We start from the raw sequence: 106,371 nt of genomic DNA, 5'->3' as shown, positions 1-106,371 counted from the left end.
AAGAAATGGCTATATTGAGATATAAATGTACACACTGAAAAGAATTGGGACTTGTCGTGTGTAGTTAGAAATATGCATTAATTGATAGAGCATCTGAATAAAAATACCCCCAAGAAATCATTGGATTTCATTGTAATGCCGATTGTTTATGCTAAATGTATATGCCACGATGCAGTATTAACGTTCCCCTGCGCTTGAGTGACTATCAAGCGGAAGCGGAAGATAATATCCTATTTTTGTGGTAGGCCAATAAATGATAATTCTATTTTTTTTCCTGTATTACCCGATCTATTTAACTTTGAAAATCCTAAGTTTTCAAAAGTTTATCTTTTTATATTAAATATTTGGAAAAATCGATTTTGGTAAATCATTGGTTTGTGTGTCATCATGTCTCTTTACTCTGTTCGTTTTAAATATTGTTTTCATCTCGGATCGTTAACACAGCTTATAGCACATGTTGTTTAATGTCCACCATATTTTTAAGTTCGCAGAATACAACATATCTTTATATCAGTTCCAATTTTTTTTCTCAAAACTTTGCAGACATTGCCTACGTGTCGCACATGTAGTTTCATTCTTTACTAAAATATTTTATGCACAGTATGTTCAATATAACAGAAATTGCATGTATATATTGATTACAGTTAAGCTATACAATAATTTGAAATCAAAAAATATTTATTTCATAGTTATATCTTAATGGTAAAGGTAAAAGTACAGTATTATTTATGTAAAAATATAATGCCAAAGTATCTGGTAAATAACAGGTCCTGCCCTCTCAAAATTTCTTACGCTCATCTTGGTTTTCAACTCAAAGTGATTTATCAAAAGTGCACAAAATAAAGCCAAATACTCAGAATTTATGTAAAGTGTTGACTTGAGGTAAGTTGGTGATGTTGGGTCTATATTTCTCAGTAAATGTACACATATTGAGTAGACTTTAGGAATCCGATGCTTTTTTAACAAAAAGTGTGTCAGTCGTATGGCGGAGATTTTTTGACGTTTGTTACAAAAATCAGGACACGCAGAACTTTTTCTTAGTACTGCAGCGAAGCCTTTAGTTCGTTTATAAAAACAAACGTTATTTGTCGGTCGTATATATTTCGAAATCCATTTATTATGCACATAAGCTGTGATAAGAATACAATAATATTTGCTGACCTCTATTTTTAAACAAATAGATGGCAATGAATAAAGATCCAACTTAATTTAAGAATGTTCGCCTTTTTTCGCTTCTGAACAATTGGTCTTAAATACCATTATTCCCATTTATTTCATTTTCATTATTATAAACATTGAAATATGTTCTAATATCTCAACTGTTATGTCAAACTATTATGTCAACTTATGTAAAATCTTTAAGGGCCGGATATTGATGTAGGGTTTTTCTATTTCTATACATTGCATGTAAAATATATTGAGTGACTCGCATAAGTAGTTTCAATAGATATCATAGAAACACGTCGTCATTTTTAAGGCAGAAAGGAAATAAGAGAAATAAAAGACGAGCTATGGAGAAGAATGTCTTTTTTGTAAGTTTTGATTTTAAATTATATTTATTTCAAGAATACAAAGAACGGGAGGGGGTTGTGTGTAGTTATTTCAACTATAGTAATAAATAATGCCTTATGATTAATTATAAATTCAATATAGAACAATTAAAGTGTGTATTGAGCTGCATGATTATAGACATTTTATGGATAAGAACAGGTGGGAAATTATACAATAAAAGTTTTTAAAAAGCAATCATATAAGAAAAATAAAGTTTTCTATGTAGTATAAGATAACTTAAGTTACCCAGTTACCAATTAAACATTTTATCTCTGCTCTGTAATTACTAGGGTTATATTGACTAAATTTGATGCGTTGACTTCATGAGGGTCAGTTGTTCTTAGGGTGGACTCAATTGCAGGGTATTCTGTAAACCAATTTTTTATTCGCGGCGACTTTATTTAGCGATTAACTGCCGATAAACTGGTTCGCGACGACTATTGTTCGCGACCAAGCCTTATCCAGACCTGTATTGTAATAAAAACTATAGACAAAGGATTTGTACGCGGCGAAAAATATTCGCGACAACAAGGCTCTCGCTAACCTCGCGAAAAGGACTATATTCCGTATGGTCAAATATCTGCCCCCCAATTTTAACGAATTTTTAAATTCTATCGTATAAAATCAAATCTTTATAAATAATAGTACAAAGGATAATCTTTTTAATCATTGATTTAAGTAACCATTGATCATTCGCTGTTTATCGTGTCTGCTCATATACGAATTTAACATATGTTTTATTTCATAAAATTTTACACATCATACTAAAAAAGGTACTTGAGCAAACCTGCGCTCGGTGTTTCTCAGTCGAAAAACCGTCGGAAAACACCCATAATTTGCTACAAACCATCAATTTTACAAAGTAAGAATATCTCCATGACGTCATCTCTACATTATGACGTCGCTGTAGTGAAAACCTTTTATACAATTATTTTCAATTTGATTTCAGATATCTTTTACCTTATCTTTAAAGCTTTATATGAAACTTTAATTTTGGAGGCAAAACATTCATAATACCACACAGAGTCCTTTCTCGCACGCGAATAAAATTTGGTTTACGGTATACAGATAGTAGGAAGACTAAGTGGTTATGGTAAACAAAGAGTTCTTTACTAGATCTGGGAAATCTTGACCACTAGTCAGAAGTACTCTTTATTCATTAATAATATAAACATTATAATCATCATTTGTCACATATTTTAAATCAATGTATCTTACTTATTAATGAATTATACCATTCTCACAACTGAATAATAAACTGTTAGCTTTTTTTCCAGAAAAAAAACATGTACAGAACAGTTTGTGTGATGTGTGGGTTTTTTTAATGGCAAGATAACGACTCTGCTATTTCGGGAAAGTTCTCAAAATATTAAATACAAATATTGGGAATATTTTGAGATGGGCAGAAAAAGGAAGAATTATATGCCCTGTGATCAATAAATGATCATCCAAAACATTTCCTTTTTGTATATATATTTTTAAAGCGCTAAGCATAGCTCAGCGCTTTATTGTCGTTAGACTTCTATTTCCGGTGCAAGGAATAACTGCCCTATATGAGCAGAAATATACATCATTTAAACTGGTAAGAGGTATAGGGAACCAGTTATCTGGGTGACGGAAATGGCCGAGTAGATACGATTGGTTTGCGGGGCTTACGTACATCAGCACGGGATGCTACGCAGTGATGAAAAAATATAGTGCGTATTCAGAAGCTAAAATATAGAAAAATAAAATCGATTCTTTGCAAGAAAATGTCAAAAACTGTGATAAATTACTGTTCAAAAGGTATAATTCGTTATTTTAACATATCTTTTTTCAGGCAAGTATCCATATACAAGTCGTGTTCAGCTTTAATTCACATCATCTTTAGAAAGTAACATATATTTAAAGAAATCTGGCCTTCGATACTTTAAATTGATATTCATTAAACATAAACCAAAATTTCAATAAGGCTCATTTCCGTCTACGCTTGCACACAGTAAATTTTCTTAGAACTAAGCTAGGTTAGCGCTTTTCAGTACTTTCAGTACTTTGATTTTTTCTATTGTCTCTTTCTATAATAGTCAGAATTCACTTATAACATAATCGTTTGTCATATAATCTTTATATTAAAAAAATCTGCATTTGCAGTAAGACGCCTCACTTCAGAATCACCAATCAACGAAACAACGAAAAAAGTCCGATGGTTTTATCTGAATTTTACTTTAGTTTAATGACCACTTACAGAAGATTTTTCCAAACCATTGACTACAGAAGCAATTCATCAAAACCAGCTACTTTTATCACAGCAAACCCTGACTAGGACAACAAAAACAAAACTAGAAAAAGAACAGACTACAAATAGAGAAGGTATATAGTATGTTGGATGCCAATGGAACACTGGTAAAAAGTTGATGTTTGCGATTTTTAAAGCGCTAAGCATAGCTCAGCGCTTTATTGTCGTTAGACTTCTATTTCCGGTGCAAGGAATAACTGCCCTCTATGAGCAGAAATATACATCATTTAAACTGGTAAGAGGTATAGGGAACCAGTTATCTGGGTGACGGAAATGGCCGAGTAGATACGATTGGTTTGCAGAGCTTACGTACATCAGCACGGGATGCTACGCAGTGATGAAAAAAATATCGTGCGTATTCAGAAGCTAAAATATAGAAAAATAAAATCGATTCTTTGCAAGAAAATGTCAAAAACTGTGATAAATTACTGTTCAAAAGGTATAATTTGTGATTTTAACATATCTTTTTGCGAATTCGTAGTTTTGTTATATTACTGCGAATGAATACATCGAACACATCATCTTCAGAAAGTAACATATACTTAAAGAAATCTGGCCTTCGATACTTTAAATTGATATTCATTAAACATAAACCAAAATTTCAATAAGGCTCATTTCCGCCTACGCTTGCACACAGTAAATTTTCTTAGAACCAAGCTAGGTTAGCGCTTTTCAGTACTTTCAGTACTTTGATTTTTATAAATATTAACTATCAGACTTGCAGAGAGTTTGACTTCCTTGTAAAGTTATTATGTCAGTTGTCAAACATATGATATACTAAAATGCTAAAAATATAAACAAGGTTTCATGACAATTTTTTTTAATGAAAATTCGTTTACAAGCTTAATGTTTTTTAAAAATATTGATCATTAGTTAATAGATAAAGTGCAAAATTGATAAAAAGCAAAAGGGAGACACTGTTGTTATACGGATCAAAAGGGGTTTTTCAGTAAAATCTATTAGGAAATGAGTTTTCAATTGCGTGTGCTTGTAGTTATATAAGTAGATCTAGAAAAAATGAAGATAGGGTAATATAAAAATTATGTCGTATAAATAAGAGGATACCTATATGACTCATTCATCCGGAACAGCAAACAAATACATGTAACATTAAGAGCCCTATCCTTAATATTATAAATATCGTGATATTATTTCTATACATCAAGTGATTTAAAGTTATCTGGTGAGTTTGAAAACAATCTGGCTACTCATTCTTGACATTTAACGAGGCCGGGTCTAATTTGTTCTGTCCTAGATTTTTTAATGACATTTTTACATGAATTTCTACTGATATAATTATTATTTCGAGATAATAAAAAGACGTTTACCACACCGTTTGTTTAAGGGGTCATCTCAAAGTTTTTTAATTTTTAACATACGACCCTATGGAATTTTGCTTGAAATGTATAAATTTTGCACAATTTTTACATTTTTTTTAAACTTCTACCCTGGGGATTTCTTTTTCTGTTCTACATATTAAAGTTATTGCTTAAAGGCATCAAATGGTCATATAAAAAAAAAACCTTTTACCTCCTGGTTTGTTCCAGGGACTTATCAAAGTTGTTTTTTGTATGCCTAATTTCCCAGTTTGCCAGATAATGGCTATTTTTTATTTGACAAACACGGAAAAGGTGATCTTTATAGTATTATTAAAACATTCAGACACATTTTAGTAATAAATAAATATATAACATCACATGTTAAGGGTCATTAATATAAAATACATGGTTACTGTCTTGAAATATATGAGTTTAGCTATATTTAGGTGGGTTAAGAAAACGTGACAGAGGGCTAGGCTTGCTGAACCCTCTTCACGTTTTCGACCCGAGCCCTAATATAGCTTATACTTCGAGACATTTATGTTTATATATGTATAATTTTCCACAATATAATATCAAATTTACGCATCAAACAAGCTATTTTCAATAAAATTTGGCTGAATATCTCAAGTTGAAACTAACAGGCCATGGCGTCAACAAAGCAAAAAGATGACGTCACAATACAAATGGAACGCTGCGCGAAAGCGTTCGTACTCGTTCTGTACTCGGCCTCGTTAAATTGCCAACTATCTCTATGATTCAATTTTTGTTGTAGTGCCTCATTTGAATGGCTAGGCAAGTTCATCTCTAACGCATAACATCCATGTAACTTGCCTACGTCATTAAATGAGGCGCATTCAACGCGTATTAATCCGCTTGAATTCACAATTAAGTTTTACACATAATAGAGTCCGTTTTTAAAATAATGTGCCTTATTCATAAAAAATCTAATTGCAAAAAATAAATTTATATTTTCTACCCATGTTCCATTCATACAAGTATAACATAACTTGGGACATTTCATGCTTTTTTATTAACCGTCTAGCGTAAATTGCCCAGCGTTCTGTTTTATTGTATAGCATCAGTAAGAATTAAATTTATTCTTTTAAAAAACTTTTTTAGAAAAACAAGAACTCAGTCTTTTACCTGTATTTTCTTATTGTTCATCGTGTCTGTACCTGTATATATATATGTAAGTCATGATACCTCAAGGTCTTCCCAATCCTTAGAAATAAAATGTAAAAAAAAAATATGAAAAAACGATAAACAATCCTTGATTAGAATTGTTTTTATCATTGTGTTTTGAGTAAAGATGCATTGCCATGTTGGAGTTCAATGTTGAATTTAAGCAATAAAATGAATAGCTTAACAAAAGGATGTCGGAATTTTGAATGATTACATTTCATGAAAACACAACAAATATAATTAAATACATAGGTGTAAACTACTAAACCCTAGTTAATTTACAAGATGCTTCAAAATAGTTAATATCATGATGACACCAGAAAAATGATCATGAAATATTTTGTTCCTAATCTGTTATTGGTGGGTTTGAAAGAATAACCGTACGTTATGCTGTATGCTATATTGACTGCAATGTTGATAATTGATATAACAGATATATTAAATTGATTTTTGTGCAAAAACATTTACATTGAAAGATAACGAATTATGTAACCTCTAGTAATCTGTTCGTTCATGCTTCTTTTAGCTATCGATATCTGTAATGACGTGCATCGGTCAGGAACAAGATCAAGAAAATTCAACATGTTACAAAACGTGAGAATTTAATTTTCCTCTGATTTGTGTAAATATTTTTCATTGTATAGTAAAATTTGCGTATATCGATGCATGCCCATATATTACAAAAAATTACAAAACAACCAAATTCGGATTCAAGTATTTGAGGTGTGTGTTTATGCTCCATTGTTACATCAGCATGGACAATAGGTCTAAAACAGTTCAATGAAGTTTATCAGACAGCAAAGGTTTAGCTTCCTATACCCAAGGGTCAGAATTCTAAAAACTGATAAAAAGGTTTATCCTAATGTTTATTAATGATCTCTACTATGTATCATAACCATGCATTTGATTTAAAGTTAACTCTAAGGAGATATTTACGTGTAGAGGAATAATTTGAATGTAAAAAAGAATATTATTCTTTAAAATTGTCTAAGCGTGTGTTATATTTTTAGAGTTATGAAGGAGGAAATTACAAGCCAGTATGCATTGTTAACGACAGGAACCGGTTGGTGGTTTCTTAACAAGTAAGTATATCATTACCCTTGATAAAAGCCAAATACAATATATATGTGATGTTGAATGAACATTTACTTGATAGTATACATTTAATTAACGTATCAGTTAATCAATGCAACAATTCACAACATTCACTTATTTAATAGCTAAACAGAAAGAACATTTGAGAAGGATAAATTGAAATATAAAACTTTTCTTTTTAAATAAAAAGATTTTGATTTAATCTTAAATAGTAAAACATAAAATTCAAGCGAAAAATGATACAGGGTATCATACTTTAAATCATCTTCTCTAAAGAGACCCTTCAAAAATTCTCACATAGCAGATCTATAAATTGCCATGATATATTCGCATTTATTAATCTGTATCAAATTTATATTTACATGTAGATTAAACAGAACACAGAGAAGACTAATAACAAAACAGATTCCAGTTCAAGTAAATGTGTGTTGCCAAGGATACGAAAACATATCAGGAATCTGCACAAAAGGTAATGAAATACAATATAAAATACGAAAAATTTCTAAATATCTTGTGTGAAGTAAAGATATAAGATTTTCATATCAAAATAGGTATAACCCATCTTCTATCTACAGGTGAGAATCAAGCATAAAATGTACTTCTTAACAAGTGTGTAATCGTAGCATGTCAGTAATTAAAGTGATACAGTTAAATTTAGGTTCTCTAAGTTCGAATTCATGATGCCTCATTTTTTTATACAGATTATATGGTCAGTTTTCACCATGAATGTATGTGCAAAAGAGCTCTCTTTGCATATAATATTACTAAAACAGCTTCGCAAAAATCTGCTTTCCAGTAACATTAATAATGAACTCCACGTATTAATTCCTTATAGTTCACTCTTCACTGTAAAGTTCTTTTGTTTACTATTATTTGAGTTGCTTAAAAAATTTTTGGTTTTGCATCTTATTTGAAGTCCAGTGTCCGTACAATAAATTCGGAGAATTCTGTGCAGAGGACTGCCCTTGCATCCAAGGCAACTATGAGAGATGTTACGTCAGTGGTACATGCCTGTGTTACTCAGGATGGACTGGCGAAGACTGTTCCCAAAGTAAGGGCCATTCGATATCTACCTGTAGTAATTAATAGTTTTCTGACATAATTTCATTCGAGATAAAGATTTTTAATTATATTTTTTAACTTTTATACTTCTTCTCCGCCAAAACCGCTTAATCTAGGGCGATTGACAATTCTATGAAACTTAAGATTGTGGGACATACGAGATGATTATATGATTAAGGTTTCCAGAGATGAAAAAAATGAATATTGGTGTTTAATGGAAAAATATTACAGAAGCCTTTGAAGATTTTCCGCCGGTCTCCCCTAGCAGAAACTGCACTCTAACCGACGCCAATTATTCTGAGGTTTCAAACCATGGCTGCATCTCTCTGCCTAGTGTCTGTGCCAATGAAAGCGAAAAGCGGTCAGAAAATTGTTCAGATGGTGAGATATATTTGGGTTGGTAGGCGTTAGTTAGTAAGTTAATTTGTTTTCACACACACACACACACACACACACACACACAGAAATTATATATATATATATATATATATATATATATATATATATATATATATATATATATATATATATATATATATATATATATATATATATAAAGTCATTATGATAATTTTTCATAAGTCCAATTGAATACTAGTACTGGCTTATATCTATGAGTGGTCAGCATATAAAGGTTTGTTTGGAACAAAGCTAAACATTTTTATAATACTCTTAAAATGAGATTGTTAATGAACAGTAATTGAAAAGTCAGCATAATGTCTTCAGATCTTAACCCTCTTCTTCTGGTGAAAATCACTTTCTAAATATAAAATCATAGATATTGTATTGATGTTACATAAGAACATATAAAGAACAAACTGTTATTAATAGATTATTAGTATTGATACATACTGATTAAACATCAAATTTATTTCTTTTATTGTAAAAAGGTGTCTTCAATATCTTTATATGTCTGTGTCCACACCCTTTCTGAATTTTTTCATATCTTCAGACAAAATGGGGTACATCACAACCAATGAACAATTCAGCGGTAAGTATTCATTATGTTATATACATGTATTGCTATTTATGTTAATTTCCATATTAATTGAAATTCAAGTGATTTCTTTAACAATGATGAAACCATTTACAGGTCAAAACAATGCTTCTTTATACAAAGGACTAATTTTTGGAAGTTCAATTGGTGGTGCATTACTGATTTCACTTGCAATAATCGGAGGATGTGTTCATTTCAAATACAATCGAGTAAGAACAAAATACAACATATGCGGCAAGTGCATACATTTTATATATCAAATTAGCATGAACATTTCAGTTTGGGTTTACAAATTGCAATTATAAATAAATGATGATGTCATGAGGGTTTTGAAAAAAATAAGTAGCATTAAAGAAATGTCATATATCTGGTGCGATCGGGTATATCATGTATCATTAAAAATTTTAATGAACGGGTTATAGGGATTAGTAATATATGTATGTTAATTTTTCATTCTATTTGTAGAAACAAAAACCGTTACCAAAGGATACAGGTAACTATTTATAACAATAGGAATACAAATTACTACACACAGGTAGATTTCAGATTATTTATATTGTTACTTGACAATTTTCAGGAAATCAGAATGGCGACTACGTTGATCTTTCTTTCCAAATGAACGTATACCAATATGAACATTTGTCTTCGTATCAGAACATAGGTATGATTTAATATTAATTAACACGTTATGTCGTTTTAATGCAACAATCTGTTAGAATATTAACTGTTTTTCCATTACATTTTAAGGTAGAACTTCGGACGGGTAATGACTAGTTTTGTTTCATTTTATTTTAGGAGAGAGAGAGAGAGAGAGATCATTCTATTATTAAACGAATTTCAGTCTTATTTGCTAAAGTAATGTTTTTTGTATTCTTTTAAATAAAGAAATTTTAACATGAGTGCTTAAAATGTGGTTTAATATTATTAGTGTTTCAAAAACGGAAATTTTTCTTATTAATACTGTTAACTCTGCGAAGTGGTCAGAACTTACTACCAATATTAGCAAAATAAGACGGATACTTGTTGTAAAGTGAAAATCAAATATTAGACATATATTATCAATTTAGACGTGTAATTTGCGGTGCTCAGGCTTAGATTATGTGATGTAATTTCTGCAGACGTATTTGATATCATGTTGTATATATTCAGTGCTTGTTTATCTTATATAGAACAGACAAAATGAAAACCTCGGACCTTATCTACGCAAACCGTGACAATTAGCAAAAAAGGATAATGTATGTTTTATTTAGGTCACCTCAGTCACTGAGGTCGTCTGTTGCCACTCGTCTTGGTTTGTCGTCGTTCGTCGCCCATCGTCCTTAACAATTCTACAGTTTTTACTTTTTTTTAATAACTATATTTTTTATCATTTTGTCATATTTAGTTTAAAGCATCACTAGTTTACGAAGAATCTTAATTGTAAAAGAACAAGTGCACTTACGCTATAGAGAATGGGCCCTTTTTCAGTGCCGTTTATATGTAGAAAATATCAACAAATTTCTTTTTTCTCGTAATAGTTAAGCACTCATGGATACTTCTGATTTATATGCATGCTTAATTTTACCAAAATTAGCATACAATTTAAAAAATTGAGGATTTTTAAATGCCTATAAATAATCTAAATCCGGAAAAATCGAACCGAACCTACTTGAATTGTGTCTATTTAAATCAGAGGGAGGAGACATTTAAGTCAACATTGTTCTGTTGGTGGATCGATTGGCGCGTTTGCTGAATTATACTTTATGTATTATTTTACGTTTAAAAAAAATCGAATGAAGCTTTGAAGTTGCATATTTCCATAGTGACAAACAAACATTCCTGACCATACAAATATGATGGAAAGTGATATAAAACGTGTCAATGTTTTACAGTTAGCACATTTGACAAACGTTTACCTGGATAGAAACCACGTGATTGTTTGACATAATTTATTCCATGCGTGAGTTCAAACATGGGTCACGCAGGTAATAGCTTTCGCTTGCTATAGGAAAAATCTTGAAATTTTCATACGTTTTTCATTTTTTAGGTACCAGCCTAACCGAGTACAAACTTCTTACTTTCACAGGAGTTTTCTAAATGTATAATGTGTATTTTGTCTTTTCCACAAGTTTGTACTCGGTTAGCCTGACAGTAAACAAAGGCTTTAAAATGAATGCCTGTCCTCGATTAACTATACAAAATCACGAATGTCTGCTGACCCCTACTATGTTTTAAAGCTTCGTGCTTTTTTATAAACAATAAATTCAGCGCTAAAACTTGTTAATTCTTATGGAATAGATATCAATAGATAATGTTAGGGGGAAAAATATGCTTAATTTGATTCTTCATTTTTTCACTTTTTATCGGGGCCCATAAGTGCACTCGTCCTTTCTAACTTAGCCACCTCTGGGGACTTATCCAAAAGTGTCAAGAGTTTGAATATTTTCTCCTCCATTCTGATATATGTGGAAAAAAACTTGACGCTTAATGGTGATTGATATAGGTTTTGAGTTAATATGTAAAACAAAACACAACAATAACATACATTTTGGATTCAATTTACCTTACATTAGGAATACATCATGAAAAAATATGTATTCTTACAAAAAAAATTCGGGAGTTGTAATAAAGATTCGTCATTAATCAAATTTAAGTGTGAAGAACGTTTGATGTATTTGTAAAACAATTGTAGTTCTTAACTTCATTGTTTTATATTTCAGAATGTTGTATTATAAAAAAATTTCAAAAAATCTCACATGCTGTTATATAGTTTGATATTATTTGTTATCGTCAATAAAGTTTGCATTGTTAATTCTAATTTTTTGCAACGTTTTATTATAATCATTCGAAAACATGTGTTATATGCCTTCACGTTTAATTATCATTGTTACCTGAATGTAGTAAGTATATTCAGTCATTACTTTTATTCATTTTTAGCAATAACAATTGTGTTTTACGCGTTCATTTTGTAGCATAAACACTTTACAGTTTATGAGTTGTATATTAGTCATTATAGAAATTGTGATTTTTTTCTACTTTTTGATACCTAAGGGGTAACAAAAATCAAATTTTGCGTTATTTAAGATAAATTTCATTTTAAATGTCATAAAATTTTGTCACGTGCATAAACAAAAGATAAACACCATACCATATCCTTAGATCCTTAACATACTTTTTTTTTATTCAACTCAATTTTTATTTTTTTTTTTGCCTGTTTTGAAAACTGGATGAAGTTTCAAAGATGTGATTAATCTTGTTTTTACTACAAATATTGTCATTTACTTGCCGTTGATACTCTTTTAGACATCATCACCAGCCACATAAAATGCAGTAGTGAGTACGTAGAATTGATTAATTTTCTGAGGTTGATAGCATCTTTAAGAGAAAGTCTGAGACAAGTAAAGCAAAGACAGGCATTGGTAGTGAATTATCTGAAAAATTTGATGGTACTAAGTATTTCCATAGAATTTGTGTGGAAATAAGGTAAATGTGGACGAAGCAAGCGCAAGATTTTGTGGGCCATACATTGCAAACTTTTAACGGCTTCCAGGTCGTCTAATAATTTTTTAAAAAAAGACCTGCAGCTAGCGATAAACGCATTTCAAATAAAACCAACAAAAATGTTTTCCAAAAACATTGTTTAAAAAACAATTCTTCAAAGTTTTTGACATGGCACAAAAAACCTTCTTTTCTTTGTAGGTTTAGAAAATATTCATATATGTTAGAATATATTTATATGCTAGACAAAAGTGTTGCTAATGTAGACTTTAGAGTTACACATTTATAATGAAAATTAACATGAATGAAAGTAAATATTATATGTCTGCCTAAATTGATTTAAGGATTATTGTTTTTTTTTTTGAAACTTGTTTACCGTGTATTAGCTACATGTTTGAAAGAATAATAAAGATGTAGAATATCGGAAACATTGTGTTTTGAATAAATTTGTATCAATTTTATCTTGCTTACTTAAATAAATGATAGTATAAGGACTTTAGATGTGAATAAGCAGTATGTTATATAATTTTGACATAAATGTTTAACAGAATAGAAATTTACCTTATCCATAATTCATTTCTGCATGCAGAACTATATAGAATTACTCATGTTACTACCACTTTTTGACGAAATTTTATGCGATACACATATGTGTCAGAAAAGTTCAACTTAAATTGATACAACGGGGGAATTGCTCATAATACCAGTATGAAAATGAAAAAAAAAAATTTGAGTTTTTTTTTATTATGGGATAACATCTTATCTTCCTTTGGAAGAACTTTGGACTTTACACATTTATTCAACTGTAACGTGTCTGCCTAAACACGCTAATAATTATAATGGGTCCCCTCAGATACCTTGCTGAGGTGTTTGATTTTTATGATAATTGTTTAAGATATATAATAATTTTCCTTATCGCTTGCCTAGCTTTTATTGATTCAAAACTCAATTAATTATAAATACTTGAATGTATGGGCCGTAGCCGCACTCTATGCGTCGCTCCGACACACCCCGTCGCTTCTATCAGTCACTTCAAGCGACCCGTCGCTTATATCGGTCGCTTCAAACAACCCGTCGCTTCTATCGGTCACTTCAAAGCAACCCCACGAAGCACCCTCGTAACTGATAACTAATGTCTACCTGCTGAATCTAACAAGCAACGCTCACGAAGACAAGTTGCTTCTATACTCCAGTATTATTGTCCTGCAAATCGCTGAGCAATATTGACTTACGAACAATAAGCTTACCTGCGAGTATTCACTTCAGCGTCTACACTGCGACTGACTGCTGACTCACGGCATCTCGTATTTATACCCTTTGATCACGTGATCTGAGATACTCGGAACAATCAAAGAATCGGGCGTTAGCGACTTCAGAGTGTCTCTCGGTACTCATCACCCATTCTTATTTACCATTTATGTTACATTACCCACGCCTCCGTCTCAAGCGTCCTCGCTTGAATCCAGGAATAAAAACAAACCAGCAGTGTATACAATTTTTCTTATTTACAATGATCATAGATTATCTTTAACAATATATTTAAACAAAAAGTTTTCCACAACAAGAAATGGTTATCTACCATTTTCGTACAACAAACCCACGGTCTCTACACCATATTCAGGCTCTTTTTCTTCTCAATCACCTTTACTTTCACTCCATTCTCCCACTTGGTTGTTACTTTCTTCGTGGAGTGTACATACAAAATTGGTTCTGTTTGCACGGCTACATCCCTTGTAGATGGCTCCAGATTGCTACTTTCGTTACGAACTTTTTGATCTCGATTGGTTTCTTCGGATCTGCGACCAGTGAACAAGACAGGTTGAGTTTTCTTCCTCACTATTCTTCCGATTTCTAGATCATTGTCTTCATCTTTTGCCATTGACTCTTCCTCTTCATCTGTCCCACTACACGATCCTAATAGAACTTCTTCCAGGTTGCCAGGATCTTGCGTTTCCCATTCACTTGGGCTGTCATCTTCTTCTAAACCTGGTGTCGTGAGTGTGGATTCGATCCTTTCTGAAGCTTTCTCTGCAGACTGAGAGGGACTTAACTTCTGCTTTTTCGCCGGTGGCGTTATTGTAGCTGGTTGAGCGTGTCTCTTCATGTGTTTTAGAAGATAGCTGTTCTTCTTAAAACGAATTCCACACGTCAGACATTTGTGTTTTTGGCCTGAGCATAAGATAACATGATCTTGCCAAGGCTCGTTTACTGGCTTGTCACAGAAAGGACATCCTTCCTGTTGCTTCGCTTTAGTTAACTTGGTATTAGCCATGGGTTTGATTCTGAAAGCATACAAAAACCAATTTAATATATTTACTAGTCCGAGAAATGAATACTTTTAACTCACAGGCATATAAAACAACAATTCAAAATTAATCAAAACCTAACACATAGTCTGACAAATAAGCAGGAGCGCGTCTGTTTCTAACAGATCTTTGCGGTAACTCTTGTTCAGTTTCAATATTCACTAAACCCAACTTGGTATCATGTTCATCATCTATCTGATCACCAGATTCTCTTTCATCGAAATTTGACTCTAACTTAGGGACCTCCTCTTCATTGGCCAAAATTTGAGACTTAACCAACCTCATTCTATCAACATGTATCACTTGAGGAGAACCTTTGCTTCCACACGAAACTTTGTACGTGCATTCCGAGCACTTTTCGAGGACCGAAAACGGGCCCTGCCAAAAGCTTGTTAGTTTTGGCGATGTACCTAATTTTCTCCGCGGAAAATAAACGTAAACTTTATCTCCGGGGGAAAATATCTGCCACTTTAACTTTCTGTCGTGGTAACGCTTCTGTCGCAACATTTCTGCTTTTGTGTTTTCTCGTACGATGCGATGAGCTTGCTCTAGTCTTTCTTGAAGCAACCACGCCCATCGATTTTGTGGAATAGGTTTTCGTTGCACTTCCATTTCGTATACGAGATCTAACGGGGTCGTTGCTTCTCTACCGAGCATAAGATAATTTGGACTGAACCCAGTAGTATCGTGTTCCGCCGATCTGTACGCCATCATGAGGTATGGTAGCTGCTTGTCCCAATCGGTATGGTTTTGATTTACACATGAACTTAACATGGCCTCCAGTGTTCTGTTAAACCGTTCCACCATACCATCGGATTGTGGATGGTAAGGTGTAGTATGAGTTTTCTCTACTTGCAAAAGGTTGCATACCTCCTTAAACAGTTCACTCTCATACTGACGCCCTTGGTCCGATTGGATAGTGTATGGTACCCCCAATCTTACTATAACCTCCTCCACTATTATCTGGGCCACTGTTTTAGCCTCCATGTTCGGCATAGCGAAACATTCAGTCCAACGAGTAAAATAATCGGATACCACGAGAATATACTTATTCCCTGAATCTGTCACTGGCAATTCACCCATTATGTCCGTTGCTAACCTATCCATTGGAAACCCACTCTGCACAATCTGCATCGGCGCTCTCTGTCCAGCGAACGAAGGTTTTCTTTTCCCACAAACCTCGCAACCGTTCACGTATCTTCGAACATCCTTGTTCAGGCCGGGCCAATAAAACTTGCTTCGTATCCTAGCTATCGTTTTATTTATCCCCAAGTGACCCGCTGTTCTTTTGTCATGACAATCCAGCAAGATGCGCCTTCTTTCCGACATAGGTACAACAACTTGTAAATTCTCCAATCCTGTGTCCGTGTCTTTTACTCGTCTGCAAACCAAATTGTTCTCTATAGTAAGTATATCTAACTGTGACCATAGGGATCGTAAAAATACGCTTTGACTAGAGATCTCGCGAAACTTTGGCTTCTTTTTCTTGCCCATCCATTCTTTGACCAATTTAAGTTCTTTGTCATTATCTTGTATTGTCTTTATGTAAGGTCCTTCAAAAGCGAATTCTTTATCATCGGCTTTTGCCCTTCGAACATGCGGCTCTTTGTCATCATCAATATCATAGCCGCATTGCCTACAGGGTAGACGACTTAAAGCGTCTGCGTTCAGATGTTGCTTTCCTGGTCTGTGTTGTATTTCCATATCGAAGGTAGACAACACTTCAAGCCACCGAGCTAATTGACCCTCGGGATTCTTGAAAGTAGTCAACCATCTTAATGAGCTATGATCTGTCCGCAGAATGAATTTCCTCCCATAGAGGTAATGCTTAAAATACTTTGTGAAATACACCACAGCCAGGAGTTCTTTCCTTGTCACGCAATATTGCCTTTCCGACTTTGATAGAACTTTGCTAGCATAAGCAATTACCCTCTCTTTACCTTCATGAACCTGTGATAACACAGCCCCCATTGCAAAATTACTTGCGTCGGTGTCCAATATAAACGACTTGTTAAAGTCGGGATGTGCAAGTACTGGGGCGCTTATCAGGGCGGTTTTCAATTGATCGAAGGCAGTTTGACAATCTGTACTCCATGTAAAAGAATCAGTGTTGTTCTTCTCTGTCAATTTGTGTAAGGGTTTTGCAATACCGGCAAAGTTTTTAACAAACTTCCTGTAATATCCGCATATGCCCAAGAATGAGCGAAGTTCGCTGACATTGGCTGGTGCTTTCATTGTTTTGATTACCTCTACTTTCTTGCTGTCTGTAGTTATTCCTTTGTCGGATATGACATGCCCAAGATATTCTACAGACCTAGAGAACAAAGAACACTTATTCGCTTTCAATTTTAGTCCAGCGCCAGCCAACCGACCAAACACTTTTGAAAGATTCTCTACCATCTCTTCGAATGTTTTGCTGATGACAATAATATCATCTAAGTAAATCAAACAAGTTTCCCAGTTCAACCCGGCAAGTACGGTTTCCATAAGCCTCTCGAATGTTGCTCCAGCATTGCAGAGACCAAACGGCATTACCCGAAATTGAAATAGACCTTTTCTTGTCGCGAATGCTGTTTTCGGCTTATCCTCAGGTTCCATTTCTACTTGCCAGTAGCCCATGCACAAATCGAGCGTTGAAAACCACGACGCACCGCTCAGGCTATCGAGCATGTCATCAATGCGCAGCAAAGGGTACGCATCTTTTAACGTTGCCGAATTTAAACGCCGATAATCTACACAGAAGCGTGTAGAACCATCTTTCTTCTTGACAAGAACAACCCCAGAGGCCCAGGGACTCGAAGACGGCTCTATGACATTTCGCTGTAGCATATCGTCTACTAATTTATCTGCCTCTTCCCTCATGTGGACTGGCAGTCGCCTTGGTGGTTGCTTTATAGGACGGGCATCTCCAGTGTCAATTCTATGTTTGACTACGTTTGTTCTCCCGAGATCGTTATCTGAACTAGCAAACAAAAAGGCATAGTTCTCAAGAAGCTTATCAACTGCCTTTCTTTGCTCTTGATTCAACCTGTATTTCGTGACTTCACTCAGAGTTTCAAGTTCCCTCGACCAATTCGTTTGGTGGTCGGTCGCTTTTGTAGTCTCTAACACTTTTTCGACTGGACAAAGTTGTCCAATGTTAGTCCCTTTATAAATAGTTTGAGGATCTTGTGAAAGATTCATAAACCGAACAGGTACTCTTGTTTCACTGTTTACTAAAGTCCTCCCCACCAGACTTCTATTAGTCGTAATCAAACAGTCCTTTGGCTCTACGATCCCCAAACCACTGCAAAGGTTTACCCCATCTGGCACGCACACATCACAAGTTGTGATGATTTCACTTCTAGCTGGAACAACGAACGATTCTGAAGCAACAACTCTGTAACATCCTAGCGTACCTTCGAGCAACAACGAGTGTTTCTCTCCGCCGATGCTTAATACCTTGTTAGGTATATCTAACGAACATTTATGTTCAGTCATGAAATCTAAGCCAATGATTCCATCCACAGTAATGTCTGATATTACTATTTGTGAAAGATATTCCCTATCACCCAATTGAATATTGGCCACGATCTTTCCTAACACCCTCAAAGATCTGCCTTCAGCGGTCATAATATCTTGCTTTACTTTGTCTATAGCAAAGGTGCCATTTGATTGTTGAACTCTGTCGTAGGCTCTTTCCGAAAGCAAGGTAACAGTCGCTCCTGTATCTACCAACATTTTTATCTCAGTTCCGCCTATGCAGACAACGGCATACATTCCGGCCTCACTCGGTCTATTAAATGCCACTGAAGGTCGCTTAACCTCTTCCTCCGGTCTAGTTTTTGCTGCACTAACTGATGCAGGACGTGGCGCTTTAGGGCCGTAGTTGCTTTCTACTGGACGTTTTCTATTCTTTTGCTTTGATGGACATTGTCTGCTTATGTGTCCTTCTTCATGGCAATTATAACACTTTACTGTTTTCGGTAAGTGTCTTTGGTAACTGCCATTTTGAGCTGGTCGCCTTGAATCATCAGGCTTTCTCATCTCTCGTATTTCTGATTTTAGATCATTCAAAGAGCTCTGTAAGCTTTTTAGACACTTCGTCAATTCATCGGTGTTGTCGGCATCATCATTTCTGGAGGAGTCACCATTAGCCATACGCAAGTGTGACTTCTGTTCTATTCTTCTGAAATCTGACTTTATGAAAGCCTCTAACTCTACTGCAAGCCTTATTGCATCGTTTAGACTCTGTGGTCTGGCCTGTTTGATTCTAAGGCGCATATCCGCATCCACCAAAGCATCAATGAATTGTTCCTTTGCGAGCGTTTCCCTCACGTCATTCGGTGCCGTTGGATAAGCTAAATGTGCCAATCTCCTTATTGTCTGGCCCAATTCTGGGAGCGTCTCTGTTGCTTTCTGTCTACGTTCTCTCAATTGAACTCTATATAGCTCTGTTTGATTTGAAGGTGAAAAGCGATCCTCTAAAGCCCTTACAAGTTCATTGTAGTTTCTACCTAATTCGCCAGCAAGGTTGCCTAACACTCCCTGGGCGTTTCCTCTTAAGGACACTGCTAAGTAGAGACCTTTTTCCCTGTCTGTCCACCCATTCAAGGCTGCACACGCTTCAAAATGCGATTTGTAATCTAGCCACGAAGCGCTGCCATCAAATGTCGCTGGCTTTATATAGTTGGATGGCTTCTTAAAAGAAGTATCGGGGTTTTTATATCCTCCCTCATCTTTTTCTGTGGGCGCTTCAAGCGGTCGTTGTCGCCTGACAGTAATTCGCGGTTCATTTTCCCTTACTTCTATTCGATTCTTCTCACGAAACCTCGGCGATGCCGTTCAATCGAGATCCTCTGGATATTCAGGGTCATACATTTGGTTATATTCTCTTCTTTTGAATCTGATTTCTGTTGGACCTTCAGACATAATTCCAGAGTCGCTTTTCCGAACAGTTTGATGTGCTGGAGTCGAGGTCTGCTGTTTCATATCTTCTCTAAGTTTCATCGAGTGTTCAAACGTCGTCCTGTTAAGCTACTCAAGCTCCGCTTCAATTCTCTGTATTTCCTCGGTAATATTTTCCAATGCCATTTTTACAATAAAAACACGAGATTATTATTTTAAAACTTTAATGTACAAAAATCATACAATCAAACGTGGCCCCACGTTGGGCGCCAAATTTTGTAACGTGTCTGCCTAAACACGCTAATAATTATAATGGGTCCCCTCAGATACCTTGCTGAGGTGTTTGATTTTTATGATAATTGTTTAAGATATATAATAATTTTCCTTATCGCTTGCCTAGCTTTTATTGATTCAAAACTCAATTAATTATAAATACTTGAATGTATGGGCCGTAGCCGCACTCTATGCGTCGCTCCGACACACCCCGTCGCTTCTATCAGTCACTTCAAGCGACCCGTCGCTTATATCGGTCGCTTCAAACAACCCGTCGCTTCTATCGGTCACTTCAAAGCAACCCCACGAAGCCCCTCGTAACTGATAACTAATGTCTACCTGCTGAATCTAACAAGCAACGCTCACGAAGACAAGTTGCTTCTATACTCCAGTATTATTGTCCTGCAAATCGCTGAGCAATATTGACTTACGTACAATAAGCTTACCTGCGAGTATTCACTTCAGCGTCTACACTGCGACTGACTGCTGACTCACGGCATCTCGTATTTATACCCTTTGATCACGTGATCTGAGATACTCAGAACAATCAAAGAATCGGGCGTTAGCGACTTCAGAGTGTCTCTCGGTACTCATCACCCATTTTCATTTACCATTTATGTTACACAACGTTATCATCCAGTTACTTTCATGCCTGTGGCAATGCAAAATCTCCGTACGTTTTGAGGGGTTTTTTTTTGCTGTGTATTGAAATCTGACAAGCTAGAGGAGCTTCTCAAAGGTGGAGTCCGGGTTTTTTTTCATATTTGTTATTAACATTGTTTTAACGTTGAGTTATTTGTAAACCTTGAGTTATTTATAAACATCGATTAATCATGAAAAATGAATCGATAATATTTTGAGACAGAGTTTAACTTGCGTTATAAATAATCATCCCTTCTCAGTTTTTCCATACATATTAATGAATCAAATCAAGGCATGATATATGGCACTCTTTGCCAACAGTTTTGAATTTGATTTGACGGTTATTGTAATGGTAATAAAATCAGAATATAATTTATTAAATTGTACACATATTAATATCATTGAGAGGCTCTATTGAGTAAATAAGATTTTAAGTCGGTTACGTAATATCGTCAATCTAAATCAAAAGTCTTTATGTATAAAAATGATAAATACTAATAAAATAAAGATTAGAACAATATTATTTCAGTAAAACTGATTTGTAATTTAAATTAAAATGTTTCGCTTATTTACGTAGGGCTACATTTGTATGTTTCGCATTGTAGTTGTTTGACAAGGAAGCAATAGACTTGTGCAGTTGCATTAAAGATGGTTGGATGACCGATACAATTCATGACTCCCGAGTTGTAGAGTAAAATTAAAACGAACCTCGTATTCTGAAAAAAATGGTCATTTAAATAAATGGAAGACGGATTAAAAAAAAAACAATACATAAGTAAAACTAAGTAAAACTGCTAATACTTATTGAAAATTAAGAACATTTACAAAACGACTTTAATTACAGATGGATTCACCAGAATTACTACACATTCGCATTTATACGTTTAGTATCAAAATACAAAAAATCATACATGTTATTGAAGACGAAACTAGTCAATTTCAAATCAATGTCAAAAATTTTATATTGTTCACTTTTTCTTAAAAGTTTTGAATGCACTTTAGCTACTTGTGTAAATGTACGGTTAGTGCAAATATACAATTTCCGTCTACAATGTATTTCCTATCGATTCATATTCATAAGCTTAACCGCCCTGCCCTCGGTTTCGATAGTATTTAGAGAATATTATAATAAAGTAAACCATATCATTTACTTAAATCAATCGCAGAGCTAAAACTATGTGTCAATACTCAACTTGTATAGAGCTGACGTATAAACACTCTAGTACATACATGTATATGTATTTCAAAAGACACCATACACAGTTACAAAATATTACTATAAAGAAATTAACTAAATTTATTTATTACTGTAATGTTCACTTAGAATGTGAAACTGAATATATCTATCAACAGTTGATTACATTCGCTGATTTTTTTTTGTTTTGATTTACTTTTTACCTTAATAGAGGAATACATTGTATACGTTAACACTTAGTAAAGGAACAACCTTTGACTTACTCGTTTTATATTTTGAATATGTTGGCCTTTCACCGATTGCAAATAATTATTTGGTAAAAGTTTCTCATTTATATCGATTACCTAAGCAATTCGTATTAGACTTAATTTTGGAGGATGGATATATACCTCTGCGATTTAGAAAAAATAAATTAAAAAAAATCGGTGAGAGAACAATTAAGGCAATTTGGTATGATCAACCTACTGATGATAGGTTTAACATTCATTGTGCTGTGTGTATGTTTGTATATCATCCAGACACTGTTCAATTTCCTGACCTTGATCATTTTTATTTGGAAAATCTATTCACGGAATCTTGAGGACAAGATTTTTTTGTTAGTAGGGGAAATTTATCATAACGGAAATTATACAGAAATTGGTTAAAGGACATGCGGTATATAGATAACGTATGTTTATTTATGTTCATGGAGAAATGTGTTATTAAGTCCAGTGATGAGCCTGTCGATGCCGGGTCAGAAATCTAAATAAAACGCTTCTACTAACCACGGTGCGTCAGATCATTAGTATGCACTTAATCGCATTTACTTATAAGGTCCGGAGATCGGAGGTAGTGTCCGTGCGTATAAGCCAGTAGTCAACTGGAAGCTGTCTTTTCCCTCCTCTTTTTATACATGTAAGATCATAGTAAGATACTTGCGCGGTTTTAATAAAAGTTAACAAAAATGATTCAGAAGGTTCAAGTAAATATAATATCTTATTTTCAGAGTTTTTGTAATCAATGTTTATTGTTAATAACTATACATTATATTATATTGTGGAATTTGATTGGAATGTTTTATTAGTAAACTTGAATAAAAGAAGTAGTCAACTGAAAGCTGTCTTTTGCCTCCTCTTTTTATACAGGGAAAGGGCTACTCCCCAGGTTGAGGAGGAGAGAATTCTGGGTTATATAACGTGGCACAGACAACGCCAGGTGTCTGGTCAAGGACGAATAAGACCCCGAGGATCAAATTAACTGAAATATCGTATTAAGCGAAATCCTAGTACGATATCATACTGGTTGGTTACCAGTTTCTTACAAAAATAAGAATTGTTTTAATATGTATAGCATAAATTTGGACGTCGTAATTTGACAAAATTAACTTGCATCAAAAAGAGGTTTTTCACCTGTGTATTACCTTAAATCAAACATAATCCCCTCTTTTTCTCCCTTTCACGCGCACGCACAATGTATTTGATTCATTTTTACAATATTTCATATCAATATAAAGAAATCTTGTGGTTGGAATGTCCCCGTAAATACTGTAAACGTACAAGCTAGCATAGATTTGATTTAGTGCATTTCTGAATTTATCTTTTTATCTTCTTATATATTTTACATTTGGCAATGTACTTGATTTTGCGGACGCCGTTTTCCGCCAAAAACGCAAAATAAAATACACAGCCAAAGGACTAAAGACAGTTTTTTAATACGTTGACAGAATAATCATCCTCTCTCTCTCTCTTTCTCTCTCTCTCTCTTTCTTTCTCTCTCTTTCTCTCTCTCCAAACTTGAGTGCGTATAAAAAGATATTGGTATTTTGATACAAATCAGTTTTTTACTTTATTATGTGTTTGTTTGTTTGTTTGGTTTTTTTTTTTTACAAATTCCGGATAATCGGCTTAAGCATTTACAACGGCAAATTTGGCACATACAGATTGTGATACATTGTACATGTATTTATGGTTAAAAAATGTATTTCAAATAAAAAATTTTCACCTTTACGTTGTCATAATTGGTTTTTACTATTGTTTTGATTCCGTTTCGTTTCGTTTCGATTTTTGGTTTCGTTTCGTTTCGATTGGTTTCGTTTCGTTTCGATTTCGTTTAACACTTTACAGGCGCCCTAAACGGCATTGGCAATTGACATTTTGAAACAAAGTTGTAATAAAGCCATACCTTATTTTTCGTTCGACAGGAAACGACTACGACCTGATGGCCACCCCGGTCTCTCAGACGTCGGGGGGACTGCCCCGCCTATTCTTCGCGGGGGAACACACCATCAGGAACTACCCCGCCACGGTTCACGGGGCTCTCCTCAGTGGTCTTCGAAAGGCGGGTCGGATAGCGGACAAATTCCTTGGGACACCTACGCCCTACCCACCCACAAAAACGAAGGGATGAAGACGTAATAACAACTCGCATCAATGACATTCATCATCCGAGTCATTTCACATTGCCGAGACATACCTAACATGCATTTGGGTTCTTGGCATGTTTAGAAGTGCAGATACGGGATTAGCGTATTTTTTTCTTCTTTTTTTTTAACCTTGAAAAATAAATCATTTTTAGAAACCACTTGCATCAGTGAAAATGGCAGCTGCGATTCGAGTTGTAATTGTTATGGCTAAATTCAAATGGTTCGTGTTTATATTTGTTGGTGATTAGAATACCGTACATGTTTTTCGTATCATCAAGTTAATGCAATACAAACTTCCTTAGGCTAGTATAAAATGGTGTCAATGCAATAACCATTGATACGGTTTCATTTATACATCACAGTGTGTGTTCTTGGCATATGTTCATCATTTTTTCATCCAGTCAATTTTGCACATCGCTGAACCAGGCGTTTCAGGATGTAATAAAAGTATGTGACAAATTCAGTTTTTTTTCCTTTTTATTTCCTCTCTATTTTGGTATGTCGGTGGAATGCAAATTGTGTATGCAGAGAGTGCACAGAATTGCAGCAACACCGGAACTTGCTATCATTTTTCTCTTGAAGTGACAATTGTTTATTTTTTATGACCAACTTGTGAATTTACGGTCGTCTGCAATAACGACAATGCTAACCGTGTGTTATTGCGTTGGCTCACCAGCTAGACAACATTTGACAAACTTCGATACGCTGTATTTGCTGAAACAGCTTTTTTGCATGGAAAATGTGTTTACCGGTTATTGTTCTTTAGAATGTTGTTAATCACACAATTCTGTAAGACTGTCCAAAGTTAATATATTCATCTACGGGCGTAGGTTTAAGAGAAAATGTCGTTTTAAAAAATTCAACAACCCTCCATTTTTTTTTTTAGAAATCTTTACATTCGATTAAACTTTTCGCAACTTAGATACTGCAAACTTAAAAGTAGAAAATATTTGGGTTTTATGGATTAAGTATCGGCAGCCGAATTGATTTGTCTTTACAACTTTGTCTTTGTCGATGTCTTTACAACTTTGTCTTTACAACTGACAGAATAGGCCCTGGCGCCATAAAAGTTAGACGAGCTTACTTTTGATCTCAGTCTCACTTTTACAAAAGGAATAAATATTGCAAAAGTGAGACTGAGATTAAAAGTGAGCTCGTCTAACTTTTATGGCGCCAGGGCCAGCTCATTAAACATGTAGTCTACTTAAAACTTGAATGCTCAAAGTATTTGTTTTATTGTATACGTAAAGAATAAAAATCACTTGAATTAAAAATTTTGATTTACTAATATTGCCCTTCGTTGTAGGTTTTGTATTTCAAAGATGACGTTCTACATAGAATTAACTTCCGTCAGCCTAAATTGAGCGTAAAAGTTTAGGATTTTGAAAGATCAAACGTGCTCAGGCATAACTAGAAGCTCATAGTGGTATATTTATTACACCAGCCCTCGACTTTGTTGATGCGTGTTACAATCAATAGGATTTTTATTTTTAATAATATATATATACAATTATTTTTCCTTGGCGAAATGTTGCCAACTTTTTTCACACCCCACCCCCCCCCCCTCCTTTTGGTGCAGACGTTGTATTCGAGGACAATTGAGTTAATCTAAATTATTTTGAAACACATTGTCGTAAAAAAAAACGATTATCTAACAACTATGTTTACAAACAAATAAGGGAAACGTGTTAAAGAACCTTTGAGCGGGGTTTTTTTTTTAGGAGAGTTATAATAACACCATTTGCCAACTGTTTCGCCACATTCCCAAACATTAAACAGTTTTTACTACTAATTCGTTTCTGGGTTACACATTTAATTAATTTCCGACAGTTTCACCTGTTGTTTCTACGGCTTGAGATTCTTTCTAAATGAAAACGTTTTTTTATTTATTTCGCTTTAATGATGGTTTCGATATATTAGAAAATCAAAATAGGAGCAATCTTGTTTACTTGTTGTTCTGCTAATTATAATTCGGCCTTGCTGCGGCTGTCTTGTGTGAGATAGCGAAGCGTTTCATTATAAACACAGAAATCCCCGTGTATCCGGAGTATCAAGGTGCATCCAGTGATGCTAATCCAGGATAAAAATACAAAATAATACAACAGACCTTCATTCTATACACAAGAAAACAACCCTTCCACAAGGGGATAGAAACACTAATTACATACGGAATGATGCAATTCCGCGCTTACCAAAATAAACCGCGGAGCGGTGGTTTTTTATTTGTACTGTGGCGTTTTCTCTTTCTTACGCATTTTCTCTCACCTCTTTCAGTAAGATGATTGGGATCAAGTTACGATGATGGATACTAAACAGGGTTCGTGTGTTGTATCAGAAAAAATGAGCTTACTTTATCTATTATTTAATTGCTGAATATTCTGACTCATACACAAAGTCGTACATTGAATGTTTATCAGAAGAATGCGATCATAAACGTTTAATTTATACATATTATATAAAATCGATAGGGTGTTAGAGATTGTCGAGTATGTAAAAGAAATGTTTTGAAAATGAATAACTTGGAAAAGATTTCTTTTGTGGGTTTGGTCCATGTCCTGCTGAACTTGTTGGTATCGGTCGCCACGAATCATGCACACAGGGACGGCTCCGATTAACACTGTCCTTGGTCTGTAAGAGGATGTCCGGGGATATCCTGATACAGCTATGGCTAAAAGCCCTGAAACTCATATGGCTGGAATACTTGTATGGCAGTATGGTTGGAATGCCCATGACCTGAGACAATATATTGAAACAAACAAGTGTTTAAGCAACCGAGGCTTTACACAAATTCATTCCATACTTAAAAGCATATTTGACGCTATACAAAAAAAATTGAACACAGTACTTTTTACTTACAATTATACACAGTCTTGGATTAGACCTACTAAAACATTGATATACTGTAAATTCCGTATTTTACGCGAGTACTTAATTCCACGATTCCGCTGTTTTCTATCAAATCGCGAGAATATAAAATCGCTATCACCAATATTTTGTTATAATTTCCTATAGCTTACACTGTCTGAAAAATAAAAGTGAGGTTTTAAAATCTGCGAGAGTTGCCTCTGGCGATTTTACGCGGAAATTAATTCCTGGCGTTTAATTAGGAATCTATGGTACGCAAATTATACGCGAATTCGATGTTGCATCTTACTACTCACAGGACAAACAGTAATTACCAAAATAGTACACCATTCTTTTATAACACTGAAACACGTGTTTCTATACAGGGACATTAGATGATCATGAAACGTAGCACATAAGAATATAACTGGTGGGAATACTAAGACTGTGTGGGGTTTTTTTTAAAGAAAAAATTAATGAAATGACGATAAAATAAAGAAATATAAACATTACCTCAGAAAAGCAGGACCTCTTAACTGCAGATTCAGCAATGTGCGGAATACTGGGTTAAATAAAAACTGGATATACATGTACATATGGACACTGTATATTTACATGAATAAAAACAAGAGAAGCATTGAGTGTGTCCCTCTCTGGACTGCCGTTTCCAACTGATACTGCCGGGTCTAGTGAATTGAAGTTCAGTGAGCGCATTTACAATGATACTGAAAAAAAACTAAGGGTCTTACCCCCGGATAAGACACGATGAAGTATCGATATCGACGATATTGTTTCGATATTGATTCATTTATTTCAATATCATAAGACTCATGTGCATATCTATAGTAATCATGGCTCTCCTAAAATTTAAAGCAGATAATATAACCACTTCAAAGTTTAAGCAGATGCTTTGCCGTTAATATAAACTACAAAATCCAAGTATAATTGTACAACATGACAACAATTTACCGGGTGGCAGTAAATACAACATTAACAACATGATGACAACTCATGTTGTAAATTTTGTATTTACTGCCACCCGGTAAATTCAAAATTTACAATATGACAAAAGCTTTACAGTCCACCGTAACGAGTTTGTAAATAACCCTTCGCCACTAGATCAACTTGAAGATGAGTTTGAAATTTTACGGATAAAAGTTATTATCGGCGTAATAATATTTTTCTTCTTAATATTTCCTAATTATTATTAATTCAAATATTTAGTCTAATATGAGTCAGTGATAAAGCTACTTGGAAATTTGAAGCTAGGGAAAAGGAACACTATGTAAAATACGCCACTTACGGAATTTTTTATAGGCATACTATTATTTCCTCCCAGTAGTTGGAATGCTGGCAGTACTTATTATGCAAGTGCATTCATTTAAATGTATGTGCAGAAGTGGTTACTGTGAAAGTCTTTATATGTAATATTTTAGGAAGTATTTTGACTATCGAAAATGCCCGAAACTTTACAATTTGATATACACTTTACCTGAGTTAAAAATAAGTGGTTCAGAAGGGCTGTAGTTAGCTGGATTGTCGTCCTTGTCAAAGTAAAACTTATAGCAATTGTTTATAGATGAAACAGCCTGGTATTGTTCTAAAATATAAAAATAATAATAATAATTGCATTTTGTTTGATTCGACATTCAACAAGTACTTGTTAGCTAATCTGAGCTGAAAGTTTAAGTGAGCTCGAGCCCTTCTGAACACATTATGTCCAGCGTCGGTCTGTCTGTTCATTCTTAAAATTTTAAATTCTCATCAAGAACCACTGGCAACCACTGCAAATTTTAAGCAAACTTGACCAAAAACATTCTTAGATGAGTGGAGTGTGAGTTTGTTTAAGGAAGTGACACATCTTCTTTTAATTGGAGATAATTAAGAATTTATTATTAAATACTGTCTGCATTTTTTTAAATCTCAAACAATGAAAAAATTGGATTGACGACCTCGGAGCTACAGTGCCTTCCATAATGACAAAAAACTGCAATTTACGGCGCACCAAAAATTACGCTTGTATCTTATTTCTGAACACATTCTGTAAAAAAATTTGATTCCAAAAATTCTACTAAAGATATCTTCACTTTACTTGCCTCTGATTTTCTTTTAAACACAATCACCAGTCCCGTAAAGTGTAGTGGTGCAGTTAGTTTACATCACAAAATGGCGACGTGAATTTAACATACTTCATTTTCCGGTTAGCGTGTTTTGGGGAAAGGCTGAGGCAAGTAAAGAGACGATATCAGTAGGAAATTGCATGAAGAATTCAGTGGTACTAGTTTTGTTCACAGAGAATTTGTGTGTAAATAACGTTAATCAGTCGAAAACTAGTGCAGATTTTTGTGCGCCGTAAATTGCAGATTTTTAATATGGAAAGCACTATAGCTCCCAGGTCGTCCATCCGAATTTTTTTCAGACCGGGAGCCACATACCTGCAGCTATATATAAACATACATACACCTTCAAAACTCTAATTCATGATAACAGATTAAAGCATTTAAAGTTTTGCTGGTTGTGAAATGTTAACTGTTTGACTCCTGGGCAATCAAAAAATAGCGATGATGCCCTTCGACCCCTTGTGCATGTGTTATAATCAAAACAATATTTATACATATTGAATTTGAATGTTTTACTTGAATTCCATCGATGTTTTATGAAAAATGGTCCATACAAAATCGGCGTGATTTCCAGACAAAATCTGTAAGCGTGATACAGAGCTAACAGTTTTTTTTTGTTAATACCGTATGATGACAGAGCTAGTAAGGTCATGTTATTGTTAAATTGTTTAATACCAGTATGTTAACAAAGCTAATGTCATATTATTGCATGTTTAGATTTCGAATGTTGAAAAGAATATTTGAAGTTAATTTAGACCTTTAATGAATGTGCCAAACGCTAGAAACTGTTAGTTTAACCAAAAACATGACAACAGTTTTGTTTACATAACAAAGAATTGTGAGCTCTGTATTTTGCTCTACGACATACACTCATTTTCTTGTTGATCATGAGAAATGCATTCCTATATCATGGTAAACAATAAAAATAGAACAATAAAATTTGACTAAAATCGTGACCATGCCCTTTGTGAATCAGAAATATAGAAGCAAAGGGCCCTGTGATATATTGAGAAAATGAATAGTATGCAGATGAAAATTTTGAACCGATTTCAATTTAGACGAGGATTACATTATCAAAAAGTTGTCAGATATAGGGTGCATTAGTAACTTACCCATTCTGCTTTGCTCATCGGCGCCCAGTAACAGACTAGTTTATTCCATTTAATCTAATATAATACGAGTCAATTATAAAGCTTCATGGAAATTTGAACTGAGGAAAAGGGAACACTATGTAAAATGCACCACTAACGGAAGTGATCTCAGGAGTATTGATATATTTTTTTTATCTTTCCTGTACTTGGAGTGTTTGCAGTAAAAATGTGTTGAATTAATTAAATTCAATTGAGTCCAAAATAAAATTCATTTCCCGCTTTTGCAGATGTTTGATCAAAAACTGAAATAAAATTTGCAATTTGTAAAGCCTAATAGGAATATCTTATAGACCTTGTCAAATTATGCAAAACCATGCTTTGATCTAGAAATTTTCAAAGATAAAACCTAACGTCCTTGCCTTTTTTCCAGGCCTTGTTAAATATATAAATACATGTATACACGTCCATCTCTTATGCTTATGCCTTGACAAAAATAAATCAATTATACATATAAATAGCAATGACTACTATATGGGCACTGTTATAAGTATTATATATAAGACCATGCTTACCTGAAAAGCCCTGTCGTAAACAAAGGACAACGCCTACTAATCAGGCATGACTGGCATTTTTTCACATTTTTAGATGCAAGTCTATGTCGATTTCATAATGAATTTGATGTGCAATATCCGGATCTGGAACATACATGAACAAATGAACATACTCTCTTTAGATCATATATTTTTTAACCAAATAGCATAGTCCAAGATGGACATGAAGGCCACTTTTGGATGATTGAAGTGCCACTTGTTTTACATGTTTGCATGTATTTGACCTTTTTGCATTTTAGACATATAAGAGGAACCAACTAACTGGTACCAGTTTTGCAAAAAAAAAGCGTTTTCTCCGGTTTCTTGAAACAAAAAATCAAGATGTTAATCTCGGTTATTTCTTGTTGTAACTATTGCAAAGTCGTCAATTGTATAAGGTCCCCTGAATTTATCATTCTATAAAACAGAAAAAAATGATGGTAAAGCGGCAATACCTTTTTGAAAAATAATCCTGACCTGACTACTTCTGGAGAAGATAATGACAATCGATGTTAAATGCACAGAGAAATCTTTTCAAAGTGCGTTAATTTGAGACCAAGTCTTCGCACTTTGAAAAAAAAAGATTTTTTTTTCAAAGTACGCTTATATAGTCGATATTGACGCGCTTGAAAAAAAAACTGTGCAGGTCACGTCGAATTTGTTAAGAACCTTAAATATGAAAGAGAAATGTTTTTGTCTAGTTTAGCTCGATGCGACATGTATATTGACAAGAAAACCCGAGATGTCTAGCTATCCTGAATAGCAATTTTGCAATGAATTGGCTTGTCGATAAAATCATATATTTTTACAATTTAACATGTAGAACAACAGTTGAAGGGTTAACTGGGATTTGTTTATGAAAATACTGGTACCACATGAACTGCACCTTTTCGCCATCAGCTGTCCATTGGTTTTTTTTTTTATCTTTATACTTTGTGAATATTAAAACCTTTAAGAGATGCAAAAAATGATCAATTTATATGACTAAACTCTGTTTACATGTGTATAAGTTATAAAATTGATATTATGTTTGGGAAGGAAATATCCAGGTGCAATCTTCAAGTAATCAATTTGAATATTAATATATTTTTTAGCATAATGATTTAATTGATTCAGATATTATGACATCTAAAATTAACATCTTTACCAGAACTTTTGCAAACAGCGACACTCAGCGGCCTGACGCCGTAAGGCCGGATTGGGACTTCTAGAATGCATCTTGGTAACTATGAAACAGACTTCTGTAAAAATTGAACATTATCTTAATTTTCTCAAAAGAAACAACATATAACATTACTTTACTCTGTCCAAGACAAGTTGATTAGCACCAATAGATTTTCAAAATTCAATGTTTAGTACAAATATATATTACCTTAAACCTACTCTTCCTTTTGAATCAGAACACAAAGATACATGCTGTTTAGGAGTACATTTAATGCTTTCTGTTTAAGACGTTTGAGTTTGAGCTGGACAATCTTGGCAGTGACCGCAATGAAGCACACGTCGAAGGCAGAGCTAGGTCTCTTTGCGCTGTTTAAATATGAAATTGAAACTGAAACTTAGCAAAATCTCTCAATTAATCATAAGTAAGGATACATGTATGTTGTTTCTTATTCCTACCAATGTTTAACTTTACCGACATTTCTTTTTCAATACACTATAAATTAGGATTTGTTTCAATATCTTTACTAGAAACAGATTTTCTTTTTCAGCTCTGGGTCCAAGTCAGTCCGGAACAAGTTAAGCGTGATATTTTCAAAAGTGTCATTTTTCTGCGAGAATATTGATCGGGGGGGGGGGGGGGGGGGTCATTATTCTACGTCGAAAAATGACCCCCCCCCCCCCGGTCATTATTCTACGGGGGTCATTATTCGTCATTACACCGGCAAACAGTGTGTCCGTAGGTTGTGAGGATACAGCAGGCTGTGGTCCTGTGTCAGCCTTGGGGTCCTCGAATGAATTTTCTTCTTTGATTTCTTAGTAGGGTGAACGAAATTCAATCTTGAACATCTAAAAAGTCCGTTGCACTATTGGCAGCGAATTTTCAGTCGAATAACTTATCAATACCGAGAGCACGTACCCAAGTAAATACTTCCGATACGGCCAACCAGCGATTGTATAAAATATAAACAACTCTCAAACACGTGTTACTTGTATCGTTTCTAAATGTTTTTGTTAAAGGAAACATGAGTATTTCATATACTCATCCCCCCTCAACAACACCCCCATATAACCCCCCCCCCCCCCCCCCTCAAACAAACAAAAACAAATAACAAACAAATTAAAGACAGAAAAAAACCCCGCAGAATTTAAATTTGATATTGCCAAAGCCAAATGTTATTTAATCAACGTGAACATTTACAGTTGGGAGAGGGCGGTCTAAGTTATAGAACTTGTGTCCAATCCCAATTGTATTTTTGTACAATAAAAATATGTTCAAATCAACAGTTACAGTAACTGTTGTTGTTACATTCTATATCGAAACGATTTATGCTTTGTGGGTATACATGTATATCAGTATATAAAATGGTATCATGCACTCATAAAGCAAGGAATAAACCAAATTGTTATATTTTTTAAAAACAAAAAAACTCTACCACCAGCGTCCGTGTGATCCATTTAACGATCGAGCAATCTCTTTTTTGTAATAGACTACCGGGGTATATTGATACAACAGAAATAAATATATTCAAGATGGCTCTTCGTTTCTTCAATTCGAGGCTTTAGGTTAGAAAATATGGAAAAAGAAATAAAATGTATACAGCATGCCGATGATAGCACCTTTCCTTTAAGAGACATAACCTCTCTAGAAAAAGCAATCCAAATCATAAAAATTTTTGGAAATGTTTCAGGAACAAAATTAAATTTATCAAAAACTGAATGTATAGTATTGGGAGAACTTAGAAACATTCTTAAGGAGGATACAACCATAAAAAATATCAAAATAAACATAAATACAGTAAAATGTCTAGGTATTTACATAGGACATAATAAAATAGAGTGTAATGAAAAAAACTGGCTATGTAAGCTGAGAGAGTTCGAAAAAATATTGGACTCTCGGCGAACAAGAAAGCTCTTTTCGGAAAATGTCAGATAATTAATTCTTTAATTATTTCTAAGCTTCTTTATGTCGCAACAATACTTGAAAACCCTGATCAAACTACATTTAAACAAGTAAACAAAATTATTTTCTCGTTTCTATGGGGGAAAAGAGAAAGGATAAAGCGTAAAACTCTAATAAGACATATATCAGATGGAGGGATTGGTATCACCGATTTTGAAACTTAGGTCAAAGCTTTAAAAGCATCATGGGTTTCAAAACTTATTCATTCTAACAATGATTTAAATCAACTCTTGAACGCTTGTATAGAAAGATATAATTTAGATCTCTCTTATCTATTAAACACTAATATTACAAACGCACAAGACCTAAATATCAAATACCTCCCAAATTTTTATAAGGAAGTAATATGCGCTTTTAATGAATGTAAAAACACTGATCGAGAGAATATCCAGTTTCAGAATATATGGTTCAATAGAAATATAACGTATATAGGAATAACAGTCTTTTTTCCAAATTGGATTAAAAGCGGTTTTAAATACGTGAGTATTTTATTCAATTCAAATGGATTCAAACCAAAAAATGAAATCAAAGAGAGTCTGATATCTACAAACAATTACCTATATGAATATATAACTCTAAAAAGTGCCGTTAAGAAATATGCCGCTAAAATTAACTTTCAGAATATAACACATAATAGAAGTACAAAGTTGTTTTTCAATTTTCATGGCTATTTCGAACATGTCGAAGGAAAAAAATCTAAATTGTTTTACCACATCTTATTACAAAAAACTCAAAAGAGCCTAGAATGGAAAATTTTTGGTCCAAACTTTTTTGTATTGATGACCGTCAATTGTGGGGTAATATCTACCAAGAAAAAGTGAAAAAGATATTTGATAAAAATGTATCAGAATTTAATTACAAATTAATACACAATATTTTAACTTGTATTAAATGTGTAAGTAAATGGAAAGAAAATTTTGACTAAAACTCTCTGAATTGTAATGTAGAAGAAGACATTAAACATCTAATTTTTGATTGTTGTATATCTAACCCCATTTGGAAGAAAGTATCTGATATCTTAAATATAAATGTTAAATGGAAAGTTATTGTTATTGGTTTTCCAGCATATTGCAACAAAAACACGTTTATCTTTAATAATGTTGTATCTTTTGTAGCTTACAAAATGTACAAATATAAAATGAAATGTAGAGTTTTGAACGACATTGTAACATATAATGGTTTATTATGTTTTTTGAAAAGTGCACTGACACAGTTTTATATGACAGTTAAATCAGCAAAAAGCATTATGTTTAATTTTGATATTCTTAATAGATTGAATGAAAAATTGTAATTATATTTCAAATTATGTTTGTCTAAAGGTGACCTGGCCTTTAGATATTTAAACTGGTAGGGGGAGTCTCTGGACACTTAAACTGATTTCCCCTACACATATCTACCAGAAAAATATTTTGCTGTTACATGTATTAGCTATATTTATGTACAAATCTAAATATTATGCTTATAGTTGAAAATTTACTTGTAAATGAATACCATTGTGAAAAAAATAACTCTAAAGGTGACCAGACCTTTAGATTATAAAACTGGTAGGGGGATTCTCTGGACACTAATACTGTTATCCCCCCTACGCATCTAACAGAGAAATATACTGTTACATAAACCTGCTAAATACTTATGTACAAATCTAAATATATGTTTGATATCTATATATTTTTCATGTAACAGCCTGGTTATTTTTTTTTCTGCTATCTTTGCTGTATTAATGACATACTTAGCATGAAACATTTCATGTGCAGAAATTTACTTGTAAATGAATATTTTCCTCCTTTTTTTCGTGCATAATTGTTATACCAAAGGAATTCCAAAATGTATGTTGTACTAAGCCTCTGCGCATGCCCACTACCTTCTGTTTTGTTACATATATATGATTGAATAAATGTGTGGAAACAAATTTAAAAAAAAAGATGGCTCTTCGTATACATGTAATTCCGTTTAATCAGAAAGTTTAATATAATTATGCAATTGTCTTAAACACATTTTTATGAAAACGTCCTTCAATTAACGTTTATATGATTTGTGGCCAAAGATTATTATTATTGGCCTACGTGTCCTAGCTGAATTACAATTGTACAACATATACATGTACATGTTCACCAATTGCAGGTTCTAGAGTCCTTTCGACGCCGTTTGGGATATTTACATCATCGGATGTAAAAAAAGAAAAAGAACAGGAACTGTTCCCCTTGTATTTTTGGGTAGAGGAAGTTGAATGTCTATTAACGCTTGTTGTATAGTATTACCGGCATTTTAGACCTCAACAGATATTACATTTTACGTAATTACACATTGTATATGTACAAGGGGGTTGTCATGAAAGTCTTTATACGTAATATTCCGACTGTCGGAAAGATTATTTGCAATTCGATGTAAGGCTATACCTGAGTAGAAGGTTTCCGAGGGTGTAAAATTAGCTGAATTGGTGAACTGGTCTGTGTAGAACTGATAACAGATGTTTAAATCAAAATGATTAACTGAAAAAAGGAACACTGCATGTTATTTATTTTTCATTTTTTAACAAAAGTACCTATATAATAGTTTAGCATGTAAGGCATTAATAAAATTCCATTGATTTAATTTCGGTATGTAATGTGACTAAGACAAAATAGATCAAAAAGACAAACTATCATGGTGATTCTTATACCCCCCCCCCCCCCTCAAATTAGCTATATGTTTGCAGTAATTAAGTAGAGTTATTTTCAAAACTTTAAGATGACATAATGCAATGTACTCTAGATCTGTCTTAAGATATATCCTCGATTCACATTTTGCTTAATTTCTATGAATAAGTACCTTAGGGTACAAAGGATTTACATTCGAAAGTATGAAAAAATACTAAGATTTCTCTTCTGAAACGTCCCCTCTAACTTATCAGGTTTCAATGAACGGCTAGAAAATATGATTTTTTTATGATAACGTTGAAAAATTGAGAAAACAAAAGCACGATCGCGAGGCACATGTATTCCGAGTGGCTTCCGAATGAAGAAAAGTTGTATTTACGTACAAAGAGTCATGTATTTCCCGTTATTGATTGTAGAATTACAAGAATGTACTTCATTTTAGTGATTATAATTTTGACGATTTTTCAAAAGTCGCCAAAATTGGCCAAAATTATATCCCAAAAACTAGTCATACGGCATATATGGAAAATCTTTTAAGAATTTTCTTAAGAACTGCAATGTTACAGATGAGCGATGTGGCCCTTGGACCTCTTGTTATACATGTATAATCAAAACCATGGTTATATGTATCCGATTTCAGAAAATTCGTTTGATGTAATTGTTTTATGAAAAATGGTCGATACAAAATTGGACCTATACCAACTAATTAGTTTTTAAATTCAATTTCAATCATTTTAAATCCTGCGATATAATGAGAAAATAAATATACCGATTGACAAACGATTTGTTCATTGTAATTGAACAGGATCATAAAGTCACATAAAGGGGCCATAAGTATCTTACCCAACCTGTTTTCCACATAGACGGTCCGTAACAGTCTGGTTCCGTCCATTTAGAACTGGAGATGATTTTGATTTCACCAACCTCTACGTAAAAAATCTGTTATCGTTCCTGTGAATTTTTCAGAGTAAAAAATAGGTTTCAATCAAAATATCTTGGTTATTTTTCCTTTTATCTATTTCAATTAAACTTCTTTCACAGGTATGTGTTCATGTATGTTTATCAAAAATCGTCAAAATGTGACCGTACAGTAACTCGGGACAGACTTTACCAATCATATGTTTTAATTTAAATAGCTAAAATAAAGGAACCCGCAATATAACGAGAAAATACATTAATTTAATTGCAGACAAAAAAAACCCTATCATAAACGAGGATCACATTGCCATTCGATTCATGAGCGGATAAAAGGACCATGAAGTATCTTACCCGTTATACAATGCACCTGGGTGTTCCGCGCTAGTTTCATTTCGACAATTTAAAACTGTATATTGTTTTGGAATCTTACGTCATATCTGACTATCAGACGTGAGCCAGCAAATATATATAAATTTTACAAACGACAGCGTTTGCTTTAATATATCGATCTGATTAACTAAACCGGAAATGCCGTCCATTTGCTTATTCACTCACACCATTGTATAGGAGATTCAAAATGTACAAAACAAGCTTGGATGCAATATCAGATAAAAAAAAAACGTTTGATACTAGAGAATCTTATAAATTCATGCGAGGGAAATTTTCGTGGATTAACTTTTTCAAAAAGATTTTTTTTCGATGTAACTTCGTTGATAAGCAACAAAACAATATAATATGAATAAAAACCGTGCTTCGTAATTTGCTTGGGATGTTAGTTCGTTGATGAAAAGTATTTACGATATGCACGAAAATTGTGCCCCGACAAATATTATGGACTCACAGACCCAAACCCCCCCAGACATACTACCTTTAAAGATTAAAATATGTCTGCTGAATAAAGAAGAACTCAAGAGTAAGAAAAAACACGACTGTTAATATTAAAAATTAGTTTTATCTAAGGTTACATCTCAATAAGACGCATTTAATGTTACAATATGTATTTGTGTCTCTATCCTTATAACATTTTGTGAACTAGTGTAAAACACTTCCTTTGTATCACATTAATGTATAGGTCGAGAATGGGGCCGATGTAAAGGATTCTTCCTCTACTATTTCCCAAGAAACAATACCAACAGTAAACAAACATTGAGAACTTCATAACAATCTTAATTTTCGTATCGAGTGTGCTTTGTTATTTCTAAAAACCTTTCGGTGATGATGTAGACATTGCCACAGAATGTAAACGCAGACGATTGTTGATGCAGCAGAATAGGGGACGTTGCTCACAAAATACGGCTCGATGGCATCCTAGATTTTTTGGGAATATAGTATGACAAAAATCCAACTTCTTCGTATTAGCTTTCAACACTTTTCAGTAAATAAGAGAACATCTAATGTTTTACTTCAACAGCCAGATGTTATACAGGCGCCCTTATAAAAGCTAGTAAATTGAAGTTAGCTCTAAAATACAAAAATTGGGGGGAATAAAGCTCAGCGGTTGATAAACTTAGAACATAAGCCTTGTAATAATTATCCTATCGATTTTATTCCAAGTATTTCTTCCAACTGCACTTGATGCGAAAAAAAATCTTTACCTAAGTAGATCGTCTCTGTTGTCTCATGCGAGGAAGTGAATTGTGAGTGTATTTGGAATTTGATATTTAATATACCCTTGCAACAAGGGTTCGTATTGTTTGTTGTAAGGGGGCTGCGTCGATAACACATTGACAGTGGACTATTTTTTTTTCAAAAATAACGCTTTCACTTATGTCAGGCTCTATCCCGTTTGTTGTTTTCTTATATTAAGAAAAGGAAGTTCAACGATGATGTAAGATTTTGCATCCAAGCGCTAGCATAAAGAGACACTTGTTGCTGACTTTGAGATTTTAACACAAGACCAGACAACTTATTCTGAACAAAATCTCTTTCAATGGTATTCGATGCTTTTTTATATTTGACTCAGAAAAATTCGAACCACTATGAGTTTGCTTGCAACACTCTTTATTTACATGTAACAACATGGCATCTGATGTTTAACCTTTGAATCCAAATATATGTGTTAATGTACCATTCTGAAAACTGGTAAATTGAAATGAGCTCAAATATACAACACTGAAAGGATCCAGCAGTTGATAAGCTTAAAACATCGGGTTTTCGTATGAGAAAGTTCAACGTATTTTTTCAATTGCACTCTATGCATTTTGAATGCAGGTTTACACGAGTAAAATGTCTCATTTAACTATGCTACTTCCAGCTAGATGTGTTATGCTAGTATTAAACAATTCCTTTTGCATGTTGCTAAGAGTAATACGTTGTAAACGATTTTAGAAACCGCTTTCTAGATTCGTGGGCTCACAACAACGTTTAAACTTCTCCTGTTTTAGCTTACTGTTATTATACATGTACATGTACGAGTAAAAAGCGATTAAAAGCAGACTTTACGATCTTAAACTTATAACTATCTATATGTTAAACAAAATTCATAGACACGGCAGATAGGTTCTTACATTCAAAAATTTGCTGTTCAAGAAGTTACGTATCTTAAAATATAACAATACAATATTCGACTTTTAAATCTAGATAAATCTACATTTTCCGTATATTTTGTCCAGGGTTTCAATCAATTTTAATGAATATCACAATTTAATGAATTTAATGTTATACAAAAAGAATTCAATATCTTCTTATCAACTTTAACATTTCAAAGTGATATGTTCTGTAAACAGTTTTTATTTATTCAGCCAGAAAGAAAGCGATCACAAAGATTCCATAAAATGATATACTCAAATATATAAATCTTTAAAGAAACGAATAAGAAAGTTAATCAACCAAACAATAACAAAGTTGTGCAATCTACCGACGATTGAAGAATTCAAGCAGCACTACTGCACTGAAGTTATCATTCAAGTCTTCAACCCTTTTCTTTAACCTCAGTTTATAAATATGTTTGCAGAAAACGATAATTATGTAAGACTTTGTTGATGGATTTTTTGGGAGTTTATTTTAATCAACTCTCTTATGCAGTTGCTCTGGCAAACCGAAAGTGAAACAGTGTTTGGACCTACGCACAAATCATCACCGCTGACAAGACTTAGATCTTGAAAATAACAGATAAATTCGCTGCATTGTATGCCATTAATTTTTAAGAAAACTTATTTATAAATACCTTGAAAATAGTCAGATTTTAAATAGTACGAACAATTTTGATATTTTTGTAGTCGTATGTATTCCTACGCCAGAGTTCAATTTAGTCTCGTTCAACCAGACTCTTGGCTGTATCCGTAAATCTCCGACAAACAAAGAGTCTCTCTTGGTAGTCGCAGATTAACGGAGACAGCCGAGCGTCTGGTTGAACGAGACTAGAGTTCAATATTGCCTGGATACAGACATGTGTACAATTTTTAGAAATATTTCGATTACTGATACATAGTTTTATGGAATTAATTCTATCTTTAAATATTACACAACATGATTCATATGGGGTTTTCTTGTCGGAAAAGTTCGAGAGGTCATATTATGAAAATGTGTGTAATTCAAATACAGATTAGAAACTACTTGCCATGAAAAATACCCTATCGTTGATTTTAGAATTAATAATAATTGATAAAATCAACCCCCGTCGGTACTTCATTACTTTTATTCTAGTTTGTTTTAAAGTATTTTAAGGAACATACTATATTTTAAACATAACACATCATATCATAAAATATTTCTAAGCATTCTAAGACAGGCACATTATTAACATGTATGTATCTGATTTTTTGGATAAAGTTTAGATAGTTATTTGTCAAAGGTATCAGTTCATATATAGATAGAGCAATATTTGAAAAGTAAAATCGCGATATAAATGCACATTTCAAAGGGTACCTTTGATTTTAAAGACTAAAGAAACATTTCAGCAAAATGACAATTCAAAGACAAATGTTGACACATGTATTTACATCTCGGTAAATATTTAAATAGACATTGCATGTTCTGGTAGTAGGAAAATCAGAAAACAATGGTTTATGTTAAATGAGCATTTAATATAATCGAAATCTTTTCAGCGAAATGACAATTAAAAGACACGTGTACACATTGAGTTCTCGAAGTCTAACAAACCCATTGTCTCCTTGGCGCGTGCTTTCTCTAAACATTAACAAAAGAAATACGAAGGAAAGCAAATAAAAGTTACTACTCCAGAGGATAAAATTCAAATGAATAAAAAGCAGATACAAATAGATCAAGTCACTTTAACCTGAACTCATCGCTGATCAGTTGCAATAAGATGTACCAAATCTGTCCGATATTTCTTCTCGGTATCTACGTTTGCAAAGGAAACGCCTATCTGGTAGATGGCAATATACATTACGCAAGGATCCCAGGAAACGATAACAAAATTCCACCAAGTTTCGATATCACATCGGTAAATGAACATGTTTCTTCTTTATCCGAATGTGGAATCAAATGTTCGGGGGAGTTTGGATGTTGCTATTTCTTTTATAGTAGTTCCTCACGGAGATGCCTCACAGCTAGCGGTGTTAAGGATAGTGTATTAGTTTCATCATCGGGATTTAGGCATTACTCGATTCATGGGGCTGGTAATATACTTTTTTTTTAATAACTATTCTTTAATTTTTAAATGTAGCTGAATAAATCAATAGCGCTTGTATAGTCTTTATATTTTTATTTATATCGATGATTTGAACATATTTACATGTTTATTATGGTCTACAATATCTAGATTTAAATCTCATAATGAATTTGGTATGGATCAAATGCAAAAATACTTCAGTTTTTTGCTCACCTGAGTTGAAAGCTCAAGTGAGATATTCTGATCACATTTTGTCCGTCGTCCATCTGTCCGTCTGTAAAATATTTACATTTTGAACTTCTTCTTTAAAACCGCTTGGCCAATTTTAACCAAATTTGGCACAAAGCATCCTTATGGGAAGGCGAATATAAATTTTAGAAATGAAAGATCGGTCTTTATTCAAAGCGGAGAAAACCTCGAAACTGTAGAAAAAGGGGGTGTATTTTTAAAAATCCTCTCAAGAACTACTGAGACAAATTCAACGTAATTAAGCATAAATCATCCTTATGGAAAGAAAAAAGATTACTTGCAAAAATTTAGGGCTAATTCTGTTTCAAATTTGAGTAATTTACGAAAATAATAATAAAACAGAGACAATGAGGGTCAATCAGTTGGACTTCGGGCTCGATATTTTATATATCGAAAACCAGTTAACAGGACCAGTCTATGTTAGAAGCAGCCATCATGAACATGCACATGTTGAACGGACTCTGATATGAATTTGCTTGTTGTGCAAAAGTTTACGTGCGAAGGGAATATTTGAAACATCCAAAATATATTTGTGCCGTTTATGTGAAGTAAATTGAGGTTGAATATTACAATGCGTTGACATTTTCATTTGTGACGGTGGTTTTAGCTTGTTTTGATTTTCGTTTAGCATGTATCTTTTTATTTTAACTTGAGAGGAACCATCGTCTTTGTTTTAAAATTTATGATTTTTACGTGTAGACCGGTAAATCAGACAACTGATTGTTTACATGTACCTGCGAAAAATCTGTACGATCTCTGCGCAATGATTGATTAATGCAACATGTTTTTAAAGATGCTCAGCAATTTCAATCTAAACGGAGATTATTCTCGCTGCTAGAAAAATATAATGATATTTATGATGAAAAATAAATTGTGTTTTTTTCTTTGTTTTAGCGCATTTTCTCTTGTTTTAATTGTTTACAAATTTCTATTACTATTTCTACACTATCCTGAGAGTCAAGCTTCGAAAAGTATGATATGCTGTAACTACTTTCTGGTTCCTCTTCTTAAACGATGAATTGCATAAAATTTACACAAATTTTGCATAGTTTTTCGAACACAAATAAATAAAAATGACGTCTTAAACAGTGTCCATGGTCCTGACACATTATTATTATTATTATTATTATTATTATTATGAGGACAAAAGCATTAGCGTTGTTCTTAAAAAACATTGCAACTGAAAATCATCAGACATTTGTTGTTTTTTAATAAAGATGAAAATAATGAGTGGGCCTTGGTAAAATAGAGAGACATGCCTGTCAATATTGATTTGAATTATAGCTCTTTAACATATCTGACAACTTTTTTCAATTGACAATAGTTTATAATCTAGAAGGCCAATCAACATTTTCAATGTTTTTAATTTGAGTGATTAAACGCATTCATTCTGGTGCATTGAGGAACACTTTTCTTCTTTCACATATAGGATTTTTAAAAATAAAATACAATAACTAGTAGGTAATGAAGGAAGAAAATGTACCTTAATGCTCTCGTGTATTTTAATCGTTTTATAAAGTGATTGGGGGGGGGGGGGGGGGCTAAACTAAAGGGAACTGGAAGTTATTATTGAACACCACCTGAAAATTTAGTTTATATTCCATATTCGGTAAAAATGGTATTCCATAAAGGTAAATATGTCCAAGATTAAGTATATGCAAAATAAGTGTAAAATTCGGATATTTATTTTTGGTTTATCTACCGAGGGGCCATATGGCATAATATCCTTTGAACGCCCATTTAAAGCCATTGTTGCTCAGGTGAGCGATGTGGCCCATTGGGCCTCTTGTTGTGGTTTTCTTGCGGTATGCATTTGAAAAAAAAATATATACACAGAAAATACAAAATTTACTGCTAAGGTCCCCTCATACATGAACTACAGATTGCCAGTAAATGTCTTTAAAAAATTCTGCCTACATGACAGTTATTATCGCTTCTTAACCTTAAACGCCTTTCATAATTTATATTCTTTATTAATCGGTAACAGACGTTCATAAAACAATGCAAATTCCTCCTTAACATATTAAACATTAGCATTTCAAATCATCATTTAGCAAGCAATATTTCTTATAAAGCAACAATATCAAAGTTTTTAAACATTGTTGTGTTTAAAAATAAAATATCTACGTAATTTTCATTCTCCGATGTCATATTTATACTTCTGGAATTTCACGACATTGTATTTACTGTCTAGTTCATACTACATATAAAGCCTCTTTTATATTTCTAAAGCCGACAAGCAGTTAAATTGTTTTGCCCTGTCGTTGGACTGTCTGGATATAATTGATCGTTCGTGTTATTCTCTCATATATTGATTTTAGTTGATTTCAATTTTAACGGGTGACAATGTATGTGTAGGTCAGACCGCTTTTAATTGATTATCGGTTCATTTATATATATATAATCGATAAAATCGGTTCATTCCACCGACCGTCATTTTATAAAAAAAACAAAAAAACATGGGATCAATTTAAGAGTGACAGAGACTTGAAATATATAACATACACGTATCAAGGATCCTACATGTTGTACACACAGCTCTGTGTTAGTTAGTTAGTTAGTTTGTTTTTATTTTTGTTTTGTTCTCCTTTCCTTACAGAATACCATGATAACATCGATATGTTCGTTCATTCAAACTAATTGCGACAATATTAAGACCAAGTATATTTGAGAAGTTCAATAACTATTATTTTGTTTTCAACCAAATCATTACTATAATTAAGCTAAGTACATTAAATACACGAGAAAATTATCAATGTTGTTTTTTAAATTAAAAATAGATATTGCTGAAGGTCAGTGTTTTGAAGATTCGGTCTACACCATTGGATTGACACGATTAACTTGGGATGATGCAAAGGTATTCATGTATGTGATAGATAGATAGATAGATAGATAGATAGATAGATAGATAGATAGATAGATAGATAGATAGATAGATAGATAGATAGAGTGTTATATATTTAGACCCATCTAGTATGATTCTTTTTATTTCTTATGAAATTAATTGTAATTCATTGCTCTGTAGAAACTGACAGGACTGAAATCTACACGCACAGTTTATCGATTAGTCGAAACCTTCAGCGAGTAAAATCACTGACTGCACGAATTTATCATGATGATGTCAGACTCAAATTCCCATCGAAGACGATTGGCTGTTTCTTTTATGCAACGTAATGATGTTCGTTAAAGCAATATGAGCTGCAATTTTCATGATGAAATGTTTTTTAAGGAAATTGTTATTTTCTAATAAAATGACAAAAATATCATGGTTTTTAAATTTTCTTTCGCCAAATTTTTGTGAAAAGGGCCGTTAAGGAGCCTTAATTGGAGCGAAATTGAATTATTGTCGTCCTGTACAAAAATTGATTTGCTATATGTTCCTTAGAAGGAATATCTTTCCTCTGACAAAAATTAATGATTTATTCCAACCTTATTTATCATAAAAGTTTAATTTACATGCAGACTTAGCATACTAGCAGGTTTTTACAACAAAATAAAATTCTAAAAAATACAGCTCATATTGCTTTAACAATAATTTAGCTTACTTACTTTTTACGATCAATTTATTAATTTGTTAAAAGAAAGATGTAAATATATACTTTCTTTGATGAAACACGCGGGTTATGAAGGTAGCGATCATTGAAGAATAAATTTACATAACCTGCTATCAGCTTTAATACGTATGACCTAACAGCAAGGAGAGTTATTTTAAAAAAAAAATACAATGCTATTAAAAAAAATACAATGCTATCTTTGGTGATATGAAGGTTGTGACATCGCAAAAACGGCACTGTTAGGGTTATATGATTTTTTTCTGCAATGAATCATCAAAAAAAGCATATAATTGTTTATATTTACAACACTCTTTGAACGAATTAATGAATTGATCGTAAAAAAAGTTAGTTAAATTAACTAAATTATTGATAATGTACATCTGTATGTTAGATAAAAGAAACAGCCACATCATCTTATATGGGGATTTGAGCTTGACATCATCATTATTTTGTGCAGTCCGTGATTTTTCTTTAGTATCTGAAATTTTAGACCGATTGATAAACGGGTTAGAACTTAATCGTGTAGATTTCAGTTCTGAAAAGATTTTTTTATATACAGCTGTGAATTACGAACAATATTTGTAAGAAAAATTGAAATCATACTAAGTGGATGTTTTATATTATTGTATTCCCTTAATTTTGTTTAAAATACATATTATTTAATCAGTGTGTTGATATGCACAGTACTGTCGGTTCATTATATATCAAGCGTTTTGCAAAAATAAGACAACTCGTGTAAGAATTAAAATATACATGTATGCTTGTCATTTTAAATTGATGCGATTTTAAAGGAGTTTTTGAGAAAAAAGAAATAGTTTTCGTTGTTTATTTTAAGTAAAATAAAAAAACGTTTACTGAAAATTCTAGAATAACTAAGTAAAATGAAAGGGAAGCAAGTTAAAAAGCTCGAAACGAGATTGTCATTTTCCTTAACTATCATTTTAAATATCATCAGTAGGAAGGTTGCACAGTATTTGTGATTTAAGACATGTTAATATACCGAGGAATACTCTACTGATATAGTCATGGAAAATAGCAAATCTGTCCAGCAACCGTCTATTCTCTTGTCTCTTCTCCTGCAGTTTACCTTTTTATTTTAGCGATGATCTAACTATCGCTTTTTTGCGACCATTCTTGAAATCGATAAAAAAAAAATACGTTGAAATAGAGAATAGCATTTCTTTATATTCAATTTTTTTAAATTACAATTTATGAACTATGCAAAAATGAAAACAGGCAAAAAAACACACACAAAAACAACAACAACAACAAATAAACAATTGAAAAAATAATGAAAAGCGCCACAGATCTAGATTTACCTTATTTTGAAAAATGGAATTGATACGCAAAAAAATTGTATACGTTATTTTATTTGTTTTCCCTTCTGCTTTATAGGCGGCATGTCTTAACATGGATGCGAACCTTGTGGAGATCGACAAGTGGGAGGAAAACACATTTCTGCAAATATTGTCTAGGAACTTTATAAAAGGCACTATTTATTTTTGCAGAGTTAAAAAATTTTGTCTTAAAAACATTTATCAAAAATATGGGTGTTGGCTTGAATAAATCAATTATATTAACTTGAAAAAAGACACTCTCCGCTTGATATTCTAAATACAGTTTATTAACAATGTTCATAACATCACGTATGCCCTTCTTTTTGTGAATTTCAGAGACATCCTGGATAGGCGCAACAGACTCTCGCTTGGAAGAGACTTGGCAATGGACTGATAGCAACGATACGTTTTCTTTCACTGCATGGGGAGAGAAGCAACCAAATAATTATCACAATCAGGATTGTCTCACGTTGTTCGATGAGTTTGATTATTTGTGGGCTGACGAACACTGTACAAATAATCTGTACAAGTATACATGTGAGAAAACCATAGAATAAAATTGTATTTGAAATGATATTTTGACAATTTGTACAATATATTTAAATTTTTGATCTATATAATGCTGTTTCCCTGTTGATGTAATAGGAAAATATCCAACGATATCTTTTTTGAAACGCCCCCTCGATTTTGTCAGGTTTTAATACACGGCTAAATAAAGTCTACGTGGATTTGTCATAACAATAGACATAAAAAGTACCCGAATGATGACGTTGAAAAATTGTGCGAGGTATTTCGAGTGGCTTTCGAATGAAGAAAAGATGTCAATATTTTCTAGTTCCGTAAGACTTTTTTTCCGTTACTGTAAATTGTTCGAGTGAAAGATGATAATGTGTCAATGAAGATATCTTGTATATTTTCCTTTTATTCTACATGTATTTTAATCGTACTTCGTTCATAGGTATATCTATTTTATTGAAAATCGTTTAAATGTGTTGCATAAATTGAGACAGACGATAGTTACAGTATTTGTCGTTCTTCAATGTACTCTCTAATTTTGGCCACATAATTATGCATAATTATATTTGCAGTTTTAATTGAAGATTCCACTGTATGAAATATAATTTATTTTTTTTTTGTAATAGAAAACCACTCTTGAAATCTTCTCACGAAAAGATAATTATCATTGCGGTCTTAATTGTTATCTATTAGGAGGAAAATGTAGCAAATTTTCCAATAAAAATTAAATAATGACAATCTAAATTCCGATCAGATGATCGTGTATTATTTCCTCAAAAGTTCAAACTTTATTTTTTTTTTTATTGTAAACAAAGGTTAAATATATAAATCATTTATCTGACACATTTACTCTCTCACTTCTCACTCACATTTTCATCCCATATTGTAATATAAAATAAAGAGTAGGGTAGTTGCTTGTGATAGTTATGCCTATGCAGTAAACTGCAATCCATGTGAAAAAAAAAACAGACAAACAAACCAAAGAAAGAAAAAAAAAACCCAAACAGAATACCAAAAAAACAAAAAACATAAAAATATTCACTTGATGCATTATTGTACACATGTTAATTCTAAACTGCCAGATGATTAATAAAATCAATCCAAGGAGAACATGCTTTTTCAAATTCATCAATTTCTGATTCAAACTTTATTTGACATTTTGTAGCAACAACACTTCGTAAATGATGTAATCAATTACAAGACCATGCACGCTGAAAGTTCAATCTTTTACATTAAAAACATATATATATGATAATGTTCAATTTGCGTCTGTATGTCTAAAATTGAGAATTTCTTGAGTATGCAATTTCCAAAAACGTGTAATTTTGTTAATATTTTTGCAGTTTGCTGTTATTACATCTAGTGATCAAAGTAAAAATATTGACATCAAAGGCGTTTTATCTAACTTTCAACATCAATTGAAAATATAATTATAAAAGTATCGTGGAAATGTTTTGTGTCAAAATCGATGACAAAGTTGTTGTGGTTTCGTAAAAATTATCAATCAGTATCGATTACTTTTAATTATGATGTATATCTTTAAAGTCCCTTCATTTAAGAGTAACATTATATTTTTAGAAAATCAATAATTATAATACAGTCATATAATTATATGTACATGTTTAAAGATAGATATTATATATTGCAGAAAGATAAAGATGTCAACAAAAGTTATTTATTGAAAATATATAACTTTCTCACACAACGATTTATGATTGAAAAAACAATGCTATTTACTGACATAAGATGATAGAGTCATAAATAATATCGCTATCACCCTCTAGGGGAATGGTTACTACTTTGAAATAACTTAGTGTTCGTTTGGTTTTAATATGTAACAGAACATTTAATGCACGTGAAATTTAAAAAAAGAAACGTTTGACTGGATTGAAGCAGTATAATTACATGTAATTATAACAGAAGAATACCATGCCCTAAAGGAAACAAGCAATACGCGTTTTTCTCATGCATGTATGGTTAAACGTATATTTAGTATTACAACACTCGTCGGCTCATTCCTCGCACCACAATTTATAACTACCAAGAGTAATTATAATTACCAAATCAAAGTAGTGAAACTACTTAAAGGAGTCTTAGCAAAGCATATTAATACGATTTATCTGAAGGGGATGTCTCTTGGAATCTTTTAAAAAAGATTTTACCGCTATTCTTCATGTAGCCTGCTACATGTTAAAAACGTAGAAAACAAATATTCTTTGCTCTGTTCATAGTTTTTGTTCCCTAAAACCTTTTGCGTAATATTTCGATAATCATAAATACCTTCGCACCCAAACTGAATGAAAAAAGTCCAGATTATCTGTTATGAAACGCCCCCTCTACCGGTTCAGGTTTCAATACAAAACCAAAAATGGAAAGTCTGCTGGGTTTTTCATTGCAAAAGACTTGAAACGAATGATACGTTAAAAAATTGTGCGAGTTGTACCAAGTATTTCCGAACGGAGAAAAGATGTAAACATTTCCTATTTTGAATCTCCGTACGATGCTCGTTTTCATTCATGTGAAATTCTCCACGTAAAAATAGATGATGAATCAATGAAGAAATCTTGGATGGATTTTCCACTTTTATCGATCTGAATTGTACTTCATTGACAGGTATGGTTATATTAATCAAACATCATCAACATTTTAAAGTGTTGGAAGCAATAACTTTGGTCAGGCTTTAGAAAAAGCAGAATATAGCCGACATATTTAATCACTAGATTAAATCAGTAGTACTAAATCGTTGTCACTCAAACAGATAAATTGGCCTTATTTAGGTATCTCCCATTCCCATCTGATAATAAAACTTATATTTAACATTGATAACGGAGCCTGAATTTAAATGCATATGTCATTAACTTTAAATTTGAATTCAACAAGTTTTCATCGTTCGTTTTTTCATTCATTTTAGGAAGCATTATTTGCTTGGACATGTTATTTTAAGCCATGTTATGCTTTGGGTTGTTAATTTAGAATAACAATCATCTCATTTATAAGTCAAACTATATTATAACATAGTATATACTGATATTATACCTAATTCCAAAATCAGCTTCTTTAAATTTTGAGAGCAATCAATTGCATAGAAAATCGAACAGGAAAACACAAGTAGGGTTTATTATAACTTGACTAACTTCAATTCCAATCATTTAATAAATGCTTTTTAAGTTTGTCTATTAACTCAGACTATGTAATAAAACATATTTATAATCCTGCTAATAATTTCTTTCATTTATCAATCAAAAATTGATAGTCTATTTTTACTTATTTTATTTTGTTTTGACAAAGTAATTGTTTTAAAATAAAACGATCTACTAGAAAAGTTTTTGTTTTGATCATTATATACAATTTTTTTTGGTCAAGTTATTAGATAGGTACATACCCTATCATGTTTCCAAATTTTGAGTGTGGTGTTTTGCTCACTATATTTCCTTTTTTTTAAACAAAAAAGTTATTTTCCTTTGACAGCGGATTCGTTATACATGTTCATTCCAAATTGTCCTAAATATAATAATAAAAGATATAATTATGTTTGGTTTTTAAAAAAGTGAAATCAAATTGAATCATCAAGAAAAGCACTGTTTTTAATATAAACACTAAATTCTAAAATAAGTTAAAAAAATTAAAGTTTTTTCCAATTCCTCATAAAAAATCATAGTTCATGTAAATATTTCAAATGTACGCAATAAGAATAAAGTAGCTTTATGTTAAATGCACAGATTATCCAATTTGTCGTTCGCATACCACGTATGCTTCGTTGTCACAATTGTCGTCGTCCCATTTGTTGTTAAACTCAGGTTTGAGGAAGAGACAATGTTGTGACAAGAATAATAAACTATTAGGCTCGCCGGGCGCCCAATCGGTAAAAGTAATTCTTTTCCAGGAGGATAGATATATCCATGAACCTTCTTTGAATACGTCTGTTGCTCCAATTAGAACATCTACAATATTGACAATGTATAATATTTACACTTGCAAATGTTTTTCCTTAAATAACCTAGCTTATTTTAGAAATTCGCAGTATTCCTGCAAACATCAGGCAGCTGGGTCAAAAGGTCCAAGAAGTGCATGAACGGTCTGGGTTACAACTTTTTCTATGTACAAAAAACAAACCGACGCACAATATACACACTTAGTAATCGTGATGAAAACTCATATATTTTGACACAAAAATAAGCTTTGTTAAAACATATCTACACTCGGTAATACGAATTATTCATTCATTTTTTTCAGAATGTTACTTAATTGATTTAAGAAATTAACTGTACGTGTGAATTTTCTTTAACGTTTCACTTAGAATTATAATTAAACAGCGTTGCCTTGTTGAAAGTAGATTTATTTATTTACTGTGTTAATCAAATATTTGCAACAATGTTGAAGTATTTTTATTTACATCATGTAAATAGAAGCGGCTTTCTAGGTCATCACAAAAATGAAAGTGTAAAGTAATGTTATTGCCATAATTTGCAACAAAGATAGACATAAGAAATAAGTTTTCAGTAATCATTTTTGGGTGTATACTGGGATATTGGGATATAAATACGGGTTGGTACGTGATTAATTAACGCGTATTTCAGCTTCATCAAGGATCTCGCACACGTTGGTTTACAATATTTTTTCCATGAAATAGAGCAGGCAATACACTTACCTCCTGATAGGTTTATTGCGATTTCCTTCAAAAAGTTGTTTTCTTCTTCGGAGTCAATTTCAGCAATTTTCGCACCAAGTTCCATGCATTCTACCTAAGAAGAAATAAGGAACCTTCAATCGATCAAGTTCAAGAGGTCATCATTTCAGCAATTAGTATTAAGAATTATTTCAGTTAATGTTGAATTGAGCAAAAAAAGAGCAAAAGAATTGTTTGGTACTTTAAATTTTTGATGTTGGTGGAATATAATTGTAGAACAATAATTATAGAGAAAACAAAGTTGTTTTTTTTTTATTTGTTTCGGGGGTGGGGGGTGGGGGAGGGGGGGGGCTAAATACGCAAGTTATAAAAGAATAATTAGAACTTGTGTCTAAATACATTTTAAAACCATATGCAATGCAATACATCTGAACAATTTGATTAAAAATAAATCAAAAAAAGCTAACAACACTAATTTTGCTAATTTGAAAATTGAACATCAATCACTGTATTCTTACCTGGGCATCTCCAAGCTTCATTCTTCTACTTAACTGAAGATAAACAGATCTGCCAAACGTTTTCCAGTTTAATGTCTCTGTCAAGATAAAAACAAACTTTATGCATATAATAAACATGTACATTTATTACATCAAATTACATTTTATTACGTTTAACAAAAATCAAAGTTGCCCATCAATAGGAATAAGACAATTAATAATTTATCTAAAAATAATTTTCAAAGTAAGCCATATTGATTTAATTAAACAATTTTCTTTTTTAAGATTCTAAAGACTATCTATCAAACTAACTTATACTTGTAAATACATGTACACATTGATTTCCTTTTTTAAAAAGTCATCATGTGGTACCTCTTTTACTAGAGAAGTGAGAGAACCCATCTGAATGAACCAGGTCTACTCCATTAACAGTCCCTGTACAGAAACATGTCTTCATCCCCATTGTTGTAGAAGAACGACGAAGAGTCAGGCCATTTGGAACACATTGACATGCATTCAGATAAACTTTGCGTTTGATCCGATTCATGCAGAATATTTCCCGATGGTCTTTTGTTGTCATCTTCAGGCACTCGATTGTAAGCAATAAACTCCTTATTTATACCAAAACTAAACTGAACAAACTTTAGCAGAAGAATATATATGCTTAATTCTTTCATCGCCGATTCAAATTCTTCTCGAAATATTTTTTTAAGCTAATAACATTTACTCAACCTGTTATTGTAAACTTTCTTGACAAATTAAATTTTTCAGACAGTAAGAACATTTTTAAATATGGTTTTTTGCATCATTGATTTAACGGGGAAAAAATCCACTTCTCCGCTTTATTAGGTATTATTCGTAACAAGTGTATTTTAAATTAGCTTGTTTACTGAAGACGAAGCTGTGTAATATTTATCTACCAAAAAAAGAATTTCATTTAATGTGTCCTAAGAAGCAAATCATTTCATCTTACTTTTGAAGTACGTGTATGCTGTCTAGTTAAAAGAGATATATGATTTTTTTTTTCTAATTTATTAGGAAAATCATTTCCCAAAGAAAATAATAAATTAAACTTCACATCTAACGATCATACACCTGTCAAGAATTCAAGTCGTAAATTGTGACCATTATATTGACGGAAATATTTTTCCATGAAATATGTAACGGAAAGCTATGCATCAAAAGATTCTTTTAAATAACCTTTGATTTACCTTACTTCAAGACTCTTATTGATTATTTTAAAAAGTAATTACTTATGTTTTTCTTACAATAACTTTTACTTAGTCCAGCTTTGTGTTAAGTTTATTTTGGGACACTATATTATGATTGGTTTATAAAAATATTCATATTTGAATTAACAGGGTGGAATAACACACCAGGAAAAATCACTTAACAGTTAATTATTTGATTATGAAAGATATAACGATAAATAAACTGATCATATGTCAAATAAGCGAAAAATTTGCAGATTGGGGATAAAAAATGAACATCCAAAAAATTCAATTCAATAAGTAACAACATAAACCCTGCGGGATTCGGACTCGGGATGTACGGATCACAAGCCCGACATTTTATCCACTCGGCTATGCAGTAAGTTACATCTAATCGTCGATAAAATCCTCTTAATAAAACGAAATGTCATTTCGATCAGAGGTCAGCCATTTTGTGACGATGTGTTATTCCATCTTAAGTGTCATTCATTTTTGACCTAATAAAGATCAGAAAATTTATTTAAAGCTTTACCATTACTACATGTATTTTTTAAAACTTTCTTTGCTCTCCTGAACATAAAGTTCAAGCGGACTTCTTTTATCGCCTGTTATCCGTCGTCTGTCCATCCGTCTATCGGTAAACTTTTCCAATATATTGATACATTCTCCTTTGAAGCGTACATAGCTCCTATGGATGACGATATGTTTCTAGCACAAGATTCATAAGGGACTGTTGTAAACACCAGATCATCATTGTCTCTGACATATTTCACATGTCATAGGAAACAAAGTAAGGAACTCCGACCCTCGATTAGCAAAAGTTATTTTACCAAGTAAAAGGTGTTACAAACAAATTTAACAGTGCACATTAATAGTCAACTTACAGAAAACATTAAAAAACAAACTATGTAAATTTGATTAAACCACAAAATGACATTTCAGTTTAAATTCCGAGATGAACGTATCCCTATGAAGCCGGGAATGAGCTTCTTTATGTTTAGTGAATGAAGACAAATGTTATATACAGACCATGTTTAGTGCGGGAATTAATGTCGTTTCCGCCCGTACTAACACATAAAATAATTGGAAAAGAACATTGTAAGATGGTGTATAGATTACACGAGACTTTTGAAGTCTAAATAAATGCCTATCCCTTACCATTGAATGTAATACTGATTGACATGCACCATCACAAACAACTGACGTCACAGCCAGAGCTGCTGTAAGTGAATTTTTTGCTATATATCTTTTATGTCCCAAGTTTCTCCTTCCACAACTTTTTAGCATAATATCTCGATAATCATAGATATATTAGTGCCAAAACTACAACCGTTCACTTAATTGGAAAAAAAAGTACAGATTATCTGTTATCCGCCTTAGGTTTCAATACACAGCCAAAAATAAAAAGTATAATTGGAATTTTGCATAAAAAAACAACAGTACCCCAGATGATAATTTCTGTACGATGTTTGTTTTTGTTCATGTAAAATTCTCCGGGTATAAACAGGCGAAGAAATTTTGGCTTTTTTCTCCTTTTATCAATATGAATATTCTTAGACAGGTATGTTTATTTTAAATTAAACATCACCAAACAGTGACGGAAGTAATCACTTGGGTTAGACTGTAAATCTAGTGTTCCCTTCAACATTTGCACTGATCATGGAATTACCAGAGACGTTTGAAGACACAATAATTCTACGTAAAGAAAATGATAATGATGGAAATATTCATACCTGAGAATAAGGGGTTGGTGATTGAAGATTTTACGTATTTGTTCAATAGTGCAAGGACTTAAAGACGTTCTAAGAAAGTAGACCAACTTTTGAAGGGAGCAGAGACAGTAAAGGAGAAGGGTCAAAGCAGCCCAAACACCACGCAGGCTTGGAAAGGCATATTTCCAGGATATTTTTGGATCACCCTTGGTATAGCCCAAACGCTTAATAACCTTAAAACCCCTTGTCTCTAGATATTCTAGCTGAGTTATTCTTGAATCCACATGAAATGTACAGGACTTAGTTGTGTATATCAAAAAGGAAATACACATGCCTCGTCAATATTCTTTGATTCTAAGGACTTTTTACCTCTGTGTTATGTGGGGGCCTAATATCGAGTTCTTTTAAATGATTTCTGTCCATTGACCGGCTGTCCCTTTCCACTGGAGAATTATATTGTAGGTACATGCACTAAGACCCCCAAGAATGGGATTGAGTCTACTAGTATGTCAATGCATAAGGAACTATTATCGTTCAAGAACAAAGTACAGACACACTTGGTGACAGTTGAAGAATACAACGAAGACTGTAATTGACGAGTGTCGGGGTGAACAAGACGCTTAAAACTCCTACGAGGTTATCGTCATTAGTGCCCACACCAAAACAAAGTTAAAATAGGAATCGCCATAACTATCTTAAAAGGGTCGGATAAACATTATCATTGATACAGGGAACCAGCAGACAAAGACTTCATCATTATGACGCTCAAGATGAATAATGTCTTAGTCCAGGAAATTTGGTGTTGCGTAACCACTCATGGTCATATTCACCATTTGAAAAATCTTAATCCGTTTCCTAACACTACATCTATTTCCACGTCGCTGTCTTTAATATGTGTACTGGTAACTTGCATCACATTAATTATTTCCAGTCTTGAAATGCGTTTGCAGTGAAAAGTGTATCGCGTTTGCTGGTATTTTATTTATTGTCACTAAAATTTGAATCTGTAAACATTTTTTTTTTCATTTTGATATATATATATATATATATCCACATGTATACGTATGCGTAGATATTCACATATGGTAATTTTTGTAAATGGATAATTTGTGATGATATAAGACAATTGTGTAGATGTAAAATTTATTTTCTGTGAGAAATATCCATGAATTATCCACTTCACATCATAACATTATTTCAGCATACATATATTATCTTCAAAGGTTGAGTTACAAATAAACCATGCACCACGTCTAGTCAACGACATTATAAGTATATTCATTTTGATAAATACATTTGTTTAGGTACATGGTGTTACATTTAGATATGAGATTCCTCCCTTTTCAAAAGGGCGGAGATTAAAGAGGGATATCAATGTTCATAGGAACGAGTTAGCTTGATACCGCGTGGTTGTGCACATGCAATTGGTCGATATTGTTTTTGTCACTGTATGCGCTATATGGTGGTGTTTATGCGCAAAATACCGCAAATGCTGGTAATAAGATGGATAAGATACCATTATATTTACATTTTCCTGTGTCTTTGCCTGTGATAACACTAGGTACCGATTTTGTACTATATAACCCATAATACAAATGACGCCAAATTAAGGCGCCAGCAGGGTTTGCTTAATTCGCATATAGCATTAAACTAAACCACTTTAATTGTTACTAATTTAAAAATGTTCCGTGTTTCAGGCATTATACATCTTATCAAATTGGATTTTTAGGCTGAGGGTTTGATACCACCAACGCTCATATACCAACGGTATAATTGTTTGCCTCGGGTTTGTTAACATATTCAAAATGATCATAGTTAGAAATTTTGCTTTTGCTAAATTGTATTACGTATGAAAAAAAATAATTAAAAACTGTATTCTATGATCAAACAAATTGGCATCGGTCTCGTATTATTCACTAATCTTCTTTCAGTGATGTCAGATGGTAACTATATGCAACATTAGCAACCATCAAACGTGTTAAAAAAACAAAAAATAAGTTACGAACCACCAATTTCATTGAAATGTATGTCGGTAATGCATGTGTTAACCAAAAGAGCTGTCGGTAATGATTAAATTCATTTAACAACACAATATTTTTATGATATGTTAATTTATTTGTAAAGAACAATTGTCAGGAATAAAGATTTTTATACAATGAAATTGTGCCTTATACAATATCAGGTTTAGTTAACTAAAGCAAAACATGCGACAGTTTCAAGAATGCATGGTTGAGAAGTGACCCTTTGAATAATGCAACATTCTCATGCCATCCGTTACAGTTGTAATCTGACCGCGACCTTCAAAACCCAACAAATCTTTCACAAACGTAGAATCTTTGTTCATTCAAGCAATTAAAATCATCCCACTGATAATCGCAAAAAGCTGCTATACAAACACAGTCTTGGTTGTTGTAATTGTCAGGGTTTCCACTGCTGAATTGGGTGAAAGGAACGGCTTCAAGCGAGGATAGGAACACCCATTCATTTTCTTTGAATGCATCTGTCACACCAATCATTATGTCTTTTAAAAAAGAAAAAAAGAGCAACAAAATTACAAAAAAAAAAAAAGACTACAGCAACAAAATCATAGAATAAAACATGCTTTACTTTTTTTATTTGAAATGATTTTTATTGCAGAAAATGTAACTTGATCCTGTGGCTAAATCTATTTATTCTTAACCATAGATATCTTGATGAGGTGTTTTGTATATAGTTTTACTTCCATATCAAATATTTTTGAATAAAAGCTAATTTATTTTATTTCATATCCTGATTCCGAACGAGGTCGTCTCAATCGAAATAAACCCTATAGGATTGGCTAGAAATGTATTTTTTTTTTTGCCACAGAGAACAACAATTATGTTAATAATTGTATTTATGTGTTGAATGCTATAATTTTATTTGCTTATTTATTGTATTTTTCATGTATATGTTTGATTAGATAAGTTGCATTTCTTTCCCAGGCCTTGTAGTGGTCGTTGGCCATATTATGTAATTTCCCTGCAGTGGTCACTGTCCATGTCTATTTTTAGCCCAAATTCTTAGTCTAAAAACCTCCAAGTGACCTATCATGTAATTGATAAAAATCCAATGGTGAAATTCTCCCCAAATTTAATTTAATAGCCAATCAAATTAAGCGATACGGTAACGTGGTTTGATGCGGTCAGTATCTGACCGGTGAGATTAGGGTCATTCTGTCTTCATCTCTGATAGTGTTAGCACGAGTAATGTTTTGATACAGTAAGTTTTTGAAACGCAGTTTCTAGTTTTTTGTTGTATGCGATATCACATGATTATTTGTGATGGTTCCGGTTGGGGTACAATATGTAAACAATGAGGATTTTAAATGTGTGCGTGATTGGACATTCTCACATCAGAAGATTAAGAGATTATGGTATGCAGACAGAAACAGACAATCTAAATTTGGACCCTGAAGTGTTTAAAGTATCATTTAGAGGAAAAGGCGGTTTGAGATTAAACAAGCGTGTCTTCAGATCGGAGATTCTGCATTTTGACTCAATTCCCGATGTGGTGTTTTTACAGATTGGTGAAAATGATATCTGTGAAAATACAAACAGTGAGAAATTAGCTAGGGATATTATATCTGTGGGACAGTATTTAAGAGATTGGGTTGGAGTAAAGGTAGTGATAATAGGCCAGTTAATTCGCCGAATGCAGTTTGCATCATGCCAAAATTTTGACGTCTTTGTGGTTCAGACTAATGAACATTTGAAACGTTTTGCTGAACCACTTGGTGGAATTTATTTCTGGGGACATCGGGGTTTTTGGAAGGATTTTCATTATTTAGGCCCGGATGGTGTCCATCTGCTGTGTACCCCTGCCGAGGACCAGCCCATGAGGAAGTTTCGCCGCAGCATTAGGAATGCGGTGATCCTGCACTCAAAAGTTTTGAGGCCAGTATGATTTTAGATCTTATGTGCTATCACTCCAGAATAATGATATTCAATAATATGTGAATGTATATATCCATATTGATATATATTTACATTTTATTTGTTTGAATTAAGACAGTGTAGGGGCACTTTATGTATTAAGTCCCTGAAATTTAAATGCGTGATTTTTCGTGTTGATGAGCATCAGTTCAAATTCTACCTTTCATTTTAATTAAGCGTTTTGGCTGGAACTGATAAATTTTATGTTTGTTGAGTTTGCATACTAAAGAATGATGAAGGAATATTGGGTCTGTGTAACCCATATGGTCAGTGGGACATGTTCCTTACAATTATGAATTTAAGGTTACCTCGTAATTAAAAATCAGGTTGAGAATTTTTAGTTACATGAATGTTTGGATCTACATGTACTGTTAATGATGAAGGAACATTGGGTCTGTGATACCCATATGGTCAGTGGGACATGTTCCTTACAATTATGAATTTAATGTTAATAATGTTATGTAATTAAAGTCATGTTGGGACTATTTAGTTACATAATGTTTGAATCTTCATGTACTAATAATGATGTAGGAACATTGGGTCTGTGTTACCCATATGGTCAGTGGGACATGTTCCTTACAATTATGAATTACTAATAATGATGTAGGAACATTGGGTCTGTGTTACCCATATGGTCAGTGGGACATGTTCCTTACAATAATGATGTAGGAACATTGGGTCTGTGTTACCCATATGGTCAGTGGGACATGTTCCTTACAATTATGAATTACTAATAATGATGTAGGAACATCGGGTCTGTGTTACCCATATGGTCAGTGGGACATGTTCCTTACAATTATGAATTACTAATAATGATGTAGGAACATTGGGTCTGTGTTACCCATATGGTCAGTGAGACATGTTCCTTACAATTATGAATTACTAATAATGATGTAGGAACATTGGGTCTGTGTTACCCATATGGTCAGTGGGACATGTTCCTTACAATTATGAATTACTAATAATGATGTAGGAACATTGGGTCTGTGTTACCCATATGGTCAGTGGGACATGTTCCTATTATTATGAATTTTATTGTAACAGGTACATGTAGATCAAAATCTTGTTGGTATGCGCTTAACTGATCAGGTCAAAATACCAAGTACATGGTTGAAATCATCTGTTAATGCAAAAGTTGATTATGAAAAAAAAAATTTTTATGGGTTAGGCTAATCATATATGTGAAAGGATAGGATCCATACCTATTATTCTTATTATATATTTAGCCATTATGCCACCCAAAAAGAGAGCCAGGAGAGATGATGTGGCAACTGGAGGATTACCACCAACAACACCACCAACTGAAGTAAATAAGGGGAAAAAAGGGCCAAAAAGAACCCGAAAACAGTCGGAGAATGACACTGTCAAGGTGCTACCAAATATTGATTATGAACTTCTGGCAAAAGAAATTGTAAACCAACAAAAAGCTGATAGTGAGAAACAAAACATCAGTGAAAGTGTTGGGCAACCTCCGATGGTGAATTCTGTTGAGGATACTGCACCAGTAGTTGGGGAAGCTATACCGGCCGCTGCCACAATTCCTGCCTCTGCGGCTGCCACAATTCCTGCCTCTGCACTTGGAACATTACTGGATAATGTGTTCACAGGTGAGCCCGCAGGCAATTTATCGCGGAGTACTGGTAGTAGTTTTGCATGCTCTAGTAGCCCTCAAATTCACTTATCAGATTGTGTGCCTCTAGGGGCATCAGTTTCCTCAAAACTGAAACTTAAAATTTGGAACAATGAATTTGTTGACTTAAAAAATTTATTGCCGACCTCAGGAGATGAACCCCTTTCAATTGTGGTACAAGCGGGTAAAATTGAGCTACAACAAGCGGCTTCACATAAAACACCTATTACAATCCATCAATGGACAGATGCTTTTCTGGTATTCAGTACAATTTACTTACAGAAATTTCCCCATGAGGCATGCAATCTGTTAAAATACATGTTTACAATTAGGGAGATTCACAAGCTTCATGGGGACCAACCCTGGAGAATGTATGATGAGTCATTTAGGAAAATAAGAGAGACATCCCTCCTGCCGTGGGAGAGAGTAGTAACAGAGTTGCGACTTAAGGTAGCCTCTATGGGTTAAAGTCTCCTACCCAATTTCAAGCTTATAATGGACCCCAATAGACATAAAGGGCACAGTTTTCGGATAGGGGCAGCAACACATGCTGCACAGTTAGGCTATTCTGAGAGTTTTATTCAGCATTTAGGCCGCTGGAACTCCAATGCATTACACAGATATATTAGAATACAATCGTTTCAACTGTAATTATTTGTATCTACAATCTTTCTTACCCCTGCAGTTTATTTATAGCAGGCCAGTGAGTAACTGCTGCTATTGATCTGTACCAAAAAATGTCCTTATGTTTGTTACTTTTTCCATAAAAGAAACTTGTGCGTAAAATACGGAGGGTGTCTCAATTAATTTTGTTAGTTATAGTATGTTTACAGGTGTAGTAATGTGTAATGATAGGTCAGTGTTTAACTGCTATTTTGTAGTTGCACATTGTGTCTTTAGATATTGTTAGTACAACTTTTAAGTTAGTTTATTAGAGTGCCTGCGGGTTTCACCTTGGAATTGCCATTCATGTAACGTTTGTACGGGTTATAGTATAATGAATTATATGCACTTATTGCCAGGTCAGTGTGTAACTGCTGGTAACACTATGCCAAGTCAGTGTTTAACTGTTGGTACATTTGACTATAAACTGTGATTTGTGTATGTGTTCACATCAGCATCAACAAGTGCACAACTCACCTTGGATGGCACAATGGAATTGCCAATTGTCATTATGCAATTCACATTTGGTGGCATATTTTATTTTTGAGGTGCCATCTTTTTGCTGGTTTTGTATATATTGTATATAATTTTGAACAAAATATTGTTTTTCTGTATTTTAAGGGGATCAGCATATTGATAAGTTATTTAACATTTTGTGTGAACAGCTTTGGGTCTGATCCCCTACTATGTTGTTTATATTTTTCTTTACTTTCGTCATTTTTAATAAATGACATATTTCATCATGCACAAGTGTTGAGTTCATTTATCAGACAGCAAAAACCGAGCTGCGGTGGGGTTGTGCAGCATGAGAAAACATAAAACAACAATTATGTTAATAATTGTATTTATGTGTTGAATGCTATAATTTTATTTGCTTATTTATTGTATTTTTCATGTATATGTTTGATTAGATAAGTTGCATTTCTTTCCCAGGCCTTGTAGTGGTCGTTGGCCATATTATGTTATTTCCCTGCAGTGGTCACTGTCCATGTCTATTTTTAGCCCAAATTCTTAGTCTAAAAACCTCCAAGTGACCTATCATGTAATTGATAAAAATCCAATGGTGAAATTCTCCCCAAATTTAATTTAATAGCCAATCAAATTAAGCGATACGGTAACGTGGTTTGATGCGGTCAGTATCTGACCGGTGAGATTAGGGTCATTCTGTCTTCATCTCTGATAGTGTTAGCACGAGTAATGTTTTGATACACCCACCACCATCCCCGTTTCACCACTCCAATATTCGAAAGTTGCATACATGTACAAAATATTGTTCTTTTGCATTGGCATATTTTATTGGCATATTTTATTTTTGAGGTGCCATCTTTTTGCTGGTTTTGTATATATTGTATATAATTTTGAACAAAATATTGTTTTTCTGTATTTTAAGGGGATCAGCATATTGATAAGTTATTTAACATTTTGTGTGAACAGCTTTGGGTCTGATCCCCTACTATGTTGTTTATATTTTTCTTTACTTTCGTCATTTTTAATAAATGACATATTTCATCATGCACAAGTGTTGAGTTCATTTATCAGACAGCAAAAACCGAGCTGCGGTGGGGTTGTGCAGCATGAGAAAACATAAATTTCTTTTTCATTTAAATATATGAAAATTATTGTACAAAGTCATTAAGGAGGTTGACACCTGAAATACTAGTGATGCCAATCATCCAAAAACCTCTTGGATATAAGGATTGTGTCCTAAAATGTTCATTTGTTTTATTTGTGACCTGTGTCACACGTCAATTTTTTAGAAATATAGGGCTCCAAACAGAAATGATAATTTTCCTGGAATTTTTGCTAACATTTGGAATGAAAATTGATTATTTGAAGAAATCAAACAAATATTTATACTTTGAACAATTATTTCAATTTAATTTTAATTTAATTTTAATACAATATGAAGTTGAGCAAATGTAGTGACTAAAAGTAATATCTAAGGCAAAGTTTTAGAAAACTTGCTTTACTGGTGGCTTTAAATGCCAGTGCATAATAAACACAACAACAGATATTAAGATTGTTACAAAATTTTGGAGCAATCAAATTATAACGCAAATAAAAATAATATTAGTAATGTCTGGTTTGGTATAATTTTTTGATTTTTTTTCCGCGCTCCATCTCTCTTTATTTTTGCAGTGGATATTAGCTTAAAAACGTAATCTTCATAGAGATAAGACTATTTAAAACCGCTTATATGTTTCATTGATGCCCCGTCCATGATTTCTGACATGTAATGAAGGAGGCTGGGGGTCAACAAAATAGCCATCAGTCTTCCTTAAAGGAACCTAGACACGATTTCAGATGAAAATTTTATTTTTATTTTTTATGTATAAAATCGTTTACTTGTGAGTTTCGAATAATTCATCAAAATTTGAATCTTAGAAGTCATGTTATAAGCGGGATACAGAGGAAAAAAGTCCTTGATAAGTAAATAAAGCTCGAGTCTTAAATTTGTTTACAACTAATGAAAGTAAAAAATTACGATTTCTTTGACAAATTAATTACTTAAACAAGATACACTGATACATTGTATTCATAAATAGTTTTATCAACAACAAAAGTGAACATTGGATTGAAACTTATACCAATAAAACCCTTATGTAAACAATAACAGGACTCTAGGTTTGTTTACAAAACAAAGAATTCTAACCTCTATAACTCGCTTGTCACTTGATATTTGACTTTTAAAATTTGACAAAGCAAACTAGCATCTATATTGACCATTTTATACATTAGAGATGAAAAAAAATTGAAAAATTTGAGCTCAAATCGTGTCCAAGTCCCATTAAATTTTATTAGCTATAATAAACTATCATTTGATTAAGAAGATGTTCAAATAATTTACTGTAAAATTTTAATATTTTAATATATCTTTATACTGAACTCTTCTGCTAAGAAGATTTATATAGTCTAAAAACAGCAACGACTATCCAAGTCCTCTTTAATAATCATTGCCACGTCGAATTTAATTTTATGCAAAGTTTACAATACCGTAATACGATACTGTCGTGAGCGCCATTTCAGCATATATATATTTTTTTTTAGATTAAGGAAATCAAGCTACAGTTCTTTATCTCAAAAATGTTTTGTATAATGTTAACATTGAATTAAAACACAATACAAGAGAAAGCTATTACTTTATTCACCTACAACTGCATGAAAATATGATGCACAACGCCACGCGTACTGGAACTGTAATCGCCCTTGTGGAGCTAAGAAAATGAGTTGACTAAGTTGATAGTATACTATTTTCTTGACAACTTTGATAATGTACATGTATCGAAACAATTCTCGAACTTGTAGGAAAAACTGGTATTTCGAGTATTCTTACCTATCTTTTCCCTAATAGCGATGTCTGTTACAAATCTGCTCTCTTCCAAGGTTTCTAACTCAACAAGTTTGGATCCATGTTCTTTACATTTTTTCTATTACCAAAAAAAAAATATTGGTGTTGATATATATGCATACTCAAATATTTATTATTCATGTAGGGAATGATATTAAATACAAAGTTGTGTAGTAGTATATTACATATAAACTATAATGTATAAATGAATATACAATTGAAGGAGGGTGAATTGTTAATAAATTTGTCATTAGGTCTGCCCTAAAATTTTAAAACATGATTTTAGGCCGTTAGCTTTTCTTTTAAAATAAAGAAAAAAATCCTAATAGTTTAGCTTTAAGATTTCAATATTTTACTATAAAAATTTACTATAAAGTTGTCGCTTTTCTTCTAAATGAGGTTACTATTATTGTTGATATTGACTCTGCATGTAGCATGCCTAAAGTATCAGTCACATTACCCAGCGATTGGGTAAATGATGTGCTACCGATGCGTTTTTAGATGAAAATGGCGTGGATGCTGGCCGGACATCCATAGAAATCGGACGGTGACTTAGGTCATCGGGCACATCGGTGGAAGTCATCGGAAGAAAATAAGTTGTAGTTCAAACTCAGCCCTGTCTCCACCAATGTCCCATCGCTTATCATCGGCAATACATCATTAACACATCATTCAAGAATAGAACGAATCAAACTATCGTTGTCCGTTGCCTTTTGAGTCTGAGGTTGGAGGAGTATAACAAAAATCGGCCGATTATTGACCTAAAATTTTCCCAAAGTCGGCCGATGTACTGCCGATATACGAACGATGTTCACCAATGTACAAAATACATCGACCTATTACTGCTTCAATATCTGTATATGTTTAGCATTGTATCGCCGGGCATTAGTTGGGCTTGTTGTTGGAGTTGTTGCAACAGGGCTAATCACAGATGTCTCGGTGCCAAAGCCATTATAGTTTATTTACCATGCAAGGTATGGTAATTACTTTATATTTCTTCGGCCGACAATCATCAGGGCATCCTACAATGTGTGCAAGATGGCCGGAAATTAATCGTATGGTGTTTGATTCACTGTTCGGCCACCAGTCGAGCATTGTAGGATGATCGGTAAAGACTGTCCAATGTTTGTCCGATTTCCGGCCGGTATTCGGTGTTTCACCGGTCAAAAAATCCTTTAAACTCACTCGCCGTAATATCATCAGCGGGAGTATGCCTCCGGCACTATGTTTCAACCCCTGACTACTATTTAGGCATAATACATGCAGAACACTATCGTCATTATTATGCTGACTGTGTTATACTGATGTGCCTTGCCTAGCAACTGTACCGTTTAAGTGTTGTGTATAGCTAGTCCCTAAAGATTTCTTCGTAATATCAAGCGTTGCTCTTTCAATGACTGGTAATTGATTTTGATTTTTCATTAAACATGTTGCTGTACAATCAAGGAAAATCGATCAACGTTTTTTGTTGTTTTCTTTTCCAAGAAATGGGACACGATTTTCCTTTCCGAGAAAACTCCAATTTTTAAATCATTTTTTTTTTTTTTTAAATGTAAGCGTTATTTCGAAACAGCGTTTTCATGATTCTAATTTAACCATTTCTTTAATATGCTTGTACAATCAATTTCTTCAAAATTTCATTAGAAATTAACTGATTGACTTAATGTCCCGTAGAAATGATGAAGTGAAATCGACTTTGATTACTGAAATCATGACGTCTTAAGGAAGGAGTTCTCTCTAATTGTTGACATAAAAAATTCCTAAATTTTTCACCAAATTCATAAGGCAATAATTTTAAGTTAGATAGGCAATATTACTTATTATGCAGAAAATATTTCCAAGTTAGGTAGACAGTATATCTAAGTTATGTGGACAAAATTACCAGGCAATGTAGAGAATATTACGTTATGGTATCATTTAGATGTTTGACCATCTTGTTTTTTGTAACAAGATCAGTTTAAGGTCATTGTCATTTCCATCATCACAACATATTTCTTTTTTAAATAGCTGTGTCTATTCACGTGACAACTTTTTTAATACATTATGGTGGCTTATTGTCAACTATAAATCTAATATTGATAATTTGGCGTTCTAAAATTGTAAAAAGTGACTTTCATTTGACAGACTTCGTTAAGTTTACGTGCGTACTGTAACAGACAAATATGGAATGTTTTTTTATGGAATGGAGTATAAGGTTGTGTCAAATTAAAATATAAACTTAAAAAAATTGTTTGGTACAAGATATATTTTTTATTTTTATTTGCTTTTATTACTAACACTGGGCCGGATCATTATGCCAGTGCCAAGGTGGCATTTTTGCACCCTTCAAGCAGCATGTATTGAAACATTCCGATTTGCCATATGATAAACCATTTCTTAAAGAGCTTATAATCGTGTTTTAAGGTAATTTTACCTGTCAGGTAAGATATTTATCTATTGAAAAAATAAATTTCTACAAAAAAAATTCCCATTAGAAAACCAATTTTTCTGCATGATATTTTTAATTTCCAACTTGAATTAAAGAACTTCCTATAGGAATTGAATTCTAGTTGGATTTGACAGAACTCCCGTATGATTTTAAAATCCGATAGGAAATCTTAGTTTCCTAATGGAAAACTACCTGTCTAAATCATTTTCCAACAGGAAATACATTTCTCCTATAGGAAATAAAATTCCTATAGGCTTTTAAGAAAATCTCAAATGATTTTCAATATTTCATGAAGGAAAAATATATCGCCTATGGGAATTATTATTTTAATTATGAGATTTTAATTTTTTAAGGTATATATCACACCTGACAGGTGAGAAACACCAAAAACAAAAGCAATTATATACTCTCTAGACAATAGTCTATTATTTGGCATGTATGTTTTTTTTTTACGAAACTGCTTCTTAAGCCTGTGCAAAATTGCTACCTTGGCAATGGCATAATTATTCGACACAGTGTTCACTTAATTAGTGATCTTAGTTTTAAGATTATTTTACTCATCTTTGATTAAAGAATTAACGTTTATAAAACCTAGCAGGAATTACAATGGTTTAAAAAATATTACAAGTCGGGGGAAAACCCCAGACTCCTTACTCAATGAATATCTGATTAAATCACATATTGAAACTATACCTGGGCTTGGTACAGGTTTGCTCCTTCTTTTATCAGTAGGTAATGGGATTGACCAAACTTCAGCCATTTATTGACTTCTGAAAGATAAATAACAGATTACATATTACCACGGTCATATTTTTTTTTTACATCAAATCAAACATGTAACATACGTAAAACTAAAACTTTTTTTATAACGTTATCAAGATAAACTTTATGTTATGCATTTTATAAAAGATTCATTTATTGGTACGGAAACTAACTAGAATTCAAAATGAGCTGAAACGTTATCGTCTTCAATATAAGAAAGGGTAATCCTTTATTTTGTTTTTGTTTTGTTACATATTAAAGTGTAGGTGTTAGGCGCTTAGAATTGCCACTTTGCAGTCTCCACTCTTCTGGATTTTTAAAAAGTAAAGTATAAAGAAAATCACCTGAACTTAGCAGAATTATCATATTTGATCTACAAGGATTTAAAAGGAAACTTCGTTCCTAGTTCTAAATTGTTTAAAGTTCCTATCAAAATTCTTAATAAACCACAATATTTCAAATAGAAGCGCAAGACATAGAACACTTACAATCATTTTTTATTGTAACTTATATAAATGGCATTTAGAGACAGACCATATCAAACCTAATATATCCAATATAGCATTAACTGTTTTTGTTTTAGAGTTAGAAGTCAGAAAAAGTTCTATAATATTTCATTATTGATGTTACATAATGTACCTGAACTTTGAGTGGTGTAATGTTGGAATCCTGGTGCTGACACCATTTGATGGTCTGCAAGGTCACCAGCCGCTATACATTGTTTTGTTGCACTGTTAAAGAAAATGGAAACACACTCTGGTCGATTAAAGCAGCTTTTTCCACACTGAGACACACTGGCAATGTCATCGAACTCGCTTAACACCATTCCACTCACTGGAATCTTGTGGTCAAACGAAGGATCACGGAACAACTGTAAGGATTGTTGAACACCGAGAACACCATTCGCCATAAGGAAAATCATTGTTGTCAACCAAATTTGTAAAAGCAACATCGTTATCACTGTCTATTACCACGTTCTGCAATCCGTGCCCTCTATGTGAAATGGCAACTCTGGAAACCTTGTTGATATTCTAGATCACAGTCGTTTAATTGCAGTCATTACATCATCACTGGTACATTATGAAATTAATATTTTATAAAGAAAACCCATTTTTGATTTCGTGATATTCTGAGAATTCTTTCATTGCAATCCCCTGCACCAATTCTGATCGATTTACACGGACTGTTGCATTATCAAGAATATAAATATTTCATACAGAAAACATATTTCTGGTTTACGAAAAATTCAGAGAATTCCTTTATCGCAATCCCCTGCGCTAATTTGGAGTTGTTTACATGGACTGACACATTATAAAATTAATATTTTATACAGAAAGCAAAGACTCTAGTTTCTGTGATAAAGTTTACCCCATAGTATAAAAATAATACAAGGTATCTATCTCCGAAATTCCATGGAGTATCCCCTTCCGAAAATTGCAATTGCAGATTTTTCATTTTCAACGTAAACGAAGCGGACAAGTGCTATCATCATTCTCTCACACGATAATTTATCTACAGCAACATATGCATGGTTGCCTTTATTTACTTCTATCTGTATCAGCAGTGTCGAAGCAATGCTCGCCGACTGGAAAAGTCAATCCATGATTCTCTGTGTACTGGTCTCGAGCAGAATGCAGAAATCAATTCCTTTCAAAAAAGAAACTCTGTGTTACAAAATTGCAAATATTAAGTATGGCGATCGTAAACAAACAAAAAAAATAGGAAAACTACATCTTAATTTATTAAGAGATAAAAGCTTTATATTATACATCGTTGACGGGGACAATTTTGGCTTTCCCCAACACCCAAGAAGTGACATGTAATCAAACGACATGCACTTTCTCTGTATATTAAGGGATTTAAAAATTGTCAATGTATGTGTATTAGTTTTCAAGGTAGGAGAATACAGTCCATAGTCATATTTATAGCATTTTGCATTATATTTTGCGTTAATCTCAAGGAAAATATTATTCATTGTAACACAAGATGTAAAAAATTAATCTTTATTGACAGATTATTGTTTTTATACACAAATGAGTTAATAAGCGCACAAAGAACCCTCCATATACAGTTTATTTAAAATCACTGCATGACATTTCCCCGATTGCTTTAGGGATAACGGAAAAAGTTACAGACAGGGCTTTCTTTACATGTACCCTATAATCCACTGGTTGATATCAAAATATCTTTCTCGATATAAACTATATCAATTATAGTCTATATCGAGAAAGATATTATACTGAAATATACTGAACAAGATATCTGTGAGCTAATACTCACTAGTGATACCCCGCTCTGATGTGAATATGCAAAATAAGCCAAGGTAAAAGTCGACATTTAACACAAAGCTGGCATCCCATTGGTACAGAAATATATTCCACAATATGGCATGCCTAAACAAATAGTGTGTTAGTGTGTTAAAATTTCAAGCATCTGCGATAAATAGCTGCTAAGAAATCTTTGAGGAAAATTTGTTTGAAAATTTTGGCTTAAAATAAACAAAGTCGACATTTAACAGGAAGTTGACATCCGATTATACAAAAATATATTCTAAAATATGGCATGCCAAAACAAATAGTGTGTTAAAATTTCAAGCATCTGCGATAAACAGTTGCTGAGAAATCATTGACGAAAATTTGTTTGAAAATATTTGCTAAAAATAAACATGGTACTCATTAAACAGGAAGTTGACGTCCACTTGTACAAAAATATATACTAGTGTATAGCATGCCTATACAAATACTGTGTAAAAACTTCAAGCATCTGTGATAAAGAGTTGCTAGGAAATCTTTGACGAAAATTTGTTTGAAAATTTTGGTTAAAAAATAAGCAAAGTCGTCATTTAACAGGAAGTTGACGTCCGATTGGTACAAAAATACATCCCACGATATGGCATGCCTTAACAAACACTGTGTAAAAATTTCAAGTATCTGCGATAAATAGTTGCTGAGGTAAATGCGACAGAAACTTTTGTTACGGACGGACAGACAGACAGAAGGACAGACAGACAGACAGACAGACACACAAGGGTAAAACAGTATACATGTACCCCCTCTCCTTCGGAGCGGGGGTATAAAAATAAATATATATCAACATATCTGTCTACTCTTTCAAAAATTGGTTCCACCTGATGTTTATTCAACATAACACCAATTTCTAATATATTGATTAAAACTGGTGTTTGCATACCAAAATTTTTAATTTGTGTGATTGTGTCAAATTAAATGCTTTGTCATAGAATTGGTGTGTGCTCCATATTTTGGTCTTAGTCTAATTAAAGTCTAAACGAAACAACTTCCATAAGTCTTATTATTAGTTTCATTATCAAACTTATATAGCTCTTAAGTATAATGAAAATTACTCGAAACCGCTTTAACGATAAAATGCACGTGCAAATATACAAATTTTAATTTGAAAAACATAAGAATTAACCCAAAGATCGATAAAGAAAATTTATAAAACAGCTAAAAAATGTAGACAACCTTCTGGTAGCATAACGAGATATTAAACAATAGAGTAAGAAAATTACAGTTTAAAAGATACAAATGTAAAAAAATATTGCTCTTAATTTTAAAAAGCAATCCTAAAAAAGACGAGCCATTAGACACTTATTAAAACTGCCTCTGTTTAGTTCATGCCTCACTTCTGTTGGTAGGTTGTTCCAGAGTGTACATGCGCTAACATCGAACCGCCGACTCCACACAACTTAGTTTGAGAAAGAGGATACAATTAACACCTGGAATTCTCGGAGCGCAATGATCTTGTTCAGATATGAATCAAAGTACTGAAAGTACTGAAAAGCGCTAACCTAGCTTGGTTCTAAGAAAATTTACTGTGTGCAAGCGTAGGCGGAAATGAGCCTTATTGAAATTTTGGTTTATGTTTAATGAATATCAATTTAAAGTATCGAAGGCCAGATTTCTTTAAGTATATGTTACTTTCTGAAGATGATGTGTTCGATGTATTCATTCGCAGTAATATAACAAAACTACGAATTCGCAAAAAGATATGTTAAAATCACAAATTATACCTTTTGAACAGTAATTTATCACAGTTTTTGACATTTTCTTGCAAAGAATCGATTTTATTTTTCTATATTTTAGCTTCTGAATACGCACGATATTTTTTTCATCACTGCGTAGCATCCCGTGCTGATGTACGTAAGCTCTGCAAACCAATCGTATCTACTCGGCCATTTCCGTCACCCAGATAACTGGTTCCCTATACCTCTTACCAGTTTAAATGATGTATATTTCTGCTCATAGAGGGCAGTTATTCCTTGCACCGGAAATAGAAGTCTAACGACAATAAAGCGCTGAGCTATGCTTAGCGCTTTAAAAATGACAAGGTATTGAACAATTGAACATTTCAGGAAAATAATATAACGGGTTTTGCTCTGTAACTTGCTTTGCTGAGGTACCGGGGGAATCAAGGATTTCTTCGGGACTTCAAAATAAAACAAAATATTAAAATAATTACAAAATATAAAGTTTATTAATTTGAAATAGCAAATGTCAAAAGGATGGTATAAATTCACAATAAAAATAGATGTTAAAATTGACAAAGAAAAATAACATAATTAAAAATATATTTACCTTCGAAATAAAACCAAATATTAAAATAAGACAAAATATAAAGTTTATTTATTTAGAAAGCAAATGTCAAAAAGGTGACAATTTGCGTATGGCTTTTGGTTTTATTTCGTCGATAATATAAATATTACAAAGTCACGCCCATTAGATAATCTCGAAATATAAAATATAATTGGTGATTTAATTACTTATGGGCGTGGATAACAATCATTATAATTAGCGTTAATAACCATTTTTCAAATTATGTAAATAAAACGCTCAGGTTATGTAATTAAAATAACCATCTTTCCTGTGAGGCTTATTAAACAATTGACATGAATTTGAAACATTATGAATTAAAGAAAGTATTAAGTATTAATTTGATATACATGAATTATACTTATTTGAAATCTTAAACCTTATTGCAACATTTATGACCACATTTCTTTTTGTTTTGTTTTTTCATGGTTTTTTTCTATTTTCTAAGCATATATACAATAATGTTTGATATAAAGGGAATATATACAAAATATATATAAATGTGACAAAGAACAGTAAAATATTTACAAAATATGTACTGCTGTAACAAAAATTATAGAAGTCCGTGAATTCGTAGCAAAAATCGCATGTAGTATTTTACTAAATCACTCTGTTACTGAAATTACTCAGTGTTTCACGCACTATACATCTTATAGAACTGGATTTTGTAGGCTTGGGGTTCGATACCACCAACGCTTAACGTATTTTTTTTGCCTTACATACACCAAATGAAGCATATAGACCCTAAAATTTTGTTTTGAATTTTGATTAAGCTATGTTTGTAGATTTAAAAAAAATACTTTAGAAAAAAACTTTAAGACTTTTGATTGCAGGATCCAACGTCCTTAAATAAAAATCTATGGAGATTTGTATTGCAAATGATAAATTTTTCTTTCCTGTGAAAATCTATGAGTAAAAAAAAAAAGATGTTTTAATGAAGGATTTCCATTTATCCATTACCAATTTAACATGTAATGAAATTATTTAAAAGTCTCAAACTTTTTCTCAAATTATAATAAACTTGTCTAAAAAAGCTTAAAATTTCAGAAAATAAAACAAAAAGTATAGGTCTATTATGTAAAATTTGAGATATTGCATGAAATAAGCTGATTTTAGGCTAAAATTGGAATTCATTTTTCTTTGACTATTATGAATTATAAGTTAAATTTGCCAATATATGTCGATAAAAATATTGAAAAATTGTAAAATTATGTTTTTCGTAACAAAATGAAGATATCCTAATGCACACACTATCTGGAAATTTTGTTTGAACTGAAAAAAAGGAAGCTAAAGTGACGGTACTCTAAAACAACTGAGTTATGAAAAATGTTCATTTTCTTCTTAAAAACCTTCCGCCACAAAATATAGTCCCATACTTAACTCTGTAAATATGTAATTTTTCCTTTACTATTTCATTTAAGATAGTTTAATTGGCATTATGAAATTTGAATTTATGAGTAGAATCAATATATGATACATATTTTCTAGAATAGAGGTGACCCAACATGGCTACCCAAAAACACAGGAACGAACCTCTTTAACAGCCGCTTTTTCAGCCGAACAAGTCAGAGAGAGAGAGAGAGAGAGAGAGAGAGAGAGAGAGAGAGAGAGAGAGAGAGAGGAAATTCATATACAAAAACCTGTAAACAAATTTTCATTCTGATATGTAAATAAATATTGTTTGAACCCTGAAATATTTCTTCTTCGTAAGCCAAGGGTTTTTGATCCGCGCCACTCCTGGAGATCACAAACCCTTGACTAGCAAAGGTAGGGATATTTATGAATAACTAATAATGAAGCAAAAAATCTTGGGACAGGTAAAAATTATTTTAATTATCAATATACATGTGTATTATTTTGATGTCTTATTGTCTAGTCTGAAGTAATTTATTATACATATATTGGATAATATCTGGCTGCAGGTACATGTAGTATCTACATCGCAGATCTCTGGATAATTTCTCAGCATGAAGTATTTTAACTTTTTACTTCGGACCCTTATTTTAATTGTATGCATAAAACATGAATTAAAGAGTAATGACATATATTTTTAAAAAATAAGAAAATCAATTTATCTTGAGATTATTTCACTTGTATGGACAGATATTAATGGTCCATAAATTCACTAAAATTTGTCATCCAAAATCAGAATTATTAAACATTCAATGATTGGTTTGTGCATTAAAACTAGAGAATTGAGATAGTACCCTAGCTAATTCACATCATAAGGTGAAAATTATGTCATTCTCCTTCATGTGTATTGTACATACCGGGGTGTATAATTTAATCTGAGTTAGTCTGACAAATGTCTTACATTTAGTGTTCAATGCATATTTGTGATTGTGAATGCAGATTAGTACTTCCTATAATTTTTAAGTATTTATAATGCATATTACTCCAAATAATCTCCCTATATGCTTTTATTTTTATGGCGGTTTGGGAGTGATTTGAAAATTTATTGTATTTTTAATCATATACAAATGGTTTACACATTTTTTTTTGGGGGGGGGGGTGAATTAGAATGGGGAAATATTTTACAATGTGTCTGTCAAAGATTAGGATGTCAACAAAATTAAGTTTTGATTTTCTTTTGTTTTGTATTGAATTAGTTATTGGTCGTAACTTAATTTTTTTTATTTTGATAATTAATTTAAATTCTGGGTACGAAATGACCTGGGTATGAGTATGGTAGGCTACGATTTGAGATGAAACCTAAAAAACGAAATTTCAAATTGAAAGTTGGAGAAAAGTCTTTGGTGTTTTAAAATAGGAATCAGAAAGCAAATTTAATTCAAATACATGATGTTATATTTTGATAACAATGAATTAAAACTGCTTCACTGTTGAAACACGTTTTTTGTCCAATCAGATGTCCTGAAATTCATTTGATCGGATCTAATTCAACTGTTGAAAGTTGTAGGAAACGAAAATTTGTTTTCTTAAATTAGGAATTAATTTTTCAAGAACACACTAGGTAAGTTTGAATGTATTTATCACTCATTAAACAAAGCTGATAAATTATCACCAAACGTGAAGTAAGTACGAGATTCAAATTCAACATGGATGCCGGTGATGTCACTGCGCGTGAAGTTATTCTTTTTTCCTCCATCTTGGAAAAGTTTTTCAACTTCATAGGTATAGTGTAATTTCTATTTTTAGACATATGTACACGTGTTGTCTATAGGGAGAGCTCCGCTCTCACGGGCCCTTCGGGCCCTTGAGAGGGCTTCGCCCTCTATGATTAAACAATTGGCATATTGCCGTATTATTTGCTAACCTTCTTTCAGTGATGGCAAATGCAACATTCTGGAAAAATAGCAACTTTAAACTTACAAAAATGCCCCAGCACAAAAGTGATTTCATGAATCATCAATTTAATTGAAATGCATGTCGGTTATGCATGTGTTAACCAAAAGAGCTGAAGGTAATGAATAAACTCATTATAACAACAAAAAGTATCGTTATAATATCTTTATTCATTTGTCAAGTTTTTAACAAAATTGTCAGAAATAAAGATTTTTTTTTTTAAATCTTGATTTCTACAATTTAAGATTAAATTAAGCTTAAGATGCGACATTTTCAAGTATACATGGTAAAAAAGTGACCCTATGTATAATGTCATATTTTTATGCCATCCGTTACCGTTGTAATCCACGGCCTTCAACACCCAACGGATCTTTCACAAACGTGTGATATTTCATACAAGCAATCGAAGTCATCCCACTGATTATTGAAATAGCTTGATATACAAACACAATCTTGGTTATTCCAATTGTCAGGATTTACACTGCTGAATTGGGTGAAAGGAACGGCTTCAAGCGAAGATAAGAACATCCATTCATTTTCTTGAAATGCATCTGTCACACCAATCATTATGTCTTAAAAAAAGGAAAGATAATTAAAATAAAACAAACTTACAAAAATAAAGCAAAACTTGATTACAGCAACAAATATAAAAACGTATGTGACGTTCTTACTTTAAAAATTCATTCAAATTGATATTGTAAAAAATGCCTCTAGTTTTATAAGATATCAGCCTATTTCTACCACAGGTATCTTGGTGAGATTTCTTGCATGACGTTCTACCTATCTGTTTTTACATTTTCACTCTAGAGATTCCTTTCATTTAATACTTGAAAATTTTGGTAAACAGTTTGCAAGTTTACTATGCCCCATCTTATTGCGGTATATAATGACATATAAAAATGAAACTTAACGGAAATAAAACTATTTATAAACCATTGATATGTTTCTTTTGAAGCCATGCCAAAAGAAAATCCTACTTTTTCCATTGACTTTATGCATAGTTAACAATATCGGAACACGATACTGTCGTAAGCGCTCTTTTAGCATTTTTACTAGATTAAAAAAAAAGAAAAAAATTGCAATTTCTCATCTCATTAACATTGCACAGAATGTAAATTTTGAATAAAACCTCGATGCATAGGAAAGTTATTACTTTCACTTTCGACTGCATAAAAAAGAAGCGCAGTCATGCACACTTGAACTGTAGTTGACCTCATTGAACGAAAAATGAAATGTTTCATAATGGAAGGATTTTACTCATGTCAAACAACAAAAGTTATATACATGTATGATAGCGGTTACTACATGTATCCATGCCTTGCGTTAATACGAGGAAATATAAAGTTTATTTATTGTTGATTAATTATAAGTTGATTATGTTGATATAATTTTTTTATTATACAACTAAGTTAATGTATAAAAACATTCTCAAACTTGTAGGCGTAACTGGTATTTTGAGAATTCTTACCTATGTTTTCCCTGATAGCGATGTCTGTTACAAAACTGCTCTCCTCCAAAGTCTCTAGCTCAACAAGTTTGGATCCAAGTTCTTTACATCTTTTCTAATGTCAAAAAATATTGGCGTTGATATATATGAATGCAAAATAAAGAGACATTATTCGTGTAAAGAATGATAAGAACATAAAGCACTTTGTAGTGTAGTAGTTTATGGCACATAAGCTTGAATGTATGAATGAATATAAAATTAACGCAGGTGGATGGCTAATAAACATGCTATTAGATATATTTCAAAATTTTAAAAATTATATTTAGGCCATTAACTATTATGTGATAAAAATTCTTAATAAGAGTTGAGTGTTTAAGTATTTTACAATGTTTTTATACAGTTCCTTTCTCTAAAGGAAATTACTTTAATCGGAACAACGCTAGCATCATTCAGTCATCTCAAGAGAAAGTAAAAGTGAAGGCCAAGTAGACAATATTTACAGAGAGTTTAGAAATTCGTTATACAAAAGTTCAGATCTACCAGTTAACTGTATGGCATATTTTCCTATTGAATTCATTGTTATCTAGACGTTGAATAAAACATCTTGGAAATTCAGACATTTAATTTTCTTTTTAAAATTATCTATAATTCAACCCTTACATGTAACCATGTTTCTTAGTTGTGTAGTGCAAGTACTCTGGCTAATACTTGTACACAAGCCGAAGAAGAGAAAAAGTGTAATCATTATTTACTATAAGTAACACTTCCATCAATACAAAAACTGCATATTTATTGAGCACATATGGTAGCGCAACTAAACTGTTGAATCAGTAGTAAGTTTATCAGAAAGTTTTTGGTTTAAAATATCTACAGAATGCCATGTATATTGATAAATGAGTTAAATAAATCCAAAATAGGAGCCAGTTTTGTGCGTAATATATATATATATATATATATATATATATATATATATATATATATATATATATATATATATATATACACACACACACACACAGTTTTTTGTGTATGATTGGAACTGTTGAGTTATATATATACAGTTTTTTTTGTGTATGATTGGAACTGTTGAGTTACAGTTCTGCAACAAAGAACTTCGTGACATTTTAAATAGCTTATATTGCAGAATCATTGACATTTGTTTAAATAAATTGCCATTATTCCGACAAGTTGGGAAAAACAAAACTCCTTCCTTGATGAATATTGAGTTAAATCGCACAATTACTGAAACTATACCTGGGCTTGGTACAGGTTTGCTCCTTCTTTTATCAGTAGGTAATGAGATTGACCAAACTTCTGCCATTTATTGACTTCTTAAAGATAAACAAAATATTACATATTTTACAATGGACATATTTTCAAACATGTATTATACGTAAAATCTACATCGCTTTTTGACTTTTACTTTATGGTATGCATTTTATAACAAGGTTCTTATATTGGGACAGAAATGGGTGAAAAATTTTAATATGAGCTCGAACGGCATTGTCTTTAAACAAAAAAAGGGAAATGCTCTATTTTTCTTTTCATACTAGAGTGTTGATGTTAAGGCACCTAGAACTGTCAACATTCCAACTCTTCTAGGTTTTAAGCATCATTTTCTATCAAAGTAAAGTTTAAAGAAATCATCTCAACTTAGCACATTACTCACATTTGATCTACATGGATAAAGTTGATGTATTTAACGGAAATGACGCTCATACTTTTAAATTTTTTAAGTTCCTAACAAAAATGTTTACGATCAGACCCGACCTTACACCAGAGTAAACCCCAACTAAATCCCAGGTTTACTTTCTAGGTTTCCTTTGGGATTACTCTGGGTATTCTTTTTGAACATTTGGGTCCACTCGGGGTTTACTTTGGGTTTATTCGAGAATTACTGTTGGGATCAACTGTACGCGAAGTGTGAAGCAGACCTGCATTTTATCTTACCATCTAATTGCCTGTAATACCTGCACCTTGTATATTCCGAATACACGTGTAGTGTCTGCTTTCAGGGTATACTTCTAATCCGGGTTTACTCTCTGTGTCCACTCTGGTCTACTCTAGAAACCTGGAGTAAACCACGAAAGTAAACCCAACTAAAACCTGGGTCAGAGTTGGGTCTGATGAGTACTGCACTACTAATTTTTTTGACTTAGATTTTGGGCTCGAAACTAATATATTCAATATGGTGCTAACTATTTTTTTTAGATTGAGATGTCAATAAAGCACTAGGATAATTTGTTATTGATATCAAATAATGTACCTGGACCTTGAGTTGTGTAATGTTGAAATCCTGGTGCTGACACCATGTGATGGTCGGCAACGTCACCAGCCGCTATACATTGTTTTGTTGCACTGTTAAAGAAGATGGAAACACAGCCTGGTCGGTTAAAGCAGCTTTTGCTACACTGGGACACACTAACAATGTCATCAAACTCGCTCAACACCATTCCACTCACTGGAATCTTGTGGTCAAACGAAGGAACACGGAACAACTGTAAAAATTCTTGAACACCAAGAACACCATTCGCCTTAAGGAAACTAATGATATCGCCAACATTTTCATAAGTGACATCGTTTTCACTGTGTTGAATAGGTAACGTTTAACGGAGAATCTTCCATGTACAAAGTTAATCTTGTTTTGGAGAAATATTGATTATTTTATTGAAAAAAAAAAAAGTGAACACGATTTTAGTTTTAAAGAAACATTTAGTTTAACGATTCGGTACATTTATATTGTGCAAGTTTGGTTCGAATTATAAATAAGTAATAATTTCTTATAAATAATAATGATCACTTAGTCTTGCTTCAATGGTCATGGACATCTTACAACTTTGGCTCTATTTGACACTTGAATATTATAGAATGCAATGACTTGCATTTTAAGCAAAACTAAATTATGCTGCATGTTCATTCCGCTGCCTTATTTGCCTTTCATTGCAACAACTAATGAAATAAACAAGTTTGATAACCAACCAGATGGGGGACTTCAGGTTTTCACCAAACTGTCATCAAATCAAAATTGTCCTAAGATTTGGTTCAATATGACAATCGTTAGTTCGTTAAGTTTTTGTTTTCCATAGCTATCTTAGTTACACAAGTAAGAGTCTTCAGGCAATTCTTAGGATAAGATTCATGCCTCTGTATCGTGCAACTCGGCCGAGTGGTGTGTTTTTCACTGTTTTTCACTGTCTTACACCCAAGCGTTGCACTTGCAGGTCCGTTATCCTGTTTGCTCAGATTTGACCACGAGAATAATAATAACAATTTCCTAACGATAACCACTAACTTAGTCGACGGGTACCTTCCGCAAAAATCAATCACGGTTGTCCTGCTTTCCATATAATAATCAAATCACTGCGTTTATCTTGCACTTCCTCTACTTCAGCATGTGTTGCCCCTCTATGTCTAAGCTCTACTTGCAATGCCTTATTCAGGATTTACGTGAACACATACTCAAAATTTATTCTAAAATGCCTTATTTAGGTCAAATAAATGGCAAAAGACCGTTGTTATTCTCTACAATGGTTTCAGACAAAATCGTTGCGATCAAATATGATTCATACAACGTAGTTTCCCTATGATCTGACAGTTCTGACATATAAAAAATCATTAACATTCACTGTGGTGTTTAAGACAATGCTTGTCCTACGTTTTGGCAAATATTTATGTAAAAATAAAACCAATTTTGTCACACTTTAATATACATTGTGCAAAACGTTTTATTGAAAATGTAAAGAAAAGTAAACTTGTAACACTGTGCCGGATAATTATGCCAGTGCCAAGGTGGCATTTTTGCACCCGCTTAAGATGCAGTTTCGAAAAAACCATGTATACCAAATGATAGACCATTGTCTAGAGAGTATATAACCACTTTTGTTTTTAGTGTGTTTCACCTGACAGGTGAGATATTTACCTTTGAAAATTAATATCCCATCGGAAAATGATAATTCCCGTAGGAGAATTGACTCTCCTACAGGAATTATTGACAATCCTAAAGGATTTTTTAAAAGTCCTGTAGGAATTATATTTCCTATAGGAGAATGGTAATTCCTGTAGGAATTTGATTCAGACATGTAGTTTTCCTATAGGATATTAAGTTTTCCTATCGGATTTCATCAAATCCTATCGGAATTGAAATTCCTATAGGAAGTTCTTGTATTCCGATAGGAAATTTCAAATTACCTATAGGAATATTGATTTTCCTATGGGAAAAATTATTTTCCTATAGGAATTTATTTTTGAAAGGTGAATATATTACCTGACAGGTGAGATACATTGATAACAAAGGTGGTTGTAAACTCTTTAAGCAATGGTCTATCATTTGGCATATTTGAATTTTTCGATACATGCAGCTTAAGCGGGTGCAAAAATGCCACCTTGGCACTGGCATAATTATCCGGCACAGTGTTTTGTGCAGGGTTTGTTTTCTTTCAAATTATGTTTAGTGAATCTTATGCTCTGAAATAGTGCGTGATTTTGAACCAACTGAGAAATCTTTTTTGTGCGTGGGAAGGTGTGATTTTTCAATCATGGGATTAGACTGAGACAAAATTACGAGAAGAGGGCGCCATCGAGAAAATGTCAATTTCAAGAGTTGTAGGGGGATTGGTGTTTTAAATTCGAGCACGACAATCACAGAAGCCTTTATATCAACTCCAAATAACTTATTCATGATATCCATTATGCATATTGTCCAAAGGATTGTTTCTTTATCTAAATACTTGTTGTCATCATTAGAACTTTGTTAGTTAAAGAAATCGACAAGCTGATGATAATTTAAGTTTTCGCGAAAGACTTGTATCTGGTTGCCTGATGACTACGCCAGCTCGTAAGATATTAAGTAATTAGAAGATATGACATATGATATATATATATATATATATATATATATATATATATATATATATATATATATATATATATATATATATATATATATATATATATTCTGTGTGCCGGTGTAATGAAGAATAATGACCCCCGTAGAATATTGACCGGGGGTCATTTTTCTACGTAGAATTATGACCCCCCCCCCCCCGGTCATTATTCTACGTAGAAAAATGACCCTTTTGCCTGATTTTTATAAAAATGAACACACTCCACACGAAGAAAAGTGACCCCTGTAGAATAATGACCCCCTTGTAGATTAAAGTTTTTCAGTATATTTTTTTATTTTGTTATTTTTACTGCTGCAGTTTACAGAAAGTAACAGAAATTATAATTCATATTCAAATAAACTTAAAGTGAAAAAAGGGGTTTGTCTTAGAAAATAAAAATCCTTCCGTTATAACAACACCCCTGCGAATGTGTTCGGAATGTTTTCTTTATCGTTGCTAAGTATATAATAAATCCAGAGGTGCTCGAATGAAAGTTCACGAGACTTCACCGAGAATGTTCAGTTCCTGTGAAATTATTCTTCATTACACTGGCATACAGGGGTTGTTCTATAAGTAATGTGTATTGCACAATGTCTCAAAAGTATTTGACTCAAATAGTAAAATCAAAATTACATCCTTTCAAAGAACATGTATTCTCCGCTGATTGCATACTCTCCATCTCTGAAACCATTTCTGAAATTCTTTATGGTACGCTGATTTAAGTACTGACTATTGGCTTGGCCAAGAGCTTGCTGGGACAAGAAATGACGACCAGGTAAGAATTTTTAAAGTTTTGGTAAAGTGAAGAGGCCGCATGGGTCTGGAGATTGAAACGGTAACCTTCTCCGACTTCAAAATTTGATACACAAGCTCATGAGGTAGAGGAACATGCCAAAATCCTGACACAAGGCGTCGTTTGTGATAGAATTTCTTGAGCCTTCTTAGTACATCTCGGTAATACTAATCTGTAACACTTTTTCTCTCGGCATCGGAATTTGTAGGGTAATACCATCACATGAGAAGAATATGCAATAAAAAACCCTCTTTGTGCTTATGGGTCTCTACAAGCCTTCTACTGTGTCTAGTTTGTCATATACTGTTTCCAATTTTTCTTATTGGTTCGAAATAGTGAGCCCATGTTTTGTCATCAGTAACAATATTGGCAAATTGTGTTCGACTGAATTGACTGAATTGGGGAAACATTTTTAGTAATTGCTTAGCGGTTTGTAGTCGTACCTGTATTTGGTCATCTGTCAATATATGCGCTAACCATCTGGCAGAAATCTTTCTTACTTTTAAAATACGCATAAAAATAATATTCATCCGCAAAAGACCTATGCTAAACGCTTTGGCAATATCACGAATCGTGTAACTGCCATCACTTTTAATTATTTCTCTGACTTTCGAGACTATTGCCTTGTCTGTTACTGTCACAGGTCGGCCAAAATTTGCTGCAATTTTGAAGGATTCTGTGCCAAACAGAAATTTCCTTTTCTACCTGTGAATTGTCTCATAAGATACCTTATCAGACCCATATGCACAGCCTTTCCCCAATTCAGTAAAATTCTGCATTACCGAATGACCGGTTTTTGCGCAAACGTTTATATAAGCGATAATTTTTTCAATATTTTCAACATGTTTTCCCGCCACTTTTACAACAGTGGTAAATGACCGGCTCTCTCTAAATGACTATAAGTTTAGCAACTGTGTTCAAGATTTGTGTTTATACTGTTTGAACGGCATTAAATGGAGCTAATGAAGAGTATCATCATCCAAGAAATCGTGTAAAGTGTAATTGTGATTTGTTACAATACAAATTACATACCGAACCCCCATTCTTCTTCTGTCCCTCCTTTGCAAGCTTTTCTTCATCTAATATGATATGTCGACATACAAGATTAATAGGTTGACAGGCAAAATAGTTATGTATGAAAAAATAACAATCCGTCAACAATGTCAAAAATCCATAAAACGAAATACAAATTCAAAGCAGAGCAACACGGACCTCAAAATAGATGGAGGTAGGATCTGGTGTCCAGGAGGAGTGAGCATCCTCTGCTGACACCCGCCGTGTTCTCTTTGTTGTAATCGGGGAAAAAACGGAAAAGTCCGTAGACAATTAGGTGATTGATGGTCTAACAATTAGTATGAAAATTGTCAGTCAGCATGCGACCCAGTGGAAGATTGTATTTGCTGACAAGGTCATTGTATCGACCATAGAACTTACGAAAAGATTACTTCAAACGAGACTGTTGATAGTCTTGTTTTATCAACTTGTTTGTAAGTTCACAGGTCACGTGACATGGGCCATGGCGGTTGTATTTAACTTGGCTCTCGTCATTTTGACAATTTTGTGAAGTTCTAGGCTAGAATGTGACTTTCTCTGTCCGGAATTTCCACCCCCAACAATCAGCAACACTCAGTAAGTGTGATTCTTGAGGTTTTTTTGCGATTTTTCGTAATTTGTAAATATACCTGTATACCTGTATACTTCTGTGAACACCTGCTCAAGTACCGTGACGGTGAGTGACCACTCTTTAAGTTATCAACGTGACAAGGTACCGTTAGCTTTTGTACGTGTATATAGATACTCTGTAAATAACTGTACATAATGGCCACTGGTATGCTAAAACCAGTCTATTTGAGAAACTCTGATATTGTTCAAGGTTCAAACCCTGTTACAGACTATGAACTTCTTGAATCCGTCTTAATCTGTACTAGTGAAATCAAGTGTATTCAAAGAGACCGAGGTCTCTGGAGAATTTATGTGAACACTACCCAAAGTAGGGATAAACTACTAACCGAAGGTTTTGACTTTCGAAATACACATATCAATGTCTTTGAAACAAATCCTTTCTCTGCGGGAACAAACTCGCCCTTAGAGGAAGTTCTGCGAATCACAATCAAGGGAGTACCATTGTCCGTAGACGATGGTGAAATTATCAAAATGCTGGATAGCTACAAAGTTAGCCTTACAAGTCCAATTAAATATGAAAATATTAGACATCCCACTACTCATAAAATGACAAGCATCCTAAATGGGAACCGTTTTGTGTATGCCAAACCTCTACAAAATGGCCAATCACTCCCACGGTCAGCTTTTTGTGCAGGCATTAAATGTCTCATTTACCATAAAGGCCAGCCATCTAAAAAACGAGTACCCAAATGTACAAACTGTTGGGGAGAACACTGGCGTACCCAATGCAGCGACAAAAAGCGTTGTCGCATTTGCCTTAAAACAGATCATGAACCAGGATCAGAGAAGTGTGAGGCTTTTGTCGAAAACCAGAAGAACGTCATATCCTTTGCCGGTGCCGATAACCCATTATCGAATTTCTTTCCGTGTACCATACATGTTTTTGGAATCCATCATCGCTCCGCAGAACACGCTTTTCAATATGTTAAAGCCATTCGCTGCGGAGATCTCTCAAAGGCTACAGCTATACAGGCAGCAGAAACGGCTCTAGACGCAAAAATGATTAGTAAAACAATCCAGATTAATGATGAATTCATTGATAAACAGGAAAAACTAATGGAAGAAATTGTGAATGCAAAGTATGATCAGGTTGAAGCTTTCCGGGAAATTCTGGACAAACAAGAACAATCAACACTCTTTGCTGAGAGTGTTTATGACGATTTCTGGGGAACAGGTCTAAACAAAGCTGGAACAGAACATACCGATCACAGAAAATGGCCTGGACAGAATGTGCTGGGGCAGATCTTTCGTAAGATCGTCAGTACGCGAAGGCCGGCGCCACCACGGAGATCTGAGTCTGTTCCTAGGAATCTACAGGCAGCCTCACGGCGTCATATCTCAGACATGTTGAGTTCGATTCGGAAATCCGACAAAAGAGCTGATAAGCAGCCGTCTACTATGCAAGACCACTCTCGGTCTCCAGGTAAATCTATGCGGACCAACAGGCACAAAAATGCGGGCTACAAAAACACCGATGTCAACTCTCTCGGAGAAAAACCACTGGGTACGGACTATGATAGTGGTTAGTGCGCGCTCTTAAACACTGTAGTCTGATGATCGACCCGGACATGATTTTAAGGACTGCGTATTGTAGACTGTATATTGTTAAACATGCTTCAATCTGTACTGTTTTTTCATTTAGAACGATAACTTATTTCATACATGTAAAATTTTTAAATGGATAAGTTTGAAATTTTAACAGTTAATGCCCGAGGCCTGAACTCGGACGAAAAAAGAACTAAATTATATGCATGGTTACATGATACTCAAACAGATATAATTTTTGTGCAAGAAACCCACTATATAGAAAAAGATGTATTAAAATATGATGCTAGATGGTTAGGAAAATCGTATCATTGTTTTAGCGATTCAAAATTTAGTAGGGGTGTATCAATTCTTTTTAAAAAGGAATTAGATGTAGAATTAATAGAACAACATGGGTCTATAGATGGTAGACGACTGTTTTTGAAAGTAAAAATTAACGGCATTGAACTAACTCTTGTAAATGTATATGCACCAAACTCTGCTAAATATAGAAATGATTTTTTTATTAAGTTAAACAGTTTTTTACACAAAAGATGCGTAGTTGATCTTGATAATATAATAATGTGTGGTGATTTTAACTGTAAAACTAATAATCCACAAGATCAAAGTTCAAATAAACTAAATAAAATTGTTTCTTCACTAGAAATGTATGATATTTGGCATACAGAATATCCCGATTTGGATGGTTATACTTGGTGTAACGCAGATAATGTTTCTAGTAGCAGAATTGACTATACATTTGTGAGCAGATATTTTATTTATGATTTTGAAAAAATTACATTACGGAAAATTCCCGGAACAATTAATGGGAAGAGAATGTCTGATCATAGACTTCTGAAAACTTCTTTTAAAACAAATATTAACAAAAGGGGAAACGGTTATTGGAAGCTTACGCAGCTAGGTTAAGGCCTCCCATAGATTTCACCTCATGAATATCACGTGACATTTCATGACGTTAGCTCCGCCCATTATTCATGTTTTCATTTTTTTCCTACTTTCGATATAGTAAAGCGATCGCTGTAAAAATTTATCGATTGACTGCTTTAAATAATCATTTTGAATTTTATTTTAAAGAATATTGTATCGAAAATATGTGACTGAAGGTGTTTATTTCTTAAAATTACATTGTCGTTTGCTTACCATCCGCGTCAACACAGCGCTTTCACTCGCCTTGTTTTGGTTGCGAACAGCTGACAGCGGTGTGTCAACATTTTCATAAGATGCATGGCCTGCAAGACGCCGAGAGTGGAAAATGCAGCTCAACCATCGTTTGAGAGATAATAAAGGTATGTTTTAATACAGAATAGGTAGTGTTGACCTTTTCTTTTCAAATCATTTGCTCTTTTCAGTCCATGCAGTGTACATGTACGTTACACACATGTTGTTTTGCACATCATCGCTGTTTTGAATTATTATTTCTTATTAGGCTATTATTTTGTGTATTGAACTACACACCAGACACTGTAAACATTGCACTTGAAATAGGTGGGGTTCCCAGGGTACACAATTATGGAATTCATTAGGGCCTATAAAGTGCATATGCATGTTTGCATGGTGATTATACATATGTTTTGCACTTCAGTAAATTTTTGGATCTTAGATGATATAATTCATTTTGCTGGTATACTTTACAGTAGATATCTGTAAAACTGTTTTGAATTCTTATTTGTTATTATGCTATATATACATACTGTATGTACATGTGTGTCTTAGTTCCGGTTTGTATTGAACTATTGATACATGTAGGCTAGCATACACTGTATAAACATGTGGGGTCCCATGGTACACAAGTGTAGAATGATGTAATCATCAAGTGCATGTATGCATCATGATTTCTTTACTTTATTTTAATAAAACAATACTGTATCATATTGCCATCCACAGCTTCATTTATGAATTCAAATGTTCAGAAAGATTTGTACTACATATATGTACATATTCAATTTGTATGTGCTGCATTAAAAATATATGATTAATATATTTGATGTGTTAAATATGTGCAGTTATGCTTCATAATAATCTGATAATAAACCCCAACCAGTAAAATCTAACATATGTGGTGGTCAGACTCGGCCGCTTGAGACCAGGTTGCATAGTGGCTAGATAATATTCGAGGGGCACAAGCTTTAAACTGACCTGGTTTGTTATTATTATTCACTACCTTATCCACATGTATATGCATACAATAACATATACATTTCCTCAATATCAGACTTTTTTTAAAAATTAACCAATGTAAATTAAACTTATATGCTATTCTAGAATTCATTTATGTATTTTCTTAAAAGAAGATTTTAAATTTTTAAATTGAAAAGAACTTAATATATATATTACCCTAAGGTCAGAATTTTTGGGTATTTATATTCCCTGATATTCATAATACAGTCTTTTCTGGATTTTTTTTACAGAATCATTGTTATTTGTTTTGAGTTATGGTTTATCTTTATGTAATTACATATTGATTCACTTCTCGGTAAAGTGTTCATGCATAGCACATGTACATTGTGTACAAACAATTTTGAGATAACAAATACATGTGTATGTTGGATTAATTGTTACTGTGCTCAGATACATCAGCTTATGTGTGACATTATGGACAATTCATTGATAGAATAAAAAATTAAACTAATGGAATTATAATGTCAAAGATTATTTCGAGAAGAGATATATAGTACTGTATATCAAAAGAAATTAAATATTTACTACATGTATCATGCTTTGAGTAAAGCAGACTCTCTCTCCTCTCTCTCTCTCTCTCTCTCTCTCTCTCAATTTGATATGTGTTAATAGTTTAGACCTAAGCTATTTGGTTTGGTTTTTGTACTGCCATCTTGTCATATGCATAGATCCAGAAATTTTTTTCCAGGAAGGGGAGGGGGGGGGGGGAGGAGGTCCGAAGGGTAATTGTTTTTTTTCATGTGGTCTGAGGCATATTTGCGATAATTTTACAATGTAAAATCTTCCTCCCTTCTAGATCCGCGCATGTTTTCATACATATGACACTGCATGGTCAGTGTATTTTTTTGGTAACAAATATTCATGTATTTGCTATGCATATGTTCCCCCAGCTAATTGATTTTTTAAAATTTTTATTTCAGCCCAACATGGACTTCTGCTACCACCTGGCGACATGGGTTTTGCGGGTCGATTCTTGTGGTTTCAACTCTTGAGGTTACCCTGTCTTCCCTACCCACATATTCCCTGTGTTCTACAGACTATTTAATAAAAAAAATAACCTGATAATGCATAAACATGATGGATAAAAAGGTGCTCATCATCATGCTTTGGTGTATTTTGAATGTGTGAAGACATTATTAAAAACAAAATTTAAGCTGTTTAAAAAAATTACAATTGTGAGTTTTGAAATTTTGCTTTTCAATAAAAGTACAAATTGATGCCTTTATTTTGTATAATTCATTTGATATCATATGCACTATTTTTTATATACAATTATTTATGAAAATCTTGACAAATATGAGGTTCAGTGTGTCTGTTACACGCATAAAACTGAACCCAATCGAATGATTTCTCATCAGTTTATTCCATGTGTGTATCAATGCGAGGTTGAACAAAGACTGACAGAATTTCTTATACAATATCTTTTAAATATAAATAAAATGTCAAATTCCCACGGACAGGATGGAGGTAATTAAAAGTTAAAACAGAGATTAATGTGAAAATGCCTAGCCTGTTTATAATCTAAAATTTAATTGGAACCAAATCTGCCAAGTCCCACGATTTGAGCGATAAGGTGTGAAAGATAGCGGGGAGAACTGTCAAAGCCTCTCCCCCATTCATAATTTACATCATTTGCTGACCTTACAAGAATTTGTAGAATTCTTACTACAATGAAATTAAGGTTAGAATTTACTCTTAACACCTCCGTCCTTAAGATAAAAATTTAACTAGAAAAGTTGAATTTTTTCAAAATTAAAATTGTAAGGGTAATTAAAATTAGGAAATAATACATATTTCAAAACAATAAAATTCACTGTTTTACATTGAACAAAAATTGTCCATTAACAATCCATTAACAGATTACAGTCCAGAAGTCACAAATTATATTCAATGTAAAAGCAATAGTTAACAGTCCATATTTTTCAAAGTCACTGTCACTATTCATAATACACTCGGATAGTTAGTTTATATACGCGATAAACTGTCTGCATTTTGATTTTTAGTGCCTCTGCGGTATCGTACTTCAAAATCAAACGGTTGTAATGAAAGGGCCCAGCGTAAGAGTCTTTGATTTCTGTCTTTCATGCGATGAAGCCAGCTAAGTGGATTATGGTCTGTCTCCACAAAGAACTTCCTGCCGTCCAGGTAATAGGAGAAAGATCCGATGGCCCAAACAATTGCCAAAAGTTCCTTTTCAATTGTTGAATAGTTTTGTTCTCGCGGCAATAGTTTTCTACTGATGTAGGATACTGGATGGTCACCATCTATCATTTCTTGGCTGAGAACGGCTCCTATTGCGTATTGACTTGCATCAGTTTGGACAATAAATGGGTTTTCAAATTTTGGTGTAATTAGGACTGGTGCTGTCATCAAGGCCTCCTTCAAGAGTTTGAATGCCGTCACTTGTTCCGAGTTCCACTTTAATTTTGTCGGTTCAGATTTCTTCAGCATGTTGGTTAGCAATACGGAAATTTCGGCGTATTTCGCTATGTATGCACGGTAGTAGCCCGTCAATCCCAAGAACGACTTCAGGTTTTTCTTCGTCACCGGAAGAGGAAAGTCCTGAATCGCCTGTACTTTAGATGGATCTGGTGTAACGCTTCCATTCCCGACAATGTGTCCCAGACATTTCAATTGTGTAGCTCCTATCTTACACTTTGAAGGGCGAACGGTCAAGTTAGCTTCCTGCAATTTCTTGACAACATTCTCGATATCCTCAAGGTGAGATTCCCAGGAATCTGAGAAAATCACTATATCATCAAAATATGTAACAACATTTTTCTCGTCATGTAACACCTTGTCCATTAGGCGTATGAATGTTGCAGGTGAGGTTTTCATTCCAAATGGCATAACTAAAAATTCGTAAAGTCCATATGGGGTCACAAAGGCTGATTTTTCTCTGGAATCTTCTGACAACGGAACTTGCCAGTATCCCTTTGTCAGATCGAAATGACTTAGAAATTTGGCATTTCCAACTTTTTCCAGGATGTCGCTGATTCTTGGGACTGGGTATGCATCTGACACTGTTATTTCATTGAGTTTTCGGTAGTCAATGCAGATTCTGATAGTTCCATCTGGTTTGTTTACAAGGACAACTGGCGAACTCCAAGGGCTATTTGATGGTTGAATTTGTCTCTGCTTCAACATTTCTTCAATTGCGTCCTTCACGGCTGCTTGTTTTGCTTCAGGAATTCTATAGGGTCTTTGAAATATTGGTGTTTCTGTTGTTGTTCTGATGCTATGTTCCGTCAGGGTACAATGACCAGGTTTGTTGGTGAAAACATTTTCATATTTTATGAATATTTTGCGGACTTCCTGTTTTTGACAATGGTCTAAATTTTCGCCGAAGTTCAAATCGCTTATGGTTTCGTTGTTTTCAGTGCATGGAGTCGCTTCTTCTAGTCCATCAGTGTCTTCTGTTTTCTCAGCAACAAAGAGTATGGATCTTTTGTACTCTCTCAAGAGATTTATATGGTACACTGCCACTCCGCGTCGTCCTCCTACATTGACTTTGTAATTGACATCATTGATGCGTTCTGTCACACGGTAGGGTCCTTTCCACTGAGCCTCCATTCGTGATGATTCTGATGGTAACAGGATGAGAACTTCATCTCCAGGTTGGAATTCTCGCCTTGACGCTGTTTTGTCATACCATTTTTTAACGAATTCCTTCCTTTTTGTCAGATTTTCTTTTACCACTGACGTAACATCCTGTAACCTTTGTCGAATCTTGATTATATGCTCGATGGTTGACATTTGGATTTCCTCTTCTCCTGCCATAAATTCTTTTATTACTTCCGTTGGTCCTCTGATTGGCCACCCGTAAAGTAGGTCAAATGGTGCGAATCCCGTCTCCTGATGAGGGACTTCACGGTACGCAAACAATGCATATGGGAGTAGAGTATCCCACTCTAGCTCCTCAGTTGTGCAAAGCTTCTTTAATATCGATTTCAATGTCCCATTGAAACGTTCAGTTTTTCCATTCGCTTGAGGATGATATGGTGAAGTTGTCACTCCCTTCACTTTCAACAATGTGAATAACTCCTTGATGAGTTTACTCGTAAAGTTAGTTCCTTGATCAGTCAAGATAACTTTCGGAATGCCTACCCGGCTAAAGAGTTCAATGAGAGCGTTTGCCACACTCTCAGCATCACAGCTTTTCAATGCGAATGCTTCTGGGTAACGCGTTGCGTCATCAACAATGGTGAGAATGAATCTGTTTCCTTTCTTTGTTTTAGCCAAAGGGCCTACGATATCCATTGATATTTTGAAAAATGGAGTAGATATAATTGGCGTGTTGATCATTGGGACTTTCACATTGGTTCTTTTTGCCACTTTCTGACATACGTCACATGAAGAACAGTAATCGCTGATTTCATGGAACATCCCTGGCCAATAGAAAGATTTCAAAATGCGTTCTTTTGTTTTCTCTGTTCCAAGGTGTCCTGCAAGTGGTTGGTTGTGTGCAAGTTTTATGATCGATTGTCGGAGAGTTTTTGGTAGGACAATTTGATATCCCTGCTTTTGTTGGTTTGCCGATGTCCATTTTCGTTTTAAGATTCCATTTTCCCAATAAAATGCGAGTGGTATTGTGCAGGCTGTGTCTGTCGATACAGCCTTATCACGACATGATTTTAACTTTGGGTCATTCCTCTGAAGTTCTGCAAGTTTTTCTGCATTGATTCCATGTAGGTTCTCAATGTTTACAGTCTCTGTTGTTTCAATGTCCTTAATTGCTTCAATCTCTTTTGGTTTTACATCAGATTCATTCATTTTTCGGTCAGACAATACGTCTTCATTTGTTTCTTGACGCACTTGTGCTCTCGTCACAACATTAACATTCTTCCTGCTAATGACATCATTTCCTAGTAGCGCATCTGCTACCAGAGAAGGAACAAGACCAACCTGTGCATGTCCTTTGAAGTACGGAGTGTCGAGTTTTACTATCCCAATTTTGGCCTCAAATGGCTGCCCGATGGCTGTGTACAGTGTGGTCGTCTGTCCCTCCAAAATGCATGAGGAATCTACAAGGTCCTCCTTGATTAAAGTCATTGACGCTCCCGTATCCTTCACAAAGGAAACTTCCCTGTCATTCACGTGTCCTGGAATGTAGATTAATCCATCACATTCATGTTTAATTATTTTAGACACTAATGAAATTTTAGGACATTTATTAGCAAAATGCCCTTTGCCATTGCATTTAAAACATATCACATCCTTCCTGTGATTTCCATAGTTTTGACCATTTCCTGGTCCCGATCCTTTGCCATTCCCAGTAAATCCCTGAGATGGTCCAGATCCTTTGCCATTCCCGGTAAACCCCTGGGATGGTCCAACTTCCCTTGGTCCTTTTGGCGGTATGTAGTCCTCGGCGGCTTCCACGACAGTAGATGATCCCTTGTTTCTTCTTACCCATTGTGCTTGTGCTGGCGGTAATGCTTTTAGAAAAAATTCTTCTCGCAAAATTTCTATTGGATCCTTGTCCTCAATGGATCTCCGTAGGTACTTATCTATTCTTGAAAACAACCCTCTGTACGTTTCATTTCCTTCACGTTTTACGTTTACGAGTTCATTAAAGTACTCATGTGGGCGTTTTCCATATCGATCAACAAGTGCCTTTCTTAAATCACCGAATGTAGATGATGACTGTGATGAAATTTGACGAGTCTCACCTGTTAAAAGAGTTCTTAATTGTAAGACTTTTTGTTTCTCATTCCATTCAGCTTGCTCCCCGATAGCCTCAAATTCCGATAGAAATGTTAGTATGTCATCACATTTCGGGTCAAACGGTTGTAATTTGATCTTAAACGGCACAGCTTTTGCTGATGGTTCATTTTCCTGTTTTTGCAGTTGAATTTTTTCCCTTTCTAAAGCCAATCTTTCCATTTCTATCTTAAGTTTTTCGCGTTCCAAGGCAATTTTTTCTCTTTCCAACTCGATTTCCAAATTTTGATCCTTCTTTGTTGTTTTTTTCTTTAACGGCGGATTTTTAGGTTGCCTAAACAATTGCGGTTGTTCTTCTACAAGCTCATCTTCTGTAAACTCGATTAGTTTTTGGGTTGTAGCTCGCCTTGGCCTTCCTGTGTCATCAACCTCCGTGTCCGACATATTTAATAGGTATTGGTTCACTTTAACTAAAAATTGTTGTCCCACAATAATTAGTAAAATACACTTTTACTACAATCGTTAAACCACGACTATGAGTGAAAGTATCCCGCCGCTGCCACCAAATTGTTACACGCATAAAACTGAACCCAATCGAATGATTTCTCATCAGTTTATTCCATGTGTGTATCAATGCGAGGTTGAACAAAGACTGACAGAATTTCTTATACAATATCTTTTAAATATAAATAAAATGTCAAATTCCCACGGACAGGATGGAGGTAATTAAAAGTTAAAACAGAGATTAATGTGAAAATGCCTAGCCTGTTTATAATCTAAAATTTAATTGGAACCAAATCTGCCAAGTCCCACGATTTGAGCGATAAGGTGTGAAAGATAGCGGGGAGAACTGTCAAAGCCTCTCCCCCATTCATAATTTACATCATTTGCTGACCTTACAAGAATTTGTAGAATTCTTACTACAATGAAATTAAGGTTAGAATTTACTCTTAACAGTGTCTTTAAAAGAATTCTGTATCTTAATATGATGAAAAAAATATTCTGATTTTATGGTAGAGATACTCTTATAGTTATAAGCAAGATTAACTTATATCGTGGCAAAGACACCATGCGCGGATCCAAAAAAAATTCCAGGGGGGGTGGGGGTGTCTGAAGGATGAAGGGGGGGGGGAATGGTCGTGCCCGAGGCATATTTGCGATGATTTTACTAGACATATGTAAATTTAATAAATTTTCATTTCCAGGGGGGTTGGGACTCCTCTTACCCCTCCTCTAGATCCGCGCATGGACACACTTGATCTCAATATCAAATTACATATTTAATAAACAGGGGCAGATTGAAGCAAACGCGTAGCATAAGATGGGGGGGGGGAGGGGGGGGTTCCCCTCCCCCCCCCCCCCCCCCCCGCGTTTTATTGCCGAATTTTTTTTTTTTTAAATTTACATATAAGAAATTAATATGCATGGAGTTGGCCCCCAACTGTTTTGAGAGTATGTAAAGAAATATTGATTTTTTTTCTTTGCTTGTCAAGGTTTTTTGGATGAGTCTGCCCCCCCCCCTTTCAAAAACGATCCTACGTACGCGTGGATCTGGCTTCTTATTTTTTTTTCTTTAGCCTGTTATATAAACACTTTAATTAGTCTAAAATTATAAGGAAGACATTTATAGAAAACCAGCACCCACCCCAGACCTTAGATCCGCGCATGGGGTTATCTGATTCTGTTCTGGTGCATTGAGGAATCTATCACTCTATTCAGTTTAAACTGAACAAAAAATAATAAATTGGTAATATTCCTGTGTATTTTACGAATTGAAAGGTTTAAAAGGTTAATGAAATGTGCAGGTAAGGAATAACCAACGATTAACAATGTAAATCTTTAAATTTTCTGCGCTTCACAACGCCAGATTATCTGCCCTTGATCCTGATCATCAGTGCGTTTGAAAATCGGCTAATTTGCATAAAATCATATACATCTGTCTAAAATTGCAAAAGTTCAACGATAGCCCGTCAATTTTAAGGATTGTGTTTAACATTTTTATTTTCATCAAATACCAGTGATTGTAAAAAGTGCTGGGAGCAAGTTGTTGCTTGAAAGGAAACATTTTTTTGACACGTGAATTAACTCGGTTATCGAAAACTTTTATTAAACTTGAACGATCAATGCTAAAGTTAAGCATGTTGCTGGTACTGTTATAGTTGCTCCCAGCACTTTTTAGATTAAGCAATTAATTTTCTTTTAAGTGATATAAACAACAATTTAATATTTTATTCGTATATCGTCGAACTTTTGCAATAAATGAAGTCATATGTAGCTGCTCTATTTTTAGCGTATCACGTGATAAACAGCTGATGCGGTGGCTGTGTTCCGGTGAAAAATGTAGGGGAGATCGGTAGTAACATAATGATGTATAAACTTTATCATTGCCATATTTGGATGAGTTTGTATACTTTGTCTGGAATAAAGTCCGTTTTTAGTGTATTTATTTCATACGATAATCCATGGGCGTCCTTAACCTAGCTGCGTAACAATTCATACTTATCTGACGAAAATTATCAACAAGGTATTCAAACTTTGATTAACGAAATAAAATATGAAGAAAACACCAATCCTATGGTAAAGTGGGAATCTTTCAAAGCAAGAGCTCGTGAATTTTCTATTAACTTTGCAAAAAACTCAAAAGAAAGTATTAAACAAAGAATATTATCATTGGAAAAAGAAATAGACGACATTGAAAAATTGGAATTTCATCATATTGATATGACTAAAAAACGCAATCTTGAGGCTGAATTGGATAAAATTTACGATATAAAATGTAAAGGAGCATTTGTAAGGTCAAGGTCTAAATGGATGTTAGAGGGAGAAAAATCTTCAAAATATTTTTTTAACTTAGAAAAAAGTAGACAAAAACAAAGTATAATTAAAGAACTAAAAACTGACAACGGTACATTTAATAAAACAAATGACATTATGGGCGTAATGTGCGATTTCTATGAAAAATTATACTCCTCGAACAAAGTTTCCGACAATTGCATTGATGAATATTCATCATCTGTAGAAATTGATAATAAACTTAGCGAGCATGATGCTAATTTTTGCGAGCAATTCCCGTCTTGTGAAGAATGTACTGAGGCTGTCATGAGTTTAAAACTTAACAAATCTCCAGGTTTAGATGGTCTAACTAATGAATTTTATCAATGCTTTTGGAAAGATTTAAAGCAACTATTTCAAGATACACTAAAATGCATTTTTGAAAATGATCAAATGAGTTATTCACAGAGACTGGCAGTTATTTCCCTTATTTTTAAAAAAGGCGATCAAACCAACATTAAAAATTACAGACCAATTAGTTTGACTAATACAGATTATAAAATTATAGCTTTTGTATTTGCAAGAAGACTTCAAAAAGTGATTGATAACTTAATAAACGAAAATCAATCGGCGTACATTAAAGGGAGGTATATTGGAGAAAACGCAAGAATAATTTTAGATTTATTCGATTATTGCGAGGAAACAAATAATGAGGGAATTTTTCTTTTCCTAGATTTTGAAAAGGCTTTTGATTCGATAGAATGGAACTTCTTATGAAAAACACTAGAGAAATACAAATTCAAAAATAATTTTATAAAGTGGATGAAGATTCTGTACAATAGCCCGATGTTTCGAATAAAAAATAATGGATGGATTTCTAAAACATGCTATATGTCCAGAGGAATACGACAAGGATGTCCAATTTCGGCAATATTATATTTATTTGTAGCCGATATTCTAGCTTTAAAAGTGAAAAACAATGATCAAATTCTAGGAATAAAACCAAGTAATTATAGTAAAGAGTTTAAACATATACAACATGCAGATGATCTGACATTGTTTCTAAGAAATAGGGAATCCCTAAAAGAGGCCATAAAGACTATAAAAGAATTTTCTAAACATGCAGGGTCTAAACTAAACATTGACAAAACAGAATGTATATTGACAGGTCGTTTAAAAAGTTGTAAAAATGATATTTTTGGAATAAAAATAAACACGTCATCCATTAAATGTTTAGGTATATATATTGGACATAATAAAGATGAGTGCTATAAGAAAAATTGGATAGACAAATGTGAAAACATGAAAAAGCTATATGAATCTTGGAAAAGGAGAAAACTCACAATTTTTGGTAAAACTGAAATTGTCAACACACTAGGTATAAGTAAATTTATATACGTAGCATTAATCTTACCATTACCAAATGAAGATGTAATTAAAAAATTGTATAGCCATATTTTTAACTTCATATGGAATAATAAAGATAGAATTAAACGAAAAACAATAATTGGAAAAATAGAAGAAGGAGGGACAGGTATTGTTGATGTACTTTTAAAATTCCAAGCATTAAAAGCAGCTTGGATTCCAAGATTTTTGAGAAATAAAGGTAGAAGTATTTTGGGTGAGCACCTGGATCATCTATTAAAAAGTAACAATATAGATTTTGAATATATGTTGAAATTAAACTGTGTTAAGTTGGCTAACTTTGAAATGTTTAAAAACCTACCTTTGTTTTATAAAGAAATTTTTATGTATTTTAATCAATGTTAAAAAATTACAGAAATATCAAGTATGAATATAAACGATGTTTTACAAGAGCCTATATGGAATAATAGGCATTTTGTATTTGATGGAAAACCTATGTTTTTTAAGAATTGGATTAAAAGTAACATTCTGTATGTTAAAGACCTATTCACTGACAATGGGTTTAAATCATTGTATGAAATTGGTGATGAAGTTTGCAGTAAAGCAAATCTACTTTGTGAATATAAGATTATAAGTTCTGCCTTTAAGAATATTAGAAATATTGACGGAGTTCAAGCAAAATTTATTAATATAAAAAACAAGAGAATGTTTTTGTTTTTTAAACAGTATTGTACAATTGAAAACAAGAAATGTAATTTTTTCTATGATATATTATTATATAGAAAATTTGAACCTCCAAAGTATAATCGTATTTACAAAGAAATGTATTATATACTCCCTGAAAATTGGAGATCTATATATCTTCAAAAAATCAAATTCGCTTTAGATAGAAATATTGCTGAATTAATTATAATTTGTTACATAACATATTGTGCTGTAAGAAAATCATGTTTAAGTGGAAAAAAGACACATGTAACAAATGCACTTTATGCTCTGAAATTGAAGATATTCAACATCTTGTATTCACGTGCGAGAATGTACGAAGCATTTGGAACATATTATCTTTTGTAATCAATGTGAGAATTCAATGGAAAGATGTTATTTTTGGCTTTTATTTTGAATGTAACAAAAAAAAATCTACAAATACAAGATGTTTTGCAGACTAGAAAGTCTCGATGAAACAGAATATAATCTAAGAAATCATGTTAAAAAGTGTACTATTTTTTGGATAAATGTATTGAAATTTAGTATATGTGACTTAAGAATTGATGTGATTGAAAATGTAACACAATTGTTATAAGATTGTGAGACACATGGTTTTTTTGTGTGTGTGTTTTTTTTTCAATTTATTTTGTATGATTTAGATATATATATATAACTACATGTACGAAATTGAATAAAATGATTTTAAAAAAAACAAAAAAAAAACTTGTTTGTTAGTAGCTTGTTTCGCCTTAGAAACTGTTCATATGAAGAGCATGTCCATGCGTATCGAATTAACTAAGAGACAAAAACGCCATATGCAGGTGATTAAGGTATATTGCTGCATAAGTAAGGAAAGTTGACTCTAGAAAAATTGAAGTCATCTCGTTTATCATTAAGTTTTGTTGTAAGGTTACCATCAATGTCCATTTCCAGTAAAATATCAAAATATGAAACAGATGACGCAGACTCTGGTATCTTTTTTTTTCAAGTTCACTGTGTTATATCGGCTCGACGTAAGTATGGAAATAGAGGATATCTATATTGTGTGATTTTATATTTGCTTTATCCAACGAGTTGAAATGGTGTATATATTCGCGAGGCTTGCCGAGCGAATATAACCATTTCAACGAGTTGGATAAAGCAAATATAAAATCACACAATTATAGATGTTCTATTTATCTCATACAATTTGATTTATATTATGACGCTTTTGAGACAGTCCCTTATATGACCCGAATTGATTTTTTTTCAAAGATTAAAAACGATGATGCAACGTTGTGTTGTGCAGTTATTGTGACCTTGCGCAATACAATTTAATACGTCATTTCTGAGATAATTCTAACTGTTTTAATGTAAAGTATCACTGAAATAAACCTTGAAATGATTTTTTAGCTCTAAATAATTTTTCTTAGAGCTTATTCATTTGATTAAATGGAAATACTGATCAGAAGACTTAAATTATCAAGTTTGTTGACATACACAAAGTTGCGAATGCATGTTAGTTTGAATTGACTCCAACAAGGAACAGTTGTTGATGTTTTATAACACAAACACCACCCTAATGATTAGGGATTGAAAATAGTGAATAAGGATGATTACTGGTGGTGGAATCAAAGTCTTATGAAACATTATTTCGGTAAGGTCTTGTATATAAACACAATTTGCACAACCAGTAACGTTACGATCTGTTTCCATCGCGTCGTCAGGATGAACTCGTTGATAGTTAACGTAATTTGCAGTTTTATAAACTACACAAAGCAAATTAAAAGTTTGAATGGGGCTAAACTTATCAAATATCTTGACAAACAAGAAAAAAAGGTCTTTTGGTTACAGTTATGTATAACTTTGTAAAAAGAGTTGGGGGGAGGGCTAAGCCCCCCCCCCCCCCGATAGCCCGGGTTCCGACGCCTTTATGTGTTTTCCTTCATATTTGTAAGTAATTGAAGTCTTTGACAAAATCCATTTTATATCACTTTTTGTAGTTAAGTTGAAAGTACTAGCAAATCTTCCAAAATATGTCACTGAAGCGTTGAGGCTAGGGGCTGTGTCAAAAGTAGTTCCGACCGGAAGTATTTGATATAGCATCACCCGTGTGATATAGCAAAGGTTTATCACACGGGTAATATACACCATACGTATGAGATAAATAGCAATTGTTAATTGATAATACGTCGTCGATATACCTTAATGTTTCCATTTTTATTGAAGAAACAACTGTCGATGATATCAAAAAGCCTAGATTTTAATTTGTCATGGGGATGGTTGTATAAAGCGTTGAAAAATCGTACGTTTTGATGCTATTGATTTTGGTCAGATTTTTTTACCTAAAAGTTTCTATTAATTCTTAAGAGTGTTTTAGTATCCACATCTGGAGCATATTGTTGTACAGAATTCTGGAAGTTTCTCCATAACTACCGTAAGAATTTTAGTAAGGAATAAAGAGAGAGGTTGGGGAGAACATTTACTGGAACCTGCTATACATCTCTGTTTGTTAGGACTTGTATGTGAACATGCAAAAGAATTATGCTCATATGCAAGAAAATTGCAATTAGATTATAGATTATTCAGAATGTCAAAACTATATCAAGTATTGCCCACATATGACCTCCAACATGCTATATGTTACTTATATATATATATATATATATATATATATATATATATATATATATATATATATATATATATATATATATATATATATAATGGAAAATCGCCCTTGTAGATAACAAACTGTGTATTAAAAACAGAGAAAACCTCATGCTGAAAACTGAAAATGAAATAAGCTAAAAATAACCAAGAAAAAACCTCAAAATATTATAATTACTGATTTATCAATGGTCAGGAAAATAATTTTTCGAAAAATATAATTCAAATTTAGGACTTTTATATCCTTATTTTAAAGGCCGGTTCTGGGGTATAAATAGCAGCCAATCGGGGAAATGGAGGAAATTTCAATTTTCTTGCCACTCTTCACTTCAGGGGATATTTTTTCAAATTTATACAAATATCACCAATTACCACTTTAAGATAGTTGTTGTGTATATTAAGTTTTGTGTTCTGCATTTGAAAAAACATATAATTTACTTCAAATGTATATAATAAGGGAGAATTAATCAATTAAAATTCTGAAGTGACACTGATTTTCAAATTTTCCCATTTTGATTGACAGCAGAGGTTTGTTTACATTACACCGGAAGCTCTAATCTCCACAGACGCATTCAAAATGGTTGCTAATAAGATTATGTCTTAATCATCCTACCTCAGCAAAGAGAGAACGAGTCAAGTCCAATAAATCCATTTATTTGATAAATAAAGAACACATACACTGCATGTAAGCGTGAATATGCATCCTGCTGAGTCCGGCTGTTATCTCCTGACCACTGCTCTTAGCACAGTTTACACGAACCTTTCAGTGACCAGATAAGAGTCCAGTGCAGATGTAATTTTCACAGAAACAAATTCCAATAAAAAGAAATTTTAAACAAAACTTTCTGATTTAAATAAAAATAATGTGTATAATTATATTGTTTTTAATTAAAACAAAAATAACACAGTCACTGCCAACGGTGTCCCATGTATGGGATATTTTTGGGGTTGGGAAACCAAACTCGCACCAAGTTGACAACACATTCTGGTAGAATGTCCCTACGATGGCTTGCAACATTGGTAAACCGAGGGTCTAATTGAAGAACATTTAGTTTTCTCTCTCTATATCTTTCATCAAGAAAAACTCCTCTATGGAAAAGCATTGTCCAGAAAAACTTATACTTTTCCTTTCGGAACGAGGTATTTCTTCTGTCAGGTAATGCTGGTTCAGAAGGCCACCACATTTGTGTGTTTCTCCCGTCTGTTATGCAGGGTTTGCAAAAACAATGTTCACATTCATCACAGTTTTGATTTTGCGGGATACAGAATGTCCTCTCAAAGTCGTCAGCACTGATGTCCTCAATCCCAGTTGTATTTTCTTCACATATCATTTCTTCTAACTCCCATTCATTAAAATTGATGAATTGAATTATTGATTCCCTTTGATCAGAGTTCACCCTCAAAGTAATTATACTTGTGTCCTCATTTTCCTCCATTTTGTTACAAGAATGATGGCCAGAATTGGAGGGAAAGTTTTAGGGCATGGGGTACCAAAGGAGATTTCTCTACCATGGCATCATGTATGTGGCCATTTTTATAAGCATTAAATTCTTATTTTCTGTCCATCAAAGTTGTTATTAAATATTTACATGGAAATCTATTACCACCATATTTTCCCCGCATCCACAAATATTTTGATCCCCACTGAGGGCCCACCCCGGGAGATGGGCTGATAAATAGATTTATTGACATTTGGCGGGATGCAGGGAGTGCCTCCCCACTGTGAAAATATTTCAACTTCACATGATTCATTGTAACTGGTCCATTCCATTTTATTTCTACAAAAGGGTAAATTGAGATTTTTGATGATTGTTTTATTCAAAATATATATATAAACCCTAAGGTCTATACACTTAGCTCTGTAATAACGAAATCACTTGATCACAAAGAGTAAACTTTGAATCATATTTGACTCATAAATATACCTATGGAACTAAAAATATGTATCCTGTTACACCACATGAAAAAATGATCCAGTCCATATTATGAAACGTAAAAGTGCAAGCAATATTACATTTCACAACATAGCAAGTAACCATTGTAAAGATATTAGAAGACTTCAAGAAAATGTCAGAAACTAAGAGAAAACGGCCAGGTAATTTCAAGTTTGAGATGCCGATTACCGAGGGAAAAAAGCAGGAAATTATGCAAAATCTTCAAAATGTGAGGGAAGTTTTGGTCAGCAAGTTAGGGAGACCAGTTAATAACACGGACATCATGGAATCATTGCTGGATACCTGGAGACAATCTCTAAAAACGAATGATGATGATTTTAAATCGCCTGCAACTTACACTAAAGTAAATAAGAGTCAAGTAAAGCAGGATTTTTTTGTGACATCATTACAAGCTGTAAGAAAACTGATCGATGTTTCAGCATCCCACGGGAAGTACTGTAAAGGGACTCTTGAAGTTAAAAAAGTCACAAAGAGAAGTCATGTGAGTTCATTGAAATTAGTTTGTACCCGGGGCAATAGAGGAAAACATTCCTACATTTGGGCATCATCTCCATACCTACCAAATGGGAAGTATCTTGTTAATGAAAGAATTAACCATGCATTTCTATGCAGTGGAATGTTACCTTCTCATTATTCAAGATTCTGTAATGCAGCAGGACTTGGTGTTCTCTCCGTTGAAAAAAGGGACGCATTTTTTAAAATGTATAAACCAATTGTACAAGAAGAATATGAAGATTCGTGCAACACTGCCATTCTTGAAGAAGTTGGATTATATGAAAACTTGGATGGAATAGACATAATTACTGATGCACGGCATGGATGGCGAAAAAATGCTCAAGACACCAGTGTCGTTGCAATTGGGGAGCGATCACATAAAGTTCTTAATTGTGCTCATGTAACAAAGGCAGAGGATCCTGTTTCTCAAAGGCATGAGACAATTGGAAAACGAAAAATTTATGAAGATTTTGACAACAGGGACATTTCTGTGAATGTGCATACCCACGACAGGAACATGGCCATTAATAAATATGTAAGAGAACGGGAACATGGCTTTACATGTAATCAAAATGATCTATGGCATGGCATCAAAAGTATCAAAAAGGCCTTGACTAATATTTCAAGTGGACCAAGATACAAGGAAGGAAAAACCTGGTCCGAAGAACTTGTCGATAAAGTGGAACCTATTGCGACACATTTTTACTGGGCAGCCAAGCATTGTGAGGGCAATTCTACTACTTTGAGAACTTTGTTGGACAACATTGTTGACCATTACCAAAATGACCACAAGCGATGCCACCCTAGCTCAAGATGTAAACAAGATCCAAATTATGAACCATCAAAAGTTGTGCTTGAAAATCCTGTTGCAATTAAATTACTCAAAAGTGTTATTGTAAATTCCACAATTTATAAATATCCAGATCATTTTAATTTAGGGAGAGATACATACTTTGTGGAAAGTTTTAATAACACTTTGAATGTCTATCAAGACAAAAGAATAGCATTTGGAAGTGAACAGTATGAAGTGCGTGCTTTCCTTGGAACTCTGCATTGGAATGAAAATGTGAATAGAGAACATACTTCAGTATCATTCAAGGCTGATCCGAAAGCCCCTAGACGCTTAAAGGGCAAAAAAAACTATAAAAAGAAAACATTTAACTTTAGAAATAATATATGGATGCGCTATATAAAACAAGTATACTCAAAGCGGGAAAATAAATAGTGAAACTATGTGATGCTGTCTTTTATTTCAACACGTGTCTGTGCTAT

General features: G+C 33.3%; 7 protein-coding genes, 3 long non-coding RNA genes and 1 pseudogene across 13 annotated transcripts; 5 read left to right on the top strand and 6 right to left on the bottom strand.

Annotated features, from left to right (window-relative positions):
• Positions 1–6,784: 6,784 nt before the first annotated feature.
• LOC128182875 (platelet endothelial aggregation receptor 1-like) lies at positions 6,785–12,608 on the top strand. Of its 3 annotated transcripts, XM_052851639.1 has the most exons (11): positions 6,785–6,924; positions 7,341–7,412; positions 7,794–7,894; positions 8,342–8,476; positions 8,719–8,868; positions 9,440–9,478; positions 9,581–9,693; positions 9,950–9,977; positions 10,062–10,145; positions 10,232–10,247; positions 10,654–12,608. In XM_052851639.1, exons 1-11 carry the CDS (start codon positions 6,872–6,874, stop codon positions 10,703–10,705), a joined length of 843 nt encoding a protein of 280 aa, XP_052707599.1. In that variant the 5' UTR covers positions 6,785–6,871; the 3' UTR covers positions 10,706–12,608. The 3 variants fall into 3 exon arrangements, with proteins under 3 accessions (XP_052707599.1, XP_052707601.1, XP_052707600.1); XM_052851641.1 differs by lacking the exon at positions 10,232–10,247 and having other exon boundaries at positions 6,786–6,924; XM_052851640.1 differs by lacking the exon at positions 10,654–12,608 and having other exon boundaries at positions 6,786–6,924; positions 10,232–10,251.
• A 1,917-nt stretch (positions 12,609–14,525) lies between these two features.
• On the bottom strand, positions 14,526–15,233 carry LOC128183195 (uncharacterized). The gene has a single exon (XM_052852108.1). It carries the CDS (start codon positions 15,231–15,233, stop codon positions 14,568–14,570), a length of 666 nt encoding a protein of 221 aa, XP_052708068.1. The 3' UTR covers positions 14,526–14,567.
• Positions 15,234–22,527: 7,294 nt separating this feature from the next.
• LOC128185996 (uncharacterized) lies at positions 22,528–25,125 on the top strand. The gene is made up of 2 exons (XR_008243873.1): positions 22,528–23,544; positions 24,444–25,125. It is a non-coding gene; the product is annotated as an uncharacterized LOC128185996 (long non-coding RNA).
• A 2,478-nt stretch (positions 25,126–27,603) lies between these two features.
• Positions 27,604–30,855, bottom strand: LOC128183021 (uncharacterized). Its single transcript, XR_008243515.1, has 3 exons — positions 30,742–30,855; positions 29,002–29,109; positions 27,604–28,071 (listed from the first exon to the last, which is right to left on the bottom strand). It is a non-coding gene; the product is annotated as an uncharacterized LOC128183021 (long non-coding RNA).
• Positions 30,856–42,222: 11,367 nt separating this feature from the next.
• On the top strand, positions 42,223–49,030 carry LOC128185740 (hepatic lectin-like). The gene is made up of 4 exons (XM_052855384.1): positions 42,223–42,568; positions 45,591–45,667; positions 47,760–47,853; positions 48,038–49,030. Exons 1-4 carry the CDS (start codon positions 42,256–42,258, stop codon positions 48,256–48,258), a joined length of 705 nt encoding a protein of 234 aa, XP_052711344.1. The 5' UTR covers positions 42,223–42,255; the 3' UTR covers positions 48,259–49,030.
• Positions 49,031–51,854: 2,824 nt separating this feature from the next.
• LOC128183186 (perlucin-like) lies at positions 51,855–54,018 on the bottom strand (annotated as a pseudogene).
• A 4,362-nt stretch (positions 54,019–58,380) lies between these two features.
• Positions 58,381–70,045, bottom strand: LOC128185797 (perlucin-like protein). The gene is made up of 4 exons (XM_052855461.1): positions 69,689–70,045; positions 68,981–69,057; positions 65,845–65,938; positions 58,381–58,785 (listed from the first exon to the last, which is right to left on the bottom strand). Exons 1-4 carry the CDS (start codon positions 69,999–70,001, stop codon positions 58,565–58,567), a joined length of 705 nt encoding a protein of 234 aa, XP_052711421.1. The 5' UTR covers positions 70,002–70,045; the 3' UTR covers positions 58,381–58,564.
• On the top strand, positions 59,531–61,672 carry LOC128185796 (uncharacterized). 2 transcript variants are annotated; one of them, XM_052855459.1, is made up of 2 exons: positions 59,531–60,182; positions 61,444–61,672. In XM_052855459.1, exons 1-2 carry the CDS (start codon positions 59,598–59,600, stop codon positions 61,525–61,527), a joined length of 669 nt encoding a protein of 222 aa, XP_052711419.1. In that variant the 5' UTR covers positions 59,531–59,597; the 3' UTR covers positions 61,528–61,672. The 2 variants fall into 2 exon arrangements, with proteins under 2 accessions (XP_052711419.1, XP_052711420.1); XM_052855460.1 differs by having other exon boundaries at positions 59,531–60,178; positions 61,444–61,632.
• A 7,274-nt stretch (positions 70,046–77,319) lies between the features above and the next one.
• Positions 77,320–85,131, bottom strand: LOC128185281 (perlucin-like protein). The gene is made up of 5 exons (XM_052854915.1): positions 85,121–85,131; positions 80,679–80,956; positions 79,667–79,743; positions 78,434–78,527; positions 77,320–77,537 (listed from the first exon to the last, which is right to left on the bottom strand). Exons 1-5 carry the CDS (start codon positions 85,129–85,131, stop codon positions 77,320–77,322), a joined length of 678 nt encoding a protein of 225 aa, XP_052710875.1.
• A 3,118-nt stretch (positions 85,132–88,249) lies between these two features.
• LOC128184973 (uncharacterized) lies at positions 88,250–90,712 on the top strand. The gene is made up of 2 exons (XR_008243799.1): positions 88,250–88,602; positions 90,415–90,712. It is a non-coding gene; the product is annotated as an uncharacterized LOC128184973 (long non-coding RNA).
• A 747-nt stretch (positions 90,713–91,459) lies between these two features.
• Positions 91,460–95,602, bottom strand: LOC128185280 (uncharacterized). The gene has a single exon (XM_052854914.1). It carries the CDS (start codon positions 95,600–95,602, stop codon positions 91,460–91,462), a length of 4,143 nt encoding a protein of 1,380 aa, XP_052710874.1.
• Between the last annotated feature and the right edge of the window lie 10,769 nt (positions 95,603–106,371).

Source organism: Crassostrea angulata, chromosome 5 (genome assembly GCF_025612915.1).
Source record: "Crassostrea angulata isolate pt1a10 chromosome 5, ASM2561291v2, whole genome shotgun sequence".
Lineage (NCBI taxonomy): Eukaryota > Metazoa > Mollusca > Bivalvia > Ostreida > Ostreidae > Magallana > Magallana angulata.
Note: the sequence above shows the minus strand (reverse complement) of the source record. Positions and strands in the feature narration are given on the sequence as shown.

Bases quoted from the DNA above. Each gene is read 5' to 3' on its own strand.
- LOC128185797 (XM_052855461.1), bottom strand. From the start codon at position 70,001: ATGTTGCTTTTACAAATTTGGTTGACAACAATGATTTTCCTTATGGCG. The intron at 69,058-69,688 runs GTACATTATGTA...TTTATCTTTCAG, and splicing joins TTACACCACTCAAAGTTCAG to AAGTCAATAAATGGCTGAAG. The intron at 65,939-68,980 runs GTATAGTTTCAA...TTTTGGTAATAG, and splicing joins CAAACCTGTACCAAGCCCAG to AAAAAATGTAAAGAACATGG.
- LOC128185796 (XM_052855459.1), top strand. From the start codon at position 59,598: ATGAGGATTTTAAATGTGTGCGTGATTGGACATTCTCACATCAGAAGA. The intron at 60,183-61,443 runs GTATGATTTTAG...TTATATATTTAG, and splicing joins ACTCAAAAGTTTTGAGGCCA to CCATTATGCCACCCAAAAAG.
- LOC128183195 (XM_052852108.1), bottom strand. From the start codon at position 15,233: ATGGCTAATACCAAGTTAACTAAAGCGAAGCAACAGGAAGGATGTCCT.
- LOC128185281 (XM_052854915.1), bottom strand. The intron at 78,528-79,666 runs GTATAGTTTCAG...TTTTGACATTAG, and splicing joins CAAACCTGTACCAAGCCCAG to AAAAGATGTAAAGAACTTGG. The intron at 77,538-78,433 runs GTAAGAATTCTC...CCTTTTTTTAAG, and splicing joins CGCTATCAGGGAAAACATAG to ACATAATGATTGGTGTGACA.
- LOC128182875 (XM_052851639.1), top strand. From the start codon at position 6,872: ATGACGTGCATCGGTCAGGAACAAGATCAAGAAAATTCAACATGTTAC. The intron at 6,925-7,340 runs GTGAGAATTTAA...TTATATTTTTAG, and splicing joins AATTCAACATGTTACAAAAC to AGTTATGAAGGAGGAAATTA. The intron at 8,869-9,439 runs GTGAGATATATT...TCATATCTTCAG, and splicing joins GTCAGAAAATTGTTCAGATG to ACAAAATGGGGTACATCACA.
- LOC128185280 (XM_052854914.1), bottom strand. From the start codon at position 95,602: ATGTCGGACACGGAGGTTGATGACACAGGAAGGCCAAGGCGAGCTACA.
- LOC128185740 (XM_052855384.1), top strand. From the start codon at position 42,256: ATGTACCAAATCTGTCCGATATTTCTTCTCGGTATCTACGTTTGCAAA. The intron at 42,569-45,590 runs GTAATATACTTT...AATTAAAAATAG, and splicing joins TTACTCGATTCATGGGGCTG to ATATTGCTGAAGGTCAGTGT. The intron at 47,854-48,037 runs GCACTATTTATT...TGTGAATTTCAG, and splicing joins GTCTAGGAACTTTATAAAAG to AGACATCCTGGATAGGCGCA.